The following is a 144,179-nucleotide window of genomic DNA, read 5'->3' as shown; positions in this document are numbered from 1 at the left end:
TCTACTTATAGGTCAAACATGAGGGAATGGAGAAAAAAATTGACCTATTTTCCTCCACTGATCACTGGAGCATCCCTATGCTCCATCCCCAACACTGTAGCTTTTGAAAAGTTTTATCTCCCTAGCTGATACCCTCCTGGGAGAAGCTGCCCTGCGCAGAGCCATGATTCAAGCCTCTTTTCTTGATAAAACTCAAGGCTAATTTTGTCCAGGAAAGGAAAGGAAAGTGCATAGGCTGTTTGGGGATGGAGAGTCCTTCTCCCACCTCTTCCCTCATTCGGAGTCAAATTAAAGAGTTACCTAGCTCAGAGCTGCAATAATGCTCATTAGCAAAGTGGCAGGGATCCAAATGGTAATGCCAAGCTATTTCATAAGCTTGCCTTGCCTAGTCAGTTCAGTGACTTTGGGATAAGCAATCACAGCTTTACCAGAAACCTTGAAAATAATATTTGTATAGTTCACATGACAAACAGGCATGGGCAGAATGCATTTACAAAATCAGACAATGTTAATTGCTTCCGGGAGTGTCTAGAGATTACTCTACCTGAAAATATTTGAGGTTTTTGATGAAAACGCATATATTGTGGCATGCAGACAGAAAAGCAAACATTTCGGTCATTTCGTCCCTGGATTTTGAAATTAAGCACAAAGAGAAGAAAAAATCCAGCCTGTATTCAAAAAAAAAAAAAAATTGTGCTCTATTTTAAAACTCCCTATCCCAGTTGTGTTGGCTTTCATGGCCAGAAAGTTTTTTCTATTGAGTAAAGTGGGTCACAAAACTGAGATTCATTTCTCCTAAAACCTTAAATGCTTACTTGCTCCTTTTGGGGCATTTCTTGAGAATCAGCAGTTACTTCAGGGGAAGTAACTCTGCATTTTCTAAATCTAGGAACCTAACATATGCCAACTTGGAAAATTTGTCTCCCTCTATAATCAATAGAGCAATCAAAAAGAGCTGGTTCTGACATGGCATTTCCAAGTTTAGAAGGGTATCAAAAGGTAGAGAAGTATCACTACAAAAATATCACTCTTATTCAAGAGCATTTTTTCTTGCGTGCTTGATTTTTAAAGAATGGCTCACTCGCACTTGTACATGTCTAACCTAGAAAAGCGAATATAGTTGTCCAAAACTTGATTTTGGACAAAACACCTAGCTCAACAATACATTATATGCAAATACCCAAAAGAAGCAAACATTATGTTGCTGTTTAAGCTGGCTGTGCAATTGCACATACTGAAATGTGAAAGCTCAGTCACGTTCAGTTGTGTTTACAATTTGTAGTATAGAACTAATGCAGATATGAATGAGCCAGCTAGAGTCCCTACTACTGCAGTTCTGAAATTCAGCATTTTATGGCCTGTTTCTAAGTGTCAGGAGACAGAGAGATTCTAAAAAAGCTTTTAACACCTCAGTGTACAGGAAAGTACGACCTTTGTAACATGATGTGGGAATCCAAATTTCAGCTCTACATTCTCCTCCCTCACATGCAGACACGTGAAAAGACGTGAGTGGAGACTCATGAAGCATTAAAGTGAGAAAAGATGAACATTGCTGGTCGTTACCATTTTGTGGGTGTGATGGGCTTCTGTATTCATAGCTCTTCTGGAAACACCCTCCATCCTTGATTCCACAATGAGATTTCTCTTCTTGGCTTCAGTGGGCATTTTCTCTGAGTTAGGATAAAGTCTGTGGGGTAGAAGTCATTGTTTCACTTTCTGTGAATATCTTTTCCTTTCTATGAATAAATTCCCTCAATTGGAGGATAGAAACCTAAAGCCATTCTTTGAGTTGCAAGATTTTTATTGATAAAAAAGAAAAGAATAAAGTAAAACAATGACTTCCAAACCACAGGCTTTACCCATCTCTATATAATACACTGGAAAATTTCCACTGATTCCATAGAAATAGGAGTTGTGTTTGGCCTCACCGTGGGCTTTAATACTCACTTTTATTTTCTGGAATAGCCATTTATCAATTTAAGAAGTTATTTATGAATAATATCAATTTGAGAAAGAAAATTAACACGTATGAATATATTTTCCTATCCTGAATTCCAGTATGGAGTAAGCTTGTGGAAGGCTTGAGAACCAATGTTATGGAGATTCAACAGAAAAGGAAAGCCATTTGAAATTCATAGTTTCACAAGTGTTATGAGTCTTCTATTTAATTATAAATTAGAGGGTTTTTTCACTGAGATCCCAGAAGTAAACTGGAAACAGGAAGATGGAACAGAGGTTCAGAATAGCTATTTGGGAGTTGCGATCTTTACATAAGATAATGAATGCCACAGACAGAAAGAAGAAAAAGAAATATTGCTAGGAAATATATTCCATAGCAAGTATATTCTACAGAAATATACATTTACTTTAATCTACATCTGACTTTCTAAACATTTTTGTCAGAGTTCCCATTAGGCTTACTTAGCTAATATCAGTTTACCCTGAGAATTACTCATACATTTTAGATGGTGGGAGTGTGGGAGTTATCTTCCATATCTAGTAAATACTATGTTTCTTCCATACTGCATTGCACAGTGGGATACATGGCACTGTCATACATGGGTGCAAGTCAGAAAAGAAGTAATTCAGAGGTTTAGCCTTGAGCAATGCAAAGGCTAGTGTTTTTTTCCATAATGCATGCAGAGTACGTCCCGGGACTTCAAAAATGGAATTTCATAAGTAAATATGAGATTGGATTGAGTTTGGCAAATCTGTGAAGTGCAGTTACTATACTGAGAGTCTGTCAGTTTAGAGGGTGATTTAAGACCTCTGAATATTATTGTCATCCACAGTGTTATGAAATACATGTATCTAACTGTGCTCTGAGATGCCTCCCAGCTGTTTCAAAGGAGCAGTTATTATCATCTGCAGGCAAGATTGTTTTGCACCACAGCAGATATTAGAAAGAAGGCTATGTAATCATTTATAGCATATGTGGATCTTAGCACTGTAGCGGAATTTTTTAGAATAAGCTGTAAGATGTTCCGGGAATCACACATTTTCTCCAGCATTATTCATGTTTCTCCACTTCAGCAAATCAAAATAAATATAAGAGGGCTCCTAGAATGTTAGCAGTGAGCACAGTATCCAACATATTTTGAATGTAGGTTAAGAAGACAGGAAAAAGACAAAATAATTTTTATGCTACACAACACACACTCACAGTCAATAGTCCATGAAGAAGTAATTTATATAGATGTTTCGACATTGCAAATTTTCAATGTTCTCTTTAAAAAGACACTATTTCTTCTGAATTCCCTTCTATTGTGAATGACAGAGAGGTCTCTGATTCCCAAGAAAATGCAAAAGGACCTTGAAATAAAATGATCCCATAATGGCTTGCAGTGATACACTCCTCCCAAGTTTTCAGCACAATTATATGCTCATTACTTTGGAAGAGTTAGAAAACAAGCAAGCTGCAGCTTTTAATGAAGCTTTCATAGCAGAGAGAACTATGAAAAAGCATTTAAAGCAGCTCATCTCCTCCTCTATTCAGGCTCTCTTTCATTTCCAGAGGCTGTTGCAAAGAGAAATTGGATGCTATCCAGTTTGGATTTATAAGGAAGCAGAAAAGGAGATAATGGTGGAAATATGTGCTTTCTCCCCCCACACAAATTCAGATCATCTTTAACATGTGATCAGACTTGAGGAATATGAGACAAAAAAGCAGCAGATACTTCCAATCATATACTTTACAATATTTGACAGGTTTGCAGAGTCTCCCTGTACTCAGAGCTGCTTCAGACTTCTCTTTTATTATTTGGGGGGAAAATATAGAACATAACCATTTACTTAGTTCTGCTCTCTGATTATAAAATCCTGACTCAGAGCATCCAAAAGTTATGCTTACAATGCACAGACATACATCCTAGTCCTTTGTACTGTCATGCTGCCACCCTAACAAGCTAGAAATATGTATGTGAGTGGAGAAGACATTTCAGGATCAGAGAAACAGTCAGTTAACAATATATTACTGAGACCAATTTCTTTGTCACTCCATAAAAGCCAAATGTGATCCCAACGGAGATACTTTTATTATGGGGAAGCAATTTTCCTACCCTTTTATGACACCATTTTTATTACCACCATTATTTTCAATTCTCTAATTAGAGAACACAGCATTGTTACACAAGTATTTTGTCTTTCACTCGGATGCACACATGCATTATCGTTGCCCGGAGAAAGTGTATTAGTGCAATAAGGCTGAACAATATTCCTTTTCCTTTTCGGTGTTTCAGTACAGCTGTCAGTGGGCCACAATATTTTAGTAAGAGTTTTCCCTTGACTGCTATAACCTTGTGACCTTACATATGCACTTGAAAAGAAACAGTGAGTTGGAGCAGTTTATTCATTTGTTTTTCTGTTTATTGAAACTTTGCAGGTAAAGCTTATTTTAGGTTTTATTTCTAAAAATATACAGGCCCATTCAGTGGAGAAAGTAACAAATATCGATGTCTTTAAAATTTTTCAAACTCAAATGCTTGAGTTCAGGAACTTAAGTCACCCTTTTGTGCACACAAATGAGTTACCTGGCTTTGTATAGTAAAATGGAATTATCACAGATGACTGAAAAATAAGGCCATTGCCTAGAACTTGACTAAGGGATTTTAGTTTTGAAAATAATATTTTACTTGTTGCTTTGCCTGCTTTTTCTTCATAAGAATTGTCTTCCATTACAGAGTATCCAGCCTAAACTTGAAGACAACCAAATATCGAACATTTCTGGGTTTCCAAAAAGTTTCTAGATAAATGTGAAGACATCTCATCATGACTCTAACATGCAGCAAACTATTAACATTGGAGAGGGTACAAACTACTCTTAATCTTCCTCTTCCAGACCTGGAAGAGTCCCAATTCTTTTGCCACTCTGAGGGATGCTGTGAATCAATTCCCTGCACAGGATTTCACGTCAAAGACCCAATGCAGCCCTAAATGTCAGCTGTGCAGAAATGGTTCCTCTCTTTGTTTTTTTTCAGCCAAAATCCCTATATATTTCACTGCTCAGAAGTCAATGAAAGGGTTTTATGGCAGGTCTAGTAAAGTGCAGTTCTCCAATTACAACCTAGCTGTAAAACATACAGTAGGGTTTTATTCCTTTTTTACTTCCAGGCAATGAGTTTTGGTCATGTCAGTTAAACCCACCTAAAAGACAGAGAAAGAAAGAGAGAAAGAGAGACTGTTCAGTGAACCTCAGGAGAGTTATGAAGTTATACAACCTCAGAAGGATTTTAGGCAGTTTTATACTGTCCAGCTCCACTCATATTTATATCAACTGTCTAAATGGCCTGAAATGAGCTAAGCTAGGAGGCTGACAGAGAAAAGTACCTCTACTGACTGATGTATCTAAGAAATCTAGTTTAGATATGGCTGGATAAAATAGAAAGAAGGTTGATAGCTGTACAGAAGATGAACCTTGCTATGATACATTTCTTGTAAGCAAAAACTAGGTAATGCTCAAGAAAGGGTATATGAAGGAAAGCAAATGATCAGTAAAGAGTAAGGAACTTTTAAAAAATTAAACACTTCCATGTAAATGCATTTTTGTCCACATTTCTTTTTGAATTTGGAGGAGGAAAAACAGCAGCAATCTGGATGGTTGTCATATGGAGGAAACTGTTATTCTAGATAAGAAATATAAACATATCCTAATTCAGTGCAATTTTCCAACTGTGCTTGCATTTTGACTATGTAAGACTGTCAAAAAGCCTTTCTAGAACCTGGAGATATTCTAAAGCATCATGTTCTGCTGGTGAAGATTTACCCAAAGTTTCACCTGATAAGATTTTTCATCTTGTCTTGAACAGGGTAACTTACCATACTCAGCATGCTGTATTGCATTCATATATGTAGAGAGAAGAACTGGACTGATTATCCTCATGCTTCCTGCCACTAAACTCGGCAAATTAGCTGCTCATGATTCCGGCTAATGATTGTACTTTTTTTCTAGTGCTCTGGGAGAAACTGAACTGCAAAGGTTTGACTAGGAATCTAAGAACTTGTTTATAAGCTCCTAAAAGAGGAGTTATGTAGCTGCTGTTATAATTAGTAAAGTAGGGCAAAAAGATATGACACAGTCATGATATCTCAGAGAACTCAAAGAAATTGAACTGCATTTTTCTTGGTGTCTCTTTTGTAGAGATAAATAGGCTGACATGTATCACAATCAGCAACAACAAGAAAAAGCTGCTGTAGAACTGACTAAGGCCAGTCAGCTTCCTCTTAGTCCCTGGAAAAGGCGTAGAGCACATCCATCAAATTTGTTTCCAGACGCATGAAGGACAAGTAGTTCTTCAGTCAGCAAGGATTTACCACGAGCAACCCATGTTTGACCAGGCTAATTGACCTCTGTGGTAAAACGGCTGGCTACCTGGACCTCCACCCCTTTTCCTCTGTAAGAGAGGAGACGTGGGCTGGACGACGAGCCCTTAAGCTGCGTTGGACTTTGACTGAACCTCCAGAGACGTCCTCTTGAAAGTGAATTATAAATACAATGGAGCCAAACTCTTCTTGGCCGGGGCAGATGATAGCAAGGTAAGTGGCTGGGGAAGTTCTGATCAGACATTAGAGAAACTACCTCAGTAGGAGGGTAATGGGCAGCACTGGAACAGGTTACCCAGAGAAATCATGAAATCTCTAGTTTTCAAGACTCAGCCGGAAAAAGCCACTAGGCTGACCAGACCTAGTGCTGGTGACAGTCCTGCATCAAGCAGGAGTTTGGACTAGATATGATCCAGAGGTCCTTTCAAATCAAAGAAACAGAAATTTTAGCTCTTCTGAAAAGAAATAGAAATAAAATCTGGGGTCTATTTCCTGCCATGAACCGAATGTTTTCAGCTTTGAGCATTCACTATCACCTTTTTTTTTTCTTTTGGAAAGTGAATTCCAAATTGAAATGGACCAGATTTTTGGTTCCTAATTTCAAAAAAGGTTAGGATCAAGGAACAGCAATGGATAACTGCAGACAGAATATATGATGGGAATAGGTAAAAATAATTTGGCTCAGGATATCCAGGACTAGGTAGAATGGAGAACCTATCAGAGACATCACAAGATCTGTGATCCTATTGAAGAGACAAGTTCTGGTTCAGTGAGCTGAAAACTTCAGGAGCCAAAACTAATGAAGCTGCTCTCCATTGCAAGATCTGCAAATAACTTATACCATTCCTAACATTAGAATTATATAGTTATGCACACAAACTATATATGCAGTTGGAAAGCTCTTTTCAGATTATATTGGACACCAAAGATCTTTACTATTGAGTGTTCGACTATAATGGGCACCTTATAACAGTGACACAGACAGCCATCACATTTATTTATATTATTTATATTATTTCCTAAGGAACATCTCCCTTAGAGGGAGCAGGAAGAATGCTTAAGCATCATAATATCAGAGGATCTGACTTTACTGACACTGATTCTTCTCTCAAGTAGGGGATAGCTGCAGAGGAAACAACTAGGGGCACAGGTAGAGGAAGCTGAAGAAGAGGAGAATTACACACCAATTTTTCTGCAGTTTCTTATTGCTGTAGTGTCTGGTCATGTACAAGGACCCTGTCAGTTAAACACTACAAACACATGACAAAAATGGTCCCTGTCCAAACAAGCCTACATTAAATATCTCACAGTAGCTAAATGACTTCTCCTATCAAAAATTAATGCAATTATCCACATCTCCCTAAGCCTGTACAAAACTCACATGACATTAGCATGTCATGGAAATATTAGAGAGAAGTAAGAGTCTTCAGAAGGAAAATCATGTTTTTAATAGAAAAAGATTCCTTCTACCTATCTCCACTTAACAGAATGACGAGACTCTCTTGGACTCTTCCTTTCTGTTAAGAGATAACAATTTGGAATGATGTACCTGTGCCCCGTATCTAACCTAGGAGTAAATCCATGTTTGATCCATTATCAAAAAAAACATTGGCTGCCTTTTCTGCACGGTCAATTACAAGAGCTTTATCTATTTCTGCAAGCAAGGATAAACCGTGCCCAATGAGTAATGTATGGTGATTGAATAAAGTGCATTTGATATTAAAATCCTGGAACTGAAGTGGTTCCCAGTAGAGGCCAAAGTGTGTGTGAGGATTGCTTAAAAGAAAAAGTGCCTGGCAAGAGTGGCTTTGTCAAATGTAGCTTGTTTCCTAATATAGAACAAGGCTTTTGATGTCCATGTAGGACAGACACAACTGCCTTTCTTAAGCCTTGTCTGGAAGTTTTATCATTCATATCCTACAGCTAAATTTCACAGTTAAAGCAGAAGTCTTTGTGATATCCAAGCTCAAATTCATCCTGGTAAAGTTCCATTAAAGGCAGGACGGTTAAATTACAGCTGGGCTTGGCTACTGGGTTTAATGAAAGAAAAAAAAAAATTCTAAGGCGAAATACAGTATATTTCCCACATTTTACAACCAAAATAATTTGTAAATTCTTCAGGGGAGGATATATATCCTCCTGTGTGTTTTTAAAATGCTAAAGTCTGAGTCCCAGTGCTAATTATGGCTACAGCACAATTGATAAATAATAGCAATTATCATCATAGCACAAATAGTAGAGTGTATATACTTCAAAGTTTTGCTTTCAGAAAAAAATGTTTCTTTTCACAGCATATATGGATCATTGCATAGTCATATTATTGATCTATCAATATGCTCTTATATTAAAAATATTATCCTTGTGTGCCAAAATCCTTAAATTATTTAAAATATAATCTTTTTGCTTACTTAATAATCCTTAATCACAGATTATATTGTTATTCTTCTGAAAAATTATGGAGAAGGAGCTAGCATTTTCAAATCTTTTGTAGGGGATTTTGCATTTTTAAATATAAAGGAACATGAACTATTGAAGATTTTATTAAAATGAATTTTTAAATGTTTTTGATGAATTTATGTTTGTGGAGATGAACACATAATAGGTTAATAGGTTAAACTGTGGTTTAACCTATTAAATAGGTTTAACTGTGGGAGAATTTTTGCCAACAGATGCTTCAGTGTTATTTTTGAGTAGCTATATCAATAGCCTGCCAGATTAAAACAAACTTAAATACAAACAAAATTTGGGTTTTGCCTTATTCATGTTCACACTGGATACATTTTGAGTCTAGCAGCTTTGGCAGCGCCCCTTTTACAAAACAAAGTAGGCAAGTACTATGACATAATTTATTTGGCTAACATATTATTTACTTATTGTATTTGATAATTTTTCTAGGATAGATTTTCTTTATATTTTTAGAGAAAGAATTTGAAATGGACTATACCTGTGAATACCTGCCAATTGTTTGAACCACTCCACAGTGACAGAGCGTGCTTCTACAAACTCTTTCTACAGAAATGTATCTGCAAACCTGGAGGTATAAAGGGAGAAGAATCGGATATGTATGCCTTGCAGGTGTGTCTTATCCACCCATGCATTTGTAGATCAAGCAATCTCTGGAACATATTTTCTTTCCATCTAGGACAGATTTAACTTTGTACACAGTCAGAGATTAAATTTTTAAATACTAAATACTAAATAACATAGAATATATTCTGGCCTTCTGAATCATTCTATGATATAAAGAAGGAAGGATGCAGCACCCTGGACATAAATGTTGTATGCAAATCATCTTATTCTGCTTGGTACTTGGGGGAATAAAGCGTAGAGACTTAGAGGTCTGGAAAAATCTTGTGTGCAGCCATCCTTACATATGTATAAATCAGGAGCAAATCCAGCCTCTAGAGATAAAGGCTAAATCTGAAGTTAAGTCTGTCAAATCTTCATCTCTCGGAAGGGTCCTGTTTTCTACCGGAAAATCTTGCTAGGTGGAATTTGAACACATGCATTTCACTGGAGGTCTGTGCACACACAGCAAAGCTAGCACATTTGCACATTTCTGCAGAGCCCACGCAGATAGAGCATCTCAAATATCTCACTTCGGATTTTAGCTTAATTGTAGTACATCTACATGATCTCGGACAAAACACTTTAATTTGTTGTCTTTTCACCTTGCCCATGCATTGTCTGCCTGGCCCACTTTGAAGAAACTACTGAGTTATCTACTTTTGGCTGGGGTGTGGACATTGCAACATAAACGAGAAATAATAATCTTTTTGCAGCTGTAATACCACCGGCAAATTTTAACTGGGGAAAGTTAAACAGCTCACCAGGAGCAAAACAACCTCTGGTTCAAAGCTAGAAAAGGCTGTGATCCCTTAAGGAGCAAAGACATCTTCCAGGAAGAGCCTGGAATGGAAAATGTTATGCTGCAGAAGCTAAATGGCTTTCAACAGTTGAGCTTGCTGGCATATATCTAAAACTACAGCAATTGCAATGCAGAGACTGCAGAATAGATATGGCAAGAGAGGAAGGGCTCATTCTGCAGCGTGAACATAGCAGAGGAGAACAAGCAGCGGGGCAGGGACTGGGACTCTCCTGGGCTTCAGTATGCCACTTGAGGTGCTCACTTGATATTTCTCTTGAAAAGGTTTAATTATGTTCAGATACAATGTTTTTGTTCTCTCTGACCGTTCATTTTTTCCCAGCAAGGAACAAGCTGCCTCTCTGAATACAAATTCGCTGGCTGTCAGAACACAGTCTGATGTATTTCTTAACATGAACAAGTAAAATGAATATTTTGGAGGTCTATATGAAGACTGTGTGCATGTGGCACCCAGACTTGCACGTTTTATTTTGATTTTTTCCCTTTCATTTCTATTTGGTCTTATTAATTCTAAATCCCTCTTCTTCCTCTCTCTTTTAAATGTTATTTGTACCATTTTATCATCACTGTTCATTTTTGTCCCTTCCATAAAAAACAATAAAATATTAATGTGGCATAAAAAAATCTGTCTGTTCTAGTAGTCTCTTGAAACCATTGATGGAATCCATGAATAAAATATGATTCTTTATTTTCCTTGTAGTATATCAGATTTCATGTGTTTATTACATTTTTTGTGAAGTGCACTTGTCCAATAGAGGTTTTGTTTGTTTGTTTGCTTGCTTTTATTTTAGGTAGTCTTTGATTTATCAACCTTCGGAAAAGGTGTGGTTTGATATAATCTTACACGAAACATGACGCTTTCATTTGGATCAATTTTCTAGGCTCTATCATCTGAAAAAAAAGAGGAGAGGAGAGGAGAGGAGAGGAGAGGAGAGGAGAGGAGAGGAGAAGAGAAACTTAAAATAGCAAAAGCATCGTATTTTTCTTATGCGGTTGAGCTGCATCTCTCCCAGTATTGCCTTGGCCTGAGTGAAAGTCTTTTGATTGCAATGAATGATGCTCGCTATAAAAAAACAAAACCTTCAAACCTGGGGTATTGTAACAGTAATGCTAATTTCTTTGGAAAATATTGCTTTCTTTAGCAATCTTAATCAACATCTTTATTCCAATTACACACTAATCTGAAAGTTTAAGTGTTTTTTTTTTTTTACTGTAATTATGCCTGAGTGTCATTGTGCAAGACTGATGGTAATATAAATCTGAAGCAGTTTTTGAGATGTCTACACTGCCTACAGTTATATTGGTGTACTGACAAAGGACTGTTCATTTGGTGGGAATGTTCTTGAGATAAACTTACCAGACCATTTTTGTAACACTGATTTTCTAACAATTTAATAAGCAAAAGACAGTTTTTGCATTAAATCTGTGAAACAGAGACAAAGAATTCATAACGAACAACAGTCACTTCAAGAGACAATAATAAACACAGCTGCTGGCATAATCTAAGAAATCACTGGCCACTTAGGGTCTTGTGGTTGTCACTAGGGCACACATAGTGTTTGAAATGCAGCTCTTCTTGCTCCAGAAATGCAGATGACTATTCTGATAAGCTGAACACTACAAGTTTTGTTTGGAAAAGAAAGGTCTACTCTTTTAATGAAAAGTATATTATGGATTTAGAACATATAGAAAAGAATGAGAAAGATGCCTCAAAATCCTTAAGAAGTAAATTAATATACAAATTATGACATAATATGCAACATTAACATATAAAGCCTTTTTAATTCGTTCTGAAAGAATAAATATTGTTATCAAGCTTGATAACAATATATAGCATTATGATAGTATTATAGTTGTACCATATCTGTATTAATAAATGTTTCTCAGGTAAGCTTTGCAACATGCTTAATATTAAGTTTTAAAGCTCAACAATGACCATCTAAAGAGGAGACATTATTAGAGTAAAAAGGAAGCCGAAATTCATACAGAGTTTTGGTTTAAGCTGGAGGATTTGGAAAACCAGATGTTTGGGTAACGTCACCAGAGAGAGGTCTCCTAAACTCACAAATCTAAGCAGAGCTTGAAGGGAAACTGCAGTGTTTGATGTATAGTACATGACATAGCATATTTGTAACTAATGATTCATGACAAACTGCACAAAGACCACTGTATGACGGCAGTGTAGCGTAGAGGAGATTTTGTTTCTTTGTTGTTTCTTTTAAGCGAAGTTCACATCCAAAGCAGCTTTTTTTGCTTCCTATGTTCCAGTAATTTACTTCAGTTCCTTAAAATACAAATCAGGTGATAAATAAATACAAAAAATAGCAACTACTAATTTTCCAAGAGTGTTTCCTACTTTCAGTGTATAGTTAGTACAGGGAAGTTTGATCCACGTGAGTCTGGTTTACTTTGCCTACTGTCACAGATCTCAGAAAGTCATCTAGTATTGGAGGATGCAATACAACAACACATTTGAGAGCTATTTTGGAAATGAAGGGATTTTCCTCTATGGATTAGTAGCAGTAGTAATTTTCAGAAGCATCTGCCTTTCACATGAACAAAGGAGTTATGGAGAGTTACTCAGTGATTGCAAATGCATTTTCAGACCTTTGAGGAAGAGTCCGATGATTCTTTCCTGGTGATGGATGCGGATTAGCCTTGTGGGCTCAGTGTCGCAGTTGCTGTTGAGCACTATGTGCTCTGCAGCTGGGAAAGAACCTAGCCTTCTCCCAGCAACACTCCTGCTCCACTGTAGCCCACTTCTTTCTAGAAAGATTCTCCCATTGGCTGACCTCATAAAACATCAACAATAACACAGAAAATATCCAGTTAGAGAAAAAACAGGAAACTGTAGAGATCATGTGGAATGACGATTAGCTGCTGTAATGACCTGAATTGTAGCACTGAGTGATTTTCATCAAACGAATGTGACAAAAAACAACTGCAGATACAAATGTAGACCCATCTGTAGACACTTTGCAAGCAAACAAGAACGGGACTATTTCAAGAGACTGCTTAAAGCAGTCTGCTCGTGACAGAAAATAAAATATGATGATAGAATTTACATTATGATAGAATTTATATTACCTTAAAAACAAGATGAATTTGCTAAGTAGTGAGAAAATGCATAGGATCTTCCTTTTGAGAGGCAACCATAGGTTTTCTTTTTTGGTTTGTTTTAGTGAAATTCTCCCTAGAGGAATGATGATCAGTCTCTTGTGGAACTCAGACAAAAGAGACAACTTTATTGATCGTTACTCCTTACCTCAAAGTTATAATTAAAAATAAGTATTAAAACTGGTTACAGTATAACCTGGCACTCTATAGCTGGCTGTGTACAATAAAAATCACATCATGTTCTCCTCGACAGAAAAGCCATCACCCATCCAATTTCAAAGTTCTGCAGCGGTAATTGAAGGCTGCAGGAGGCTGTTCAGCAAAACTTAAGATTAGGAGGTAGTGAGAACATGTCAGCATGCAGCCATATCTTTTACAAATTCTGAGTAGAAAGTGTTGCAGAATAAGGCGTAATATTATGACTAGCTGAAAAGTCTATCACTCTGTATACTCAAGAATTAAGAGTATTTAAAGTTTATGTCAGCAAGTAGACATACTTTACTTTTTTTTAGAAATTAGTTTTTAAAAGGTTATTGATCTTTTATAACTCTGCTAACTTCTATACTCTAACAGCTCATTGTGTTTTGGCTAGGAAGAAGAACAATATCACTGCAAGAAGATCAGTCTCGGAGACTGGAAGATCAGTCTCTGAGTACATAAACAGCATGAATATATGCCATAAATATACTTATAAAGATAGCCAGGATAATACATGCTTGAACAGCAAAGGTCAGGATTAAGTCCTAAAGATTACTATTTCAGAGAAACTGCAGCCTGCACTTCTTATAACTCCCATTTATTTCACACTGCAAATTCTCTCAGTTATATCTTCTTTTCTTTCTGGGAACTAGAGATAGGTAATTTTTAAAAGGAAGTTGTCCGTATTGAGGTTCTTACACCCTACAATGTCACTGTACAAGATGCTGTACCTTTGAGGAATATCTCAGTCCCTTGCAGTCTTTCATCTACCCCAACACTAACCCGGTCTGTGGTAGCTGCCTGGCTTATACGCTTTGGTGGTAAATGGATGATATAAGTTATAAATTATTAAAGCAAGGAACAGGGTAGCCTGGGAGATTACTAAGCAATTTTCTAAAGAATTATCTAGCAGAAATGCCAGTTTTAAACTCTTCCATATCTTTTTTAAATCTAAACAATGTCATTTAAAGTGATCTGCCAGTATCTCTCTAAGTTGACTTCTAGCTTTCATGCATTGTATTGTTTTTTTCTTGTTGTTCCTATTGCTGGTATTCAGTGATACTGAAAGTCCTGTAGAGTTTCTCAAGAAGATGAAGATGCTTGCTTTGGAAATGATTTAGTTCCCTCATTATGGGACACAATACATTTATTAATCTAATGCTGAATCTCTTTGCATTATTGCTATTGAAATAGTGAACTGCAACTTAGGCTATATTATGCTAGGTGCTGCTGTTCATAACGAGACATATGCTGACACTAGATCTCACAGACCAAATGAAAGCGATAAAACATGTGGAAGAAAAATTATCACCATCCTCTTCTACCATTTCTACAATCCAGCACCTGACTATCCCCTTCATTATTTTTATCAGACACTAATATTATTTCATGTTACTTAACAATCAAGGATGATCTCCTTAGCCACTGTAAATAGCATAGCTGCACGGACTCAAGAGTTCCCTCCGTTTTACCTGCAAGAATCTCACTCCCTATTTGCATTATTAACATGTCCTAAACAATAAAAACCTTTTATGTCAGTAACAGTAAGACGTGGCGTTTGCTTAAGCTGCTTCAGTAAAGGTAAAGTACCCCTTAAATTATTCTATTTCATTGTTACCTTCCAACATTCTTTCTTATTGATAGTAATTTTTATAAGAGCAGAAAAATCCTGGATAGGACAAATGTTTTAAATATTTAAAGATGAAACCCGCTACAGTAAGTTTACCTAATCTGGAAAAGCTGAGCAGTGAAATCAGGAATAGAATTAGCAAAGACACAGCAAAAAAGAGCAGGGTATACTGCACTACGAAGCACGGAAGCTTAGTACCATAGCCCTGTTTTCAAAGTCTGTAATGACTGGGAAGTTTATTTCAGTGATCAATGAAACCAAAAGCTCAAGTGATTTATTCATAAAGGCTTTGCTTAGCTTTTAAGTCAGAGATAATTTTCCCTTAGTAAGGGCTTCAGGATGAGACCCTAGATGACAAAAGGCAATAGATCAAGAAGAAGGATGTAATACGCTTGCAAAATGTGAAATGTCACTTATTCGCATACAAAGTCATTTCCTATTACTTTTCCATGTGCCAAAGAGAAGCAGTACCTTCATCAAGAATTAATTACAAATTTTGCAAAATAAAGATAATTTTATGCTCACTAGATTTATGGGGAAAAAAATCCCTGTGGCTAGATTTTAGCTAAATATTAAATTATTTAAATAAAGGAATTTTCACCTAGACTGTGAGGTAGTATAACTGACAGTGACTTTCTTTTCCTTTTAAACTCCAACAGCATCAGCAAGTCTTCACTTTTATTGGACTTCAAGTACCACTTGCAAGCTCTTGAAGAAGAATAGGACTAAACATTTATCACAACAGGATAATAATGAAAGGTATATGCTTTCTTCTTCAAAGATCTTGTTCACTTGTTGAGGAGTTTTTTTTTTTTTTTTTGCATTTGCAGTATATACAGGGGAGATAAAATGAAACACTGCTTGGAAAGTGGTTTTTTTTCTCATTATTTTCAGTGTTGCTCTCAAGGACAATAGTTTATTAGCGAGCCTTTCATTCTCCACTGTAGGAACTAACAGACTTCAGAAATTATACTCCACTGAGTGAATGTATTCCATTGAATTTCTTTATTGCTTTCATGTTGCTAAGGCCTGTTTTGGTTTTCGATAAAATAATTAACTGCTACACAAAACAGGAGAACGACAGTGGAAGCGTAAGAGTAACAATCAACAATTCCTCAGACAACGTAGAAATAGTATGAACTGCTTTTTTGTTTAATTGACAACTCTGAAAAAACAGGAGAAATCACTTTAGATTTGCCCTAACAAAAACACTTTGAAATCTTTCAAACTAAAAAGTAAAAATACATTTTTTTGTGAAATTAAAACCTCCATTTACTCTGAGCTTTAAAAAAGTTTCAAACTGTTTAACAGTAAATTTTTAAAAGATGAACATATTTATTTTTTAGAACTTTACAATTTTTAGCTTGGGCTTTTTTCCCAAAATTTTATTTATTTTTTCCCAGTTAAAATAATGGAATTAATGTAAATTGGCAAAATATTGGTATATTAGTGTGAATGGACTTGTCTCTGTATTTTTGGTGGAAAAGCTATAGTCAAAAGATGTTCTTCTAGTGTCAAACACAAGTTAGTGCATAACAACATTGCTTTTCTAGCCTGTCATTCAATGGAAAAAACATGCTGTTTTTCATTACTTGCTATTAGGCCTCTCCTTTAACCAAAAATAGCAAAAAGCAACATATAGTTTAATTATGTTATCCCTGAAAAAGCATGTGTCTGTGGGCTGACTCCAAAATATGTGAAGTGGAAGAGAAACAATTTCTTCTGTAGTTGAAAGGCCTGGAAGACGACTATATATTCTATTATCTTTGTATGGGTGCACTAAAGAGCAGAGAGTAGACTACTGGGTACCATATCTTCAGATGAAGCCGTTACCCCAGGACTTAATTACAATGATTTCACAGGGGTAAAGTCATTTTTACTTGGGGGAAAGAAAAAGATTGTTAGACAAGTGCTGGAAATGCAATTCCCAGCACATCCTGTCTCTTCTGAGTCTTCGTTTTAATGCATGGCTGGATTTGCGTGCCATCCCCACTTAAACTCACACACTGCAGTACACAATGTAATAGACTGTGATGCATCATCTGGCATCTGATATTCAAAAGGGATCAATTTTCTGAAAACTGTGCAAAGGAAAAATCTTTCACTTCACCTAAACTACAAAAAAAAAAAATTCAGTGTTACTATCATTATTAACTAGAGCTCAATACCTGAAATGTGCAAATGGAAAAGTAGTGAATTCAAAATCCTCTGCTTTTGTACCTCCCTGTTTGCATATAATTTGTAATGTAAAAGACACACTATGTGAAACTGTATCGCATACAAACAAAAGAGGAAAAGAATTGCCTATATATACAATCTGGATAAAGCCATCAGCAACGATTCACTGTTGAAGTTTATCACATAAAAAGACAATATTTTAAAGTCGAATTCTTTGTATAGCCATATCTGCGACAGTCTCCTAAGAAACCTTGCAGATGTGCACTGACACATGGAATAAGGTGCCACATTACTGGGAGAGCAGTTGCACAAATTTAACCTTTAAATATCCATAGTCAGATCATGGTATGGATCACGGAAAAATAGGCACAGTCGGACAATTTTAACCACTGCAGTCAATGAAATTTGCAGTTACTTCATAGCAAATAGCTCTTTACTTCAAACAGGTCTTTCAACCACAAGCTAATAGCCATCTTTGAAACAACAGGCATGGAAATTTGATTTGTTTTAAGATGCATTTTGTTATTAGGCTAGCCTGCTACTTGCTATTTCTCCAAATCTCCAATACGATCTTAATATTAGGATATAATGTCCCAGATATTGCTTGGGAACAGATTGGCCATTAATCAGCCCTTGGCACGGTAACTTACATGCAGCGCAATTAATGCCTAGGTCCCACAGCCACTTATACCAAAAAAACCCCCAAAAAAACCAAATGGACTTTCAAAGTCAATTTGGTTGTTGCATTTTTTCCTTTTCTTAGATAAGTTCTTAATTGCTCCTATTCAAAATCTCACAATACTGGCTACACTTGTTGACATTTAGTCTTACTTTTTAAAAGAAGTGCTGGACACTTGGAAAATTGTGCCTTCTGGAATATATAGATAGTACACTCCTGATAAAAATTTGAAAATAATATTAGAGATGCAATCTTTTAATATTCCTTGAGGATGTTCATTTGTTCAGGGAAAAGCTTTATCACTGATTGCTTATGCGCAGGGCAAGATGCATGCCACATAAAAGAAAAAGTGTTTGTAAGTACAGAAGCAACTCTCCCACCAAAACTAATCACCGTTTTAGCTCCTTCCACTGTGAAGATACCCCTAAGTTAATGTCCTGTGAGGCAACTTGAAGAAACTGTTAGCTCTGTCAGTGAAAACTCAGGTGTATTTTTCTTCCATCCTATTGAAGAGTTTCAAAATACAACCTACTAAAATTCATTTAAGTGCCAAAATTAGCATAAAAGCCAAAAGAAAAAAAATTGTCAAAGAATAAATGAAAAGGAGGGAAGCGACACATCTGTTCAGTCCATCACTGACTGGCTGAAAACATTACTGCTAGCTGTTTATTTAATCATCATTTGAAAGCCCTCACTTCATGGCAAATCTCTTTTTTTCTGTTCCAGCAAACTACTCCAGCTTTTAGCTATCCTTAGCGTTAGAAAACTTTAAGGCTGTCCTAACAAGTTCCCTTTGGGATGATTTTGTCCAGTCAACATAAAAACGTCTCAAACCATCCCTACACGAATTGAAGGCTGCTCCAACTGCATTCTAACCCCGGGGCTGCGGACGGCGGGGCTGCCCCGTCGCAGGCCCCCCGCTGAACGCCGAGGCAGCCTTCAGGCAGCTCTTGCCCTTTCCTGCAGTAGTTTAACTTAATTTGCCACCTCCCGTTGCGATTCTCCCCAAGCGTGCAGGGCTCATCAGGGCTTTCCCTGCTTTTAATATACAACTACTCAGGAAAATAGACGCTCCTCATCAAAGCCGTCTTGGCCTTTACCATTTTCCTGAATTTTCCTGTGCGCCGGGATAGCTCTCCGAAGGGAGCGGAGAGAACGCAGCTTTCCTGGGGCCTGTTGGTTTTACTCTTTTTTTTTTTTTTTTAATTGCCTTTCAACCTTCCCGTCACCTCCTGGTGATAGGGAAAAAGCCAGGCGAAAGCTGCATTTTGGGCAGGAGAGGGCAGCGGGGCTACGAGCGGCCGCAGGGAGGCTGAGCTGGCTCAGGTGCTGGCTGCAGCCGTTCCGGAACTTTCCAGGCCCTTCCACAGCGGCGGTTGGGGCGGGGCCGCGGCCAACTGCCACCGCCAACGGCCGACTGCCGCGCCCTGCGAACTCACCTCCCCCCCCACCCCGCCACCTCCCCGGTTATTGTCCCCTTCTCCTCTTTACACCACAGAAATCCTGCCCACCAAGGGCCCTGGGGCTCCGACGGGCTCGCTATAGGGGAGACGTTTGGGGAAGGCTTGGAAGATAACGTGTCGGAGTTATACAGCGGTCTTGTCATCGGTGACCCACGAGTAGTGTTTCTAAGAGTCCTGTGCTGAAACTTTTTGCACTGATGTTCAAAATAGCGTCGGAAGAAAAAGGAGCAATCGGCTACCATCGATTATGAATACGTGCAAAGAGAATACAGCTTTGTGTGAAATCAGATTATTTAAAAACGCGCAATAGCGGATGCTGCTCTGTCTGCAAACGTGCTCCTTGCACTACCTATTTCTCTGGGTGATTTAAGAGCGTAATAATGAGGTTATTGCCTATGGAAAGAAAAGGCCAAGTCCTCAGCTGTGTAAATCAGGGCTCAAATGTCATCAGGTTACCAGAGTTTAACAACAAGAACCACTATAATGGGCTGTGTGCCACAGGCTTAATCTGCAGTGAATGCGATATGAAATTTGTTACCTTAAATCTCCATGATAGGTACAGTGTGACATAACATGCTATGTTATGACATAATGTAATTGCTGAACAGGAGCAGCTGTTTTCAATATCGGGGAAAAATGATTTCGTAGTTACCCAGCTGCTCCTCTAATTAGTACACTGAATGATTATATTTTCTCTTGTTCGAAGTGTCACAGTGTTCAACAGTTTCATTACAAACAGACAGAAAATGCTTTGATATAGAAAATAAGATGTTTAAAAATGCTAATCTGCAAATTTCCATGAATTTAGTAATGGAACAAAGGATATCACACTCTCTAATAGAGGTCCTGGCATACCCAGCAAAGTGCACACAGTTTTGTGTGACTCGATACCAATGGCATGAGGTAACGTGAAGAGAATAAAAGATGAAGCATGTTCCTAAATAAACTAGATCTTGAATTTTTATTTTTTATTATTGTAATCTGGTTTTGTTGAAAATATCACTTTGTTTTGCTTGGATAAAGACAGAAAAGAGTAGTTGAAATTTCCAGCAAAAGAGAAATTCCAAAATTATCTGAACTTTAATAGAACCATTTCACCATGGTATTAATTAGTAGCAAAAATTAACAATACTTTTAGAGTGTGGCTGATTCTTTTCTTACCCTATTCATACCTTTCCATATAATTAGTATGGATTGATGTGATGGCATCAACCAGAGTCATGTCTGGAACAATATCTCCTCATACTAGCTGCTGTAGAAAGAAATTAAGCTTTTCTAGAACCTAAACTATTTATAGCTGAAACGACACATTTGTGTGTGAATATTCTGCATGAGTTATTCTTTCTCTTTTGAAAAAAAAGAAACTAACTAAAATCCTATTTTGGTTTTCCCCAAAAAAGTCTTTGTTTCCTTCCCCCGCAATGGTTTTTCTCTCCTCCTCCTCCTCTGAATTTCTTCATCAGCACCTCTCTGTACCACCTCATTGCTAACTCAGCTCTGGATATTCTGTTGTATTTTCATCTTCTCCTGTTTTGGATTAGTCCTGACCACTTCTAAGCCACTCGTGCTGCTGGCTTTCTGATCTCTGCTCCTTTACTGTTATGTTTGCTGGACTTGCATTTCGTTGCTTAGCTAACGCAGCTTTTACGGTTTTGAGAAAGTCTGAGGCAAGGTTTATGAGTCCTATCCATAGCCATTTAAGGATATCATATTTAACAGCTGTTCCTCTTTTTGTGTATCATACATCACATGACAGATGATATTTACATTACAGATACCGGCCCACAGTTTCTTCTCTCTGACACAAGAGAGGAGGCAGAGTAGTTCCATAAACTTGACTGTAATTACTCAAAGTTTTCAGTGGTGCATGAGCAAAGTCAGTCTTAGACACCATCAATCAATAACATTTTTTTTTTGGCCCAAATGTTTATCATTAAATTGTTCTCAGAACTATTTCCATTATCTGCCATCTGACAAGTAAAACCTGATTTTAGTTTCACCATGGCTTCTTGCACCAACGCATCAGCTTTCATCCTTCTACTTATTCTTGACTGACTTGTACTTCTGATTTCTTGCACTTCAGTCCTCTTCCATTTAGTAACAATGCAATACTGACATTTAACTCACAGTCATGGTGAGAGATTCAACTAGCACTTTCTGTCATTGCTGCCTCTTTGCAGTCTGTTTTTAAAATGCCTCACTCCACGTCAGGAATCAATAGCCCAAGATATATATATGGCTTTTCAATTACTCACAAAGTGACTCTTTAATATATCCCATAGGGCCATCAGATCACGTGGGAAAAATCTATGCACATCCTCAATCAGAGTCTTGGCTTGACCTGAAATTAGTAAATCCCTCTTCTTTTCTCTCTCTCAGAGGTAATGAGCTCTTTCTATGCCTGAGATATATTTGCATACCTCCACTGACACCAGACAAGGCAATGAAGAAATTCTGGTTTATACATTGCTAACATTCTTGATCTTTATTCTCAATTCTTGCAACATATTGCTCTAGATAAAACTCATGGCAAACCTTTATGAAAAAGCTTTTTGTGGAAATATTTTTATATAGCAGACTTCTCACTCTAATTCTCTTCTTTCTGGGTAAAAACAAACAAATATGTTCAGGTATAAAAGGTGACATTATATTAATTAATACTATAATAATATTAATGTATTCACATCCTTTCAAAATTCTGAATTTAGCAATGTGAATAACAAAATCTAATTCTACTTGTTCTATTGGAAGTTCACAACTAAATCAAATAATCAATAAATGAAGGCAAAGGAAGCTATGGTGATCTACACAAGCTGAGGATTAGAAAAAAAATGTATGTATGTCTTCATGGAAAAGACCCATGTGACCAGAACAGTACTAGGTAGGACGAGAATAGCTTCCAGCACAGTGATCCAAAATGGAATTTTCTTAAAACATAAACACTACTCTATTTACAATACACAGGGATAAATATCAAGAATATCTTGAATTCAGACCTTGTTAGCTGCTGAAACTGGAGAATGGCTACTTCTAAAATTCATACGTAATACCAAAAATTGTCTCTTACAACAGTTCAGAGAACAACTTCTTAGATTAAGATTTTACCAGAGAAAACTGAATAGCTGAGTGGTAGTTATAAAACATTGCTAGCTATTATAGTCTCCTGACTAGTATTTGGCAGTAGATAAATATCAAATATTAATATTTTTATTAACTGAGAATTCAGAAAGTAATCTAATTAGATCCCTAACAGAGAAAATATTTACCAAAGAATTGATCACATCTTGCTATATTTCACTCCATTATCTTTGAAATCTCCATTTTAAAGAACATCTGCATCTGCATCTATTCCTGGGTGCTATTAAATGCCCATAATTGGGAGGAAACAGCTGTTGTGGTGTCATTTCCTATGACCAAAGTGGAGATAAGATTACAATGATTTCTGTTATAAATACTCTCAGGACAGGTTCTGGCAATTCTGGAAGTGAGCAGGCTCTAATAAGAGAGCTTCAGGAAATGTCTCCCCCTCCCAGTACAGAGACAGTGCGGGATTTCTCTTCTCACTCTTCTCTGTCAGCTCTCAGTCACCCCTCAAGCTGGGCAAACTTCATGCCCTTGGGGCTTCATGATGGCTGTACTTGGAGGTTATGGGAGCTGGAAATAATGCTTGCAGTAACAATATTTTCCATGTCAATTATCTAGATCTCAACAGCAAACAGAAAGAACTTGCACGTCTGTGTCTCATACAACAACACAGTCAGCAAGAGCAAAACAGACTGATGTTTTCCAGTCCATCCTATGTGAGCTAGCAGGATTGTTTCCTAGAATAGACATTAGAGTAAATTTTCTGGTCTGGCTTTAAGAGTCCCAAGTGATGAGATCCCCCTGAGGGCTTATTTTATGATATTCCTTTACGTGCTGTCCTCATGTTCAGTCTTCATTTTCCTTTTTCTTACTTTTCATGAAACTATGCCAAATTATGAAATTAAGAATTTTATATCATTTAATTGCTCCCTTCTCTGAGTTCATGGCATAAAAAGTAGGAAAAAAATATTAGCAAGAGGGAAATAATGGATGCTTGAGTTGAAATAAAACAATGATTATTTATATTTTATGAAAAAAATCTCATTCAAGATTTGTAAGTTTAATGCCACACAACATATAAATTCTGATAATTATAGTATATTAGAGCCTTCCTAGTCTGTGTGCAAAATTGTTTTGCCTTTACATTGCCTTATTTTATATAAGAGAAAAATAAGTCACAGAGTTGAAATGAGTCTTCTCAGGTTAGCAGTCCTACCTCTTGCAGAGCAAGGAATCAGAAAGTCCCCGCCTGCAGGTCATCCCTCAGTTGTCTTCTTTGCTCTGGTATAAAGAGAACTAATTCGTATGTATATATGCGAGTATGAGAAACACAAACACACACCACAAACAGAATCCCCACGATATAAGATGTGGTTGTGCTTTTTTATTTCAAAATAAGAACAATAAAAGCTAACATCTTTAAAACCCTAAGGCAAAAACAGGTGTACACAATATTTTATGAGTATGGGTTCAAATAAAAAGAAAATGCTCATGTGAGATTACGGAGAAGATCTAAGGAATTGTCTTCCTCACCAGGCTATAAAATGAACTGGAAAGAAGCAGCCATAAAGCACTAACTAGGAAATATGGTTCAAATTCTAAACCAGTTTGTAGGACTTTAAGTCACATACCTTTTCTTGATCCCTACACAGCATGTATCCCGCCAAAGACAGACGATTATTTAAATTGCTGCTAAACTTCCCATCCATTCAACAACCCTGGTAGGCAGCCCAAAACATACACTTAACAATAATCCTCACCTTCTGTCTTGAATTTTCTCTGAGAAAATTTTCTGTGAGGCTCTTTAGTAGCCCATATTCACGTGTGTCCAGTCATGAAGGCTTTCTGCTGATAAAACTGTTACAAATTTAGATGGTATTTTCAAGTGAATATAGTCTACTCTTCTAAACTTTCAGCCAAGACAGGCAGAAAATAATTCACTTTAGAGGAAGTGGCTATCAACCAGATGTGTAAAAATATGTTCTCTAACCAAGCATGAGTTGGTCATCTGAAACATGCTAATGTTGTGTGTCTTTACCATCCTTTTTTCATGATATTTGAAAAATGTGTTTTTCCTGGTTACTAAAACGCAGGCTGGGAATCAAACCTCCCTCCAATCTCACCTGGTGAGTCCTGGGAGTTGAGAGTGCAGCAGGACTATAAAAAGGTATTCTTGTGAAATTTTGTCTTTAGATTGCCAGAGCCAAATCATCCACAGAGTTAGCAAAACCAGGGGTTTCAAAAAGTGATTCACACAGTAAGAACCTTATGTCTACATTCACACATCTAATTCAGTGTCGTGCTGAGTAACCAGCGTCCTCTTTTGGACTTAATAAGACCATTCAATGAGATGCCTCAGTGTAGCTAAGGAGCCCTAAGGCAATCATTTTTAAAAATTTTGTTCAAAAGCTTTGATTGCTTAAGGAACCAAACCTCTCTGTAAAGTTCACTCATTGTTAGGGCTCCAGCAATGATGCTTAAGAGCATATTATCAACTCAAAGTTAATGGTGGCAGAATTACTTTCTTGTAGGACTCAATTCACAAGCCACACCCAGCAGGAGCTAATCTTGAATGGTGTGTCCTAGTATAGCAAATGTTTCTGAAGATTAGGAAGAGGTTGTGACATTTCTGACACATCCCTTGTTGGAAATGCTTGTGCCAGTGGGACCTGGAATGCGTCAGTCCATTGGGGTCTCTCCAAGATAGGAACTGGGGTCAACAGCAAAAGAGCAGAGGTTATTATATGAGGTGCAAAGAGAAAAGATGAAATGAACAGTCTACCCCAAAACATATACATTATTTATATAAACATATGGACAGTAAAGGAAAAAACAAAGGTGTAGTGAAAACTTTAGAAAGTTTCTTTTTTCTTTGCTGTTAGAAGTACAAGAGATTGATATCTTATCTACATCAGAAGTATGCAGACTGACATAATCTATTTAAATCTAATTAAGTATTGCTTTATAGCACAGGATATTTACACCAATACTTTCCCTCTCATGAAATGTGCCCAAGGACTCTTTCTCTTTAGTGCACCCTGTAATCATATATGATTATAAAGTGGGTGTAAAATGTGTCTAAGTCAAAATTCTCTTATTGCCCAGATGTTAATGTTTCATTGATGCTTTAGAGATATAGATGTGTTTCAAGACACTAGTCTAGAATCAAAGCCAGAGGATCTGACTTGCTTCCCACATCCATGTATATCAGGCAAGGGGAGTGAAATCAGAGTAAGTGCATTGAAATCAGCCAACATCCACTGATGTAAAATTAACCTAAGTGGCAAGAGAATTGGTCCAAGAGAGAGGAAAAAAAGGAAAGTCAGAGGACGAAGTAAAATTTGGCACTATGGAGCAGTGAGGGGAAAAAAAGTTCCAAAAGAAGAGTGAAAAATGTTTTTTCTTTCCCATCCTTACTATTGAACAAAAAACAAAAGCTTCCCAAGGGACTACCAGAGGAAGAGGGTATCGTGGAAACTTCAGAACAACACTTTAAGATGCGTTTTATTTCACCCGCATTCATCTGAGAGACTGGAAAGAAGAGATAAGGGAAGGAGGGAAAATGGTATGAGGAATGAAATATTTACATATACACAAAATGTCAGAAGCACAAATAATTGAATATTTGATATTTTGACTGTTTCAAGCTTTGTGATTCCCCAAAAGCGCTTCTAGGTGCATGTATTTTTGAATGAATGAATTAAATTTGCATTAATATCTTTTCTTTCACATACATAAAATCTTAAGGCATTTTACCAACTAGGGAGAGGAGAATCTCTTATAATTACTAAGTAACATGAAAAGGAGCTTCCCCATCTTTTGCTCTTTTTATGATATTTCACTATTTCTCAGGATCCTGCCTGGAAAACGGCAGTGCACAGATAAAGAATCTAATCCCTCTAACAAAAATTTAGGTGGGAGGAGGGTTTCTCTGTTGGATCTCATTGTGCCTGTAGGGATTAAGATCCTCTTTTTGTTGGGGCACTGGATGTATCACCTCCACCTTTACAGTGTCTCTAAATGGAACAGTTTCTCACAGGATTAACAAAAGCAGGAAAACATCCAGATGGAGTCTACAAACAGCCATCACAACCTGAGAAAAGGCTTTATTTTCTTTTCTTTCTAAAATATTTCAAAAAAATATTGATAAAAATAGTGGTTAGTGAGGGAGACTGTATCTGGCTGCTTGATGGAAATTGTCTACAGTAAGCATATATTAATCTAATTTAAAATTTTAATTTTGTATGTGCTGTTCATTTCTACATGCTTTTTCATGTTGCAAGCTATGAAGCAATGAAATTCGCTTGAATTTTCCACTTCTCTTGGATGCAATGACAAGCTTAGGCTGATTCAGCAGAGTAGAAATAATTTTGACACTTGCAGTTACCAGATGAGATTTAATACAGGGATTCAAGCTCTCATGGGAAATCTGCAAGTGCTTGCAGATTCATAAGTTTATCCATAAATGTTTAAGAATTTGCAAGTATTACAAGCCCACTTTCAAAAAAAAAAAAAAGAAAGAAAAAGAAAAACTCTTTTAAGCATTTCAGAATTTAACATAACACATAAAGCTAACAAAAAATCACCTCACTGATAGTAAAGCTGATCCACAGACAAAACTCTTTTGTTAGAAATTCTACCAGTTCTGTTGTTAAGAATAATGATTACGTATCTCTGCAAAGTGAGCACTATACGTGCGTGTGGAGATGCATCTCCCTGTCTGAACACAAGAGCAGCATCGTTTGACAGCTACGTGATTAAAGTCTCCCCCTACACACACATTTCCCCAGGAAGATCTATGATGTAAGACCCTGAAGCAAATCCAGATTACAGACTTGGAGAAAATGTGCCAGACAGTGCTGCGCCTAGCGGAGCCGGCAACGTGCCGGTGCCCCAGCTTTCCCCCAAGTTCCTGGTCCTGCGGCGAGGGCCCGACACGGGGAGCTCCCAGTCCGCAGCAGGAGCTGCAGCCTGCAGATGCAATGCTGCCATGCTTGCCTCCTCCTCCGAGTCCAGCACACATGGCAGAAGGGAATCAAACTTGCAAAGCCATTTCAACAGCACACGTCAATCTGCATGGTTTCCTAATCAGAGCGTGAATACACGTAGACAATTTTTTGTCATCTTTTGAGCGCTGGGACTGTGTGAATCTTTACGTAACCTTTCACATTCCCCCTTCTCCCTCTATTTTTATCCCACTTGCACCCAGCTGGAAACTGTTATTTTGACAACTCGGCTGCAGCTCGGCTCCTCAGGAGCGAGTGCCAGCGCTCTGCGGCTCAGTGAGAAGGAATCTGTGGTGCTCCACGCAGCCAGAGGCCCCGGGCTGATGAGGCCTTGTTTCTCAGCTTGGATGGGCTCCATGTCGGTCAGTCCTGTGCCCAGAGCCCCAAGGTCCCACACGAGCTCAGTGCTTCCAGTTAGCACAATAACACCCTGTCGGGACTCCAGGGTGCTGCCCCCAGGGACATTTTCTCTGGCTAAATCCTAGCCTGAGATGTGGCACTTGGAGCGCGTTGGGTATTGTATTGTATTGTCTTGATTGACCACTTCCAATTTATTTTCATAGGTGTATGAAATTCATTTTGGACCTATGAAATGCTCCCTAGAACGAGCCAGGCTACTAGAGAGTCAATAGCATGAAAACTCAGCTTCACGTCACCCAACGCCTTACAACTCTGAGCGCGGGATCATCCCCTGAGTGAGAAGGTAGCTCTGTCACCACGTCCATTTAGTCTTTTTTAGCTTCCTTGAAAAGGCTACCAGTTAGTACTAAGCGTGTCCGTGAATTTGAAGAGCGGACAGCAGTCCACCAGGAACTGCACTGAGACGACCAACCTACACTATCGCGACGGCTGCTCGGTTGATTAATGGCCTGCAGGTGCCCCCTGCACTCAAACCAGTGAACTAACATTGCAGAACGACTCAAGTCTCTTGGCTAGTTGGCTGCCCGAAATGACTTTGCAAATCTTTCCTGCCGTAGCAGAGCTTTGGTAAGCTCTGCTCCCATGACAGTGTCACCTCTATGATATTACTTTGTATCCCTCAAACTAGTCTGAAATTGCTTTTCCGTAAGCAGACTAATTTCAAAATTAATCAGTGAGAGTGGTGTGCTTTAAAAACCTGAGATATGAAAGCATTATTAGTAGGTATTGTTGGTTTACTTAAAGAGAAATCTCAGCAGTCATATTATGGTTCGATTATTGAAGAAGATGCTGACAGTGGGTAAAATTTTGCAATTCTGCTATATCACTTTTATTGTTATGTAGATCACAGAGATCCTTGGCTGGACTGTACCCTGCCTTGTTTTAAGTCCTTATAAACACACTGCTGGACTCAAGCACTGTCCTACTCATAGTATTTGAATGTCTCCCACATGGTTCAGCAAAGCTACTTGTCTTAAATTACTTACTGTAAATACACTCCACAGTCTTCCCCTCCCTCTAGTCAGTATTATCCTATAATATCTGTAATGAGAATGGACCTTCACCGTTGCCATGTTTTGTCTGCAAAAGCTAGCCATAGAAGTTGCTCTGTGTTGCTTGTAGCAGCCCCTAGAGCTGAACATCTGGGATGATGGTATGCAGACACATAGTAAAAGTGCCTTCTTTAAAATGTTCATAACTGGGTGTGGGGAGGGACACAAAGTGTGCAGACAAAAAATCGGTATTATCACCGACACTGCAGGTGTAAAATTCATGCATTGTGAGACAAATGATTTTCTTAAAACTATACCACAAGTCTACAGCACTGAGAATTAAACCCCAATCTCTCCTAGCCTCCATGTATTAACTGCAATTTCATCTCTCCCACCATGTAAATATTTGTAAGCAGAATTTTTCTGTGAAAGAACTTGATGTTTTGTATGCTGACAGATTACACTTCCTATCTGTGAATTTCTTAGTCCTGGTCCCAGAGTCACAGTGTAGAGCATCTTATTATGAACAAGAAGTAGCAGGCAATAGATTTGAAGCTATTGCTACTTTTATCTTCTGCAAGATTTTCTCTAGAATCTGTCATCCATGCATCAGTCTATTCCCCAGTGGGAGCAGGTGGCTCTTTTTCACAAACATGCTATAAATGATATTACCAAAAGCTATATAAATAAAAAATAAACACCACAAGAAATTTCATGAGAACTTGAAATATATTGAGGCAGGGAGCAATTTGTGATGGAAGGGAAAGAGCTGGTTATGCTTTAGCAATGCATAAGTTAAAGGATTAACGACCAGGGTATCATGGCAAGAGCTGAAACTATTTGTCTGCAGTGAATGGAAATGGGCTGCAGGATCATTATATTTTCCCAAACACAATGAAAAAACACGTGCTTTCAGTCTCTTGAGATGTTTCCCACTATGTAACATACCTCCTTGAAGTCTAGCTTATGTTATTTTGTTGTGACTGCCATTTGGTAACTAGCTTCTCCAGAAAAAGACATTGTGCTATGTGAGTAGCATATTTCCTTTTCCAGGCCTGACCGAAAGCTTTTGTATAGGACAAGTAGGTCAAGGTTAAAAGTTTATTTAACCTTTTGGCTGGACATTAGAAGGAAAAAACAAATAAGTAATTTAAAGCCCCTCAAAATGTCTCAGAATCTTCACAGCATGAGATGACACATACAGAAATAAAGTCAAAAGTGAAAAGGTTTTTTTTCCTTCTGAATTAATTTATTCCTATTCTAGACTTTTGAAAAAAGGTGGTAATGAGGTGGTCTTAGTAACAGGAGCACAAAACCAGTTTGCAATGCTTCACAAAGCATATAGTACAAAATATGTAGGATATTTGACATAAGTTAAGGCAGCAACACTGGCTTAATGCTTTTATATCAGCTTATTTTCCATGTATATACAGTTTTATATGTATATTTGATTAGATAAATGACATGTGCTTTCTTTATATATTACAATTTCCATCTTTATATGTTTTCCGTGTTTATACAGTGCTACAACTTGGACATACAAAACACTAAGTGAAGATCATTTATTTCCTACTATTGATTGTCCATAGTCATACGCATTACCGATTCTTAAAGTAGGTGAAAAATTGTTTAAAAAAATTGCTAAATTCCATGCTGAATTCCAACTTTTTAGTTCTCTTGGAAAGAAGAAGGGAAAAATCTGTTTGCTGTGCGTACGGAGAGTAGGACAAGAAGTAATGAGCTTAAACAGTAGGAAGGAAGCTTCTGCTTCAGCATTAAAGAATTGTTCTGAAGTAAGAAGGACTGTAATGTCTCCATATTGTAAGAAAAAGCTAGATAAACAAGCAGGGATATTTAGTTATCGTGTCTTAGAGAAAGAAGATTCTTGATTGCATGATACTTTCTTAAATGATGTCCTTGAACTTGTTTGTTTTTTTTTTTTCCAGCTCTAATATATGATGCTAAACTATCTTAAGTTTGAAGGCAGAAATGTTCACTGCCATCAGAAAGAACTGGGCAATAAAAAATGGGAAACCCAGGAAAGGCTGGTTTATAAAAGGATTTGATCTGATACAAAATAATGAGTTCTTTTCTTGGTTTGTTGTTAAGTGATCCTATTGCACTGTCTGTAAATTTTTGAAAGTTTGGACTGATAAAATCTGCTAAGACTAAGATGTGGAGATATTATAGGTCAGAATTAAAAGAAAAAAGCTTAAGTGCCTAATAAATAGTTGTGTATAAAGAATGAGAGTTTTTACATTGACGAGATCCTATTAACTTTTAAAACATTTTATATGCTTATCTTCTTTAAGAGTTTTGAATATTTAATTTTATTTGTTAATAATAGAATTATTGTCAATGCAAAAAGCTTTGCCCTATCCAGAACTGGGAAGAATATTCAATTACTACCTGTGAAGAGTTCTCTGAGGTACTTAAAAAGGTGGCAACATGCCTGAAAGACTCAGAGGATACTAGGTAGTAGGGTATCCTTCTTTTTAAGTGAATGGTATAGTTATCACTTCACTGGTATTGGCTTGTGCTCCTGAGATCTGTAGCATAAGAAATTTTTAGAAAAGGGATTTGAAAGGAAGGAGAATGCATATTAGACATAAGGCCTTTGCAATCAATAGGAGTCTTCATATTGATTTCAGGTTGTTTATGCATTATTTACAGATATACTTGTGAACCCATCAGGAATCATTTGAGAAAACACAGACTGGAAACAAGGTAAAGTTACTTCTCTCTTATGGCAAACACTCTATTCTCTCTGCTTGAATACCGGTCACCGCTTCCAGATATCACCAGAGAAAATATTCATTTTTGACTCTTAATGATTTGTAAATTCATAGAAATTTGGGCCAAAAGAGACCACCATTGCCCTTTCAATCTGATTCAATATATGACACAAGCCATAAATTCTTGCTACAGGGTTCTTGCATCAAGCCATGTATCTTCTATAAATGCATAATTTTAGAAATGCAGTTTTGGTCTGAAGATTTTATAGGAGAGAAACCCAACCTAACCCTACAGGAATAATTGCATTCCTGGCAGAAATGGACATTCTAAGTATAACCTCAATTCATTTAACTTTGGTTTCTCTAAGTGGATTTACTATGTTTCTTCTCTGATGTTGTAAATAGCCTCATAACACATTCCCAAAAATAACTTGTTTCCCAAACACGTGCAGAACTGTAATCCAGAGTTCCCACTTAAAATTAGAAGAACTTATCTTGTGGTCTGTTGAAAATGGGAGTAGCAATAGGAAATGCCTATTTTGTTTGTATATTTGTATCTACTAAGGTAACAGATTGCCAAAAAGAATATATTTTTGCTTATCCAATCACTGTTCCCATTTTCATCGTTCATAAAGCAGCAAAAATGAAAGAGATAAAAGATAGATCAATTAAATTAATGTCTGATGGAGAAATTGATCTGTTAAAACGTAAATGTTGAGCACAATGAAGTCTTTAATTTGCTTGTATTCTGCTTAAGAAGCAAAGAAATACAATTTAAGGAAAGAGTAAGCCAGAGAGCAACACCCAGAAAGATCAGCAATGCAGTAAGGACAATGCTCTAGATTTCATCCACCTAAAAATAAAAGTAGACATATCAGTGATTTGCTTCGTACAGGAATATACTGTTTTATGGTGAATTAAGAATGCTGAATATGGAAAATTAGTAGGTTCTTTCTGCTAAATTGTTTTAATTATTCTCGGCAAAAGCAAATAACTCCACAGAATTTTTCATGATTTTTTTAATTAATTGAAGAATTTAAACGAAGCCCTTTAAACAACGATGTTCTTGATTAAGTACGCACAGTTAAATTGGCAGCTGAGCACTACAGTTGAAAACCGTGGTAGTCCAACCCATGCAGCTTCCCTAACTTTCCCATGCATGCATGAATTTTAAGTGTGGAATATAGTTGTGCACATAAATTTCTCTTGCATAATGCTTTACTCACGTGTTTCACAAGTATCTGATGCACTGATAAATTCTCAGATACCTCTGCTGCAGATGAGATTTTACAAGATTGCCCGGCATTTGCCTTGGTCCTTCCCATTCCAAATCAGTTGCTTACTGATTTTAAGGAGAGCAGAATTAGAGCAATGCTACGTCTTCTCAAATTGTCACCGTCTTAAAAAAGGATGGCTAGGCAGCTGATCCTTATAGTAAGGAGCATTCTGTGATAAAAGCTTTACATCTTAGAATATAAAGCCCTAATTTTGAAGGTCTCTTGAACACTCATTCAGGACCATTCTTTGTCCAGCGATGTTAGCAGGATTTGTGTCATCAAACAACTAATTGAACTTTTTATGTAGATGAATCCCACCTTGATGTCACATCCAGGAGGACATGCATAGCATTCTCTATCTTTTCACACAAAATGTAAAATCTTATTTTTCTCAGTCAGTGTCATCTATGGAATTCTTTCCAGCAAACTTAAAATAAATTTTCTTCTTATATGAACATCTATGCATTTTTAGTACAGTTTCCTGCTTTTTGCTCATCTGGAAATCAAAGAGACTATTTCTTTTTCTGGAATTACAATGTGTTTGTTTCCTGCCAAAAAAACACATGGCTATTACAGATACTTACTTATAGAAAAAAAAAACATTATTTTCAGTTCTTTAAAAACTTTTCTGATTTAATTCCAGTTAGATTGGTATATATATTTCCCACCCCTTCATCCCTTTTTAAGCTGAACTAGCTCTCTTCCATAGCAGTTCAGATGAGAAATCAATATAAAAAATCAAGTACTGTACCACTGAGGGTGAAGGATATCACCATGTTTCTTATGTTCTAGCTCTCCTTTAGTTTTAACGGCAGCAACAATACCAGTAAGTTGCGCAAGTGAAGGCTTTGGTCAGGTTTGACTAGAGAACGCTTGTAATTGCATATCTCTTTCTCTTACTTGATTTAGTCTTGCAATAACTATAGTGTACTTGTGTAATTAGTATTTAGAAGCTCCAGATATAGACCAGGAACTAGTCCTTTTGCTAGGGGCCATACAAAATCAGAAAAAAAATCAATCCCTCCCCCAAAGAGCTTAAAATCTGAATAAAGTATTGCAATGATCTCTATACTCATTTAAAGTCTGTAAAAAGATTTAGAATATAACATATTTTGCCTTGAAAGATGCTGCAGGGTGTTGCAGGATGTAAAACATACAAGGAAGAGAGGACTTTGAAATCCTAGAAATAAAATGTTGGTTCCAAATTTTGGGTTCTGGATGCTCAAGGTTAAGGAAAACAGAAAAGAATACAGAAACTAAAAATAAATTTAACAGCACATGGCCTAGCAGGGTAAAATAATGACAACAAGATTTGGCATACTCTTTTGTTTTTTGAAACGCATAGTTGCTTTGTAGAAACTTTTGTGGAACATTTTGGCTTTGTTTTGCTATTAATAAAAGTTTTTAAACTACTTAACACTCGGGACTGGAGGAGTATATGTCTTTCCATTCCACTGGTTTTATTTTCTTGTAAACATCAGTGCTAGTAGACCCCAAATTTAAAAAAAACATAAAAATCACAGAGTTTTAAAAAGGAGAGCTCTTCAGCTCCTGTGGAGCTCTGCCAGCTGATGATTTGCCTTCTTCTTTCTAGCCTGCCTAACCTGCAATCCCAATGCCAGTCAAGGGTGAATAAATCACACGCTTGTCACTGCTGTGCATAAGGACCCCCCTACTCTGCCTGCGGGTGTGTTCGAGAGCCACGGGAATTAGGGCTCATGTGGAGCCCCTATGGCAACAAATGGCTCCGTCTTCTCTTACACCAGCCCTCAGAAGCCAAGGCAATAACACATTTCAGACTTTTTTTTTTTCATTTTGGAGACTGAATTTTTTATTTTTAATAGAGAAATGCATTTCATTGGATGATTATGTATGAGAAACTTTGCAGTACCAGCAACTATTTCAACAAGTCAGATATCTCAAAATCTATTTATCTCCAGCTAGGAAGCGAGAAGGATACATAAAACTTGAGGGATGCATAAAAACCTATCTGAAATGTCTAGTCCACCATCGGATTTTTACTCCTTTTTTAACCTTAGGGCATGCAGTATTAGCTAATGGATTTTAAACTAGATAGAGCTCAGTGGAGAAAGCTTTTCAATTTTATCTGCAACAGAAAAAGTGAGTTTTCAAACAGCATTTGTATTCCTTCCCGAATTGGAGTCCATTTGCCTTTGATCATCATAAAGAAATATAAATCAGCTGTAGCATTCCTTTTGATTATTTACCCTTTTACACAGAACCCTGAGGCAGAAGAAGTTCGTCTTTGCTCTTGATTAATTTGCTGCCGTGTCTTTTGAAAGTGAGTACTGGTTGTAGATGGTAATAGTAAAGATAGGTTTTTTATGTTGAAATAGTGGACAAGTCATATCATTTCCTCTTATTAGTCCCATTGCAGAAGAGATGCAGATAGGCCATGAAACTGCCAGGTTTAAACAAATGAGATGGGAAGCTGTCAATAGGAGGGTTTTTATACACAAGGTATTACTTCACATTTCTACTGCAAAAAAACCCTATAATTTCTCAATAGTCTTCATAGGCACTATTAGATCAGGAATTACATTAAGTTAACACACTGCACATTTTAATTAGAAGTTGTTCACATTAAGTTATGCTCTTCTGAAAGCTTTTTTGACTCCAAAAAAATCAATTTCAGAGAAAATACTGAAACAATTACTGCCTTGCTGCTAATTTACAAAATCCTTTAAGTTCTGAATTTAAAAGAAAATCTTGCAAAATGAGAAATACAGTATTGCATTGTAAGGAAGACTTGGGCTGTTCCTTATGTTATGAAGCAAGGTATGTGAAAGCAGAGGGAGACATGGAATGAAAATGAGAGAGAGGATGCTGAGCCCGAGGCGCTGGTTCTGGCCCCAGGTTGGCTCTCCAGCCATGGGGACTGAAGGTGCCCTCAGGAGGCCCCCTGAAAAGGGCAATGTGTTCTCAAAATAGCCAACCTTCTTGCCTAAAACAAGGAAGACAGGCTGAGCAGGAGCAAGGAAGAAGGATTTCTACATTTCTTGAATAGCCCCTGACAAACCCTCGAAGACCTGGAGCCAGAGTTTTTTTCAAATGCCAGGAGCTCATGCTCTCCATGCAATGAGTTGGGAAATCCATTTGTTTTTTCTTGTTTCAACTAAACATTATAGGTGACTATATATTGGGGTTTTTTTTCTTTTTTTTTGGCTTCTCAGTGGTGGGCAGAGTAGCACTGGACTTGGGTAAGAAAAAAGAGCAGGAAATGTGTGTGTCCACAACCTCGAAGATGCTACAAATGTGCTACTGCTACATTTCAAGTGCCTTGGGCATCTGGCAGGAGATTGACCACAAAGCAGCATTTGTTTTCATTATCATTTTTCCTTGTTCACTGTTTTTCACCTTGCAGGTATTCATGAGTCACCAACCCAATGCTTTTCAGAATCATCCCTCAGTGTAAACTATAAAATGCCCTATGAAAAGGTGCACAGTAGCACTTTGTTCCCAAGTCAGTGCTTTTACTTTCACTCCCACAGAAAAAACAAAACAAAAGAAAACTTTTTTCTTAATTATTTCAAGTAGAGTTATTCCTAATTAACTCCTCTGTTATCTTTTTAACATGTAAAAGCTACCAGATGCTGCGTGTATTTCAGATGTACTGACCACCCTTCCTGAGATACTTGGCAATGGCTGACAATTTTCTCTCTCTCAGCTGCTGGTAACAGATGTATGGTAAAGAAGGAAGTTCCTGGATGACGGATGGATGGGTGGATAGACATGTACAGATTGGTTGAATATGATTATCGCTCTACAGTTTTATACTGATCTCCTTTTTTTGGGGGCTAAAATATCCATATAGTTGACATAAAGAAAGAATGTTCTGGGTATGCAGTTCATCTTGCAAGCACTGCCATGAAATGTAGAAAACTCTTGTATGTCTCTACCAGCTCTGTAAAACTATTGGTTACAGACCTTTCACTGGGCAAACTGGAATGCTTCTGTGGTACTTTATGAAATTATAACCCTCTACTTAACTGTGGCTCAGTGTTGTAAAATATAGTACCAGCAGAAATAATCAATTACCAACATTTAATTATTTTCAGCCAGACTAAGCGATACAATTTTTTTACCATAGTATGAAAAAATTACTTATGTCTTTGAAAGCCTGGCTTTCTAAAAAGGTTCAAGAAAAGAGGTAATTTATTTTATATATGTTCCCAAACCACATAGAAGGAATAAAAATATTATTATTCTTGGCCACATCGTTCTCAGTAAAGGCAATATTAATGCATCCAATTTTGTTAAAATATGAATGTTAATAAATGTACTGGTATTGCTGACTGTCAAAAGTTACTCCTAGAGTTGTTAAATACTTGAGGCTATATTACTGTTGGCAATAAAAATATTCTAAGTGCAGGAAAGATACACATATTCAGGAGCTTTTTATGGAGTTAATCTAGAGCATTTAAGTTAAATTACTGCTTTGGATGTGAAGGGGAATGATGATAAAGGTGAAAAATTAGATTTTCTAGTAAGCATGTCCTAAAACAAATCAAAGGTCTTCAGCTGGTTTTCAAGTCATTAAAACGCATACACGTCCCTTTACAGTAGTAAAAATAAAATCAAGTTGCCTTTTATTTACATGTAAAGTTCCCAAATATAATTTCAAGTGTTGTTTTAAAAATTGCCTTTCGTAGACATCAATAACTGTCAAAAATTTGGAACAGGCAAGTAGGATTTTGACAGGCAACCAAAATGCAAGGAAGAGGATTTTTAAAAGCATGTATTTGACTGGGCAGGGAAGTCTTGAAAGTCAGCGGCAAATGCTCTCATTGACTTCAGCAAAAGCAAAGTCAGCCTGGTTATAGTCTCTCTGAGAAACTGCAATCTTGTTGTTTATCAAAAGCTTATTTGAACGATCAGACACTTGAGTCTGCAAAAATAGTCTGGAAATCTCTTGAGAAGCAGGATTTATTATTGACAAAAGCAATCATTGTACCTTCTGCTTTTGGCTGTGACAGAAATACCTCAAAACCAGCCTTTCTTGCAGGGTTTCTACACAGCCACCTCTGCTCTGCACTTGTAAGGCTGCACCCCTGAACACACCAGGGCTGAACCGGGACCCCAGCTTCCTGCCACTGCTGCCTTGGTTTTCATAGCAAACCTTTAGAAAGACTGCAAAGCCTGTTGAGATGTTTGGATATGGATATGGATGAAGCAACATTGTACAGATGGCATCTATTCAAGGTAGTGGTTCAGTGGTTCATCGACTATTTAGGAGTTAAAGATACTGTAAGAGTTAAAAGCACTGCGGGTATAACCAAGGATACAGTTCCTTATTAAAAAAATTTGCAAATTAAATACAGAAGACTAAGGGTGGAGAAGAAAACTGTTGTTATCACATTGCTTCTGTCACATAGCAGGTACAGGACAGATCTGATAAATTATTTTAGATTTTCTAGTGACGAGGCCAATGACTAGCCAACCCTCCACTCGTTCACTCTCTGTAAATACATTAATTTGTTTAACAAAACTAAACTTAAAAGTGGCACAAGTTTGTAGGGGTTTTAAGAAAGTATTTCTGAATGTGAAGGCACTGCTTGCCAGCTGCTGCATTGTCTGTCTGTTGGTTGGAAGCCTGCCCCCGCTAGCAGCAAGAACAAAATATTGCAGGGTCATGTAGTCATGGTGGCTATTGCTACTTTGCAATTTCTTGGTGACAGTGATAGATTTTAAAATAAATTGATACTTAGATTCCAGAGGGAAATTCTTCAGCAGATTATAGTACTATCAAGAGGGGTCGGAGTTAGGGCCTAATCCTTTTCACAGTGTCTTACGGCTGTCTACCTAATGCTGTTGTGCAGCCCAATGCAATTCTTCACTCCTGCCGCTACTGAAGCGTCATTGACTATTGTACTGCTGAAATATTGTTCCATCTCTGTCCTATAAACATGTTAGTATATTTTTGGTGCTTTCCCCGTAGGTATGGTATACCAGGAAAAGAAGTAAAAAGGAGTTCTACCATACACAAGAGTTGTTTGTCTTGTTCCCCCAAAGCTATTCATTATACCGTAGGCCAAGACTGATAAAAAGGGAAATAGATACCTTATCTTATTCTAGTTAAGACCCAAATTGTCAGAGGGGACATCCTGAGGAAAAACAAATCCTCTGAGGATAACCAGTTGTGTAACAGATTCACTAGCAAGACCAGTATCTAGAGACCTTTAACTGGCAAAACACTGCTATAGATGCTAACTGATAACTTATGACGTAGTGAGAAGGAGAGTGAAATCTTTGAAAGCTTACCTTTGTGGTACTCCTGGCACAGTGACTGAAGATGTGCTTCACTACCCCCAACAATTTCTTTTAAATAGTGCCAGTCAATACACAACTTTCTGATACAAATAAAAATAATGAATTGACCATCACCCGATCTTAATCCGAAAAGTAGCAAAAAGAAAAGGCATTCAGAAATTCATGGATTAAGTGAAAGTGTTGACTTTACCTAGGAAAGGGGCAGCTGCTGGTCTTTCCTGAAAAATAAAGCTGCCGTCAATACAAACTCAAAATGAACTATTACTATCTTATAACAGCAAAACTGGACAGTATTTACTTCTATCTGCTTAGAGCAGACAGCACTGATGGTTGCCATACATAAGCATAGTTATCCATGCTATTGAACTACACTACAACAAACAGATTAAAAAAGAGACAATTTAAAACCTACCGCTGGAGAAACTGAGGTGAATCTGAGATAAGGTCTTTGTTCTCTCTGTCTGTACCAGCACGCCACATGGGAGCCTCTTCTTTCAGGTTAACTATACTCTCTGATCTTTCTGGAGGTCCGAAAAGCAACTGCTTAGACTAAACAGCTCTCAGTGTCAGGGAGAAATCATCTTCTTTTGCAGCGCTTTGAGTTTAGCATTAAATAAGATGATCCAGAAGTTCGTATTTGATAAACTGATTGTGATAACTCCATCTACTTTGATGTGAAACTACTCTAAGCACCCAAGAGAGATTACTGGTTGAAAAGGAAGGTAGAAACAAAGTCGAGGACAAACTGGTGCTAAAGTGAGCTTGCTTTAGGGCTTTGCTTTGGAATTCAGAATTATTTCCTGAGAAGACCCTTCTTTCCTTTTCAAAGAAGTAATTACAGTTTGTTTTTCTCACTTTCTCAGATAAGTACCCTGAGGTCTTTTGATGAACAGCTGGAACCATTGAGCATCCTGTTACTTTTAAGATGATGTAGACTTAGAGTATCCTTGGGTCTCAGCTGCCAATCTATTTAATCAGATCTACTGTCATTTGCTGTCATTTTTACAAGTACTATAGGTCTAAATTTGATGCTGGATCTCTTCACGTTGTCATTAAGGAACTGTGAAAGAGCAATGGTCATGGTAGATTGTGATTATTTTGACAAGGTGATCGTATTATACCTCTGCACTCCTCCAGAGCAAATCCTAGCTGATCATGGTAATTGAGAGGTACATTTCTTCAGACTGATGACTTCTATGTTTGTAGCATTGCTTTTCATCTGAGAATATCACTTGTTTCTTTCCTTCGCTGCTGCTAAGCACTACACTGGCAGGTGTAGAGTTTTATCCTTTGTCATCCCTACAGTCTGCTGTTATTTCAGCAAGATAGCCTTTGAATAAGTTATTTCAATTTCAGTGGTTTTATTCCTTTAGTGATATTTACATAAATAAAAACCAAGCCATAACAATCCAATTTAGAGCTTACATGATTGCATTCATTTCCTTTGATCCCAAAACATTTGAAATGTGATTCCTTTCCTCAGCACAGATACTGTCAAACAGAAACGTCTCTCAGCCATATTCAATGCCAGGCTATCACTTTTAACAACCTTCAGTTGAAAAAAAATTAATATCCTTATTCCTAGCAAAGTGATGAGTGGAACCGCTTTTGTGGCTTAAATTATTGATTGCCCTTAAGCATCTCATTTCAAACATTTTCAAAGGGGAAGCAAACAAGAATGTATTTTGCAAATAAGAATTAGTTTAATGAAAAAATCCATAAAACAAATTGATTATTATTGTTGCTTCATTTTGATTTAAAATGTTTTAGAATAATTTTGGAAATTATGTTGCTAGTTATGTTCCTGAAGTCTTTATTTACTGAACTTTGTAATGTGCATATGGATGAAAACTAAAAAGAGAAAGTTGACTAGAAAAGGATCGAGATTTTCTGAAAGAGTGATTTACTGAAAAGGAGCCATACTTACTAAGGTTGCAAAATATATTTATGTAAGTGATTCACCATATGGATGCGGGAAATTGGTAAAATATTTATGTATCAAGTTTTAGACTTTCATAACTGCTTGCTACAGAAAGTAACACTGACTATAAAATGTCTTTTGCCTTCAAATCAAAGGATTGATTCAGGAAACTCAGAATGACAGAATGACCCAAATATGTAGGTAGGACATTACTCTCTGGATAGGAAGTCCCCGTCTGAAATGATGTGAGTCATGATATGGCCCTTACTGTCATGTCCACATTCACATATCAATTACTGAATCTATCTATGCTGTTCTGTCCATTTTCCAGACCTTGAGGTTATGTAACCTACTCAGGCTTGGCCCAAAGTTGGTCAACAGCAGCTGCCTCTGACTGCCAACATTTACCTAAAAGGATCCTTCTAGGATCATTGGGAATTCCTGATCCTAGTCTTTCTGGTAGACAAATACTTGGGCCTAGAAGACATCCTCATTTCCCCCTACCAAGGCTGTGTCAGATGAGCAGTACAGATCAGTGCAGAGAGCTGCTAAAGCATGTTCCTGGATAACACAGTCCAGGTTAGCGAAGCTTCAACAGCTCGTGGGGAAGAGAGAGAGCTTAAAAGTTCCTGTTCTAACTATACCTATTTGGTCTGTAGGACCAAATCCTACAGCTGAAATCTCTCTGGGTGATCGGCATATTGAGCTAATGCATTGCTGGCTATTCTGTTCTGGGATAAAAAGGCTGCCTCCTCACCCTCCCAAACTGAGCTGTTTGAAGAGACCTTGAACAGAGGAAAGACGGACAGATCACAACTAGAACTGTATTCACATTGATGAGCAAATCTTAGTCATGACAAAATCATGCATCTTTTAGTAAAAGATTATCAGATTTACTCTTTTCTTCTGTTTTTTTTCTCTTTTCCTAGCAATATAATGGATTATTTTTCTCCGCATAATGAAGCTGAAAGAAAAGGAGGAAAATGAATAGCTGTAACTATTTTCTGTAGTCTGAAAAACAAGAATTTGAGGACAAAATGCAGTATGACATACCAGTTGCTGTAAATGCGATATGGTAATTTAGATAATTGAAAAACACAAGACAACATAATTATCTGACATACTTCATGGAAATTGCTGCCACTGCAGTGTTAACTGAAGGAGTGAGTAAATGCAGGACTACCTTCTTTCCCACAGAGGTCATGGAGGGGTACTATCAGCTGAAAATACCTTCATTATTCATAGGGCTGCAGTTCAGTCGGTGTAAAATATGATGCACTTTCATTTAACAGGCACACAAAAATCATAAAAAACTGTATGAATCATGTAAACACAGGTACCTCTGGGACAGTCTCTTTATCCTAAAGGAGAACTGAAGATATTTTGGAAAGTACATCCACTTTATATCTTCATCCAAGGAAACAACCACAAATCAATTTGATTAGAGCATTGACTGGGTGATACAGGAGTTAAGGTGGTACATGTCAGCAATTCTATTAGGTTGATAAGTAACTAGCTGTGAAGAATCTGAACAGTAGCATAGAAGGTCTCTGCAAATAAGTTGTCTTACTATTTCTCCACATTTTAAATCATGGGTCATTCTGAACCTATGCCAGCTTCATTTTGCTGCTGTGTGTCTGCCAGCTTCAAGAACATCCTTGTGCTGGTATTAGTACATGAAATATACCAAATGTGCATTTAATTTATCTGCTGAGGTTTTGAAAATGTATCCTCAGGTATCCCTACTGGTGGTAATGGAGGAGTTAATGCTGCTAGCAATTTCTTGGAATGTAGGCTTTAAGAATTTATTAATAAAAAATGATCCAGCAAATTTAGTCTTCTTAAGTTTCTTTAATAAAAAGATGTTTAAATATATATACACTTAAAGTAAATATTCACCTAAAAATGATTCACAGATGCATTTTGAAAGCTTCCATGACAGGTTTTAATATCAAGTTAAAGTAGTGTGAGTTTAAACCCAATTGCCAGAATAAAACTTGTGAATGTTGAATTCCTAGCTTTGTTATTCTTTAAGATATATAATATTATGTTAGTCACAGAGATCCACCCAGAAAGATGTCTTGCACAACGCAAGATGTTAAATAGGCCAGCTTAACCTGGAGGGGAGAAAAGGGCAAAGGTACGTGCATTATGAGTGTAAATCAGGAAGGCTTGAAAAGTCACAACACTATGACGTCATTGCAAATATTATTTTTAATGCCATTAGATATGCAGGTTAAAAGTGGAAACAGCATGTCCTGAGGTATACTGTTTACTCATCTGGAAATCACGACACTCAAGAGACTCTTCTCTTTATAAAATCACAGAATCACAGGTTGGCTGAGACTGGAAGGGACTTTTGGAGATCTTCTAGTCCAACCCCCCGGCTCAAGCAAGGTCTGCTAGAGCAGGTTGCTCAGGGCCATGTCCAGTTGGGTTTTGAATTTTGATGGAGACTCCACAACCTCTTTGACCAACCTGGACCAGTGTCTAATTATCAGCCGTTAAAAAAATAATAATTTCTTACGTCTACATGGAATTTCTTGTATTTCAATTTGTGCCCATTGTCTTTTGTCCTGTCAAGGGGTACCACAGACAAGTCTTTGGCTGAACAACCCCAGCACAGTCAGCCTCTCTCCATATGTCGGATGCTTAAATCCCTTAATCATCTTTGTGTCCCTTTGCTGGACTCACTCCGGTATGTCCATGTCTCTGTTGTACTGGGAGCCCAGCACTGAACACAGCACTCCATCTGTGTCTAACTAATGCAGAGTAGAGAGGAAGAATCACGTCCCTGAAGCCACTGGTGATGCAGCCCAAGATGCTGTTGGCCTTTTCTGCAAGGGCACATTGCTGCCTCCTGTGCAATTTGGTCCACTAGGACCCCCAAGTCCTTCTCTGCAAAGCTGCTTTCCAGCTGGTCAGCCCCTAGCCTGTACTGGTGTGGTGGGTTATCCCTCCCTGAGCACAGGACTTTGTATTTCCATTTGCTGAATTTCATGCAGTCCCTGTTGGCCACTTTCTCCAACTTGTTGAGGCCCCTCTGAATGGCAGCACAGCCATTGGCTGTATCAACCACTCCTCCTCGTTTTACCCTGTCTGAAAACTTGCTGAGGGTGCACTCTGTTCCGTCATCTAGGTCATTAATGAAGATGTTACACAACACTGGCCTCCATATCGATGCCTGGGGTGCTCTACTGGTGACAGGACTTCAGCTGGACTTTGTGCCACTGATCACAGCACTTTAAGCCTGGTAGTTCAGCCAGTTTTCAGTTCACCTCACTGTCCATTTATTTAGCCTGTATTTCATCCGCTTGTCTATCAGGATATTATGGGAGATAGTGTCAAAACCTTACTAAAATCGAGATAAACAACATCCACTGCTGTCTCCTCACCCACCAAGCCAGTCATCTCATCATAGAAGGACTGTCAGGTTATCAGATTATGGAACTGCTATGCTCTCAAGACCCATAGAAGACGGGCATCTTAGTACCTCATATGCATCTTCCCGACTTTGGAAATGAGGATGTCAGTCACTGATAGGGCTAGATTCACAAAAAGCACATGAGAATTTTGTTGTCCCCCATTACAGTGCCTAGCTGCTCCCTAGCTGGTCCACAGCATGGCCTCTGTAGTCCTGAAGTAGTTACCTGAGCTCCCTCCACAGGCAGCAGTTGAGGAGCTCAGAATAGTAAGCATGCTGAGCTAGGAGCTATCTGAAACAGACAACAAGATGTGCTAAAGGTGTTGAGTTTTGTTCCTCCTCAGGGAGCATTTGTAAGGCAAAAGCAACGTCTTTAGGCCAGGATGTAGCCAAGTACTTTTATTTTGCTCATAGGAGTAGATTAGAAGGTATATTCTCTCTTTTTTAACCTTAACTGTACTCATAAAAAGAGATGCAAATTCAGACTTATGATTACTATAGGTGGGATATGGTGAGCAAATAGGCTGAAGAGTAAGGAGTAATGCGTGATATATGACTAACAAGAGGAAAGAGGTCCCAAATTGCACTTTTTTTTTCAGGAAAAAACAAAAAAAGAGAGAAAGAGCGAGAGGGAGAATTCAGGTTTACTAAGATTATTCCATGATAAGGACACTTAAATATAGCCATCTGGATGTGATAAATATGTAATGTGGAAATAAAAAACTAAGAAACAGAGATACTGAAGACAGCCAGGGTGGAAACTGAAGACAGAAGAACCTTCCTTTAAAGAAATCTCCCTTGCCCTGTAAATGAGCCCTGGCTACCTAGAACATGGCCAAGATGCTGCTGATCCCTGTGTAATTTACATTGGTTTTGTTCTGTTTTACTTAATCTGGCAACAAATCAATACACCCTGGATGACTGGAACGGTCTGGAGTCTCACAAAACTGCTGGTACTTGAGGAACGTCACTGGTGAAACCAAAGGCTCCTGTGGGTTGTATACGTCTTTAAAACTACCTGAAGGTTTTAAGGATTTCCTTTGGAGGTCTAAAGTACACCGTAATGATTTATGCCCTTGATTGGAGCAGTTCTTTTATAAGATGCCCAAAATTACATAGGAACTCTATGGCATCTTGGAAAATTGTTTCCAGTCTTGTTTTCAAACATCCTTGAAAAGTGATGAAGGGAGAAAACAAAAGGGAGTTTTTCAGCTGTTTGGTTCACCAGACCTGGATGACTTCTGAAAATTAAGGCAACTTTTCTTCTTAACCATACATGCATTTTTGTTCATTGTGATGACTGCAATGGGAGCTGCCCAGGCAAAACAGCAGAGTTTCCTGCAGACAGATGTTTGGAAAGTGGAACAACCAGCAGGAGTGAATTTTATTTGGCAACTGATGACGACATATCCCTCCAGGAAATAACTTGAAGACAAATTTACCTGTATTATTCTGTCTGAAGAATTGCTGAACATAAATCTCCCATTTTATTTTGGGGGAAAGGTAAGTAACGTCAGGAAAATGGTAGACCGTAAAAAATTGTCTTTACTAAGAGAAGTAAATGCTATACTTTTGACAATAATAAATTAAGTTTCTACTTAAGATAAATGTTAATTGAATGAAATTATATATATATTTTTTTCATTTTTCCCCTCACTAGCAATGAGTGGGAATGGAACTCAAGTGCATAGCTGAAACCTCAGGAAAAATTTAAGGTATTCAAATAAGTTTTTTTGCATCTTGGAAATAAGCTCTAAATACCGTTAGTAATAATGACGGAATATTCAAGTTGTTAACCAGCCAACCAAGCAAAGAAGAATTTCTATATAGATTTTTGACAACACTTTTTTAAACTAAATCTTAGTTGTGGTGGCGTCTGCAGCTATGCTGAGCCTAGGGACTAGCTCTGTTTTTCAAAGGGCCTGTAATACATTGACCATCACTACCAAGAACAAAGGGGTTTTCGGCAAACTGTCTTTAGAAATGCCTTTTAAAACTGTAGGTATAGATTGAGTAATAAAAATGTAATTGTTTGACTTTCAGGTAACCCTGCAGAATATTGATAATAATATATTATCTAAGATAAGTTATAATTGTTTTGTTTCAGGAAGCCACATTATAATCACATTAAGACACTTCAGGGCGTCTACCCTAACAATAGCATGTCCTGCTGTGTCTTATTACTTAAATGTGGTTGCAATTTTGTCTCCCTGCTGACTATTCATTTGTCTTTCCTAGGCGCAGATTGATAGCAACTTTTACCCAGCTGTATTTATTTTACCAAGAAGAGTGTTGATCAATACTATATGAGATGAGATAATCAAACTCACTTTCTCAAGAAAGCCTGATGAGGGGTATTTGTTTGTGTGCCATACCTTGCCATCAATTACTTCGTGTAGATAGTTAATATGGGAGAGAGTAACCAAATGATCAAACAATTATCATTGATTTCCCTATTTAGGAAGACTGGTTACTGTGCAGAATATTGATCAGTTATTTACATAATCCTAGGAAGTTAATGCAAATCTAGACTCATGCTTGTCTTCCCCATTCCTGGACCACCAGGCACTTTCAGCATGGCTGTTCTGAGACTCCTGTAAGGTGGTTTAATTTGGTGGGAACTAAGGATTTGGAAACACAACAGCAAATACCTTCAGTAGAGACTAGCTACTTATTTCTTTGGCAGTCCTGTATCATGGCTTCGTATGAGTGTGTTAATGTGAAAAGGAGCACTTAAAACTTTTTTATAGTGAAATTCAGTATCAAAGAATTGATATTCTTCATCGTAAAAAGACATACGGAAGAACACTCAAAATTGCTAAAGCCAGACTTTTAACACCTTTTTCGTATTGAAATGAAATTAATTCAGCGAGTTCAGTTAAGAGTGCAATATTCACATGAAGGCAGTAAGTAGCCAAATATGATAAAGTCTGTAGATGCTGTTTCACAAGTGCTTTAGAGTTACTTTCAGATACTACAATTTAAATACATTCATCTCTGAATAAAAGCCACTTTGAGTCATATTTGCTATCTGTTCTGGGAGGAAATCTGTCATATAAACAGAGGAAAGCTCAGGGTTGATGGCAATAACCTGTAGGTACTCCCATGTTGTTGCCAAAACAAAATGATGAGCAGCGTAGAGACCCTAGACATGCGTGGATATGAACGTTTCTCTCATTGCTGCATTAGCTAAACCCAGAGATTTTTCCCTTGTTATCTGAATATTAATTTGACTCTAACAAGGGTTGGCTCAAATTGGTGCTTGCTGGTGCCGATCAAGAGCACACAGTTTACAATACTTTCCTGAGCAGCAGAGCTAATGAAGGCAAATTATTACAGTGCTCACCCCCCTGGATTCTCTAATGTCCAATAAAGGATGGACTTACTTTATTCCCAGTGAAGGCACTAATATCCTCTCTCTCCTCCAGCTTCCATCTTTTATGAAATTTAAAAGAATTTAATATTTTTGCAAACTCCACCTCTTTTTAAATTACATTATAAATGCTCAATGTTTTAAGAAGTTATTAATACTGATAGCTAGATGGATAAACAGACACTTGAGTGTGCAAACTTTATTCACTTTATTGCTCAAGGTTTATAAAAATAGGTTAAAATGCAGCATAAGGCAATCAGAAAAGATCTTCCCTTCCATTAACTGTTTGATCTGACTAATGAGGAAACCTCCCGATTATAGGAGGATATGATCATTTTTTTTCCATTGAATTTCATATATACCTCCCAAAAAATATTTTACTTGGCCATCGTAACAGTCTCTTCTTATATCTCCATTAGTACTGGAAAGACAAAGCTTTACTAGCAGCAAATACAGTTAAAGCTAATTTTATCTTAGACTTGTTTCCCAAAATAACAAAGCACAAAAACTACATTTTATACAGGTGAACTACCAACAGTTTGGAAGTTACACATTTAAATGACAATTTAGCTCTCTCTGGGTTTGTTAACTCAGTTTGGCCTGTTTGTTACGTGTCTCTGCTTGCATCCCAGGCCAGGTGTGCATGTATCAGATAGACACACCACAGTACATAAAAACCTATAGAAAATGGTGTTACAACCTGTAGAAACTAATTCCTTATACTATATTGAGGCAGTATCTCTGTTCGGAGGTTGCAATCCAATGCAAACTGCGTTGTCTTGCAAAACTGAAAAGGGGAAGAAGGATACTTAATACAAGGGTGAACACTTTTGCTTCTGAGTCTTATATACAGAAGGCAAAGAGGAGCCACTCCTAATTAATGACACTTCATCTACCTGAGAGCTTTCTTAGCATTGCAAAAGGCAGCAAATGAAGTTCCACGCCAGTATCTGTTTTATGATTCCCCCTGCCCTGAAATGAACTATAATTTCATCATCAATTCTAAACACCCATGTCTGAGAAGTATTTTCATTGTTTACAATGCTTTTCAAAACAGAGCTAATGAACTGTGCGATTTAGAGGATTCTGTGGGTTTTGTAGGTAAGCCTACTATTAGAGAAAGAAAGCAAATGGGAACAATAAAGTGGAAATGATGCCTGGTATACAAATAAAAGTTATCGGGAGAAGGTTGAATATCTTTCCATAATCGTGACTCATCTAGCTGAGTAATCTGCAAGCAATGAGCTCATGATGGGAAATCATGAGATGCTATTTCATGAGATGAAGAAAGAAGCTCCCCAAATTGGGAGCACACCTGTTGTAAACTTATGTATATATATTTTCCGGCATTAGAGGGAGACAAAGAGTCCCATTATGGAAAGGGTGGTGTGTTCAGCCTGTGAAGTCAGTCAACAACTATCACCTCAAATTCAAAATAACCATCAGGAAAAAAAAAATGTTGCAACTATTCTGAAGAGCTCTAAAGACTTCTTTTATTCTGTTTTTTTCCTAGAAAGTCAATTGGACAAAACATCTCAATTTTCACTGAATCCGATTTTGGAAATGACATAGCAATATGAATAAACCTAGCTGGAAATTTTCTGACAAAAATATTTTTGGTTAGAAAATGTGGAATGATCAAAAGCAAATATTTTGTGGAAATACATTCTTTCTGAAAAAGAACTCACTTTGACCTATTTTTTAATTTGATTATTATATACCATCGTAAAAAATCAAAAAGTCATAGTAGAGGAATTGATCAGTTTATTAAATTATTCACTTTGAAAACTCTAACTACTAAAAATCTAAAGAACTATTTTGTATTTCATGTGAGAATGGAAGATGTTTCAAAGATGAATTCAAACAAATATTTTTGAACAAAATAGAGGTGACGGGAAATACCTTTGAAATGAAAAGTACTTTAACAATAGTGTATTTCATCATCAGTTTGCTCTCTTTAGCCTTATTTCTACTTTCCACTAGTATTTCTTTTTTTTTTTTCTTTCCCCTTCCTCCTCCTGGAGACCTGCTTTGGAGCTAAAAGCTGTGGCCTTTCTTCCACCCTTTGGAGGACTGTGTGCCACCAGGACAGCCAAAGATCGCTATTTCTGCACAAAATGAGAATAGAGATCGTAAATATAGTGAGATACCACATAGACTTTGGAGAAAAAAGTCCCCCTTGGTGCAACTTCTTTTTCTTCTTTCAAGTCATCCTAGGTCTTATGCTGGACATAAGGATACATTAGGCTTGTTAACCACTCTGTACTTCAGTCCATTTGATCATCTTCAGAGCAAATTCATTTTTGCCTGCATAATAACACCTCTATTTTCCTGATGAATGCAATTTGTCTCACATTTTGATTTAATGCATGGCAGGCTGATTTTTTAACTTAGCTAGAAACTGTAGACATGGTCAGAATAATGTTCTGAAATGTGGTGGGCCTGTTTTGCCAGTAATACATTAGTTATTTCCAGAGGAAATAATTCTTTAGGTTCATATGTTTTCCCTGCTTGCTTAGTTACTTAACTTCTCCCTGGTGGGCAAAGTCTTTAAAGGTCACCGAGTATGTGTATATAACATAAAATTGCTCCACAATCTCACTGCTTGTTTTCCCCACATCTTTGCACTGTAGCATTCTCCTCCGCGTAAGGCAGGTCTCATTATCATTGTCATTATTCTAAATAAGCCAATTTAGCCATACCTTCCATCTGGAGCACTCTTTACAAGCTAAGAAACAAAATCAAGTCCATGACAGGATCATTTTAGCAGATTAGGAAGTGATCTGGGAGTATTTGTGGGACTTTCTTCCATAGGGTGAATTTAACATGAGGAAAGGATTGTCTTGCATGGCTGGGATTGATTCTCCAAGGTGCTAGCAGCCTCTTTGCTATCTATTAAATGACTTGCGTTCTGTAGGCCCAAGGGTCCACCCAAATAGGAAAGGAAGTATGAAATAAATCATGGAATCTACAGAGAGCATACAAACAGGAAAATCTGTGCATGCAGAGAGCTGGTTACCAGAGTCGAGGTCAGAAAGACGACTGAGAGAGCTATCACTGAGTCCAGACTTGGATGGCAGCATAGAAAAGAACTGCTAGAGAAGCACTGACTTGTATTAAATGTTATGGAGCTGGTTTCTATATACCTTTCCTAATCCTCCATCTTCAGAGCAGATTATTGTTTAACTGTGTCACAATCATCCCTGTCAAAGTAGGTGCACCACTGCACCAAGCACAGAGCAAGACTGCATTGCTTTCAGCCTGAATTTGCCAAGTACAGCAGAGGGAGCAAAAAGAAGGAAAGAGAGAAGGGTCCCGTTTGAGTCCTGAATGAACTTGGGATCCACGAACAGTCAAGAGTGTCTAAACATCTCCGATACTTTCAGTTGGGTTTAAGCACTTAAAGCCTTCTAAAAAACTTACCTAAAGCATGTTTGGAGCATGTTTTCTTAATATTTTCCTATTCCTGTTGGCAATATTACCGTTCTGTTCGTATTGTAAGCTCCACATTGAATAAAACCTCCCAGAGAAAGACGGTTGGTGGCAAAACAGCCTTTCATTTTGAAAGAATTTGCCCAGAATTTGCAGTGGTCTCTGGTCAGAGTTCTGCTTTGCCTTGATCTGCAGTATTTCTGTCCACGCCGGGCAGGGAATTGAATTGACACAGTCAGTGACGGGATACCTGTGCTCTGTGCTGGCTCCGCATCGACTTAAAACAGTTAAGATTGGGTCTAATCCTTATCTCTGACATCCTCCATGGGCCGCAGCAGAGGTTTCTCAGGAATGGTAGCGCTCTCTCTGACTGACTAAGACCACTCCAGTTTGTTAGAGGCTGGCATAAACCTCACAGGAGCCTGGAGAAAGATGTCTGCCTTGGAGTGCCTGTAGCTGTCAAAAACCCTCCTGCTGGATATCTTAGTGTTGAACATAAAAGAGGAGAGCATCCTCACGCACAGAATTTCCTTCCTTAAAATCCTATTCCTTATATAAATTATGAAATTATTTCCCCTGATGCAGATGAGCAACCCAGAAAGTTTTTAAAAATGACTGTAGAAATTTATACTTCATCAGTGTGAGAAAAGAAAACACCACCATGGAGAGTACAGACTTCATTCCCGAGGATGTCCACCTTCCCATTGAAGTCAGCATAACACAAAAACGTACCTAAAGTTATGCATGGTCTTAAAGCCATTCCCTCAACTGGGGTCTACCTGAGACATTTCCAGTGTTCCTCTCTGTAGTGAAAGCTATGAAATCCTTAGAACTGCTAAGTTATAGACTAAAGTAAGCCAGTAGAAGGAACTGTTTTAAAGAAAGACTTTGAACCTATGTGCATGTTTGATTGTGTAGTTATACAATTTTCCCCTGTTCTATCATTGTTTTTAAATGACCGTGTAAGCGGCTTCAGAAGGCATATCTAGGCTCAGGATATTTTAAGTCCTCCGTATTTGCTTGATGAGTGGGCTATTTCCTCTGTTAGACATTCAAGAATAAGATTTTTACAGAGAAATATTTCACATATTCAAAATCTCAAAAGGAGGGTAAATGGCTTGCTATCTTACTGCCAAAAAAAGAAGCCTGAAAACAAACAAAAGAAGAAGAAGAACAACAAAACAGCTATGTTCATAGAGATACCTGAAGGAAGGGAGCAGTAGTGAAAAAAGGAGGATGTCCTCAGTGCTAAATAAGTCTATATTACACACATTGTTCTTCATGCACACACCATGTAAAATGAATTTTGACTTTGATGTTTTATTGCAGATGTTTGTTTGTTATTATTGCCAATTTTTCAGTAAACTCGACCGTATATTTGGTCCCTCACACAGCATTGCTGGCTGAGGTCATTTACTGTCCTCAGTTTACAAACCAGTCACACACGATGCTGAAGGGAAGTATACAGCCCTGAGACAGAAGTCTGGCAGAACTGAAAAATAGCTTATTAGGCTTTTTTTTTTTTTCCAAAATAGACGCATCTGACCTATTGCAGATTACAAAGGGAGTCTTAACGGGAGCTAGTTGCCATGTTTACTTGAAAAATATATTTGTGACCAAATACACAGTAAAGAGATACCTCAGGAAAACTAAGGTCTGATTATAGATAGCCACTTTAGTTTAGTTGACATGTCCTCATTTAATTATATTATCTTGAAGAGCCTTTCCTAGACACCTGAATTTCCCTAGCAATCAGTGCCAAGGAAGGAAGCTCTCCTCTCCCGATTTCCTCCCCGGACACGGCAATGCACCCCCAAACTGAAACTCTGCTTCCAAAGCAATCAAAACTTCTTTGTTGTCACCTGTTAAATAGGGATGATCATTACTGGTGGTGAAATTTATTTGCATGGTATTTCCACTGCTGGATAAATGTGGCCTTTCAGGGAATGAGTCCCCAGGAGATTTGGCAATTTATGTTATTCTCTTGATTTGAAGCTGACATTATTTTGCATGAGGTCTTAGTAGCATCCCAAACATGCCTGTTAATCCACTGACTGCAGGTCCTTTAAAACTGAGAGGCTTAAATCTAGTCATTTAATTTAGTCCCAATTTGAAAGTTTTTGTCTTTTAATTCATTTTTAATTCCTTTATACATTTTTAATTACATTATTAGAGTGCTTGTGTTAAAATTCACCTAGAGTGCTGCACTGAGATAATTAGTAAATGTATAACTAGAAATGCTATTGTACTGGGTATTGCTGAGGATTACTGGAATTCAAAATATTCTGGCTTTTTAACTTTAAAATTGTACACTAATACTGTCCAAATGTAAATTTCCACACACAATATTAACCTGGCAAATATGAATGGGAAAGAACAAAAAAAGCAAGCAAACAGCTCCTTTTCCTGGTTGTCATATAATGCTCGTTATTAGACCTGAACCGGTAATGACACTGTGTCTGACTCTTGATTAAAAAATTAATTGCTGAGTGACTATGAAAAAAATGAATAAAGCATACATGAAAAGGGGCTTTCACAAAGATGGAATTAATTGTAACACAATGAATTCACAAATCCAGCAGTGTAGTACATATTCTAAAAACCTTAACAAACTGTCATTTACTACTGCAGGTCCAGAGTGTAGAACAATAAACTCTGGTAATGGCAACAACAGTGGGCACATTCCTATTTTAAATGGTAAATGCTAATTTCTTCTTCTTTTAATAACAACAATGTTACATTGATGCTGTGGAATTGTAAATGTTCTCTCTACCATTTTGTCCTTTTAATTTTAGGATGTCTCCTTTCTTAAGCAGTGGAAGAGAAGTTTGGCTACTTCTGCTTCTTCGAGGAAAAAATATTGCTTGGCAAAGTTAAATTTATTTTTAATTTCTTACTATCATGATGATCTTACCTTGTAACTGTATCTGAGGTCATGGCCCTCTTTTGCTGGGAACTGTGCAAATAAACTACAAGGGTAAGCCCTGTCCTGAAGAGGTGGCAGTTGAAGTAGGATAGAGAAAGAGCAGAAAGCCGGGTACGGAGGTGGCATCACTTGGTCCATGACAGAACTAGAAATAAAAGCCAGGTCTACTGAGTATTTATTTAGGTCTAATCTGTATTGGTTTAGAGCACTGATACAAATCATATTATAGGATGCAGGTTCGGGGTTTTTTTTAATATGCTAGTCAAAAAAAGGCTGAAGGCCCCTCTCCAGACAAGCAGTATTAGGCCACTATGACCAAAGCCCAGCAGTCTATAAACCAAAAGCATACCATGAAATTATGTGGGTAGCATCAAATCTCTTTGTCTTTGAGTATGCCACCTGTGGACTCTGAATCCCATGTGTGTTTAGGTCAACTGAAGAATTCATTCAGCCCGTGGCTGGAACCTTTTCACAGAAAGACACTTAAAAACACCTTCTCAATACCTCCTGTGTGGGGAGCTTGACTGGTCTTCACTTGACAGGCTCCCAGCTGGATCGTTCCAGCTCTAATTCTAACCACGGTCAGAGAATTGCCCCAGGAAAAGAAAATTAAGCCATATTTCGTTTGTTTCTCCTTGAGGTAGTTTGTTTCAGCCGTACAATAAAATGTCCTTTTCAAAGACATTACATACTTAACGGTGAAGAAAAAAAAATCCTTTGGGGGAATGAAGGAACGTGTCTGTGAAAGGGGAAAATCTCCAATTCCTGAACGCCCCTATGAGTTTGTAATAGGCTAGGCTTTCTAAAGGGAGGGTATAGGCTTGTTGAAAGAAGCTGCTAGTTTTATAGTAACTTGACATTTCAGGGACAATTTTGAGTCTATACGTGGCGAATATGTTGAAAGATACTAAAAAACAATTTATATTTGCTGCTGAAGCAGCAATAAGTACTGGTAAATCTACATAGTCTTCTTTTTGAATTGCTGGCATGGGTCTGGTTCAGAACCTTTTAAAGCTGTTGCAGAAGTCGCTCTTCTAGATAGCTAGAAAAGGAGATTTTTTCTTCTGCTAACGTTCTTTTGGATTGTGTTATTTTTATTTTTAACATTTGTGGCAAACTGAAACTCAGATTCTATCAAATAGGTCAATAAGTTATAACTATCTAACATATTTGTGGACATGCCTGTAAAAACTTCTAACCCAAACTACTCATGTATGTTACATGCTTAAAATATTTTAATGATTTGATAATAAGTTAAAATAATTTCTGCAGGAGAGTGGTTATAGGTGAAGTCTCTAGACAGTCTTTCCTCAGAATGAACCTCCTGTAGGCATTTCCACATGATCAGTCTATTCCTTTTATTTTGCAGATTGGTATTTCATTTAAAATATCTTCTTCTTGCCTCCATTGCTGAATATTTGCTTAGTTCTTAGATCATTCTTCACCTTATTTTGATGTGTCTGGAGCACTAGTCTAACCTCCGGTTAGATGTCCCTGTCTTGTGCCATATGGATCAGCTGCAGAGCTTCATGGCTTCTTGAGTTGCTACTCTCAACTTCAAACAAAACAACAATAGCTCCAACTTTCGACTCAAAAGTTTGTAGTTTTGGATGCTGGCCAGAAACATTGTTGTCAAGCTGATGTAAACCATCTGCTATTGTATTTATCATTTTTTCACTCCATGCAGCACTTGAGTGTGGGTTTGGAGGCAAGTCCTTCAGCACAGTCTTTGCGTACTAGTACTTTCATGGAAGGGGCAAACATAGTCCCTTCAAATGGTCCCTATCAAATGAACTGAGATCAGAAAAGCTGTGATTAAAATAACGAAATACCTCCATAGCTAGCTGCGAGATCCTAGGCCTGTTATGGACAGAGGAGGCAGCTACACGCTCTTGGCAATCAGGGACTTTGAAGAGGAATTGTTTTTGTGATGGCAACACAGACATACACTGATTTAGGACTTTATCTTCTTCTTATTGAAATACACATCAAATGAACCAGTTAAAAACGTTTCAAACCTTTATCCTTTTGGTTCAAAGCTATTTCAGCTGGAAGAATTTCATCAGAATATTAACATTTCTGCCAGATACAACATAAGAAAAAAATTTATCATGGGATTTTGGTACAATTGTTTCACTTCACAGGTGAATTTTGAAAGGACAAACATAAGCAAAAGACAATAATTGAGCTACTTGCAAACCTTGCTTTCTTAAAGGAGGTCTGTGTACTGTCTTTTGAAAATTTTCTGTGGATAAAAGGATTATCATATCTGACCCGCCTCTTAAAAGGCAAATAACATTAATTTGTGACAGCTAATAATTTTATTATATCCAGGATGACTTAATAAAGAGTAGGAGTCAAGCTGATCAGAAGTGTAACAATTTCATTCCGTTCATGAAAATGCAGCAAGAAATAATCTCTCCACTGTGCTGCTCTTCAGGAGTCGGCATAACAATGTAAATGACACAAAGGGCAGCATCCAAAATCCTCAGCTTGTTTCTTAAGCATAAAGTTGGAGCAAAATGATAGCCTAGGATGTGAAAAACTTATTTTATTCAGACTAGTCACCTGGCTATCAGTTTTTACCAGAGTCAACAGAAGGAAAAGGAGAGCCGAAGCAAGATGATGATTCTGGAAAATCCAAATAATAATAATAAAAATCCACTCGAAGTAATAGTGGTTTAAGTAATCTGCTTCACCAGACCTTAAAGCATGCCACTCTATAATCTCCACAAAAATAAAACATCAGTATTTATCTGTCAACACCACTTAATATATAGTCAGCAAAATCAGAAATAGGCCTACATAAAATAAAATCTGGCAAAAGCACAGACTGCTTTCCATCCAGCACTTTTCAAAATGTCACTGAATGACATATTATTGTATTTTGCAGCAGAAATCACTGCTGTCCAAGCACTGAGATTTAGACAGACATATTTATTTGGCATTCCTAATCTCTCCCATCAACTAATTAACAGTTTATTTTTTTTAGAAAATATGTTACAAAACTTAAGAAAACATTAATGAAGTTTTTGTGGTCTTTTTATATATTGAATCTACTATGCTTTAAGGAATCTTTTGTCTAAGCAGCATTTCTGGCCTCTAATAAAAGCAGCGAAAGAGAATACAGTCTTTTGAACCTTCAATCCTCTCCGTATAATAAGATTATGCACGAAGCACAGAAATTATTTCAAAACCAAACATTGTCTTTGTGTGTAATAGATGCAAAGCCAGAGCCCTTTGGCATCTCTAGCATTCAGCAGCATCCCTGCCGTAGACTGGAAATCCTTCTACAAAATTCTGACAAAACTGATTACTAAAAAACTGCCAAATCTTTACACGTCATGTGCAACTCAGCAATCAAATAAGAGCCGGCAAGAGCTTATCTGATAAATCCGGTTTCTCAGCCTTATTACCAAAGGATAAACTGCTAAAACAAAACCCACCCATGGTTTTTTTCACCATTACTCCGAGTTTCTAGAACACACAGTTTATCTATGCTTATCTGGAAAGAAATCATAAGTGCCACTGGGAAGAAAAAGTGAAAGGAGCCATTTTAGATATGAGGATTAAAGGCACCACTCAGCAATTAAAAAATAATCTCTTAGAACTAGCTAAGTATAAAAATCTGGGAGTCATCACTATTTTCCTGTTAGGTCCCTTCCTTCTCCTATGTTTTCAGCCCCATCTGTGTCTCTTCTTGAATCTATGGATTTGATTAAGGGCTTGTTTCAACGTCATTTAGTATCATTAAATCACTCATATAATAATGATGATTCGTGGCAGTGTCGTGGAACCAAGACCCTTGAAAATAGTGCTACATGGATGGTAAAATGTTCTACTAAGTGTCATATTTAAATAAGCTTGCTTATAAGTTTGCCTCTGATATTCATTTTTTAGGAATAGGGCTATTGATGTTTTAACCAATATTTTACTAAGATAAATGTCCGTGGAAATAATTTGGAAGCTATCAGTATTCAGGAAGCTGTTTGTAGATACAAAGTGTGATCTTCCAGGGACTGAAAGTATTTGTATAATCTGCTAATCAGGGAGAAATATATAGACTGCTAGAGAAAGACAGAGATAAAAGTAAATAACCTCAAATACCAATTTTTAATATCGGGTTCGTTCTTATAAGCTGTCCTGGGTAAGTTATTGAAGTTATTATGAGAAATAGTGCATTTCTGTACAGTAAAGACACAGGATACAGTTGTAATATTTCTTATTGCTAATCAGCCATTACTATTTCTGTCAAAGCTGAATCTTTGGCTGCTCCTTGTACACTCAGCTTCTCCCTTGTTTTCAGAAGCCAGATAAAGCACATTTCTGAAAACCTCATTACAGAAAAAAATTTTCCTTGCTCTAATTACATTAATTTTATCCCCAAAGACTATGTTCTATACATTACCTGGTAAACAATACTGATTGCTTAGGTAAAGCACAATATACTCACATTTCATTTACTAGAACAACATTACAGTGCTTGTTTTATTAATGTATAATATCAGCAGCTTCTTTATGTTAATAATGATAAATTTTACTTGTTTCAGAAAACATAGCCTACCTTCACTCACATATTAGAAGAACATTTGATGCTAGCATATCTTCACTGCAAAGCTTACACAGGTTTCAGTATAACACATGAGTCTATGACAAGGTCAATTAGTCTTATTAATCTTTTAGCAGACATCATAAGATCTCTTTTATAGGAGCCAGTCGTTGTACATTTTTTTCACTATCTTTCACTGAACTGTCGCGCTGTCGCTGCTATTCAACATCTGTGCCCATGAAATCAGCATCTCACCTAGGCTTAGTCTGTTGACTTCACTGGAGTTGTGCCATGCCTTTTTAAAATCCAAACATTCCTGGAGTTATGAAGTCACGTGGCTATATCTTATTTAAAGGAAAGGGTGAGAGGAAATGTACTCTGAAAATAATATATCTAATAAGAAAATATTTATGTGGTGGAATTTAAAATTTCCTATACGAGCAAGCAGATTCCAACCCTAAAGGACTCCCAAACACCACAAAATTTGGTTTGGATTCTGAGAGTTGTGCAGACAATGTCAAAATAAGATTTACCAAGTGCTGCTGATGGCATCATCCCATGACTCAATGGGGAAAGGTTCATCAAAATCATTCCCATTCCCAGAAGAGCACTTCCATATTAATTTGTTTTCCAAAATAGGTCACTCTTTGTTATGAAGTAAGCATTACTTGCTTCCTTGCTTTTTTTAGAGGAAAACTACAAGGCTGACAAGAAACTGTTGGGAGATATTTTCCACTAGCATATACTTTTAAATGAGACCTACTTCTACTTCTCCTAACCCTTTTCTATATATTATACTAGCTCCTCATGTTGAACATTCCAATTTAGGAGGAAATTATGCCCTAATTTATTTCCTCATGCTCTGAGTTAGTTGCGCAGCCCTTTTTTCCATCGTTTTCTTATCACTCTTTCAAAAGGAGGTGGGATGAAAGGGTATATTTATGGCAGTCCTTTGTGATTTATTTTACAGTCTTTAAAAAGTGTTGCATAGCGGGCCAGAAGCAGGGATGGGCACCTCCAGATGAATTCAGTAAGGAGAGAAATTAAAGAAAGTTGGCAAGAGGATAACAATTCCGTTTTACAGCATCTTGGGGGGCAGGCTTGAAGAAGATTATTTTTTACGTGGCAGATCCGCAAGCAGCGTAATGAAGATGCAAAAGCTGTTCACAGTACTGAGTAGCATGTAATGAGACCCAGAAAATCTCACTCAGTTTATAAGGCAAAAAGCATCAAAAGAGACTCTGGTGGAGATTACACAGACTGTGGAAGCAACAGAGTCGAGTCCCAAAAGTCCCCCGAGAGGCAGGCACAGGATGCGCAATCCCGCACCGCATCCACCCTAGCGGCGACGGACACCCAGGCCCCAGCGCTGCTCCCCGCCGCTCATTATAGCTCGTCAAGAGTAAGGGATTTATTAGAGAGCAGCTTGTCCCTCTTCCGCTTGCCCCAGCGCGAGAGCAGCCACCGTAAAGAGGGCAACCACAGAAACTGTCGCTATATAGTTATATAGCTCACATTCCTGACAAATTGGTGGCAAAGTGCTTTCCATATCTCTTTTAAAAGTAGCAATTATGGTTTCTCCTGCATTTTATCTCACACTAAAACATCTGATTTGAGAAGTTTTTAGGAAATATCCATAAGCAAAAGTTGCTACTCGCTGTTTGTTGGCCTCGTAAACCCTTCATTTGTTTTTGTGCAACTATATGCCAATTAATTATCTGTTAAAAGAATTTATCTACTCAGGAACACAGACTTCCCCAACTGAGTAATACTTTCGCACTTTCCTTCTCTCATTTTCTTCCCCAAACGATCTGCAGCCATTCTGAGTGCCTGCATTAACTGTAAATCTCCAAGTCTGTCCGGTAAAGGTGATATAACAAATACAAGGATTCAATCTAAAATTTCTTCTAAATGCACCAGGAATAAGCCATGAAGATGAATTCTTTAAAAGCACTGACATATTTGAAATGAAAACTCAGTTATATTACCTTTAACACACTGGGTTTAAGCCTCTGACCTCTATATTATTCCCTAGTGTTTTTGCATCGACGTTGGAAATAGGTGACATACTGACATATGGAAAAGCACCTATTTTCTTAGACCTTCAGCAAGAGGTAATTGCAGGGCATACATATGGTAGCTCTCCGTACTTGGTATAGCTGGACCCAAGTATTTATTGTATGCAGTGTTTTAGAAAGTATGCGGCCCTTGAGGCAACTGAACTAGTGTTACTGCCAAAATAAGTTATGTTACAGCTAAATACTGTTACAACTAAAAGAAGATCTTTGTGGTACAGGAAGCGGTGGGAAAAGGTTTAAAGGGAACTTTGCCGTCCCAAAGGCCCCGTGTTTCTTCTCCTTTCATCCTTACGATCTAAAAATGCTATCTCTATTACCTCAACAATCTTTTTTAAGACATTACAGATGATTTCTGTGGGCGTGCACATTCTGTGTCTTTTCCCCTATTTTCTCTCTTTTATGTGCATGTGAAAAGTGAACAAAAACCTACCTGGTAAGATAGAAGGTATTTCATTAATCAAAGCCTTTCAAATCATTACTTCATTAACCACCAGTACCACTAGTCACAAAAAAAACATTTCTTCACATTCAAAATGTAGCGAGTAAATTGTTTTAGACAGCAAAAAGGAGGTATTAACAATTGGGAGAGTACAAAATATTGCCTGTATTGCCTCATGACTACATTGCTTACATTTATCTGATAAAAACAAATACTTATTATAAATGTAAAAAGATATAATCTGAGTCAGAACTGTTGGTAGCCTGGTGCACAACTGAACCTTTAACACTAAAGAGATTACAGTTGTAGCTAATATAACCTGGTTTTCTGTCATATTTTGTATCTTTGTGACTGACAGTGCGCTAAAGAACTGTACACAGATACTTAATTTAGGAACTTTTTGATTTGTCATGGATGTTCTCCAGATATAAAGTGAATTGCTGAATATTAAAAACTTTTACTGTTTCATCTGAATATGAAAGAATGACATGTTTTATACAAACCAATAATCATGTCTTTATCCCTATGTTCCTTTTTTTGGAACCTAAAAAGCCTCTCTCATACTGAGAAATATTCATCTAAGTTTCCTACAACTGCATTTGTCAGATAAAGTCGTATCATTGTCATAATTTAAGTATACGGGACATCTTGCACGAACACATAGGAAGACAACAAAACACCTTTAACCTGCACTAAACTCTGCTTGGACAGTTTCTGAGCCCACATGAAACCCTGTTGATGCTGTGTAGGCACAGCAGTCTCATGCATAGTTTATAACAACCTAATTTAGGCACATTTTATAACTTGTTAAAAGAGAAGGATGAAAGTACACAGGAACAGCTAGTAGGTTCAGCAGGAAGAAACTCAGCACGAAAGAAAGGAAACTCTTCCTCATCTCCTCTTGATTAAACATAATTTTAACACAAATGAAGAAAAAAAAATCCATACTCCAATGAACATATGCCTTCCCCCTCCCAATGTGGCTATAAAGCTTTCACTCAGATGTCAGCAGTTTGTAGTATTTTACATCTTTTTGAAGAAGTGTTCCTTTAGCAGGGTCTTGTTATTCCTCTGCAAAAATCAGTCTTCTCCTCTTCACATCTGCAAGGGAGCTGTATAAGGGGTGGGAAGAAGACGCCTAAAAACTCATTAAGTGTTCTTAAGAGGAAGAAAGATCCCGTAGATTTGCTGGTTCTCTGAGCCAAGAGATGTTTGATATGGGATTTTAAATTGGCGTGCTTGCAGTCAATGGAATACAAGCTTTAGCAGTCATAAATGGTCTTCTTATTTTAGGGAGACTGTTTCTGAAGAATACGAGGCCCAACTTGGATAGGACTGAGCCTTGGACTTGGACTAGGACTGCATCCTAGGGCATAGGATCAGATTTTTAATGACTAGAAATGTTATGATGATAGGTCTGCTTGTGGCAATTGGTAATTTCTATTTCCGGTCCAGGCTGGAAGTTTGAAGTGCAGAACCATGGAAAAAATATTGTAGGAAAAGGTTTTGGGGTTCCAAAAGTGAAGATTATGTTGACACTCAATAGAGTGAAGGGAAGTTTTTAAAATAGAACCAGTAGGTTTTGTTCAAACGTCCCTGTGTTATGAACAATGCTTAAATTATGGTAAGTACCTCAAAACGGCACTGTCTGGTTCCTCTTACTAGTTAGATTTTCTTAATAAAGGACATAAGGCTCAACATATAATGATGCTGTTAAATGTCATTCTCTCTGACCCTTTGTACCAAACATGAAGGAAAAAAAGATGCTGCAAAATTTGTGCTTTGGTAGAGTTATTGAAGTTTAACATATACATTCTAGAAACTGCATTTCTGCAAAAAAAAAAAAAAAAGAGTTGATTTTCCACTAACTGAGATAATTTTCTAGGTCTCAGTGGAGATACCGCTTATTCATACAGCTGTTGAAAATGGAAGGTCTGTAGTGTTTTCAATAAACTTTGCTCCTTGCCTTAAGATAGAGCAGCCAGAATTATATTTGCAGCAGGAATAACCACAGCTTTCATCCTATTGATTTTCTATTCCATTGCAGATGCGGAATATTGTCTGTTTTTGCCCAGCTGGAGGTGTTCTGTGAATTTCTGAGATTTAAATATTTATTGTTCTTTCAGTAATTTCTCTGAGTTCCTCTGAGTTTTTCAAGGCACCTAAATTTTTTATAAACTATACTTAAGGAAAGTAAAATTTTTAAAAGATTTCAAAGCTGCCAAAAGCCAAAGTATTTTTTAGAGAGGGCTCCACATATTGATTATTGGCAAATCTCAGTGGACTAAGACACTATGTTATTGTCAACAGTTTCATGGCTGTCATTGTTTTTGATTTTCCCCATAACATTTTTGCCTTTAATAGTAACATGGGTTTCTAATATATTTTAGACCAGACTATTCCATCAGCTGGAAGGCACTGAGGACTTTTCGCATGAACCATACCTAGCTTAAAAGAGATAAAAATTAAAATACTTGCTGCCTTTCTGGTTTATCTTACATTGTCAGTCCACAAGGGAAAAGAGAGAAATGTTATTTCTGTTTGTTCTGAGGAGCAAAGAGGACAATCTTGTGCCTTTCTTGATCTAGCCACCCCTTTTCAAACTATGGATATCTTATACATAATGTAAAAATGTTATAGAAGTCAAAATGCTTAAAGGGTAGAAAGAAACAAATGTATCTGGATCCAGAGAAACGGGAACTCATGAATACCTGTGGAACTGGGCCCAGAATGCACATATATAATTTGTGAATGACGAAGATTCTGCCCATCTGGAAAACTTTATGAAAAGCTCAATTTGCGTCCTCTGAGGCAAAGTCCTCATTGCTTCTTTTGACTTCTGTCTTCAGCTTCTTTTTGTGATAAGTATTCACCATCTTAAAACCACCTTGCACATGGTGCAAAGCCAAAAAGAGAGATGCAGGTTTTCAGTACCATTGTGTTCATGGCCTCGTTGGAGCTGGCTGAAAACACAAGGCGTTTCTCCCTTCCCTCTCCAGGGCAGCGATAACCCCAGCCTGTTCCCGCGGCCCCGCAGGCCCAGCGGTGCCGGGACTGCTCCGTCCAGATTCCCTCCAGACCCTGGGAACTCCTCCGCAGAGCCTTCTCTGCTGCTCAGAGATGAGGGATGGCTGAATAATACTATTTATTTCTTGAGTGAAGAGTCAGTCAGCCAAACATCCAAATCAACCTTTGCTGGATTTTGATAAATCATCCCGGGAGCCTTGGCATAGGATGCAAAATAGATAATTAAATTAAAAATCTAGCTGTTCTGCATGTAGTGATTCATGCTAGTGGCTAGTAAAATTTTCATGCTGTATCTGTGTTTGACAGACTGCTTCAGCTTGGGATATAGCTTTATTCAAGGTAGAAAACAATATCTAGAGATTTTCCGCTTTTCTGATGACACAGTTTGCAATACGCCATGATAATAAGCAGATCTTTTTAAAGATACTGAGAGCACATTTCTGTTCCCAAACAGACCAAGACACCCGAGGTCGTTGGCTGTGAGAGGTTCATCTGTGCTGTTTCTATCAGAAAACAAATAGTGTAATGCAGACCAAATAAACTGACCCTCAAGAGAAAGACAGGGAAAATTAAGAGAAAGGCTTGACTTACATCTTAAACAAAGAACTTGCACAACTTGCTGTTCTCTCGGGTTTTATTTCTTAGTAGCCTCTGGTTAGCCTGAATTCATTGTATTTGTTGTGCAAGCTGTACTCCTAACTATAGGAACACCAAATAATATCTTTATTTCTTGCATTCTGAGAATTGTTAAACTCACTGACATACAAAGACAGTTGGGCTCAAAAGAGTTGGGATCTCCTCCAGCAAAATCATCAACCTATTCCAGTCTTAAGCAGTTCCTCTTGGGTCAGAGGGAAGTGGGGATACTGTGACAGTTCAAACAGGAACCGACGGTGCTCTGGTTTCCTTGCGTGTTCCCAGGGCTCTGTATCCCTCATGAACAGATCCTGGGATTTGGGAAGAATGCCACGAAAGGGTTTCTCCGGGGAAGGTGAAGGAACAAAGCAGGAATGCTGGCCCTGGTTTCCACTGGCACGTGGCAAGAGCTGAAAGCACTCCGGGAATGAGCAGTGGGGTGGAGAAAACTGATCTGAACTTGAACGGACTTGAGGAGAACATGCAGCTGCTCGAGTTACTCGCCCTCCCTGGCAATGACCGCAGGACAGCAAGACACGGCAAGCACTTGAGGTTAGGGGATGTCCGCTGCGAGCCCTGGCCTTATGCCGCAGGAGGGCGAAACCGGCCACGGTCCTTCCTCGGCCGCACCAGCTCGGAGGGCTGGAGGCGCTTCGTGGTTCCCTGACATCAGGTCAAGTCACACTGAGCGTACGGGATCCAGCCGGTCTACCTACTTCTGCTTTCCAGTGGAGCCGCGAGATTGAAGCAAGGAGCTAGTTATTGGGTGAAAAACTAGCTTCTCGGTATGATCATTAACACCAGGACTCTTTTCTCAGAAAAAATGTTTTCCCCCTTCTCCGTGGTGTTTCCTGTTGTTTAAGCAAGAAGCCACAAGGAATGAGACTCGGAGCTATAGAAACTCCAGGAATGCTCCTGCGCTTCACAAGCCCGTTTGCTTATCTTAACTTGTTTAAGAGTGCTCTTCAAACAAGCTCTGCAAAGGTGAAACTTAACACTGCCATAGCGCTTTTCTTTTAAAATAGTGCAGAGTTTTTAGTGAAGTTCTGAGTAAGGGTTTAAAACATTTCATAAATTCTACATACCCAAAGAGCAGTTACAGGGCAAACAGTTTGCGAATGTCCTAACAAAGCTCCTTCTAATTTACGGCGTGGATCAGCAGACGAATTCTGCGGTGAATCTAATTAGCAAATTTTTCCTTTCTACATTTGTTACATACAAACTCTTCTTTGTGCAAATGATATTATTTTCTTCTCTCCTTTTGCTTGTGTAATTCCCAGTGGCTATCTTTATAGTAAGGTTTTGCTGTTCTTACAGGTTCCTCAGAAATGTAATTACGCTGATCTGCTTTCCAAATATGCTTTTTGGCATGAAATACAAAGGTTGGGACTGCACAAAGAAAGGCAGAATAATCTTCACAGAATTATTTCGGTCTCTTCAGAGATCGTACGTAGTTTTTTACAACTTTCCATAGATATTCCTTTTCCCTATGCTTGCACATATTTGATAGTCGGTCAAATAATAAGGCGTCTTGACTATCACAGAGAAAGAGAAGAAACTGCTGAGCCTGTTGCTATTATGACCACATAGCGCAGCCTACGTAGATATTTTACAGGAGACAAGTGGTTATTGTCAAACAGTCTCGTATTACCTTGCTTGAACATTTTCAAGCTGGCTCTAGGACTGTGCATGCAGCGCTAGCTGTGATGGAGTAGGTAGGATATTACTACAGCAGCATAGTTCCCTGCAGACGTCAGTAGGTTTTATCATCCTCTGCAAAGAGTGCCTGACTGCTTATTGCAATTTTGAAGAAGGTCTCGGGCTTTGAGAAGATCAGACCAACGGGACTTTAAAAAAGTACTGACACTTTAGTTTTAACGCTTTTGACCAGGAGTGCTGGTGATTTTTTTGGCACATTTTTTTAGCCAACAGACATGCGAAGTATTTCCCAAAAAAGTGTTCTTGCAGTCCATTATCTTCTATCATCAGATTTGAAATGTCTGAACAACACGATTAGGCAGTGTGACAATTACTACACAAGATAAAACCAAAAGAGCTAAATCTTAGTAGAAATTTTTGGAGTTTCCAAATGCTTCAGACTGTCAGAGTCTAATTTTGAAATATCTCAAACATTCAGTCCTTGCCTCCCAGCTAACCTGCCCCTCTCTAAAATCCTGAGCAGGGATTTGGGAATGGGTGGTAATACAGTAAAGCATATGAACTCCAGTTCTCTTAAGATAAACAACAGAAATCATCTGAGGCCTGCTGCATCAAGACGCTGGGTGGATATTCAGCAGTACCTACTTTACAATATTTGTTCATCGGTATGGGAGTCCAGCTTCCATGCACTAGCCTGAAGCTCTCCCTCCAGCAAGCTTATAGAGCGGCACTATAATTTCATAATAAGATGTAGTGAGGCATGGGACGAGCACAGTATTCCTGGTGATAGGCATAAGACTGCTCTGAACTGAAGGCACAAGGAGGTAGCCTCACATTAAAGGATGGGAAATTGCACAGCCTAGTTAAAATATTGACTCAGAATTTTATGCAGCAAAGTGCTTCAGCTTAAGTCCAACCTTTGTTCAGCAAAGCACTTATTTCCGTAGGTATTTCCTTTAAGCACCAGCATAAGTCAGCTGATTTTAATAGCGCTTTGCTGAAGAGAAGCAGCTTGTTGAATCTAAGAAACAGAAAAATAGTTCAGCATGAGCCAACCAGTTTTCCTGGCGGAGGCCAGGGACATTAGCTCTTATATTAGCTCCCCCTTCTCAAGACCCTGAAGCTGAGCTGAGATTTTGCTTACTGCCAGCACAGCACCTTTCTCTAAACCCTTAGCTCCATTTGCCAGCTGAGACAGGTCTGTCACTGTGCCAGGCTGTGGAGCAGATGCTTCTGCAGCAGCAGCTTCGCTCTGGTATGTGCGGCCCTGTGCTGCGGCATTTCTGCAATTCCCTTCCGTTTCCCCTTTGCATCAAGGTTGCAGCTACCCCAGCATAACTCTTCTCATCACCTCCCACTGCAGGGCAGAGACGAAAATCGGATATCTAACTCCCTGTACTTCCACGCACCTGCTTTCATGAAAACTGTCCAGGGCAACAAGCACTGCTATGGAATTGCTAGGATGACAGGCTAAAATGTTCCCCTTCCAGATCTGCAAGGTAGTTTATAAGTGAAATAAGGAGCCTTAAAGTCCAAAAAATCTGGCCCACATATGACTCAGGACTGTAGTAAGTCCTGCTGATGGTAATTTTCTTATAGAAAAAAAAAAATCCTTATTCTTAAGTCTACAGTTACACAACTAGAATTTACTGTCTTAGCAATCATCAAAAATCACAGTAGAGAAGCTGATGAAAAGCAGGTGACTTCCATAAGATTGTCAGCTAATGCACTGGACTTCCTCGTGCCATATCTTGTTATTTTTGAGAAGGGAAGAAGACCTGTGGGGCAGTATATTGTCCCGCGACGAGGTTTAGTACGGCACTGCAGTTTCTACCACCAGCCCTGCAGTAGGAAGCTGAAGCTGCTAAGAGGTCTCGCTTGTTTATGACGCTCTTACGGAGCGGTTAATCTTTTCTTAGAGTACATTATTGATATTTCCCTAAAGGGGGGATTCATCATTTCTGATTATAAGAACCTGCTAGGAAATAAATGAAACCAATTAGCAGTAAAAGACTAGTCTCAGGAAAGTCAGATCAGGACGATCCATTACAGATGTGAACTGAAGGCAGCTAATGGCAAAAAGACTTTGGTCCCTAACTTCTCAATTGGAATACTATTGCTGAGTCTCTGGCTGTATTATAACACTATTTACTGACACTGTGTGAAATTACAGGCAAACTAAGTCCAGAAAAAGTGCTAGTGAAATTGAGAGGAAAATTTGCACTTCATTGCATTCAGTGTCAACTTCTATTAAATTCAAAGGGACGCAGGAGCCTTCACAGGGTTATTGAGCATGTGTAAACCTATTCAAGTAGGGCCCAAGTTACAGGTTTATCTTTCAATTCGCAGAAAGTGGCCAGGCAACGGTATGTTTATTTTTTATTATAGAAATACGAGAACAAAGAAGAACGAGAACAAAGATTTGATGAGGGAGCAGAGAGGTTTAAAATATGATCAAAATCATGCAATATTCATTGGGAACCCTATCGAATATGGGAACCCAATCTGATATGACTTTGCCTGATTTTTATAGATCTTGGGAACTATATTCACTGTAGCGTGGCCTCACAGGTATTCAACATCATCACATTTCAGGTCCGATATGCTTCATGCTGACGATTCTGGACTAATGGGTGCCTTTTGAGACTGCTTCCTCCTTAGCCGTCTTTGTTAAAATGCAAAATTTCAGCTGATCTCGATGCAGGGTCACCAAGATCACTGGAGCTAAAATTCATGAATAAAAAGGTTGAAAAGAGAAAAAAATACGACCACAGGGCTTCTCTTGTTCTAATAAAGCTTCTTGCTTAAATAACACAGGAAGAAAACAGAGGAAGGATGTATAAACATTTCAGTGAGCAACAATATTTAGTCTCTGTCATCATCGTCCCCCATCAGTAACAGTAGAGGCAATTCTATATGCTACCGAAGCGAAGCTGACATCTCAGTCTTTTCTAAGTCTTCCTGAAGGTTATAGTCAATAAAATTGCTATTCTTAGACATGTATGACATGCTGTTTCGTGTACGTTCATCTTAGTTATAAATACTTGCTTAATTATTGGAGGATTTTTGTGTGTCAGAGCACATATTTGGAGGCTTTCTGTGTGTAACCTGCACATACACTTATTAACTTCTGCTGAAAGAGAGGGGTCTGGCTCATCTGATAAATTAGGTCTCAGTTTATAGCCTACAAACTTCAACTGAAAGCCTGTCATTGATTTCAACAGCCTTTGGATTAGGCTTCTTGTGCAAAATATCCAATCAATCTGAAAGAAATAATCTTAGAGGATGAAATTCGAAGATGCTAGAAAAGAAAATCATGACATTTTCTTGAAATCTGCTTAATTGTTGCTCAGAGCTGAAAGGGCAAACACAAGAGCTTGGGCAAGCTCTACTACCCTGAAGCTTTAACAGTCTTAAATGACTTGGATTGGTAGGAAGGGCAAAATAGTATTTTTTTAAGGAATGGACTGCAGCTGGATTTCTGTGTTTGGTAACACACTGGTTGGCAACCATTATGGAAAGATATCTTGCCTTTCTTTCTTTTTTTTTTTAAATTTATGCAGTGATAAAGCAAAAGGATTTATAGAAATCCTGTGAATTTGTTAAGGTATCATAACACTGAAATGGTACAGGCAACACAGAGAGGAAGAGCAAGAAATACATAGGAATGGGGAAGAAAACAGCTGAATACTTGAAAATTACCTGATGAAATTTACTGGAGGGATACACAAGGAGAAGAAAGAGGTTACACAGTTATTAGTGAGAAATGATAATAAATTGTGAAAGAAAAAAAAAGATCTAAGTGTTTTGGTTAAGTGAAATTGGATTGAAATTGGAGATTGAAAAGTATTGCAGTCAGGTGAACTCTGGATTCTCCTGCAGGAAAATTTTAAATGGGTTCACATTATGTCACTTGCTGGATTTAATAGTCATAATATTGACCAGGATAAGTATTGCACAAAAACAGAGAGACTTTTTGACTACAGGCAATGTAACTTCTCTTTGAAGAACTTTTTGATTAATCAATTTGTTCTTTTGCTATTTCAGATTTCAGTTTAGGCATAAATCCCAGTACATTCAGGCTGAAGTGCAATAGTTGTTTAACGATTGTTGCTCATGTCATTGCTCTCCTAGAAATACTTGAGGAGACTGAGCTCTAAATAAGGAAGTAAAAAAAATTTTCCCTCATAACACGGGCATTGTCAGCGGTTCTGACCACATTTCTGGTTGTGTTTGGGAAATCTGAGATCTACCCTCAATGAATGATGCTTCTGTGTATAGTATTGAATTATAGCATGTCTCAGAAGCAGCTAAAAGACCAGGCTGGGGAACTATAAAGTGAAGTCAGGCAGATAAGTCCTGATTCCCAAACAATGAATGAGAAATCCCATAATTCAAACAGAAATACCCTTGGAGCAATGCATGTATTTATTGCAAACCACAATTCATTCCTTTACATTTTATTTTATAAATTCTCCATTACTTGCTTCAGCTACAGTGAAATGGCCTACTGTAATTTAGATATATATCAAGCAGATCTTTGACTTCACTTTTACATGTCAAGGAATATTCAGACAATTGAACAATCAGATCGCTGAAAAGCTGTTAAGTGCCTTGTGAAGCAAGGAAGTGTGAACTCTTTAAGAACTAACGTGAAAGACAGTAGTTTATATGATATCAGGCAGGTCTTAAAAGAAAAAAGGAAGAATAAGTCAATATGATTAGATAGGACGGTATTCAATAAGCACACAATTTGTTTTGAAGTTGTAAGACAAGAAAGTTATTTCATGGGAGATATTTCTAGAAAGTACGCTAGAAAAAGATATCTCTACTGTGTAGCCTGAATTTTGCCCTTGCAGTCTTTATAGTTCATAGGAGTAATCTGATAGTAAATATTTGGATGCACAGAAAATGAGAACTATTTTTATATGGGAGAGGCTAAAATGAATCCCCCATATTAAAAATTGCAAAGGTAATTTAAACAAAAAAATAGAAATGTATTCAATAACTTTTAAAGCAGAAATGAGGTCAAAGAGAAAAATATTACTTCAGTGACAGCTCTTTGCCAACTCTACACAGGCCTCTCTGGAATGAGAAGTTGTTGAGTTCATTTGCATAGACCCATCACAAAAGCGTTGCTTTACATAGCTGGTAGCTTCGGCTGGAGGACCAAGTGAATATTTGCCATTTAGTGCCACATAAACAAACTCGTGAAATTTAGAATCTTAGAGTTTGTCTTCTGCTGTGCTTTATCAACTGAGATTTCCCACGCTCTCAGTACTGAACGAAATCTGCTCTCGCTGAGGTTAAAAAGACAGGTAGTCATTAACAGATGAATTCTCACAGCACAGAGGCAAACTGAGACACAGGGAACTTAAATGTGCATGTCCTTCTTTTGAGTGAATGTTGAAAAGACTCAGCCCGCACTAGATTGCCTGTCTCTGGAAAGCAGGTGGGAAGCAGCACAGCCGTCCATCCAAGGTCGGGTGCCTTTATTTGTAAGCTTTGCAAAATCTAAGTAGAAGAACATGCAACTTCACAGTAAGTTGTAAAATTCCGATTATTTTTTTCTCCTTAAACTTGGGGCTTTAAAGTTCCTCGGTGAGGAAGACGACCTGCTACAATTTGGGCAGTTCTGGGATAAAACGCAATCCTTGTGTCAGAATGCGATCTGTAGCATTCAGAGATGGGACACCAGCTTCACTGTGACGAAAGTGACAAAGTGAGAAAAGCCTTATATCGGAAAATAATTTCTTTTTTTATATTACATACCAAAAACATATCAGAAACCGCCTTTTTTCCTAGAGTCTTCACAATGGAGACACAACCAACAGTTATGAACACTGGAAAAAATCTAAAAGTTTGTGGTAACTGAAGACGGAGCACCAAAGAATTTACCGGAGTTGAGTGTCCATTTCCATCAAAATTTATTTAAGTCAATGCTGAACTATTAAGAGACCTTGTCATGAAGTTCAAAGGATTGTAATGAAAGTGCTTTTAATTATAGCATTTTCCATCACAGATACTTACAGAAGTGGATATACCCTACAGGAAGATGGCATTTGTGTGAGAAAAGGTGAAGAGGGTCAGGAGAAATGTACATTTTACAGAATGTTGAGAATATGGGTGCTGTAATTAATAGATCAAATTGCCTAGGAATTGCAAAGAGGATCAGAGGGTAAAAAGATAATTAGCAGATCAAAGGGTAAGGAGCCAAATATTGAAATAAAATGGCAGTAATACAGGCAGCTAAAGAGGAATTATTGACCAATAATTGTATGGCTTTAGGCAGCATAGGCTTTGCTAGAACCATTATAACGAGGTTTTTAATGCAAGATTCTATTTTTATGAATTTGGAATTAAGAATGTCAAATACCGTGAAGTCATTGTATAGCCATAGTCCACTAACAGCACCCTAGTTTGGAGATTTCGTAACTGAAATGCATAAAGGGAATTTAAAGAAATACAGTCTTCAGTAGCTACTTACGTGGTCAAGGAAGGTTTTTTTGAATAGAGAAATGAAACAGAGTGCATTTTTCAGAGATTTGGCATAAGACTTGTTCTTATATCTACCTAAATTGCATAGTTTATTCTGGAGTTGATGCCACCCTGGGATAAATCCTCAGTGAATCCTCTGTATTGTTCTGAGTGAGCTCTGGATCTCCCTCTGTTATTCAAAACAGTTCAAAAGTTGCTCAACAGAAGATCATCTATTTGTATGCTACAGCACACCTGCCTCACCAGAAACAAGGGCCAGGTGGAACAACTGAAAAGCTAATAGGAATCCAGGTGTTCCCAATTGTCTTCTGAAGTAGTTTCTTGCCAAAAGACCATCCTGCTTTGGAGGAGGCTTTTGCTCTGTTTTCATCAGTCCATGACTATGGCTGTATGGTCCTGCCTTAGTTGGTACCATGGGAAGCAGTTAGCCTAGGGTTAACTAGGTGGAAAAAGCAGGTAAGACCCTATTTGTACCTTATACTGACTGACTTCAGCACAAAAACTTTTTAGAAATTGCCTGCCGTAGCTGTCTTAGTACGGTTTGAGCTAGTTAAAGTCTAGCTAATTTGGTATGTTCTGCCCAGGGATAGCAAAGAAAACAGTGAGGTTTTCCTTGCTGCTTTTCTTCCTCTGAAGTGTTGTCTGATTGCATTTATCAGACTCTGTCAAACTGTGTCTTAAAGTAAAAGCAGCGGCTTATAGGCTGAATTTTGGCCAAAATCTGCTTTTGTACTTCTGGAGTTGTTGGGGTGAGTAATAGGGCTTGGCCCAAATCACGCTTGGGAGCTGCTATAGCAGTTGGTTATCAAAGTCTCTCCCTAGAAAGAAATTATTGGCTGTATTTGCTCTTAGTATTTTTAATCATCTGTACATTGCATCTGAAAGTGGTTAATATGGGAACTGCTAGAGCAGATGAGATTTCTAGTACAATTAACCTCATCTGTTCTCTATTCAGAGCCCTCGTTCAGGGAGCAGAGGACGCTCAGGTGAGCCGAAGGCAAGCTGGCAGCTTTGCCAGGGCCTGGCAGAGGGTAATTCTGGTTTCTGCCTCTGTCTTTCAGAGGCTGCTCATGAGCAGAGGAATAGAAATATATAAAATGTAAACTAATGGAGTGTAAATATAAATACTACTATTAAAGGTACTGTAAAACTACTGCTAAATTACTACATGTAAACTGGATGGTGTTTTTAGCATCTCATGGATTTTCCTCTGCAAAGAGTGCATAAATGCAGTTTGTCCATAGTTTTACTCTCCCATTTAGCTTGTCATTAATAGAAATCTGTGAAAATAGTACATTTAGAGGTGCAGAACTTATTCTTAGATGGTAAGTATCTCTCAGATCATTAAGTGATAGAGAAGATTGAAAATGTCAGTCAAAAGAGCTCTTTTCGTTTCTGCTGAAGGGCAGTAACAAAACTTTCATTAACTGAAAGTCACCTGGTGATCTAAAATTGAGTGCTGAGGTCATTCCCAAAGAGAGATGCAATGTAAAATACGATATGTTATGAATCAAGACAATCATGTGTATATAAGTGTATATGTGCTGCTTTGGTTTCTAAGAATCATTCTTGAAACCCAGATTATAACCTCAGAGAGCTACGAGATCAAATTCTTCCAGAGAGCAGAGACAGAGGAAAAATAGTTCTATCCAAACCACTGTAGCGACCAAAAGTGAAACATGAAATAGGATGAACTCCAAGATAAAAATATACTCAAAGAGTAAAAAAAGCAATATTTTTTGCTATTCTAAATCCTAATTAAAAAAAAATTAACCAAGCCTAATTTTTCTCAACTTTAAAACAAATATATTTAAGAGTTATGTACGTTGATATTATTTAATGATTCTGATATAACTTCAGCTAGCGATATCTATAAAATTTACAGCTTGGTAATTAGTGTGTGTATGGGAAAAGTTTAATATTTCAGAAGTATCACTTTAGATGTACAATTCCAGCTGGTTCTTACAGTCCTAAATAAAATGCATGTGCGTGGCTTTCTAAATAATTCTTGGTAAATGATCAGTCACATCTCTTGCTGCTTATTCTGGGTTAAACCCTAATTCCCTCACATATAAGATAATAAAATAGGATCAATCTTTAAAACTCCACTGAAATATATGTATCTATTTTGCAAGAAATGGTGCTGCCTAGCCTGTAATAGAGAGAAGATGATGAGGTGCCCTGAAGTGATTAGACATGCTGCAAGAGCGAATTTAATTTGGAAGATTGAGAGGTGCGGAGATAACTGCTTTCTGCCTACACACTTATACCACTGCTCAGTATAACTGAGGACTTATAAATACTTTATAAATTAAAGAAATTAACCACAGCACTCCCAAACTGCAAGAACCACCTACACCATTCATACATTGTGCTATTAATAGTGGCTAAAACATTAGTTCCTGGAATATATTAAAATGGAAGTGGAATTTTAAAAGCCGAAGCTGTCGTTCTTTTCCAGGCACCAGATATTTCTGCACTTTCGAAATGCGAGTGATTTCCAGGCGATCTCTAGAAGCCTGACCAGAATGAGAGTATCCTTAAAGAGAAGGTGATGTAAGTAATGACTGGATTTGGTAAAGTCTGAACGTGACTCCTGAAGTCTGTAAGCTGCTGTGGTTCTCATCACTCACTCCTGTGTGACAGGACCTGTACTTGAACTAGGATTCATTTTTTCCTCCTAATACTCCCCAAACTAACCAAAATCATCATGCAACTAACCCACCTACAGCCCAGCCTTTTCACATGCAGTATGCCTGGAAGCCTTATTTAAACTCACCTGCAATCCAATTAAAAGCCTCTCAAAATTTCACACGTGCGTTAACTGTAGATTCACATCGCTGCATTGTAGTCATTAAGGCTATGAGTTAAAGTTTTTATGAGTGCAACTAATCTAGTTTATCAACAAAATGCTCACAGGTTTATGTGTGAAAAGATAATCGGTATTCATGCTTCAAGACTTCAGCAGGGGTCAGGAAGGAATTATCTTGTCTTATGATGCATTTAGAAACAGCTAATTATGTTGTTCATAAAATTTGGTCCTAAAACAATTGAAATCAGAGCAAAAGCTTTGAACTTTTACCTGTGAATGACTGATTTGGCTGAGGTGTTTATTGGTTTATATCAGAAAGTCCTGTAATCATTTAAGTCTCCAGTTAGATGACACATTTTGGAAAATATTAAAAAAATAAACCTTAACATATACAGCCTTTACATAAGCTTCATTCCCAAGTTGCTGTTGCTTGCAAAGGTTAGAGAAACAGTGTTGAGAAGCAATTTCTGGTGAACAGATTTTTTTTTTTGTGTGTGTGTATGTGTATATGGATGCGTAGCCTCTAAAGTCCATAGCACAATTTTAGAGCAGTGGCTGTCTGCGCAGAGAACGGGGTCAGTGTTGTTAAGTATTGACTATGTGCATACACTGTTTCCAAATACCTCTTGTAGATCGCTAAGCCATAGTATTCATTTAGTCTAAAATTTATCATTACTATAGATGCTAGATAAATTTTCTTCAGCCACCTATAGCAGTAATTCACCTAGCAATAGGAAAACCCACCTAGAACCTTACACAGCTGAGAATAAATGAAAACTTGTCATTCGGCCAGGAACTTTTCCTAACAGATTCTTGCTCCCAGTCCACCCAGAGTCAGTCGAGTGGTGTGTGGCATGTGCTCCAGATGGATGGGCAGTGGTAAACATGTCCAGCTGCACATATCTGTTACACAGGTTCGTGGCATTAGAGCTGCTCACCAGCCAAGAGTGGTCAGACTTTTGGGCAAATGCCTGTAGCTCTGCTGACTGGAAGAGGAAAAAGTCGGTGAGAAAGTCGTCAGCTGGCACTCACGCTCTCCAGCAGACCCTGAGTTCGAGCCAGAGCTGCTGGTTTCGTTCCTCGCCCCATAGCTGGAATAGCTGGCAAGCTCCTAAGCCTGTTTTGTAATTCAGTGGGAGAATCTTTTGGCTGGAATTATCAGAACAGAAATACTAGGCTGTGTAGTAGCTCCATATCTACTATTTAGCCATTTAATTGCTGATGATTCTGGGGCAAAAATGCTGGAATTTTTTTTGACTGGAGGGGAAGGTCCCTTGCCCTTCCTATCTAGTGTGCTCTGGCTGGCATTTGGTAGTGGCACCATGGGCTGCTTTTTAATAGCTGGACATGTTGCAGGTGTAACCGAAGCATTGTGGTGTTTATTAGGAGCCTCTAAATAGCTGCTGCTGAGGTTGCAGAGCTGGTGCTGAGCCAGTAGAAATGCATGAACTATAATCACTCCTGAGAAGAAGACAATGCTGTGATGTTGACAGAGACAAATACATATATGTATACCATTAATATGATATTCAGATTAGTCTGTATGATATCTGCATATGGCAATGGGCTGAATCCTTGCTGATGATTCATTGTAACAGGAACATTAGAGAGGCCCAGAGAGGTCATATTAAGCTTGTACATCATGCAATATAAATAATATGTTCTGGCAGTTCCATTAGTTTCTCCAGAATCCAAGATAATTTTCTCTACAGCACTCTACTTAAAGTAAAAAATTTATATTCACTATGTTGCAAAGATACATTTCCATCTATGGGATTATGGAGAGTTGCCTCGGTTCCTTTCTATTCACAGACATATCAGAGCTACGTATTAACAAAGAGCTAAATTCTGTGTGTATATCTATGTATTTATAGAGCAGAGATTGCTGCTCTATAAATAGGCTGAGCCTCCAGTGACCGAAGAGGGGCCAAAAAGCCAAGCTTCCAGTTAAACGGAAATTTGGCTTCCTCTGCATGATAAACCTAGAGGGATGGATTAAAAAGCCTGAAAGCCAGTTCCAAAAATCCAAGTTATGGGTGTAAAAGCTGTGATTGCAAGGAAGCCTGAGAGCCTTTGGGTTTTTAGCTCTGCTAGAGAAAAGCTGGCTGGTCTGAGAACCCCTGGATGAGTGAAGGGCCAGTGCTGGGGCAGCTTCCAGACACCCCTTCTGGAGCCAGAAAGCTTCGGTCTTGACCGGCACAAGGGACGCGGAACCCTGCAGAGCCCCTTGACCCCGGTATCCTGAGCGCGCCAGCTCCTTTCCTGTTGGATACTCCAGCAGGATCGCGGGTAGGGTTTTTCTCAAATAACACTTAAGTTTACTGAGAGCTCGTCTGGTCCAAATTTCTTTAGACAAAACATTAAAAATTCCAGAATTGGAGTTCTTAATTAAAACAGATTTGTTGGGAAACTTCTGACTTCAACCCTCTTATGACTATCTCTAAAATAAGTGTGAAATGTCTGTAATTTAATCAGTGTGCTGTTAGCTTATAAACCTAATGACAACTGGTTTAATGCCAACATTTTCATTGGCACTGAAGTTCGTTTTATTATAATCTTCCAGCAGCTCTGGGACTAAATTCAAAATTCTTGCTTCAGATATCAAGTATGAGTTGAAAGTATCAACACATTTTCCCTGGCTTCACAGAGAAACCTTGGTTTCTTGCCTCTTTTGAGCCAAGAGAAATCATTAATTAACAACATTACATCCTCAGTGAAGTTTGGGTGAGCTGTCCCCTCTACTATGCAAGCACTGTGTTAAGCAATGACACTGATAGTCTCCTCAAATGATATCAAGTACATTTGACCTTCAATTTTAAACTCTTCACAATGGGGACTGATCTTTTTTAGCTCTTCATTACTAAAGCCACGTAAGTCCAAATACTTAAGGTTTTATTATATTTAGATAAGTGTGGGATATGGGTATATGTCTACATGATATGTTGATTTCATGTGAATGATATAACAGATAATTAAGTCCTTCTCGAGCATATGAAAAACAAAGCTATCAGTATATTGACATCAAGAAAATCAGTAAAATGGCTCTTCAAAGAGTGTCTTAAGCTTTATTTTACTCTTTCCTCTTTCTCCCATCTCTATTCCTCTTTAAGATCATGTCACAGATGCAGTGCACATACTGTGCGAAAGAGTATTATTCTTTAAATAGACCTTATCCAGCCTAGCTAACAGCATATACAAAGATACCTAACCAATGAAATATTTTATAAACTGCTTTACAACCCCCTTTCCCAAAGGTTATTTGTATATTTTAATTAGCTCAGATTTTTTTTAACTGATTGGGCTGATTAGACAGATACTTAGTGAAATATAGCTGAAGAGAGGATACCAAAGAAAAGTGCTGCGTGTAAGTGTGCTGGGAGCGGTGGTGTTCCTGCGGAGGTTCGCCACGGAGGGCTGGTACCCAGCACCTCTGGAGCGCGTGTAGAGGGACGTGGCGATGGGCAGATCCAACCCTCTGGCACTTCTTCTGTAGCTATCAGCAGTATGAGGAATATTCAGTAAATATCCGGTGTGCTGTAGAGTGACACAGCTCTCCATGCTGTTTTTAATATCGGTAGTTGTGCTAATGTATGCAATGAGATAATTACTTGTGGTATAAACATGGTATGAAAAGGAGTTTTTTTTAAACTCCTAGATACCTTTATAGCTATAACTAGCCTGTTCAAAAATGGTCAGATTTTTGATTGTAGAAGTTTGAACGTGGTCTTCAGAAAAACTGTGATAGAAGGGTGGTTTGCCTTTTTTTTCCTCTTTTATTTCATAACTTACTCAGGAAATAATTGTATTCTCTTAATAACAACTGAAAGGATGAAAAGCCATCTTGGGTTGCAGAGTTTAGCTTTTCTGGAAAATAAATGGTGAGCCTTTTTGTATGTGGCAAAATTGACCACTGAAGAGACCACTCTGTTATCCAGATCTCATCAGTATGCCAAATTCAGCAAGGAATTTTACAAGAGCTTGTGATCACTAGCACAGGAAATGGGTACAGTGAAAGGCTATTACTTTTGTAAATAGCTTCAGGATAATTTATTTATGAGATGGTTTGTTCCTTTTACATCCTCCTCATGTTTATCAAATTTTTGACATTTATGCCTCCCACATGGGACAGTGAAAGGAAGCTTATTAAGGTGTTACTGAGGCTTATAACTTCCAGTGCCCTCCAGAAGCAGAGAAGTAGGAGGAGGAGTTACCTACATGAGTGGCCATCTGAAAGAGCCCAGTTGTCCCAACCACTTGCATGACGTCTTTCTATGCTTTTCCTGAAATGCAGAAGTGTTTCAGGGCAAGGTCCCTGCTCTGTCTGGTTGAGCTTTCATGACCAATATCTGATGAACCATGCAGACTGGTGCTTTTTTGCATGTGTACAAAAAAAAAAAAACTTCGGTGCGTATTCCTGCAAACGTGGGGTTGCCCCTTGCCTGGGAGGTAACCCAGTGGAAAAAAATCACTGTAATCAGAGCTTACCTCCACAGCAGAGAGTTGTGCAGACTGAAGATGTGAGAGCAGGGGAAGGGTGGCCCTGGCTGTGGATTCGTTACTTTGCGAATCCCTTGGTCCTCACTCTTTGCAAGATGGGGATAGCAGAAGTGGAGGCTTCACGGTTATTCTGGCTCACTTCACAATTGTACTAGCACAGGGTGCAGATGATTTTTAGGCCTTCAATAGATAGCTTGAATACTGTCCTGCTTTGGCTGTCCTACAGATTTGGCCATAAAGCAGTAATAATTCAGGCTTTAATGTCCGCCTTAAAACTTTCTGGTCTAACAAATAAACATAAAGAGATGATGACTTTGCTGGACGCACCAAATGATATTTATGTCAATTAAATTATGTCTGAAGTAAGGTTTAAGTGCTGTAGCATTGCAGTCAAAGATCAAGACCAATTGTGTTTTGCATAACAATATTCTAAAACTGCTATTTCTATTTAAAACATCAATTTTTCTATAACACAACATTATTTCTTTGAAGTGTGAATTTAAGCAGCTACTGTTTGTAATAACATGTACATCACTAATCTTCAGACTATAATATTTATAGTCCTATTTAACACACTGAAGCTTCAAAGGGTACGGATGCCTTGTTGTTTATTGAGACGCAAGGTAAACATAAATGAAAGATCTAGGGAATCAATGTTATACCCACAACATTTCTTTAAATCTGCATAACATTTAATGCTAAATGTATTAGAAGTACCTGTATATTTGCCTTGATCAACAGTAATACAGACATACTGGGAAGGGTAAACATATTAATTAGAGACCTGCACATCTCTCCTTCTTGCTAGTGTAATCATTAAATTGATTTTTCCAGTCCGACATGTAATTGTTCCAGCGATGGAATCCTGCTTTCCACTCTCGTTCTGCTTCATCAACGCTTCCTGTAAAACATGAAATGGGTTACATTAATCTAAATTTGAATCTCTCTAAATGCTAATTGAAAATATTTTTGATTATCGTTGTCATTTGCTCTAAGTACACTGTAGGCTAGTCTTCCTTTGTCTCTTTTCCCCAACCTGGGAAGGTTGGAAATTCAGTCTTTAACACTCCTTTAGATCAGGAAGGAGGGAGTGGAAAGAGATCATCCTGACATGCACTTCAAGATAATAAATATACTTATGGAGTAGATTTGTGGCTTTTTAGCTAATATTCATGTCCATCAAATTAGTCGTCATAAAGTCACGTCTTTCTGAAATCTTCAAACTATTATTTTGGTTCAAAATATTTTAAAGTGAAGTCTACATGCTCCAAAGAATACTCCCATGCAAACTGAGATAGGTACATACAAAGATACAGTGAAATTGCAGCTCTGCTCAAAACGACAATGAAGTTGCCCTTAGATTGAATAAGGGTCAGGATTTCACCCTGCTTTGAAATAAATGTATGTTTAGTGCATAAAAGACATAAGTTTGGAGAAAGATGCAGTGAAATGTGCTCAATGTCAACATAAAAACATTTGCTTTTTTCTTATTATAAATATGTGCCAACTAATCCTATGTCCCAAGACAATATTTATTGCCAAATCTTGTTATAGGCCTCACAGCAGAGGGTGAGGTTAAGAAGAGTAACAAAAATAAATCATTTTGGAAGGTTCCCAAAGTATCTTATGGACAGGGATCACTTTCTCCATTCCCAAAAGGTAATTAGCCCAGGGAGGAACTTGGGTACGTTGTAGGAACGATACATACAGCAGGTAAGGGGACGATAACACTTAGAGTTTATTGCTTACTATGGGTCATTATTTTAGATCTCTTGTTGATGTATTTTTTTCTTAAAGTTTAGAAGGCATTTGTGATCTATGAAGGCATTCTGGACCTAATTATCTCAGTCTCTCATATTGCCATAACTTGCTTCCAAAAAAATTTGGTAATTGTGCTCGTGCTACACCATTTCCATCGTTGCTTTATGCTCTTCTGATTTTATGTTCTTCTGCTAGGATAGAATATAGGCCCCTTTCCTCCATAAATACACCCCTCTCTCCTTTTTTATGATCTGACAGCACTGTAAGTTTAGCTGGTTATGTGAAAATGAAATACTTTTGTGTTTTACACATCAGTAGAGAAAATATTCTGGAAAGAGAGTTAACAGATTCAGAGATTTAGTTTGGAGAAGCATCCAGTAATTTAGTTGCTTATCTGCAGTTCAGCTCCACATTTCCAAACCCTTTTGGTCTGGAAATCCAGATGGCAATTTAATGAAACTTTGAAATGAGATTTTCATTACTACTTGGTTTCAGTGAGAGCAGAAATACAAACTTTTCTTGGTGTGGTTCTCTACTTCTGCTTGTAGAAGTAAAACTATGAAGAGTAAATATAAGGAAAAAAAAAAAAAGCCCAAACTCCTCTTCTTCAGTGTAAAGAAGAATATAACCTTGGTTGTATCAGAATTCAAAGAAAGTTCTGATCATTTAAAAATTTTTTTTCTGCTTGTCAGAATTGCCATTAACTCTAAGAACGGAGCTTCAATGCTGGTAATAGTAAAACTGTGTTTTGCTTACTAAGCTAGGCAGATATGAGTCGCAGAACTATAGGAAGACTATGTCCACGACATTTTACTTTCCTGACTCTAAGAACTAGTCTTTGCATATTTCTTAATTTAAAGAAGTCAGGTTCTCAGAAAAAGCTAAATTATTTCCACACATCTCGGATAATTTGGTAACTTAGCATTTGGATCATTCTTGTATTATTTGGAGAAAAATGTCTAATTATTATGCATATCCAATTGTATTTATCCAGGCAGGCAAATCTTCTAAATACCAATTTCAAGAAATTGTTCCATTTCTTCCTTCATTATTAAGGTTTAGATGTGTCTGAATTCTTAATGTTTGGAAAGTATTTCTTTCCAAAGACTTGGAATAAATCTACCATACACACATCTTCAATTAAAAATCACTGCTCTACAGTATAAATCATGAGGCATTTCAGTGCTGCTTAAAGATCATCGTGAAGAAGTGAGCAAGCTGGGGAAAACAGACAATGAGAAATGCAGACTAGCCATCATTATGAATCTAAAAGACAAGGCAGAAAGAAAAACACTGAAATAAGGACTCAGATTCCCATTTGTTTGCTTTTTTTCAGTGATAAGATCCAAATTGAAGTCACAAGTCAATGCATCCCATTATCACTAACATCATCAATCTCTTTGAAGCAACCACCCATGACTTAGACGAGCTGTCACCTAGAAGGCAAAAAAAGATTAGGGAATTCGGCTTGACCAGTAATTACAGCTTGGAGTACTGGGTTACTACAATCAGTTGCAATACTACAGAAGTCAGCTAATAATACAGTGAGCATATTTTGCTGTATACAGTACTTTAAGTAGTCCCAAGTCTTATAGCAATAACAATTAGCCTGATCCAAGGCCCAGTGAGAAGTCTGTGAGGAGAAAAGGGGAGGTTTCAGTAGGCAGTGAATCATGTCATAATGCTTTGGAAGGTCCCACTTTAACAAAGCAAAAAACAATTTTTTTTATTCTTTAGCACAGGGTTAGGACAGACATCTGGTGTTTCTTTTCTTTCCACATAGCCATACAGCCCTCATTTAAATGGCATTATAGCAAAGTTAAATTTATCTTCATGCTATCATTTGTTGCTCTGCTACATGTGCCAATAAAGTGCTAATCTTAAATGTATTTTTGTGCTACTATCATTAGGAGTAGGACAAAGGCCATGTAGCTGTTGTATTATAGTATAATTAATAAGGGATGGCAAGTTAGAATTAACTTTTCTATCCTTCTCAACATCCCATAAATCCTGGTACCTGCAAACATCTTTTTGATGTATCATCATGATAAATACTGCAACTTGATCTACTGCAGACTCTCATGGTGATAGTTTCTGCACAAAATCTTACAAAGAAGAAAAGAAACAATACCTATACCTCAATATCTCTCTATTCAATGCTTTTTAAAAATAAAATATTCTGTGAATATTCATGCTTTTTTAAAAAACAATAGTATCTGTGTTTCCACATGTATTTAAGGGCTTCAGATTTGTTAGTTTCTTCTTCTAAAAGACAACAGTGCTATCTGGAAGATGAAATATTGTAGAAGCTGTTCTATCTCGTTTTACCTGGGGTGCGAGATGCTGGAGCTAGATAGCCAGCTATGGACCTTCATCTTAATTTTTCTGTAGGCACTACTACAGTAGCTGCAGTAGTATTCGTAAGGTTACTTTTGAGTAGTTCACTTTTCAACAAGCATAATAAGTGCAGGAGCTAGCTCTGTGGAAATTGAAAACTGATTCTGATGGTGAATTTTCTAATTCATTGCATTTTTAGTAGTTTGGATGCCCTGAGTATCTATAGCTCTTTCGACATCTCTAAAATCCAGATATGTGGATGATCACAGTAAACAAAATGACTTTGGTTATTCACTAATCAGGAGGTTGAACTTAACTTTCTTTTTCTCCACACCTAAAATCTTTTCAGGGTTTATTTTTTTAAATATATGAATTAAATAAGAATCATATTTCTTTTTAGATGATATGATACAAATGAAATAGAAAAGTTTATATATTGGACAGGAAAATAGTAATGGAACACAAATGGAGAGTTTGGCTGCCTGCGGCTTTCTATAATCAAGTGGGAACAGTAGTGTATAAATAGTTAGGGCTCTGGATGCATTAAAGATTGCATTCAGGAAGTAGTCTTACATAGATGCTTTTATAATTGACATACGATTGCTCTAAAAGCTACTTAAGAGTCACTTACTGTTTTCTGTCCCTCCAGTGTGTTGCTTTTAGAAACAGTCATCAGAAAAAGTTCTGGTGATTGTCCCAGTGCTCTTGCCCTCAGATGAAATATTAAATACTGAACGCTCCCAGCTTTCCTTAGGCTGAGTGGGAATGGAGAACAGCCTCAGCGCTCTCAGCTCTTGGCAATAGGACTGAAACCTGGCTAGCAACTCTGTTTGGAAATGAAAGTCCCTGTAATATAGGTCTAGATTTAATTTACTGGGCTAGTTGTTATTGTCAAGCTAGAAATAAAACAACACATTTTGACTATGTCTTCAATTATACTTTTATATCCTGAAATTGAAGAAGACATTGAGAAGCCTTCCAAAACAGTACAAAGTACTCTAGAGGTATAAAGACTTCTATATTATATATGGATGCATCTCTTATGTTAGTGTGTAAGGTATACTTTTTCCCTACTAATTTTCTCAGTCCCAATTCTTTTTTTAGCCTATCAGATTTTGTTGCTTGATGAAAATGGAAACTATCTAACCATAAAGATGGCAGGGATGAAATATTTTTCTTTCCCTTATATTTAACTGCCCTGAGCAACCTGTCTTACCTAGTGTGTCATGGGAACGGAGTTGTTCCGATGCCGAACGCATTCGGACCTGACCATTACACGACCATAAGACCTCAGAGGGACAGCAAGGCTTGTGTGACAAATGGATCAATAACTAAACAAGGGGTTCATTGCCAAGCAGGATGCTATCATCCATCTGAAATCCTGACCACTTGGCACTATTAGAAGTCCCTTGTAATTTCTGGGGGGGGGGGGGGGGAGCAGTCACTTTGGTTGTCCTCTTTAGATCCTAACGGAGATAATTCCTCTTTGTCTATTGGAATTCCCCTTGAACTGTAACTTGCAATAATAAATGTCCTTACTTCCTGTTCTCTGCTTTATATTAATCTTTTGCTTCTAAGAGTCTTTCAATAGGAGAAATAATAGAAAAAATAGGCCTTTATAAGAGGAGGAAATACCTCTATTTATGACATACAGCGTCCTGTGAGTTCCTCTGGGCATAAAAGGAGGTAGAAATGCAAAATACTTCAGTGAAGAGTCTTTTTACAATATGTGTGTTATATCGTGCTTGTAAGTAGAAACGTAAGGGTTTCTTTGTCAGAATTGTAAATGACTGTGTACAGAACGTAACTATAAAAACATAATATTTCTGTTACAATAGTTCAAGGACTGATAGTTCCAGACACATGACAAAACAGCAGTACTTCATAATATTCTTGGCTCACTTCTAGAGCAGGCACCAGGTATGACGTTTCTTTCCTTTTTGTTAAGAATATATGGAATTTCTTTTAATTAAATAATGTAAATATATGTTGTAAGTTACTGAATATGGTGCAGAAAGTGAAGTACTTATGCCTGTTGGCAGATCCAGAGGGCTGCTTCATCATCCCTCATGCCACAGGAACGCGCAAAGCAACTCTGCCGACCTGCCAAGACGTTCTGAACTGCGTCTAGCAACGTGCTCCGTTCTGCTCTGCCACAAAACATTGGGTTACGCACAGCTCATCTGTCAGAGATACGTTACTCCACAGGAGTTCGCAGCCAGGTTAGAGCAACATGCGAAATAGTTCTCCTGGCTCAGCGTAAAGGAGGTGTATTAATTTGAGGAACCTCCTTAAAATCCATCCACATAATTTGATATTCTGTGGGTGTGCTTTTTTTTTTTTTTAGCATAAAGCAAACTTGATAAAGTATTCCTTTTATGTGCTGATATTGCTTCCCTTGATTTAATTGAAAATTTCCGTTGAATTGAGGGGGGATAAAAGTTGAGCCATAACACAAATATAGGCTCAAATGAGGAACGAACAAATCATTTCAGGGAAAAAAAAGAAACTTGTGCACTTTTCTATGAAAGTTTACTTATTTTTAAGTCTAGGATTCAAGCTGACTCTTACAGAAAGCTTGTAAATTACTAATTAACCTTTAGAAAGTGTATCTTAGTTTTGAAATGAGCCTCTCTTCCAGCCCAACTACAGCGTGCAGTTCAACGCTGCAAAATCACTTTTATAACAGCAGTTCCAGGTGCAGCCCACAAGCACAGAACCTGGATCAGTCTGGGTTTTGTGAAAACGGTCGCTTCAGCCTTTGCAAGAAAATCTGCCTTGGTATGAATCGATTTAAGGGTTCATCGTGTGCAACCAAACAGAAGACTTGAAACTTCTGCAGTTATGCTTTTCTGAGTAGTGATTAGCTAAATCTCACAAACATGTTGTATGAACAGCCAGCTATAAATCCGACTTATTTTTCCCAGGCCAATGCCAAGGTCCCTCAGTTGTCATCAGTGATGGAAACTCTAGAAATAAAATACAACTCTGAAGAAGGACTGAAGACCTGAATCCCCACATGGCAGCTGCAAAGCACTTATCTTCTGCGGATCTGTCACACACTATAATTCCATATGTTGTATATAATATAATCTCCATACAACATCCCACAATATACTTGGGAAACATGAGGCTTATACAAAGCTTCTCCAGCCTTCAGAAATCCCAGGGCAAGTTCCCAGTTTAGCAACATCATTTCATGCTGTTGCCGTCACCCCAGGGAAGCTGGAGTTGAAGCAATTCCAAGACCTCACACAGGACACCTTGAGAACCGAGGGATTTACACCGCCCTAAAAGGTCTCATGTTGTAGATGCATCTGCCCTGCACAAGTTCAGGGCCTGGGCCTGTCCCCACTTTTATCCTACCATATAGCTGGGTGCTACAAGGCTATGGACTGATGACCACTACTGTAGGACACGTTACAGCCATGGACGTTGCTGTTGAGCATCTGAACATCTCATGGAAGCACATTTACAAATGTCAAGATTTAAACTAAAGCATCACGTTAATAAGAAGCAAATGAGCTTGCATAAAACAGTTTACATAAGAATATCTACAAAAAAGAGCTTTTACCTGTCATTTCCAGGACTTTGGGAAAAAATATATTCCAGAATCGACACTGCTGAGCACGTAATTTTGTACGTATCTCTGAAGCTTCAGTATTTAAAGTGAAATATTTTTGTTTAGTACTAGTGAAGACTGGCCATCTTGCTCCATTAACCAGAGTTGCATTTGGTGTTCTAAATGAACAAAGAGAAACATTTAATTTCTAATGAGATTTTACCTCAGCACATCAATTAATTTTATTCTGTTGAAGAGTTATTTTATTTCAACTTAAGTATGTTAGTTTGGAATTACTGAAGAACATCCTTGCAAGGAACAGAAACTAAAGAAATCAAAAAATAATAAAATGTTATTTGAACTTCATTTGACAAAAGTAGAGTGATTTATATTACCTTTTTGGGGTGTTTTGCTTTACCTAAGGAAAAAAAAGTTGTTAAACCACCAAACACAAAACACGTGTTGAATTTGGAGACTGTAACAGAAGATGTAAAGCATTATGGGTGACTAAAGAACAAACAAACAAAGAAAATCAGAAGGCCGCGTTGTTTATGTTTCAATTTGAATGTTGCTGTTCACTCCCGATAGACAAATTTATTGGGCTAAATGTCTCAGATAGAAAATGCAAGTAAAGGTTAAATAAAAGTCTAAATTTCGGATTAGAGCTGTGTTGGAGGAGAGAAGAATTATTTCTCATTAAGAAAAAATAGTCCTTCCTTGAAGTACACTGAGCACCTTGGCGGGAGTGCCGAATATGAAAAACCTCAGCTCTTTTGGAAACCAGTAAGAGGTACAGTGTGCTTGGCTCTACAGAACAGACACTGCACGTTACAGTATCACAGCTGTTAGTAGTAAAATAGCTGTGATAAATCTTTAGAATATGATGGAATCATAAGGGTTTAGGAACGGGCACATTAACGTTCAAAGGGACGGATAGACTAGCATTCATTTGTTTCCCATCCGGAAAGGATGTCTGAATCTGTAGTATCTATATATATCTCTCTACATAATTTGTGGAGAAAAAAAGAATAGAATGGGGAATATTGTACTAGCAGACACATAAGACAGAATATGATCTTCATAAAAAGCAGATGATATGTGACTGTTTAAAATATAAGCCCATGTTAGCTAAGAAGTTAGAAGACAAATTAAACATTTTGCTTCAGTTTAAGCAGTGAAACTCATCTTCTTTGCCAGAAGCTGAAATCAAGGAAGCTAGATTTTAGGGCAGGGCAACGTTATTTGACGATCCTTGACAGGAGAAATTAAGGAGCGCTAGCAGCTACTTTAATTTGGTTATTGCTACTTTTCATCAAAGACTTCCCAGCAGTCAGCCCTTCAAAAGGAGCCCAGTGCACAGGGAGCCTGTATGAGCTCTGCTTGTCCAGGAAGGCAATGAGATACCAGGCACGGAAATTCAGCTGCCAAAATTGTATCAATACTTCTCAGTTTATGAAGAGTGAGTCAAGTTTTTTGGCCCGTGCTTTAGTGTTCTGCTTTACTCTCTGGCCTTTAGCACCAGATACTGGCCGCTCATAGAGGCACGATAGGAGCGTAAAAGATTTGGTAATGTGATTGAGTGTGCCCATTCCTATGTTCCTAAATTGCTCACTTTAATTCTGCTCTGATTAACTTCTGGCACCCTTTTTAACTGTGCCTTTATTTGTGGCTCCTGAGAATGACGACTTAAGCAGAGCTGACTTCGGTTCAAGATCAGGACGCTAATGGTGCTGTCGGTATTCATTTAACAGCTTTTCTGCTACGAAATAAATTGTGACGTTCCACATTATAATTTACAGGTGGTGGGGGTTATACTATGGCTACAGATGTATTTCACTAAAAGTGATTGAAAGAACCATCAGATGAATGCAGCGTTTTGAAATGCGTGAACCTGCTGATTAGGACTTTTCTCCACATTCCTATAATGCTTACCATTCGGATAAACGTCCAGTAATCTCCTCCTTAGCTCTGCTACTGAAAACTTCCAAAGTTAAATAGCAGCTCCCAGTGACAGCAAAACAGAAAGATCACAGGAGTGTAATTTTTTTTGACCGGTAAGAACAAGAAGCTATGATTATAACCTCGCTGCCTTCTCACAATCAGTTCTCATTCCTTCTTGCAAAGAATTTCATGGTGAGAATTGTAATGCCCAGAATAAGCTGTACAATTCTGTGGTCTTTGGACCAAACACAAAGTTTAATACTATTTATATATAAAACAAACAGCATTGGGAGAATATCCTTACTGAACAGAAGGAATCTAAAACAACACACAACCCTAACTCTGTCCGTCTCTACTCACAAATATTTATCGTAGGTGAAAGCCACCTTTGCAGATAAGATTACAGGAAGTTGGTTCTATTGAAACAAAGCTCCGAATTTCCACGGAAACCTCGATCTTATTGATTTTATCAATTCCTCAAACCTTTCCTCATTCACATACTCTTTCAGGTGCTGGTGCCCCTCAGTTATCTCCTTTTTTTAGTATGTGCCACTTTTGCCCCGGCAGTGCTCTTAGTGGGGTCTGAAGGTGGGTTTGGTGCCTGCAGCAGAGCTGGGCCAGCTTTGCCACGCACGTGCCGGACGTACCTCTATCCCGTGCATCCGCCTCATGAAACATTAATCACCTTTCTATAGCTCTGTGCCTACCTATAAGCTACAGTCAGGCAAAACCTTTATTTGTATGGAGAAAATAGGAGCTACTTCATTGAATATTTTAGGAAGCGATTGGTTTCACAGGCTTTTTAATGTTTGCATGAGCGAGTCTTACGGCAATTAAAGAGAGCAATTATTTGAATTGCTCCCAGAGAAGAAATGCAAGAGAAACCACACCAAAACAAAACAAAATTTCTGTGTTTAAACTTTGGTGTAAATAGAATTTGTTTCAGTATTTCAGCTATTTTTTTAATTGCATATGCCCTGCAGTTAGAGGCTGGACTCTCTCTACTCTTTTACAGTGCTACAGCAGCTCATTTATAGGTACTCAGTTATTTCATTAAGATATGTCTTTAAGGCAGCTAAACTTATTTTCTCATTAACTTGAAAAAAAGAGTTTCTTTTTGGGCTCAATCTCCATTAAAGCTGCTTTCATGTTCTACCTTTATGCATATACATGTTCCCACCAAAGTTCATGAGCCTATTTTAATCCTGTGCTCAGTGGAATTTGCTTGGCATTATTCATTGTTGCTAAGATCAGACTCTCCCTCTTCGGGTATCGTATTCTTGTAACTGGCAATAACACTTAATTCTCAAGATTCATTCATAGCAAATATGCTAGGTTCGACATAGCAGAAGTGAAGAAGGTTTTAGAAGAGCTTATTCACTGATTACTTCTGTGTATTTAGTTTTCATCTTCAGCAACTTTAGGAAGGGAAAGTTAATTTGGTTCAGATGAAAAATGTGACAGCCTGGACATAGTGAGTTCTGGCGATCGCAATGAACATATTTTCACTACCCTTCTTCTCGTTAATATGATCAATATAGCTTGAAATGCAATACTAGCTCGCTGCACATTTATTAATATTCACACAGCATTACTTTTGCGGATGGCTTATCAAGTACTTACACAAAAATTTAATTCGTCTATATTGTAACTCTTTTTTCACAAGCACTCATGATATGAAGTACCTGTAAAATATGTGCTTTATTTTTATGAATAAATGTTGAATAGTTTTCCTTCTGCAGTGAAACATTCAACATATAAGTTCTTTCCTACCATTACATTATACTTTACTACAGTCCAGAAAGCGGAATTTTCTGTAATAATTTGCCTGAAAAGCGTTTTTGCCATCCGATACCTTTCTAGTGTGTGTTGTAAGCATTAACTGTAGCACCATGCCAGCAAAGACTATCTCAAGCTTTTGCTGTTTTGCTGCTCTATTTGCAAGGGGATCCAATTAACATGTTGCGTATTTCTCCATTTCGCTAAAGAAAAAAAAAAACAAAACCATCCTTGAGCTGTCAAACCTAGCTGAACTATACCAGCCCAAAGTCATTAACAGAACTGGAGCTGGCTTCCATCAGCCCATCTCCAAGGAGAGCCGGGAAAGCTCGTTTGCCTACAGTTTATCCTGTAGACGATATCCTCTTCTCCCCTGTTCTGGGAAATAGCGGGAAAGGTGGCGCCTCGAAGCCCAGCGCGCTCGATGCTGCTCTAGCCATCGTAACGGCAGCCGTGCTGGTCAAAGACGCTCGAGCTGCAGTGAGGCAATCTCTTCCTCAACACCTTCTGCCCGTTATCCTCATGCTAGCCTTCCAGCTCGCGTGGGTCTCATTAGCTGAACAGGTTGCCCGCTGAGATTAATGAGAGGTTATGATAATGCCACTGCAACCTCTGCTTTCCCCGTGCAGGAAGAGTTGAAATCGAATTTAGACCTGTTCTTGCTAGGTGCAACTTTATTGACTTCACCGGGCTTGTATCTGCTGATGCTCATTTTCAGTTTGGCCCCATTTTCTTTGAAACAGCTGGTTTAATGGGAGAAGAGAGTGAATGTGAATCATTTTTATTAGCTTTCACGATTCCTTCCAGCTATCAAACAGTACGGACAATAAGCTGTTTTTCAGTGGATGGCGTTTTACGGTGTGTTACCGTGGGCACAAGACAACAGCCTTCGAGTTAATATAACAGCAGCCACAAGCCTGTATCTATTTTCTATCGTTGCATTACAAAGGCTGCAAGAGTTATGGAAACAGTGGGTTTGGTGTCAAATAAGGAACGCACTGCACGTGTTTCACCCGAGGGGTAGCTCAGGGAATGAATGATCACTTGCGTATGTCTATACTGCAAACTGAAGGGGTTATTGAAGCTCACTCATATATACCCGAGCTAGCTTTAAAACAGCCACTCGAATACTAACAGCAGTATGAGTGTGGCAGCACAGTTTAACATTTAGGTTCTTTTGTACCTGCTACAAATACTTGTTCAGCAGCCCAGGGCAGGTATAAAGCCTAATATTAGTGAATACAGCTAATATTGCGCTTTGAGTTCATACCTGTGGAAATAAGCCAAGCCCAGAAACCCTTCCTACTCACGTCTTAATCAACCAGCGATCCCATCGACTTCCGTGGGATTAGGAATGAGGGAATCCTACGCTCTGAGGAGAGGCCGAAAGAGTTGTAACCTAAATATGTATCTTAACTTTACAATTGATTTAGTAATGGTTATATTATGTAGAACACCTGAAATTAATCATGCTGGCATCAAATAAAATATCCAAACAAAATATCTTTAAGTACTTGACTAAGCATTTGAGCCAAATGGATAATCCTTTTTTTTTTTTTTTTCCTGGCCTGGAAGAGAACATGTTGTTGTTTTTCCTCATTTCCGTCTGGGCAGAAGGGCGCTCGTAACTAGCTGCAGAGCTGCAGGGGAGCACGGGGCATGTCTGTGCTCTCCCAGTCCTTCAAAACGCGGCGAGCTGCATTAGGCACTAGATCATTTCAGAGAGGGGCAGGAAGCGTTCGCTGCCTTCATCAGGCAAACGTAGCCAGATGTCTCACATAATTTCTAAAGGCCATGCTGCGTGATATTTATACCTATGTTCATTTTCTAGTCACAACACAACAAGTGCCAGGTTAGTAGCAATTCTGGGCCGTGGCGCAGTCCCCAGAGGGACTATGGTGTCGTGATAACGCACATTTGCCTTGTGTACACAGGATAATGTTTTGCTCAGAAGGTACGACTGGGAGTTTAACTGATACTTTCCAGCCCAGTCCTATTAAAAGAAGAGCAGATTTTACTATTAAGTACTGGTTAAATCTTCTCAGACCCTCAAACAATTTGGCTTAGTGCCGGTTTCTTCATACCAGGCTATTAGTTTCCTATGAGTCACTGCTAAGTAGACACCAGAGAGGGCCATGAGGTTGAAGACTCAAAATCTTTAACCTGACGAGCAACCCTAGCTATTGCAACAAAGAAAATGAATCTATTCTGGAAAATTTCCTTAGAAAAGTTAGCAAGGGAAAGGATGAAAAAAATCTGTAACACCTCTAAGAAAACTATTAACTGCAAAAATATCCCCAGAAGCTCTAATTATTGTATGCTCCTTCCATTCAGAGCTCGAGACCTGCATAAATCTGAAAAGCTTTCACTGTATGAAGATGTAGATTGCATCTGATGCCCATATTGCCACCGGTTGGGGCCACCTACGTATGATTCCAGGTGATGAATTTACTCTCAGATTTTGTAAATTCGGACAGTTATTCAGAACATTTTTCCCAAGTCAGCTAATCATTTACCATCTACTAAAATGGATTCCCTGGACAAAATCTTTACATTGTGCCAAAATAGTTTACATTAACACGTACTCTTTGAGGCTTTCTATTATTGGAAACTGCCAAAGCAAGGACCAGATGACAGAGGCCCTCTTCTTCTCCGTCCGTTATCCAAAGTTTAAGAATTGGCCCACTTTGAGCAAGCAGGCAAGGGGAAGTGCCACTCCTGCATAAGTGAACTGGAAAGCTAACACACTATCACTTAACAAATACATGCATTACTTTTATTGTCACGGCCACTACCAGTAGGTGCTATTGATACGTAATATTGTATAACAAGTTACTTCACTGATTTTTTTTTAATGTAGGTTGCTCTTCAGAGCATTCCTTCATATTATCTAATCACTAATCATCTAATCTACTGAACTGATGGACCCGTTGTGCAAACGCACTGCCACAATTATGCACTGCCACAATTACTGCTTTATTTTAAAATATTCTCTTGTCCTTATTCCCCTCACATTCCTGGGAAAGACAACACCTGATCTATCAGCTGAAAAAAAAAATCTATCAGCTGAAAAGTGTCATTGGTGCCATTTATAATAGCCAGGCTCTGAAAACTATCACATTTAAACGTGGCAACGTGGACAGGGGTGTTGTCGGCATGGGGAATATCGGGGGATTGGAAAGCGTTCACGATTATTTGCTTTATATGCTAAGCTGCTTTGCACCCTTGTCCTTGTTCACAACACAAGCCCATGCCCCTGTGGCACTGAGGAATTTAGAAAAAAACTAAGAAATATCAGTCCTGTTTAAAAGCATTGACCTATTTATTAGAATTTGATGCTTGCAAGAAAATAGTTACCAGTTTCTGCAAATCAGTAGTAGTTAAACCTCTCTCATTCACTTGTCTCATATGACAAAAAAACTTAGGTCCTGATTCTGTGATGTTCGAGCCTTCCTCAGAGTCAAACTGTAGTGAATAGAAAGATTCATGTGATTAACTACTACCCAGTTTGAGCAAGGCTGTAGAAATAGATCCTTCAACGTACTTTTCTTAAGGAGTTGCTTGTGGAAAAATTGTTATAGCTGCTGGATTATGAACTCATTTCTGTGATCTGCGAGCAAGAACTGAGTACAAGGACAGAAAATAAAGTGCCCCTGAGTCACAGCCCAAGGAAACTGCTTTGCAAGTTACAGTGAAGATAAACATTATTTCTTCTGCTGATCCTGGGAGAAACTTGTATGATCCGGCTGGCTTACTTTTTAACTGATAGAAATTGGAGATAGACCTTTGCAGCTAGGCTTTCTTGCACCTTCACAGGCTAAATAAAGCTCAGGATATTCCTTCCAGATTCCTATTTGGTGACAGCAGTGGCATGTTTAAATGTCTTAAACTATAAATTATCACGGTATGCACTATTACAAGTGATATCAGTTTCAGGAAATGAAGCAACAAGCTGTTGCTTCTTTTTTGGTCTTATTGTGCTCTCCTTGAAACAGGCTCCTGAAGCAGCCAGCTGCCGAGTCCAAAATGATTCTCATTTGTGAATGCCTCGACACTTTTTTTGTGAGTTGCTGCTGTACATAAGGGATTGGCATGGTGAGTCTTAAGGTATTGGCCGTAAATAATACAATGTTTGAGGAACTTAGACCCAGGATACTCTGCCTTAGCTCTTAGTTTGCACTGCGTTGAGGAGGTGAGTGTGGCGAATCCCCGGCTCCTGGAGAGGAGCCTGCTCTTGGATCAGAAGTAATAACAACATAGGTCAGCTGGGCCGGAGCTAACGAGCCCTGCAAACTCTGCCGAGGTGCATCTGACCTTCTGCGCCCACGTTCACGCTCCTGCACGCGGCTCTCCTGCGTTGTGTACGTGTCGCAGCAAAGCCTGGCGCTATTTCAGGACCCCCCGCCCCAAACTCCACTTTATTTTATAGCATGTGATGAGAAATGGTTATTAAACAAGTAATAGTATTCCCGCTAGTCCGTCTAGGAGTTACTAGTGCCAGAAACTTGAAAGTGAGTTAAAATGGCCTTTTCTGAGCAGCTATAAACTTAAACCTGAGCAGACCTTACTCTTCCCTTGGATTAAACCAAGCTTCGGTTAGGAATGCAGATCTGTATTGATTTAAATAAGTGCAATTTTGTCTCAGTGTCCTCTGGGTCCCTCTGAGTGGGCACTATCATAGCTGTGTCTCCTGAGCTCTCCGCAGGTCTATACCACAGTCCTAAAATGCTGTTCCTCGGAGAACCCTCTATATCTCACCCGGTACCTCCCAATACCTGCATATGCTGCACAGCTTTCAAGAGGGCGTAAGGAGACTGAAAACAAGCTGCATCTCATAGCAGTTTCATCAGAGTAGCATAGTATGCAACCTAAGAGTAAGAGTTTCTTCAGGAAGAGGAAAAAAAATCAAGTTAAATTGACTTTAGGAAAATGGCTGAAATTTTGGCTTTAATGTAGAGACCATTTTAAACCATCAAAAGTATGATTTATCCTGTCTGTTTTGTTTTAAGAAATACTTATCACTCACTCTGTATCTTACAGTCAGGCTATGCTGAATATGACAAGTACTTAATACACTATACCTACAAATTATGATTGTAGTCATTTACATGACTTAGGGTATGTATTGGGATAAAACAAGCAAGAATTTTTCAGCAGTGTTTTATTCCTTCCTCTTAACAACATTTGATTTGTTGTTATAGATGGTTTTTGCAAGACCAGACCAGAACTTTTTGAAGAAGCGAATCAGTATGTTAGGGTTTGATCCAAATCCAGGCAAACTAAACAGAAAGATTTATGGGCTTGGATGAGGTCCTAGGTGGAGAAGTAGCTGTAGCTGTTTATTAAAGAAGCTTCTCTACTCCTAGACTAAATTTACAATTATAATATAACACCTTTTCCTGGACTCCAGGTTCTTGTGTGAATAGGCTGTGTTCACATCTATGTCACTTATGAATAGACAAAAGGGAGACAACACTATTTTGGGGCGGGGGGGGGGGGAAGTATCTGCAAAGGATTTTGTGAGACCCTTACACCCTTTCACGCGATATTAATTTCAGCTTTCAAGGACCACTTTTCAAAGCTGCTCTTTTTTTATGCTCTTGGCTGCAGCAAGAAATCAGAGGAAACTATAGTTTTCAGTCTCACTTGTAGGGGTTGAGCGGGCTATTTGGAAATGGAAGAAGGTGCTGAACCTTACTGAGACTTTGAAGGAGGAAACCATTTCTGTAGAAGCTAAGTAAAAGAATAAGTAGACAGAAAGGGACGTGACACCTGACCTTTTACTCCTTCTCTGAAACTGGCTGATCTCCTGTACAACCTCACTCCTCCTTCCCATGACCTGGAAAAGCATAAAACTTGCACACTGTTTTAACCAGTATTGCTCCCTGGGACAAGTCTAAAGAGAGTCTGTAAAGGGAGAGGAAAAATGTTTTTATTGCCTCAGAACTATTAATACTATATTTTAAATTCCCAGTAGCTTTGGTAAAATTTGTCAGTCCTGCTGGTTGTAAGAAAGAGTGAATACTCTACCCATATGTATATGATTGCTGTTTCCATCTCTTGCTTTCTCTGCCATTAATAGAGTTCATTCCCAGACACTCAGAAATTGTTAGATAAACGCTTCAAGGCTTTTCTTATCTCGAAGGACCAAATTTTCAATACAGCCTGTGTGGTAGATGCTATATTAGGGTATGATATCCGAGATTTGTTTTCAATTGTAATTGCCCTAATCATTATTTCTTCCAGGACAGATACTAGCTCTGTGCCAAATAAAATCATCTAGATCCATTGTGTCCTGATGGACTTGATCATAGTAACATTTTTCTTGATATTTCCCTCTAATGCCATTGTCAAATCTCTGCTTGTGGTAGGAAGAGTATGAGTCACAAATTTCAGCTGCTGTGTAACCTAGGCCAGGCTGACAGCCCTATATGTGTAACCATTAGGCAGCTTTCAGCAGTGTGTATATGTGTTATTGCTTCATCGGACACAGAGCCGCTCATATTACATTACTTCATGAGTTTAGATTAAAAAAAAAAAACCACAGTATTTGAACAGCAGCTCCAGCAGAGAAAGGACCTCTCTGCTATAAGTTAGAGGCAACACTCCTTAGAATGTGTTTTGTATGAAATCAGGTAGTTGCCTTCTGTTCCCTAAAGGGAAGGCAGAGAAAATAGACGGAAGCCAGGGACGTCTGGGAAAGAAGATGATGGCAGCTTTTAATTTTACATCTGCACTAGCATATGACTGTGCAAGGTAATTAACTGTAAGCATGAAATGACTGATTTCCTCTTACGCAGCTTCTAGATTTGTGGGGACAGAATCTCACAAATCCTGTGACTAAATGGCTAACCACATTTCTCCACAGCTGGCTTCTCTTGCAGCTGATTGAAAAAAAATTAAACACCATATTGAGCTGCCTTTGAAAATGTGGTGTTAGCTAACCTCTGCTGTTCCTCATTTCCTCCTTTTTTCCCCTTTGCCACTTTCCTGAAACAAGCCAATCTCTTGTGTTGGGGAGTAAATTAAAATGTGTACCGAAAGATTTCCAATCCTCCTGTGAAATTTCTCAGCAGGACTTCAGATCACTGCCCCAGAATCACCTGGAAAAATGGGGTTTGCAGACCTTTAAAACTCCAATTTCTGCCTTTTGAAGACAAAACACGGACTAAGCTGCAGAAAAGCAGCACTGTATCTATGGAAGAAGAGCGCCCCTAAAAAGAGGATTAACTGTGCATAAGCACTAATTAGACCTTCACAGGGCCTTTTGCAACCATGTGTTTACATGCCTGCAAATGTTATGATTTAGTGAGTGTAATTCCTAATCCTGGATCATCTCTGAAGTGTATCGCACTTATAGGTGAGCCCACCCCACACGTAACTTGTAATAAGTTCAGCCATGCATTTCCTTCATTTCACTGTTCACAGCTCTTTTCACCCGAAAACTGTTAGCAGGTCTCTCAGACATTTTCTTCTCTTATCTTTCCGTATGCTTTTGTCTGTCATTTCCTCTTTCTGCCTTTTCTTCTAGCTTCCTGCATCAGTCAGCATTTCCCTCTCTTGTTTCCCATCGTCTTCACTCACATGCTTTCCATCAAGCATTAAATAATTTCAATCCAGGCCTCGTATTCCCATCCCCAAATTTGAGGTAGAAATCAGACGATGCATACACCAGCATTTTTGTGTGTCTCTGCCTACATATCTTCAAATATAGAGAGCTTCCCTTATTCTGTCCCATGGCTGTGGATCCTTAAGGGCGGTTTTGATCCTGCAGGCTTTGACAGTATTTTTGAAGTATTTGCTGTCTTTTCTACCTGTGGTTGTCACTGTGGTAACACAGAACATATGCCAAAACTGATGAACTGTCCTTGTAATATATCTTTGACTCAGAGAGCTACGTCGGTGATCATTTTAGGAACAGAGGCTCAGAGAGAAAAAGGTGCTTAAGTCTCTGTGAAGTAATCTTAAAAAATCTGGACTAAAATAGCTTTCTATAGGAAGCACAAAAGCTTATAGCAGATCTAAATCTTTTTTCTTTCTTTCTTTCTTTTTTTTTTTTTTGTAATTGAAATCCACTGATTTTAGTCACAGGGCTCTTCTTCGCCTCTCATCGGGAAGAGGTTTTTTACCTGCTGCTCTACTCTTGACAGTTGTATTAGATCTTAACCTTTTCTATAATGTGTTACTAGTATTATGTTCAAGGCAAACCTTAACAGTATAGTTATAGCTTTTAGTTTGATGTCTCATTCAATTATTACTGCAATATTTGGACATTTCCTTAATAAAAGCTCTCATCTGATCTTTGAAATATGTGACTTGACTCATCTTTTGTAGAGAACAAAAGCTGAATGGACTGAATTGCACATATGGAAAGTAACAAGACATTTTCTTGTGTTTTTGCAATAGTTGTAATAATTTTAAGCCAATCTAAACAATTTGTATCCTAGGTATATTTCAAAAAAATGACTGAACCAAATATTCCTGATTTCAGTTCTGAAATTCTGTGACAGCTTGTCAGCTTGCAAGCCAGAAATCGAGCTGACTGCCAAATGTGAGTCTCTGGTTACTGATTTTTCCATGATGCACGATTTCCAAATGTATTAGCCGGCTAAAAAGAGGTTTCCATTACAGTTTCTTAGTATAACAATATGTACGGGCCCTGAAAATGTGATAAGTCACTTTTAAGAATCCAAAGTAAAGTGAAGATGAAGAAATAGGTACAGAAAACAATGCTTCCTAAAACGTGACTATCTTTCATTCGTGATCATGACTTCCACAGATCTCTCCATGGCTCAGAAATCATTCCCATGGAGAGAAAGAGTGTGAGAATCCATGTGCCCTTTCAGGTGCCCCTACAAAATTAACTACTTCTGCAGTTTTGCTTTCCCGTAATATCCACCCTTATAAGAGTTTCCCTTCCATATTGCTTCTTATATTTGTAGAAACTTCTCTCATACCTCCTTCATACTCCTTCTGGTTTTACCTCACACCCAGATATCTTCTTTTCTGGATTCTTGACCTGATGAAGTGAAATCATTAGTTAAGGTGACAAATTCTGGATAAACCTGAGGTGTCAGAAGCAGCAGCCTCAGGGGCACCTTCTCTTGGTTTGGCCAAGATATAGGCAATGCCTCTGAAGGGCCCTGAGGATCAGCACCAGATCTCAGGGTTGTGGCCCCTGCCTGTGGCTGTATAAACGTGGGCTAACTGCAGAAACAGGGATACCACACAGTACATTTCTTATCACACAGTGGCTCAGTGGTATGTAGACCTTCCTAGTTTCCGAAGTATTAGAAAGTTAAAAAGGAAGTTGGAGCTTTTTACTTTTCCTTTCGTTAGCACGTTCTTTCCTTTCCATACACACAAGATATGGGTCCCCAGTTTAGCCTGTTGTCTGGACTCCGTATGAGCCTGTTGTTTTCATCCTCACTGTTCTGAAACCACTCTCTGTAAACACGTGGTGATAAGTTGGTAACAAAAGCACTGAAATTTATTATATGTCTACCAGTGGAACATCAGGGAAAGGCAATAATAACCAGGCAAAGTGCTTCCAAGCTTTAGTGGGACAATCAAAGCCTCTCGAATTCCCCTAAAACACAGGAGGATATATTTCAAAGGCTTTGCTTTATAGAGAAAGCTGCAAAGATTTGTTTCATCAGTTGTAAAACTGGCAGTGAGACAAGTTTTGCCAGTTTCCTTTTATAGGAAACATTTTTCACAAAGCCTTAAAAATATTATCTTTGTATGTTCCACTACATTCTTACCCGAGTTTTCGTCTCATCTGATTTGTCTGTCTCCTTGTCAGTTTACTTCACTCACATCTGAAAAATACAGTTACTAAACCTAATGAATAAAGTAATGCAAAAGGCATAACCTAGCAACCACTGATTTGGGATGCCATATATTTTTTTCATGATAAATAAAACTCCATCTTACTAGAGTTAGCAGAGCATTCTGCTGTTTGTGATTGATAGTACCTGTTAGTGTCACTTGCTTACTTTCAAAAGCTTTCTGAAGAACATCAAAAGTGAAGCAGAGAAATGAGTTTTAAAAGTATTTTAAAATAGAAATCTGAAATTACGTCTCTCACCACAGACCTTACTTAAAGTAAGACATACGGGAAGGCATCCAGGGGAAAGCTAATGCACACTAACTCAATATTGTTAAATGAACTTAATCTGTATTTACACATAAGCATATCAAGCTTTATCCCCACCCTTCCATATGATATTAATATCACACTTTGGTTTCCTGCTGAATACAATTTGGCTGAATCTATATGCCCGTCCAGTTCTGATGTTTCTGGAATCTGACAGATTTTTAGACTACTGTTGAACTGATGTTCAAGTGCCAGTAGTCTCAAACACAAGAACTGGCTGAGGAGACCCGAGGTCAGGGTAAATGGAAGACTTTTTAATCAAAATTTAAATCACTATGACCAATTTTGGAATCTGTTCTTTCTCATAATCCAAGCACCAGTAATAACCCTCTTTCTTCCCTTGCTAGAAGCAAAGAGATTTTTGACTGAGGGATGACAACGTTCTCTCGAGGCTCAAATATATGCAAAGGAGACATCTTATAAAATTATGCTAATAACACTAGAAAAGGCTCGGTTACTTGCTCAACCTTACTTGATACCGAAAGTTCAATCTTTAAAAGCTGTAGTGCTAATGAAACAGCAGAAGTATCAGGTGATGGGAAGGAATTGCCACGCATGTAAGTTTTTGCCTTCCACACCCTAGAACTTATTGGCAGTTTAGTAAAAGTTACCTTTCTCCACACGTTAGCGGACATCAGTGTCTCCCCCAAGGCCAACGACACATTTGTCAGCCAGGACCGCTCCTGGGTATCTGCACTCTCTCCTTCTATACACTGAATCCAATTTAAAATTAAAAGGGCACTGGAAGATACAACAGCTGAACTGTCAGCAGACTTCAGATAACATCACATTAGAGAGACCGTGAACTGCCTGGTTTGGAAGGCAAAAGTGCTTCGACCACATTGTGAAGGGTAGTAACTGGCTGCAGTTTCCAAAGGTATAAAAGACTGACCATCGGTGCTAGTGATGCTCTTCTACCCACTGCGTAAATCAGAGCTCAGTATTTTGCTCCACATGTGGCACATTCTTGCAGAGTCTAACCCGGTTTCGCTTGCCAGGCAGCTCCTTATGCCAGCATATAACTGTACGATGGAGGATGAGGGCTAACGTATGGCATCGCCCACATCTCAAGCGCCTAAAAAATTTTAAATTGCATTAGGATCAGATAAGGATGCTGTAAATGATGTTCTCTGTTCAGAACAGAAGTAGAATAACTAACTGAAATAGTTCGCTAAATAATGATAATAATAATCTGTGCCATTCGTTACTTAGATCTGCTCTTGAGATAGAGCATACACATATTTCTGAGGGGAACTGATGCTGTAAGTGTGTAAATGGCAGATGGGTTACCCATATTACCAGTTCAGTTAGCCGTAGCTCCGTGGCGGGTGCCCACCTATGCTCTGGTTATCAGGATTAAGGTTAGTATCAGTTAGCAATAATCCAAAAGACTGATCCCAGACATCACAACTAGAAATCTTATGGCCCTGCCAGTCTGTCCTTTTTTCAAGTTATCTCATGTTAACTGCTTGAGCAGTCAGAACACATGAGGAAACTCCCTCTTTTCCATTCATCTGAGTATGAGCTGTGAAGCAGCAGAGTTTGTACGGGTTACCACCGCAGACGGTGATGGGTGGCCCGTTCCCCTGTGCAGCAGCACAGGTAGTTACCATACCTGCGTCTTGATGCAGCCCCTGTGTCAAGATCTGCTCCTCCAGCCATGTCCCATCTGTGCTTGGGTTAAGTGGCAATTTGTGCTGTGGCACCATTTACAAAAGAAGTGACCTTCTGAATAGGAATATCTACATCCATTCATAGTTACCAGGGGTTCCTGAGCCACTTAATCCTATTTTGGGTAAGTGAATCTGCAGGGAATCTCATGAACAAAAGCCAATTGCCTATTGTCAAAGAAGAATAGTGTAGCAGGGGCTATACAGATGTTAGAGATCTAAAAAAAAAAAACAAAAAAACCTCCCACACTATTGCTTTAGGTATAGAGAACAAATAATGGAATAATAGGATAATAGAAAATCCTTACCCCGATAATTTTCCAGCAAAAAAATGGCCAATTGTCACAGCTATTTATGTTTAGCAAGGATGTGAAATAAAAAAACCATTTTTAATCCCGGTGCACGTGGAAAGGAAAAATAGAGCGCACTAGGATCAAAGTGAAGCCCCCTTGCGAGAAACACGGAATCACGGGCTGCAGCACCAAAGGTGGCACGAAGCACGCCGCTCCGCGCAAGGGAAGCTGCGCCATCTCACCGATCCTTCCAGGGAGAAAGTCTCAAGACAAAACTCATTTATTTCAGCTTGTTTTGGCTCTACCGTATCTTTCTTTCTTCTTTTTTTTTTCTTCCTGAGGCTTCTCTCTCTTTCCTCCCTCATGCTTTTGTACTAACGCACATTAGAATATTAGGTCAAACGCCCTCACTAAAATTCATGCTGTACAATATTCCCTGATTTTCATCTTCTTGCCTAATTTTCTCCTCATGCCTCGCAAACATCGATGGCAAAGCATTTTTTTTCCCCAGATGTTTGTCCTTTGATCACGCCAGAGTGTACTATAAACAGATGTCAAACACAAGGAGGGCTTCCCCAGTTCTTCATAGATGTTTACTGTGTGCACAAAAGTGCCAGGGAAAAAAGTAGATCAGCTAGTCCTTCTGGAATTATTAACAATGGCTATTATCTCTCCACTCATTCTGCACTGTGGATAATTTATTACAGAACCGAATGGATCTGCGGTCTGGATTAGGAAGAAAGTGGCACATAATGGGTTAATATTTATCTGTGCTTTTAGTGGTACTCCAATTGTATGATTGCATTATCTCCCCTAATAGTCACGGTTTTGATACTTGTGGCAGAAGCAGAGGGAGGGATTATTTGCTGTTTGCTGTGGAAACCACTTGAAATTCTATCTATCTGTAAGCTAATCTAATTATAGTGCAAATGATAATCAGACTGGATGACAAGACTGGTGGCTAAAGTCTTTTATAAACTTAAACCTGAACGTACTTTATGTTGCCTAATTCTAGCTAGATACAGGGACAGCATACCCTATTCCATGCAGCAGGTAATTAGGACGTAGGAATGAGTGTGTATATATATTTATATTATAATACAGCGGAAACTGACAGCTCACAAAAACGTAAGTATTGGTCTGCAAAATCTAGTTTGGATCTAAATTTCTCTTTTCCTACTAATAAATAGTTTTGCATAATGGAAAGATCTACAGTTTTTGGATGGCTGTTACACGATCCTGATTGCCAGCTCCTGCAGGTCTGCAGAGCTGTAAAGCTCCGGTATCTCGCTCAGCTCGCTCTCACCAAGGCCTGCTGACACTAGCTTCAGAGCAATGTTGTCATATCATATCTTCACAGCGCAGGGACGGTTACCACGTTTTAAGTGACCTCATGGCACAGCCTTCGCCTTGGGATTCCTTCACATGCGTTTTTTGGCATTGATAACCCAACGGCGCAGCCCATTTCCGAAGCGCACGTCGCCGCTGAGTGCTGCCTCCTATGTCGAAGCCTTTCCCACAGAACTCATCCAGAGTGAAAACAGAAGCAGAAGAGCTCTGAGATTAAGTTTTAGATTACCTTTCTACAAGTATAAAACCTGCATTAGAATATTGTGCATCTGAAGAGCATAATTATCTGTATAGTCCTTCTCGGAGTTTTAACATGCTCATCATTTACAGTAAAAAAAATACATTACAGGCTCCGTTCTGTAAAAGGAGCAGAACTTGTTAAATTAACTAATGTTTCTATGTATCGAGAAAAACAATTACAGCTTTTGATACGAAAATCTGTTAAAAGAAGGATGCTTGTAAAAATTAACTGTTAGTTCACCTCGTAATGTAACGTAAAGCGAATACAAAAGGAGGTCTATGAAACGCATCTTACCAATCAATGGTTATCATTTCCTTTGCTCATTAATTAACACAGCCCTCTTACACACCTGTTGAAGGAATAAGCCAGTTAGAAGAATATTTTGGTGGGGAAAAGGGGAGGCAGTGTGGCAGGCTTATTAAATAAGCGCTATGACAAATCGCCTAGGTAACACAAAGACAAGTGGGTGGCAACCAGGTCTGGGAGACAGCACAGGCGCGTGGGAACCGGACTGCCCTAACGCCTGGCCAAAGCTCAGCCGCTGCCTATCACTGTGGCCGATTCAAAAAGTTTTTTCCCTGGGGGGAATATCAGGTTGAAATCGAGAAGATATATGATACTTGTCATTAGGTCTCCCTTTGGATGATCATGTTTTTTCCTAGCAAGGAAAGTTCCAAAAAGGCATTGACGAGGCACAGAAGAGCCCTAGTTACCATTAAAGCACTTGAAGAAAACGCCTCACAGTGAAAGACTCGAGGGCAAAACTCATTTTGTTTAACAAACAAAAGGTTTAAGCGCTATTTGAATAGAGTCTAGAACTAGCTCCATTGGGAGCACAAATTTAATAATGTAAAGCTTAAGAAATTGTCAAAGATTAACAAATTATAGCAGCTGGAAAACTAGAATAGACAAATTCAGACCAGAAAGAAAACTTCTCTTTTTAACTGGGATTGTAATGAATCTCCAGAACAACCTGCCAGCATTCGGGCTGGATTTTCCATTCCTGGAAATGTTTAAGTCCTATGTTTTGTGATATATATATGATGTTTTATGGACTAAATGAGCACAGTAGTCTCTTCTGATTTCTGATCTATTAATCTACTAAGAAAAAATTATTAGATCCCTTTCCAAAGTTGACTTCAGTCTCTACAAACCCTTACATAACTTTCAATGGATTTGGTAGCAGAACTTTCACAAATCAAAAGAAAAGTCCACCGTGGAAGACAAATTCATACAGGATTTTAAAATGTCAATTAAAATTTTGTAAGGCGTGAATTCAGTATTTAACTGCACAGGTACAGTTTTCTACTTTCAATATATATAATTTTCTTAGGGGGGACAGAGAGAAAACTGAGCTTCTGACAGTAAAAGAAGGCTCCCCCTTCCACTGGGCTGGCAGCCTTGAGACTAATTGTACATGACGGTGGTAAAGACCGTTTTTCTTACAATGATGTAAAACATTTCAGTCTGAATATTTCATAGAGAGAGAGGCATACAGATGCAGCAGCCCAGAGCTTCGTGCACCACAAAGCTAAGAGTTTTCTCACTGCGCTCTTGGATGCTACCTAAATACACTGGTGCATTCAATCCATTTCATACATCCAAATGAAATATGCTTATTTGGTTCTTATATAGGCTGGGATATATTTCACTTAAAGATGAGTCAAATAGAAAGAGTAAGTGATTTGTTATTGACTTCAGTGAAACGCTGGATTATACTTATAGCACACTTGGAAACTTAAGGCTGAAAAGTACAGCCTGCAATCCCAGTTACTTCACAGCATGAAGATAATATATCTTCATATTACACATCTGCATGTTCTGGGCATATTAAATCTTAAAGCAAGCTTCTTTTCTCTCTTACTTCTAATATTGGTAATCTTTTCCAGATTTTGATATATTTTGTTTCTGAAACTCAAAACACTTTCCTTCCTTTGCTGTGCCGCCATGGCAAAAAATGTTTAGTATTTGCTTTTATAGGTGGGTACACAGTATTTTCTTAAGTTCATCCAATACAGTGAGCTACACGCCAACAGTTTATTTTACTAAGACATTGTTTTTATCAGAGCTAAAACAGAAATTCTGGCTAGCTGGACAACTAATCCTTCCTCATAGTTCTCATCAGACTTCAAATCACAACCAGCATGCGTAAGGTTTCTGCGCCTTTTAAATTTGCAACGAACTGATCAATCAAAACAACTTCTACAGGAAACTTACCCCGTTTTTGCAAAACTTGCCCAGTATCTCAACATGGACCTACTTAAGATTTCTTCAGCCTTGGTGTAATTAACTCTTCTTTCTAGAGGTAATCCAAACACAAACTCAATCTCGTAACCGTGCATTACTCCCATCCACTCTGGCCAAGGAGTCTTTGAGGATCGATGTTCGAAGAAGTAGAAGAATGCATTGTGTCCCAGCTGCGCAAATTTTTTTGTGAATTCTATTGCAGGACATATTATATAGTAATCACCCACCACATCATCCATGGCATCACGGTAATGTTCTGGTTTCTGCTCATTTTCCCAGTCTGTGTACTGAAAAATGATCGATTCCACTGCAAGTTGGCTTGCTTCTGGGAAGACATATGTTAAACCTGCTCGAAATTCTGTTTTATTGATCAAGCTATCATTATCTTTACTGAAGCCGGGTACTCCATATATTAGAAAACCTGATCCTTCATCTTTGTTAACACCAACTAAGATCTGTGTTTGTTTAAAAAGGCCATTTTCAATCAATGTTTTTGGCATGTCCAAGAGAAAATCACCATCCACAGTTGGGCAAAAATATATTTTTAAAAGAGAGTCATGTGTTACAGCAGACATTTCATTCATCAGTATATCCTGGGGGTCCTTATCTTGGAGGCAGAGAATTAGTTCTGTCTCATTGCTGGTAGGACAGTGGAGATGCTTAGCTAAAGCCACAGTTCTGTTCCTGGCTTCCGACGGTGTTATTGCAGCCCAAGGGGCATTTGCAGACCCACTCTGCATGATGGCTCTTGTGAAAAAAGGATGGCTTCCAGGAGAAAGGATGTGGTAGCTGACGGAAGCCGAACCAGCGCTCTCTCCAAATATAGTCACACTTCTTGGGTTGCCTCCAAAAGCTGCTATATTCTCCTGGACCCACTGAAGTGCTAATCTTTGATCAAATAAACCTGCATTTCCAGGAGCTTCCTGGTTTCCTGGCAAAGCCAAAAATCCTAATGCACCAATCCTGTAGTTCATGGAAACAACAATGACTCTTTCAACTCTAGCCAGAAACTTGCCATCGTAGACAGACAGGGAAGATGACCCAGTCTCAAAGCCACCCCCATATATCCACACCATGACAGTTGCATTCTTGGTTTTGGGTGAGGGAACCCATATATTAAGGTATAAGCAGTCTTCACTTAGGTTAGTTTTTGGATTCCACATCTCTGATCCAGCAAATCCAGGGAAAGTTGTATCTAAAAGTTGATAACAAGAGTTTGCCTGTTTTGTGGCATCCCAGACACCTGACCACTTCTCACGAGGTTCCGGTTTTTGAAATCTCAGTCTGCCAATGGGTGGCTGTCCATAAGGAATTCCAAGGAAGGCTGTCACAGTTCCCCCTAGTACCTGCAAGTTCACCCCCCTTACTCTGCCCTGCTTAGTTGAAATGATGTTCTCTTCAGGCAGTACCTTCCTGATTAACATATGCAGCAGAAGAAACCACATAAGAAATCTGGTATAGATGCTAGTACCGTTTTTCCAAATCATGGTGTCTGAAAGAAAGGAAAAAAGAAATTTAGAGTCTATATTTTAACGTATACTGATACTAGAGCCAAAAGAGTTTATTTAGAAAGGTGTAGATCCTTCAAAAGGCACTGGAAACAAGATAGTGCTGTCCAAAAAGCATCCCAGGCTCAGGAGTCTTTAACCATAGCTTCCAGCGAGTTAGTCTTGTTGCAAAACCATGTTTAGTATCTAGCACAGAGCCACAGACTCACAGTTTAGGTGGGACAGCACTACTGGAGGTCACCAGGGCCAAATCCCACTTAAATCTGGACAAACTTCAGAGTTAGACGAAGTTGCTCAGGGCCTTGTCCAATAACGTTGTGAGTGTCTCCAAGGATGGAGATTCCACAGTCTCCCTGGAAAACCTGAGTTACAGCTGATGTTTACTGACAGCAGCTTCCAGTTTTTGAAGGTGATTTCTATAGGAATAGAATTTTGAAAAAGGCTCTTCAGATTATAGCCTAAGCCTTGAAATTTGCAAGAGAGAACCAACAGATATTTATTTAGAGGATCAACAGACTAGTTACTCCAAATGTTCCCATAATCTTGGGATAAAATCATACTCTTTCTTCATGAAGGTAAGATTGGCTCTAACTATAAAGGAGCTATTCGAGGAAAGTTTTACAGAGACTGAGCAGTTTCGCTGACTCACAATACAGGGCTTCAAAACAACTCCGTCCTTAAAAAATGTAGAAGTGAGGAAACCAAGCCAAAGAGGAAAAGGTCATGCAAGTAGTCTCTAACTATGTGGCCCATGGGACATATATCCGTGCTCTGATTTTTTTTCATGCCACTATAATTGTAAGTCCTCACTGAATTTATAACACAGCAGAGGTTTTGCTGAGCCTAGGAGGCCTGTTTTTTCTTCTGTTCCCAAACACTAGCAGTCTCTCCCTCCATCAGCAATATCTGGCCATCATGTTTTCATCCCGTTCTCTTTAGTTAACAGATGACTTCACCACTTATGTTTCCATTGATACGATGAATAGAATATTTTATGATCTGTGATAGAAAATGCCATGCCTAATTAGCCACTATTCTGTTTGAGGTTTATTTGGCAATTGGCATTCTCAAGTCAATAAAGGGGAATAACAGACATCACTATGCACAGATTTTTCCATACATTGACATGAATCCCATGAACTCTGGAAAGGAGCTTGGACCCCTGTTTTAATCTAAGGATTTCTAGACCCAAGTAAGTGTTGAGCTAGGTACTTGTGCCTCAGCACATGCCTGGGCTAAAGAAAACCAGTAAGATTGCATTGCTATAATCCCAAAAGGCACAGATGGTTATGGTGGCCTACGCACGTGTCTTAAGATCTAACGGTGTTTCCAGCAAGTGAAGTGCATAAAGTACCTCAGCTGACTGCCAGGTCATTAGCTCTTGTGGATGACTGCCTACAGAGGTATGCCAAGACCTACATGCAACATTTCGTTCAAGATCTTATTTCTATAAGGTAATTTAACCTAGTTTGTAACCATCGTATTCATGAGAAGTTGTCATATTTCTGCTACTTAAAATGAACGTTAAGATGTTAAAAATACATATGGATTTTTTTTTTTATCTGTGTAGGCAGTGCCTAATAATTTATGGCCTGATCCTTGCTTCCTGAGAGTTTTTCAGAGAGACAATTAATATTATCTTAAAGCTAAGGGCATAGATTCTGATTACGTAGACCATTTAAGCATACTAATAGTCCTATTTACCCTAATCTTTTAAAAGGTTATAAAAATGCATTTTCCCCATGAAAATGAAATGTCAGAAGAATACTTGCAAAAATCCATTTCTACGGCTTACATATTTGAAAATGCTCAACAAAGCTTCCTTCTATGTTTTGCTTGCTGCCCTCTTGTACATAGTGTACTCTGTCCTGCCACTTTAAACAGTCCATTCTTTGTTAATAAGAAGCACTTGTGTCCTTAAAAGGAATGAGGCTAATTTCTGTGGAAAGTACAGCTGTGCGCCCAATCTGAGCTCCTCTTGCTTGTTTGCATATTGCTGGAAATAAGCTGAGAAAACGCAGGAAAAAGAAAAGGAACATTTTGCTCAAAGCAGCTCCCGACTTTGAGATAGAATCAAGGGAACAGAGAAAAATTCTCAGAGAATTTATCAAAACTGATAAACAACAGCTAAACTTTGGAAAAATAAATATTTATCCTCAAAGTGTCCTTTTATTTAAAAAAAAAAGACAAAGTGGGGAGCAGGGGAAATAGATTTCACAGTTTCTCTAATGGTTCACTTCACCTTAAGATTTGCTCATCAGAAACCTGCAAATGCTCATGTGCGTGCTATGCTTTACAGATGTGAGCAGGCGATCTGGACTACTCACGTGGTCCAGCAACCACAGAGGACTTTGTGTGCCCAGAGCCTCGCTTCCCCAGCCTGCAGGGGAGCTCCCAGCTGCAGAGCTTGGCCGTTTAGTCCTCACTATACGCCCGCCAGTTTTTTCCATTCATTCCTGCAATAAAATCTTTGGAGAGCTAGGTGAGAAAAGGCACATAAAGATTAGGTTAGCATTAAATTCTTTCACCTTGTCTCACGGTCAGCCTCGACAAGCGTGGTGGCCGTGAGAAACATCAGTGTTTACAGTAGGAATCTCACTGTGTGTATGTGCGTCCAATGCACCGCAGCTTGAGATGGGAAAAGTAATTTTTTTTAAGTAAGTCTGTTATTTCACAGGCTCTTTCTCTTTTTCATGTATTCACTTTTAACATATCACCCGGGACTGAACAATGGCAACAAAAAGATGGAAGCAATCAGGGATTTCTAATATCGTTCCAAAGGGAAAAAAAAAGACATTAGGAAAAATAGAAAAGGTTAAAGTTCTCAAAGCTTTTAATATCTAAAAATTAATTTTAAAAAAGAGCAGGATAAGAGAAAAACACTCCAGCATTTCAAAACACAGAGGGATAAATGTTGACCCTAAAATGTCTTAGATGAGAACTCTGAGGAAAAAAAAAAACTAATATTCAAATCTGTACCTTTCTAATTAACCCTTCAATAAAATAACAGTCTGAAATAGATCAAGCTTGAAAAATCCAGAAGTTTTATACTACTGAATGTGAGGATACGTCTAGCTTCAAGTTACTCTGCTAATATTGACAAAAGCAGCAAGTGACAGAGGATTACTATTACACCTTGAAAGTATGGCAAATATTACATTCAATAATAATTTTAATGCTGCATTAAAACAAACTCAGCAATATAAAGTACACTGAGCAAAACAAACATTACTTGATTATTACTATGAGAGTAGAAGAGTCAGAAGATTGCTTTGGCTCATCCACCTTAACCAAGTGGAGATATATCATATAATGTATTTGCACACTTTCAAAAGCTGCTTCTGCATTAGTTTGACCCAGTAAAAGTTAAACAGAATGTACTTTCGTATTCTCATTCAGCAAGGGAATACAATTTATTTCAATGACTGTTTCCTCTCCTTGCAAATCTTTTCCAAGCCAAGAAATCTACACACAAGGCTATGTAATCGCTATTTAAATAGAAAAGATGGTTGAATTAATATGTGATTTCTAGCTGAGTTTAATTTACTTAGCCCAGAATCTCTTGAATAATAGCAAGGGCTGATACACATGCCTGCTTACTTGCTCCCTTCGCAGGGTAGAGTGAGTTTTCCCAAGAGAGCAACAAATGGGCAGAGCATAACATTTTAAAAGATCACAATCCCCATGCAAATCAAGCTGAACTGTAGATTACACTGGCAGACAGAGACATGTTAAACAGAGAATCACTTACCCCACTTCTGTTACTACAACTACAAAGTTTCTAAGAGTCACGATCTTTGAATACTTCTGTGAAAATGCAGTATGCAGCTGCTGCTTTAAGCCTGTAAATTGGACAGTACTGACATTATAATCAACTGTTTCTGACACAAAGCTCGCGAGAGCTGGCAGCCGCAACTTGATCTGTAGGCAGCCGTGCTTTACAGTCTGACATCTGTTCAAAGGCTAATGGTATAGGTGCAGAAATGCTGCAGAGAGAACCCCGTTTTGGAGAAAACCAGGCGTTAGCTTCTACTAGTAAGGGAAGATGAAGTGATTCGTAGGGCAGGGCAAGAGTTTCATAATCTAAAAAGATAAACAGAGTTATGAATATGACATAATCCTGCCTTTGTTTCCTTTGTCTTGCACAGACAGCTAATCCTACCTTTTTTTTTTTTTTTTGCCATTGTACAGCTCAAGATAAATACAATTTTAAAGTACCTCAAACTTTTCTTTTCACTGTATTTAGTTATTCCTCATCACAAACAACCGTGGCAGAGAAAAAGGAGAGTCCTCTGCACAGACATAACAACCAGCAAGTATCGGTAATATTACTTGACTTATGACATCTGAAGGCTACTGCAGAGACCTGTGTTGTCCTCCTGTGACAGTAGGGTTAAAAGTGGTACCCAGAAGGTGCCACATAATGTTTTCTCACTGTTCTGAGGCATACAGTAAGAAATCACCCACGCTGGTGAGTGTTTCTGACATCCTTCTTGTGGCTAGGGTCTTTCGACCCTGAACTGAGGCTCGGAGGTGCCAGGGCTGCCGCCCCGCCGGGGACCTGTCCCACCGCCCCGCCATAAATTAGCGACTGTTCAGTCACCCAGCCGAGAGCGGGACCCTCTTGAACGCTGTGCTATAGACACGTTTATCGAGATGTTGTTTAAATTGAGACTGTTCTGAGATACAAATGAAAGTAAAATAGGAAGAGAAGGGGAGACGATAAATAACTTGTATACAGGCACACATTCCCCCCTTACAAAACAGCGCATCAAAGCTATACTGGAGACATGCAGCCGACCCACGCATCAGGTTTGCCTCCACCAACAGCCTTTGCTCCTCCTTTTAGTGCTCCAGACAATTACTTCCCCTTAATTTAACAATCAAACTACAGCTCTGTTTCAATTATACAGAGGCAATATTTGGCAATGCATAGAAGAGAAACAAAGCAGAAATAAAATGCATAAAGTTCACAGCCCTTAACATGGAGACTTCAAACTGTTTTTAGAAGCTAGTATGTGAAAAAGGGTTTTAATAGAGAAAAGCTCAAGAAAGCACGGTCATTTGATTTCTCCTAGTAACTTTAAAATGTGCCTTTAGGAACAGATTAGATAGGTTTACTGCGGAGACATGTCCATTTTAGAGAACATAGCCTAGTCTAAACCTGAGCCAGACTGTAAATCCCTAGGAATTTAGCATGAAAGTGATAGTTTGGAATTAAGAATTCTTAGCCAAGACTGTGATCTTAGTTACATAAGCATAAACCTTTAATAATAAAATATAATTAGCTTGGTGTCGATTCTAGAGACAACTCTAGCCACTTGCTTCTCAAAAATTTTGAGCTTCAGTTTCCCACAGGAACAGGAAAACAGCAGGAGAATCAAACACAAAAAATGCCATTTCTGGTCTCCTCCGTTTCTAACGTTGGCAGCGGTGTCCTACCTCTGCTCTCCCAGCTCTGCTCTCCAGAGGTCCTTTGCCACCCCGATGATGCCCTCTGCAGTGCTCAGGGCACTCGCGACATGCAGCTCTGAGGCAGGCAGATGTATTAAATGCGAAGTGTACGTTAGCATTTCTGTGGACTCGGACAAGGTGACCCTGCGATAAGTGAATATACCGTCTCAGGCTGTTTGTCGGGGAGTAGGAAATGCTCCAAGCTCAGCATTAGGGTTACCTGGCTGAACTGGGACATTCAGACAGACTGTTTAGACTGTTATACTTCCAAACTATTATTCTCGAGTCTAATGTTAGACTATTAGGGCCCTTTTCTATGATTTTTCCTTTAATTAAAAAATTAACATATAAATTAAAGTTTCACAACTGTGTGCTGTGAGAGGAAACACTTGTTTTAGTTATTACTTAGCTTTCTAAAAATACCTGCATGAAAATTACATATTAAATACACTTAATGCCTTTAGTAATTTTGTGTAGACTGGTCATTTTCTCAATATTCCTCTGGGAACTCAGAAGAAAAGAAGGTATCCAATAGCAGAATATAGAAAACAGCTTATAGATAGATACATACATACTGATACTTTTAAATATATATATATTTATTTATTTATTTACATTGTTTTTTCAGCTCAGGCAAGGTTGTTAAAAATCACCACCAAAGATAATCATGCATTTTATCACTGAACATGTATGTATGAAATATATCTCATATTAGTACAGGATGTTCAATAGGAGAGATGTCCAGGTCTCTCGGGAAACGAAAACAAAGGCCAGCTGTAGGAACGACAGATGTTTAGTACTCTTAAGAAGCTTAGAAAATTTAAGTAATATATATTATGGGAACCTCAAACATTTCTGTTATTATTTATTTCACTATTCAGCTGCCCTTCAGCGTATTACCTAAGCATATGCAGTCTTTTAAATTTATGAATACTCTGATTTATGCACATTTTGGATTACCTTGAGGATTCATGTAATAGCACTGAGAAATTTATGGTAGACAAAATAGGGAAAAGATGTATCTCAGGTGTTTCTCTTTCATGGCATCCCAATGGAAAGCACTTCTCTCCCAAGCTTCCTCTGAGCTTTCCAAGTCTATTCACATGTCAAGCATCACCTCCAGCTGCTCACAGGGTTCGAGCTTGGCCTCCCAAGCCATCTACACCCTCAAAACAAACACCTGGTCTGTTATAAGGAGCACTAAGCTGAACAACCTGTCAAATTAGGGATTGCATGTAAAGCACGTGCGTGAGGAAATACTATGTTTTATCTGACTTTTTACCACTTTCCTCAAAAAGAGGTCACTGTTGCTAACTTCATTGGCTGCTGGCTAGAAAGTGCTTGATAAAGCCAGGTATCTAAGGCTAGATACCTTGTCTGTATCTTAGAAAGGTCTCTGAATGAGCGATGAATGTACATTTCACAGCCAGGCCAACATTTGCATTTTTCTCTAAGATTTTAGGATCCTTTAAAACCAAGGAAAAGTGCTACGGACAGAAGGACCTTGCTAACTAAGGAGATGCTAATAGTTTGTAAAAGTAGGAAAATTTTTTTTCTAATTGTTCAGAGGGAAAAACACAATGTAAATTATTGCTAAATCATCTGAAATACAACTTGTATGATTAAACAATTTTGTTTAAGCTCTCTAGGCCTGGTAAGCCCCCTCCTCAGCTTAGCGGCCCTGACTGCAGGCCTGGCCTTTCCCAGGGAACAGCTGCACGACCTTGGCTCAAACTTCTGAGAAAGCTCCTGTGTTGCAAAAAAGAGCTGCAAGTAAAAATAGTAAATTCCAGCTGTACAAGAAAAGAAGGTGGTCAGATCACCAAGACGGAGACAGCTAGCAGCTCAGGATCTCCAGGGGGAAAATCACTGACAGCAAAGGTAAAAAAGGTAAAAAGGCAGAAGGCGGCAGATGGGTGAACTTAGCTCAGGTCCTCTTTGACCGGTCAATGTCACTTGTTGTTTGAGAGTAACAGAAATTCCCAACAAAATTCCCATTAACAAATAATTAGAAAAGTCATGGAAAGTACATTTCATATTTGAAGAGATATTTGCTATATTTGCATCTAAGGAAAGATACCTTAGATGCATATCACGGAAACGGATACCAATTTATTAAGTATACAGAAGGTGCTATCGCTCATATAAGCCGTTAGACATGATTATCTTTTCCTCTTATTGGCTCAGTTATGATCTGCTATAACTTTCTCCTTATTACTCTAATTATGGGTTGGTATAATTTCCTCTTTATTAGCACAGTTATGGTCTCCACTTTTATAAAATTCTTGGCAAAATCCAAGCTAATCAGAAAATATATCTAGTTGAAAGATACATACATTATTATTATTTCTTTTGAATGTTTATTTAATTTTAGTATTTGGTACTCTTAAATAATTCATTATTTTGACTCATAGAGGGATCTGATTCAATAAAAGAAAAAATGATTCATGTATGCACAATACAGCTTGCATAACTGTATTGTGGTCCTGGTGTTCAGCTTGTATGAAAACAGGCTAAAGCTAAGTGTCAGCAAAGAGCTGAAATGTTGTGTGAACATGATAAGGCTAATTAAAATATGAGTTAGGAGTCATAGATTTCTGCAGAAGATTAATTAATTGACCATGTAACTAATTTTTCCATTTCTATGTTTCCTTTTTCTTTCCCATGCACAGTGAAGCTACAATTGTTTAAATTTTGTAAAGCTGTGTTGTACACCACCAAGGCTGGTGTTAGTATGTGGAAACGAGGGCGTGCAGACTGTCAACCTGCCCTTGCTCTTGTGACTTGGGTCAAGTAAATGGACAAACTCCTCTGGTTTGCAGGCAGAGGAAGAAAGGACCAACAGACTGATGGGGCCCAGCAGGGGACGAATGCTAGTTCCTTCTTCCAGGTAGATTGATCTGTTTTACAGAGTACTACATGGTTTTATGTGGTCCTCCAATGACAAAAAGTAGTTTTGGTGCTTTTCTAAGTTAACTTATGATAATTCACATTCATCAGCTGAAAGTCTTGCTGCTGGTGTCTTATAAATACATAAACAAACAGCTGCATTTCTGCAGTCTACTCTGGAAAGCATAAACACCCAAGCGATACCTGGCCAGCTTTGGATAATCCAGCTTGGTGGTCATAGTCTACTAATAGCAGTAGGAAGTTCCTCTACGATAATCCATCCTCTCGTACACAAATTCGATGAATAACAGTGATGTGTGAGGGATAAAAGAGCTCATTTGAATCTATACAGAGGAACACGTATCTGGAAGCCAGGAACTCTTCCCAATTCCCCACTCTCTGAGGGTTTTAGGCCTCATCACTAGTATGATTCTCCATCTTTTAGTTTCTTCAGTAACGCGAGGGAGAGATACGTGTCTTCAGTGACCACCATCATAGAGATGTTTGTTCAAAGGTTTACTTTAAACCACTGCAGTTTTCAGAATTCAATTTCATGCAGCACTTGGAAACGATGAATAAAAGACCCAGGTCTTACAGCTGGACCTTCTGGGATCTGTCAGCAGGCGGTTACACAGGAAACAAGCTGAGAGTGATTTTGTTCACTCTCCAATAGACGGATCACAGCTTGCAAATACGGCACAGCTATTAGTTTCAGTAGAAATAACCTAGGTGTTTGTGATGAGCTAAAACTTCAGATCCACTGGTGCCATCCTGTTGCCATGCATAGGTCTGAAGCACATAGGAGAGGAGGTGTTAACGGCTAATGTTTGGAGGAAAGAGCTGTTGAAGTCAGCAGCCTGCACCTTTTCAGTAACTTTGCTCAAGCAGTAGGAAGATAGCGTCAACGTCAGTTCACGTTTTATTTTTACCCATCAGGACAAAATTCAAAAAGCATTCCAGAGTCATTTTCCCACTAATTTCTGTAATTCATAGCCGATTCGGTTGCTTTGCCTATGTGTTTCATGAAATAAATCTAGCTTTGGAAAAAACAGATGAGCCTGGAAAAGGTTGTGCTTATTTTATTATGACCTTGGGGCAACAGAGGTAGGTGCACACAGACACCTCAACCGTAAGGGTTCTGTCTAGAGACTATTACACTTATGAAGGTGCAGGCACTTCTGAGCCCTATCCTAGTGCAAGCTTCTCAAACTGAGTGACTTTTTAACAGAAGGCCCTTTCGTTCTGTGGATGCACAAATGTTGTGTAATCACAGAAATCTCATTATAAACATCTGTGCAAATTTTTCAGAAAGATGCCACGATTCCTGAATATTGGATAATTCATCACAGTACCATCTGCTTGAAAAACAGTTGTCAGTGCAGGTGGCTTATTGGTAAAGTACAGTAAACTCTCTCAGGTTTTCTACATGTCTGTGTACAAAGTACATAGCATTAAGTAAAAAGCAATATGATTTAGTGATACAAATTAAAATACTAAGGGCATTTTGAGTCCCACAATGTCCTTGAAATACTAACTCTCCTAAAAAATAATGTTTTGGAAGAGTTATAAGTATTCTTCACCAGTACGCTTCATTAATTTATTAACGGTATACTCTGCTCATGGCTATTCTGCCCTATATAGATTCCTGATGGACTAATCCACCCCATAAAAGTCTCTTTGCTTCCTCTCACCTTGTTTGCACCAGTGAAATCACACCGGCCTGAAACCCCGCTGGCTTCTCCCAACTCCTTTACCCCTATCAGGTAGCAGTATTTTATTATAGAAAGTCATCTGCCCGTGTATTTCCCCCTAGCACTGGTTGCAGCAAGCTGAAACAGGAGAGGAAGAGGTCACTGTCCTCAATGAGGAAGCTGTGCTATGGGCAAACCTTGGGAAACCTGGTGAGAAGAGAGGCGTTTTTAGCATTCTTGCACTTTCGCCTGCAGATAGGTTCAATATGAAATGCACAGAGACAGAGCACAACCCAAAGGAATTTCTGTTTAAACTATCAAAACAGATAGACTGATAACTTAAGAGATTTGCCCAAGATCCTAAGGAAGACTGAATTGTATTCAGGAACAGGGAGCATTAAAAGACATCCTTGTTGCTTTATTTTCACTCCCTCAGTTTTATAGCTGTAGTCTGATATGTTTTCTCTCACAGCATTACTAACGATTAAAGACTTTTTTGATGGTAATCTTGAATAAAAGCACTATTTCCATCCATTTCCCACAGTAAATAGAAGCCAGCCCTTGGAATTTAGAGTTTACATTTTTTAAAAGTCAAAGGCAATAATCAAGAGCATGAAATATGCTGGGTTCCTTAAATAGGGTATGCACATCACGGGTGGTAAGAAAGCAGTGTCAGAGCAGTATGCCTGCGAATTGCCAGGGCCTATTTTTGTAGCCACCACCACAGCTGTGAATCTTTTGTGCACAATAATTAATCATAATAAAGGTTGTACTGAGGATTTGGTCTGGAAATGTATTCAGAAGGCACAGATGGAGTATTATGGCACAAAAACATTTGCCTACATTTTTGCCAAAGCAGCAACTTGCACTGGACAAGGGGGAGGGGGGAAAAAAAAAAAAAAGCAGTGAGGTAGTCATTGCTAAGTGAGTTCTACATGGTTTCCCTGTAATGCCTCGAGCATTACCTATCCTGCAGGGACATTGCTTTAATAAAATGTCAGTGTATTTCCCAGTATCACCCGAGGAATAAAATGCAACAGCTAAGACTTGCCCAGAGAAGACATTTAAGTGATTTTAATTTTCATGTTCATGCAAAAAATCCTGTCACCAGCTGATGAAAACCATCTAAGAATGTTGCACAAAGAAATGCAAATGCCTGTGGTGTTTCATTTCTGATTAAGCACACTTGTACATATACCAAGTATGAACCATCCTCCCCAATGAAGAGACATTTACCAGTGTTTGGGATTTAACCATGTGAAAAGTGAAGTGCAATTTCCTACCTCTGGTAGGTTGCCTTTTCTCTCCTTCTCCTTTTATGTTTCCCCTAATTTTTAGGCAGCTAATCTCAGTGTTGCCAAAAAATGTGAGGTTCTTAAACATTAGAAAAACTTTTTTATACTCTAACTCTTAACAATAACAACAGAACAGCAAAATAAAATGATAATAATAAGAAAAAGAATCAATAAAAATCTGTAGAAAATTTAAGTAATGGGCACATGAAATAGGAAGAGGAGCAGAAATGGAGAGCTCACTTCCTTTATGGAGAAACCAGCAGCTATCTCAGGATAAGATAGGCAAGGAATGAAATTTATGAAGTGTTTGTGAAATATCTGAGCAGACAGGAAACAAGATGTTTGTCCAAATGGAAGGGAAAGGGACTTCAAGACCTTTTCTATTCTTCCCAAATCATTGTTGTTTTGGGTTCAAGTCATCCCAATTGTATCAATATGCAAACAATTCAGAAGCAACGTTGAGAGGGATGTTTCAGCGATGGGTGCCTGGACAGTAGTGATTGTTTATGCTAAGCACCTAACAAAGAAAGTCTCCGCCGTATGTACAATGCAGATATGGGGTCCTCAGAACCGGCTGTTTGGTTGCTCTAGTGGGATGCGCTACCTACTCCTGTCACTGCAGCATGTCCGTGAGTAGCTCGTTACCCCATACCCAATGCCCAGACCCATCCACTGAGTCCCTGCAAACAAACACAGAAAGACAATCTGCTCAGTGAACAGAAAATGGGCTTGCATAAAGCCAACACCTAATGGTCTTCATAATTGAGCGAGACTGAATACACACGTTTAGTTTGGATCGCCAAATGACCAGTCGATAGGATCGATATATGAGCAGCTCTGAGCTTTGGTTACATGGGCTTTGGTATCTGATCTGTGGACTAAGACCTTTTTATCCCCGGCAGTCGGGGTTTAGCATGTGAAGATAGCCACCGCCTGAAGCAGTTGGAGGTATTTCGGAGATCTCCCATCGGCATCTCTGGTAGTCGGGCTATGGGATTGCAAAGTTAAAGGGCTGTTCAACAGGCAGAAGGAAAGGGGAGATGTATTGTCCATGTATTATGCTATACCTGAGCCAAAATACGAGCCAGGAGCCCAAGGGTTTTACGGATGCCTAAGTGGAGATTTTTTCAGCATAGCCATTTCTGCTACAGGTGTGGATTCAATAGCAAAGACTACATTAGGGCTTCATGACAGAGACAGACGCATCCCCACTCAAAGACCCTGAGGAGGGAAAGTACGCTCTGGTAAAGCCTGTTCAGTGACAGGGTCCATGCAAACATATCAAACAGCCTTACTTGAATGATGCATATGAGGTTCTCCAAGCATTCAAAAACCCCAGATACCCAACAGAGACATTGGTGAGACAGCAGTGATCTCCTAATCCAGAGATGACAACCAGCATTTGACATAAGACATGCAAAAAACAACTTTCATTTACAGCTTTGTGGTGCTTTAGAAACTCTCCTTCCCATTGCCTTACTACTAGCACAAGAACTCTTTACCAAGGCCTTGCTGAATTTACTACAGGGGAGTTTTCTTGCACTCTTAGCCAGAACAAACCTTTCTCTCAGAAAGCTGTACTGAGCCCTCGATCCGTGACTCAAACTCACGGATCAAGACTCTTCATGTTGTGGCTGTGCAAACGCATCAGTTAAGAACAGTCTTAGAGACTAAATCTTGTAATTTAGGACAAGCGGCATCTAGCGGAAGAAGAAAGATGGGGCACACTAGAAAAACATGAAGCAGTATTTGTCAGCCAGTTCAGCAACATACCTGCTTGACAGTATGGCAATAGGAGGTGACAAAATCACCTTGGAAAGCTGTATGGGATGCTCCCTCCCATGCGCTGATGGGCACAGAGGTGTTTGCCTAAGATCAGATCAGCAAGAGATGAAATCTGGAGCTCCTGGCAGAAGCTGGCATCTCAACAGTGCAGGAAAAGAAAAGCGTAGGCTGAGGGTAGGCAGTGAAGACAAACATTCGTATCTGGAGTTCAAGCATCTGCCAGCTTGCTCTGGTTGCTCCCTCAGTGCAGGATGAAATAAGCCTTGTCTTAGCTCGTTTAGTATAACGCTTTAGCAGGGCATGCAGGGGAACAGCAGTAAATTGGCGCTGTTAATGCATGGATTTTGAACACTATATACAATATGCCTGGAATTACAGCAGTGCTGTTAGCAAGTAGGACTTTGCCTTGATGCAATATGCCAGTGTGTGCTACAGAGTTATTAGCATGGCTAACTTTGACAGGATGCCTTAAGAGTTTCTCTGCAGGACAGCTGTTAGAGCACATCATGTCCCTGCACAGCATAGACCTACTAATGAGCAGACTTAATGCAAAACACCGTATTCTGACAATGTGTGCTATTAGGCAGTCCGTCACTGGGTCACAGATGCAGATATACCAACCCTAACAGCTCTAAAGAGGAATTGTTGCAAAGTGTGCTAACCACATTGGATGTGCAGAGACTTGGTTATGAAATGCCATCATTTTCCTTTGAGCTAAATAACCTATTGAGTGTTTGCCAAATGGTTTTACAACATACTGTTGCCAGTGTACGCTAAAAGTGATATGGATTTTTTACTTTCCGAGTATCTACCTATTCTAGGGTTAAAAAGTGAGTGTAAAAACCAGTTTTCCAAAAACATAAAGCACAAAATATCGCAGCTCACTTTCCTGGTGGACTGCTCGCATCACTTAAATTTAGGAAGGAAACCCTTTTACTATAATCAGACGTGCAAATGAGCCAAAAATCTGTGTTTATTTTGTTATTCTTCAAATATAAGCTGACCTAAATAATTCAATACAAAACTGGTTGCAGTAAGAACACAGTTTGGTGGACACATATAGTACACACATTGAATCTGTGCTACAGAATTGTTACTCCCATGAGTAAAGATGATTCACCCTCTAAGTGTGCTGCAAATGCTGATACAGCATTCACTTTTATGGCACGCCTGGCATTATTAAAATAGTACAAATCCTCTCTATGTTCCCTTAATTTAACGTGGAAAAAAGCACTTGCTCTTATCAGAGCATGAAAATCAGTACATGCTGATTCTCTGAGTGGGTGTTTGATGCTCCATTGTCAAGACTGGCAGATCTCCCCAAATGGTGTATTAAGTTATTGCTGGCAAATTCTCTTTGATAACATGACAATATTGAATAGCATATAGCAAATACTAGGGGAATCTGAGCAGAGGATTGATCCTGTTAGTGCTGGTGTCCTGCTCCTCCAGGTACCACAGGGCCTTTACAGCACCAAGGGCCACTGGACTCACAAGCTCCAACCCAGCTGCTTGCAGGCCATCGCTCCAATAACTAACACTGTCACCTTCTGCACGAGGGAAGCAAACACCAAAGTGCTCGGCACTATCTCACGCGTTATAATTGAAAAGAAACGGTATTAAGCCACGACTTGGTAGACCCAACATCACTGTGCTCACCACTAAGTTTTTGCAGAGAACTTTCCTGGTGTTTCCACACTGTTAAGGGGGACGTGTGAGATACCAGCACGCAGGACAGGTTGTTTCACCTGTGTTGGTTTTCCTGTCATGGTCATGACAAGCAGTAGCAGAACTTAACACGCGTCTGAGATCGGCTCCAAATGTTCGTCATAGTCATACAGCAACTATTTTGTCCTGTTTATGTAACATATTTCCTCTAACTAAAGAGGAATAATAAGCATATCTATGAACTTCAGCACACTTTCCATTCCACAGATGTTTGATCCTAGTAAAATAAATGGGACTTAAGTGTGAGCTTAAACATAGAAGTAAGATTAATGCTCTTAAATTTATGTGGACTAAAGTGTTTTCTTGGACCAAGACTACAAGACATACTTCAGCCATGTGCAGGACTAAAGTAGAAAGGTCAAACAATGAGAAATAAACCTTAGCATTCATTTGTGGTGACCATCCTGTAAGAGTCTTCATTGTAGAAAGAGAGCTACTTTTTAGCTCCAGGCACCACAGTTTCAGTCCCTTGGTGGGCCTCTCAAGATACCTTTTCTCTCAGGCTGCAATCCCACTTCAGCTGGGATTTTTATTTTTCCATCAAGTAATCAAGATGGAGTTGTTGGGGTATTGGACGTAGGTGTCTGTGCTCAGGACCAGTCCCATCACCATTTCGGCAATGCCTAGCTAGGTAGAGCTAGTTGGTTTTGTCACACTGTGTGATCAGTGAACACTGTACTGAAATGATCTGTAGCTGGCAAGAATTTTGTTCAACTACCACCACAGTGCCAGCTGCATTCCTTGTTAGAAAAGAGCCTGCTTTTCAGCATGAAGTAAAATAGAAAAAATGTAATTAATTTTATTTGAAAATTTGTCTGAGCACATTTGGCACCAGCCTCATTTCACTGCCACATCAGAAGAGAGACTCTGAACAACGTCACATACCCTGAAGAGACAGAAGAAAGAATCAATATTATTGGTATTTGAATATTCAGTCTATGTATTATATACTTTGCTTGGCAAAAAAAATAGAAAAAGCAAGCAAGTCAAACCTATTTTTTCCCCTGCATACACACTTTTTGTCTTTTATTTTATAGTGTGTATATTGCAAGCTTTTCTTTTTAGTTATTTGACTCTAGCTATTATTTTGGAACAAAAATCCAGGCACAGCCAGCACAAAACCACATGAAATAGCTGGCCACAACTATGCCTCAAGGTTTCAGTATCACAGATGTCGGGAGGGAAGAGACCTATTAATTTAGCTTTTTGCATATGCCTTAGCAGTCTAGTCTTTTCTATTCATTCGGAAAACCTCAGGTAAAACGGTACCTTACCTGTGAACTAAAGAAAAAGAGCTTCAGTTCTGTGCAAGCAATCAAGAGGCTTCTGAGGAAGGGAAGGTCCTGAATTTCCTTGCGCAGATACCGCAAGGAAATTATGATGCATGATCCGATGCATCATAATAACCATAAACCACCAGGTTGTGCTGTTGCCCTTAGGCAATCTGCATTACCACAGAGCTATGCTACTATGTTCATCCAGCCACAGTTATTCTTCTGGGAAGACCCTCAAATCCTAGAAAACCAGAAGGAAAACAAGTCTCTCAGACTCGTTTTCCTCTTGATTTTACAGCTGAGTATTTTTCACTGGACTTTGGCTTGCTTTGTAAACTGGTGGCAGTGTTTGCTGGCCATGATATTCAGGTATGAAAATAGCCCATCTGCACAGGATTAGGATGCAAACACAGCAAAGCTGATCTGTGAATTGATGTTACACTCCATGTGATTTCCAAAAAAACATCCATTAATGTTCATAGCGACAGGTGACTTTTAGTACTGCACATTTCACTCCCTAAATAGACAACTTCAGTTTTTCAAAACCGTACACTGCTTTGCAAATCAGGAGTGTACTGAGGAAAGGGTCCAGGTGACACATCAAATAGGTGTCCAGAAATAATTTATCTCTACAATTGGCAAGGATGATGGACACCATATGTCCTTTTGCAGTGGGGACCACATTGCTGTTTGTGCTAGACCAATCCTTTGAATCTTATGAGTGTGCTTCGGGCATATTAGACTAGCCATTATTTTTCCAGACAATCTTTCAGATGGCCTTTTTTCTTCACATTTTCTTCCTGTGCTATTTCTTCTGTTCTTAATCTCTAAATAGATGTAATTCTTCCAGTCTCTTACAGCCATCCTTCACAGAACTTTCTTCCAGATTCCTTACCACATGGTTTCTAAGATAAGCAAATCACCAGTAAACCACCAGTAAACCAGTAAAGCAGAATTTTTTCCTATAGGGGCTGACCAGCTTAGCCAATTGCGTGGTTCAAAATTATTTTCCCACTGCGTATGACTAAAGAAATATGGTAACTGGAGCAAAGCAATAACGTCTTCCACTAAATAACAGAAATTTTACAGAAGAATGTGTAGGAATGGCCACGCTGAGTCAGACCACAGGTACATCACCAAGGGGGGCCTGCGTAAGAAAAATGGAAGAATGGGGCAAACAGGTAATGATACTTGTAACACCTCCCAGGCTCCAAAATGCTGATTCTCAAACAGAGGTGATGTTTTTGTATCTAACCGTTGCCAAGCAACTCTTCATCCACGTGTTTGCCCAAGCATTTTTTGAAGCCTTGCAAACATTTGTCATCCAGCACATCCTGTGAGCAGCTGTACAGCTGAAGTATAGGAGCCGTGGAAAAAGCGTTCTTTCAGTTCACCTGTGAACCAGCCACCTGCTAGTTTGACACAAGATAACACAAGGGAAATGAGGCTAACATTCAAGGCTGAATCCTGATGCTTTCCCTCACAAAAATAAATAGATGAGATCCATTTTAAGAGTTTGTGACACAAGAGACAAGCAGCTCGCACATGCAATAATTTCCCGCCCCCACAGAAAGGTAGTTAAAGTATTTCATGCTTCTCAAAACATATACAAATATTAAATACTTGAGATGTAAACTTTGATCATCAGAAGGAGACCATATAAATAAAAACAAAATAACTCAGACCCATGTTTGGAAACCATTTAGTCCAGTTTTAATGTCCATGCCCTGCCTAGTAAGTGCTTGGCTGTGTGTTATCTTTGAAACATCCCCAAACCTTTTAGGATAATTTCCCAGTTACTCTTCAACTTTCCCTCCGGCGCTGGAGTAGCCATTCCACACTACCCAGTTTTCTCCTCGATTAATGCAGCAGATATTCCCCTCTACCTTTCCACAAAGTCTCCAAGAAAAACAGCTTTTTTGGCTCAGTTAGGAAGAAAAGTGAAAAAGGCATATCTTTCATTCACAACACAGTGAGAAATCCCACATTCACAGTGGGAATATGCATGAGCAGGCATCATTCTAGCATGAGACACAATAAACAACTTTGTTGTTTGCTGGTACCTATCTTTGCTTGTGGGTCATACTTCAGTTGTAGATGACATGCAGTACAGTTGCTTTCTCCCTCAAGAGTCTCTTAAAGACTACAACCAACTGGAGAAAAAAAATCACAATGGCATGCTACAACCAGTTTGTACACATTTATATCTTAGATGCCCATCTGTCCACTCAGAAAGGAGGCAATTTTATGTTGGAGGTCTTCAGATTCCTGGTTGTCTATATTAATATCTGAATGGTAATTATTGCTATGTGAAGCCCAGTGTTTTAGAAGAAGTGATAAACGTGAAAAGACTTATAATCAGGGAACACTTAGAAAATAATGATATAGGGAAAAGTCACCCATGTTTTGAAAGGTTAAAAATCTTGCCCCACGGTTCTGTTTAGTGTCAGCAAAAAAGTTAATAGAGAATAAAAGAAAACTGAAAGATCATTCATCACTCAGTTTTAGAAGGCTTATGACAAAATCCATCATGAAAGCCTATTATGGAAATTTGATATCTACAGGGTAAAAGGTAAATTTGTGCCAGGGCTTAAAAACTATGCATGAGATAGAGAAAACAAAGGAGAAGAAAAAATTGCTAATTCTTGACATACAGGAAGGTTAATACGGAGTGCTCCAAGACTTGCTGCTGGGACCGATCTTTGTCACTTTAAGTCATAGGCATAATCCAAAAAGTGGTACAACTTATTCAGCAAATTATCTGCCATTGTCTATTGCAGTAAGCACTTGCTTGTACTCCCTTGCTTTTGAATCTGTATGCCTTAACTTGCAATAGCACCCACAAGACTCTCAGGGCATGCAAAGAGGAAGCTTAATCTCAATATGGTTACACTTCAGTAGGATTGTCCCAGGGGTACAATCTGTATTACTTGTGATTACTCATAAATCAGAACAAAGGCAGTTTCCTTTCAAATCACTCGGTGAGCCTGAAGCTCTGCAAGGCAGATAAAACATAAATTTTTCCCTTGTAAATTGAAAAAGTGTAGGGTCCATGCTGCTGCTGTGGAAAACCACTCTACTACATCTGAATAAATCAGGTTAAGTATCAAAATGATTATCTGAATCCCAAGTCAACTCTATCTAAAAGGTTCATTTCATGCCCTGGGTTTATGCAGTCTTCAACAAGGGAGTAAGTGTTATACAAGTCATATTTCCAACAAATGCAGGCAATTAGGGAAAAAATGGTAGAAACTTCTTGCAGATGAAGATTCATGAGGGCAATAACATGGACACTAATGGATTCAGAAATGGTTGTTTAACTCAAAACAAAAGTCTAAATAACAACTCAGTAAAAAATGTCTGCTCATTCTCCAAAAGCAGCCAAAAAAATGAGTAAGATGTTGCAAACTGCTTTGTTAGCAAAAGGATAAAGTCCAATACCAAAGTTTGCTGGTATTTCACATCCCCTTAATTTTGAGTTCAATCACATCATAGAAAACATTGCAGACATCTCACAGCAGCACAACAGAAACTTCTAGGCAACAAGAACTTTAAAAAGCATAAAAGCTGTCTTACACCAGATTCTGCTTCCCATATGTCCAGCAAAACCAGCAAAACCTGCCACCTGTGCAGCTTCTCAGGGTGACCATAGCAGGCTTTCAGTGTATGAGTAGAGAAATCTGACTCAGCTATCCACTACACGTTTATCAAGATAAAAAACGATGAATACTCATGATTCAGATTTATATAAATTGATTAACTGCTGGATTCACCAAAAAGTTGTCTTCCTAGTATATTTCATAGTTGGGTCTTATGGTAAGAGGAATCGACAGAAAAAGAGGTTGAACATTTCGTTTCCATTGTCAGCTGATGGAGCAACGATCTCAGAGGATCAGTTCCCTTATGCCAAATCACATTGATATACGTGAATAAGTAATATTTTTATCTGCATTAGGGATAACACTGCCTAGTGTAAGCCATCTAAAATATCTCATTTTTCTAAAAATACGGTTGGAAGTCTTCCTAGCTCACACAGTACATTTATATTATTCCCAAAAGGGCAAAAGGGAAGTCAATAATTGCATTTCATATCTGGTGATGTGTAGCAAATGCAAAGCACTCACTTCTACTCACAGCCCAAGATCAGCAGCCATGAAGGCTAGAGGCTCCCTGCAGAGTAACTGTTATTGGGAATCAACAGTTGATTTTCATACAGAAAGGAATCCAGAAAGTATGTCTGATCTTTTTTGGTATCAGTAGCAATATCTATGAAACCAAATATATATATATATAAAGTTTATGTATATAACCTCATATACATAATTTATGAGGTTTACCTTTTCCTCTAATATTACTCCTTCTCCTCCCTGCTCTTTATTTCTTGTAATATTTAAAAGAAGGATACATCTGCATCAGCTATTTCAGTTTCTTAGGTATTTTGGGGGGTAAGAAAGAGTTCACTTTTCCCTCAGCATCCAGTAAGCCTTGTCCATCCTGTTCCTATTCAAAAATCATCATTCTTGACAAGGGGGGGGGGAAATCAGATTTATATGTATGCATTATACGACATTGATGTACTTTCAACAATACTTCCTGTCTTATTTCCATAGAACTATTTCAGCAAATCTATCCTAGATTAATTAGAGCTATTAAAATTATTTGTCCTCAAGTGTGTGACTTTGATTTAACATTACAAACCAAAATAGGCTTACGGTATAGTTTGAGATGGACACAAATGCAGAAATACCAGAATGTCTACTGAGATGTAGATTCTGCTTTTTGATCCATCTGCTGTTTTTCCTTGGCTAGTTTGAACTTGTAAAGGGCTCAGCATCTCAGTTCTGGAAGTCATCAACAAAAATTAGTCATGTGCTGGTAATTGCGTTATTATAGTCTTACTTGAAAGAGAAGCTGAACCCACAATGGCTTCTGTATTGCAGAAGAATATGTTCCTTAGGAAATAAAGTCTGTGCTCTTTCTTCCACAGGTGATCGCTATCCTGTAACTTCATTTTAATTCTCTGAATGAGTAAGGACAGTCCCTCACAAGTCATAAAGCCAAGAAATAAAAAAAAACTTTTCAAAAAGTAATTATTGTATATGGCCATGGAGGATCCCTGGATTTTAGCAATCTACCAACAGCAGGAGAGGTTTCTCTTTGCTCCCTCCTTGCTAAGCAGGGAGCTAGAACCAGTGCAGACTCCATCCTTCCTTCCACCTTCCCCGCTTGGCAGACAGGACCCCAGCACCCATCCTTCCCTCTGGGCCCAGCAGTCCTGTCTAATCTCAGCTCCATTTTGGGGCTCTGGTAAGAGAGATGAGGGAAGAGCATTTCTTGCTTACAAAGAAAATATTTAGAGGCATATGGCATCCTCCAGACTCTTGTCTCCTCTGGGGCAGCTGAGTAGCATGGGAGAAACTCTGGGGATAGGGATAAAGAAGTGTAGGAAATAAAATGAGAATACATGGTGCAAAGTAAGGCTGGAACGACCTGGAGTGGGCCAAGAGCATCAAGAGCTCATTTGTGGGTTATTTCCAGGGAAGACAGTATGTAGCAGCACCATCATTAGACAGGCTACTTCCATAGCCTCCCTGCATGCAGCTGGGGCAGTTTCTGGGTTAACTGTGTACCCAGAGTCTTCATTTTTCCTCCTCACTTGAGCCCGATTTCCCTCTCACCGCAGCTTTGTGCCACTCTTCCCCTTCTGCTAGGTACAAAGTAAACTGCTTTGGCTGCAGGCAGGAGGTAACTCTGTTCCCCTCCTGCAGCACACACAGGTACAGACACGTCTCTCAGCAGAAACTCCTTCAGGTGATTTTTCTGTTGAAAAAATCTACTTTCTGTAATTCCACAATGACTGAAAGTTTCCGCAGCAGAAAATACAACCAAATTAAATCGGGTGCTTAAAAGAGTTGCTATATAACTAGCATATTTCTACCAGAGAAAAATCAGCGTAGAAAGGGAATAGAGAAGTTTTTTTCTAGGAGTTTCACAGTTGGGAAAAGCTGGGAACCTTATTTTTCAGAATTCAGAGAAATGCAATGATTTACTGTGATAACTCACTAAAACAGCAGCTATCCTAGTTTAAAAAATATATACTGTTATAGCAGAAGGGCAGAGATGTTTATGCACACACATCCAGGACAAGGAGCCCTGGGAACCAGGAGCTGACAGACCGGTCCAACTTATCCACAATCTAAAGAACAGAACATGCTGCCTGACCAGAAGAAAAATGTATAAAATGAGATTAACCCCAGGAGGAGGAAACCAAAGATTTGGCTAACCACTGCAAGATCACACGTGTTAACACGCCTAGCAAGGCGCCATGAAGCTAAGCGATAGTGAACTTCAGTGCCAGAGGTTTGCTAATCTGATGGCATGGCCACAGTGCAAAGATGTTTAAAGCATCAGCCGTATTTCCAGGAGCGTTATGCCAGTGGAAAAGCAGGAAATTGCCTGGAAGTGCCTGTTCCATTTCTGCTGTTTATAACATACTTTGCATGAAAGGACATTTGATAGCGTTATCAGCCAGAAAGAAATAGCTGCAAACGGCAATGCAAGTTTAAGTGCATTTATTATAGCTGGGTTTTTGATGATTGGAAAATTCCAGTGGGGCCTGAGAGATGCAAGCATCTGACAGTTTAAACATTTTAATTCCACCTTGATGTCACACTAACACTTTGAAGAGGAGAGAATATATGCAGTTTCTCTTTTACATTCACACAGCTTTATCTCTTTCAGTTCACTCAAGCTAATGCTAATCCTCACTCCAACATTACTCTACAGTTTGAGGCTGACTTATTTCTTTGACCGTGATATGTTTAAATGATGTCTGCCATTCTGCAGCACGGTTGGCTCCTGCATCAGCCCCCCTTTCGCATCAGGGTAAGCATCACAAGGTGGCTGCCAAGCACCTGCCAGCATTTGCCTTTCCATGAGACTGCGTGCACTGCACAGCATCGCTCCGTTACCCCCCCGATGTGACACAGAGGTGTCTCCATATCTTCTTTTTTTTAATTCACCAATAAAACAGTCATATTTTTAGCTATACCAGGGCCACTCTGACACATAATAGTTTCAGTGCTGCACATTTAACAGCCTCTTTGTTATCCCAGAGCACATTTTGCACTTCCAACATCTAAGAGTACAGAAAGGACCGACAACATGCACTTTGAGTCACCTGCCATTGCTTACATCTGTTCTGGGGTTGCCATAGAAGAGGACACCCAGTTTCCCATGTGACACCTTTCACCTGTCCTCTTTGCGCAGGACAGGACATGTCTAGCCATCTCCTCCAGTAACTGGCAGTAATTTAGTTCATGCTCATGCAACAGCACTTTGGATTTGCGTGATCAATGGCAGTTTTGATCACCCGTCTGCAGCTCTGAACCACCACCAGTGGCAATCTCTGCACTGCTGGCAGCAAGTGCCGAGGCCACGGTGGCAAGAAGAGTCCGGAGTTCAGCACTGAAGTGCAGCAAATTGCAGCCAGCAGACAGGTCCTGCTCACAACATTTGTGCACTAAAATCTCAGACTGACAAAGTCTGTAACAAATAAACAAAAAAAACAGGAGGGAAATCTGTTGATTTACTCTGGGCTCTGCATCAGAGCAAGTAAACACTTCCTCCTCACATGCCTTCAATGCTGTTCTACCTGAAAACAAAACAAAACAAAACGACCAACCTCAAGAGCTGACTTTCTTGTCTTGCTGCTTCTTTCTTGGGGAGGGGGGGAAAAAAAAAAAAGGAGTTTTCTCAGACCAGGAACCAGCTCCCAAGTAGCCAAACGGCTTATATCCAACACCAGCCCCTGGTCAGATCAGCAGCTGCTGAGGAACCAAGGCCATCACATGACTTGCGAGATGGGGCGAGTTTTTGTATTACGATGCAGGACGTAGGGCAGGACTCCTTGGCAGACAGGTGAAGGGAACACCTGTGTTTGCACCCGGCTCTTTTCACACACCTGTGCACTTCCCACTCGGCTGAGGCCGGTGCATGTCGCAGCGGGTTTCGGGAGCAGCTCCTGATGGTATTAACAGCTGCCAGCACCGTCCTCCGGGTGGAGAAACTGCTCTGGGTTCAAGTTCACATGAGCTGCTGTGGCACTCAGCTGCTTTCTCTGCCTTTCCCTGGTTTGCGGTGAAACCATTAATTTGCTTTTTTAAACCAAATATTTTATCTGTTTTCTTTTAATCAAAAAGCAAATTTTACTTCAGAAATAAAATATCTGAAAAATCGTTGAAGCGGAAGGCGAGAGGACTGTCTGCGATGCGGTCGCCCCGTCGTGTCCACAACCCTACACATACTGGCCCTCTACATTATAAACCCTTAAGTCTGAGCCTTTTACGTCCTGAGCTCGGGTCATCTAAAACAACGCAAGGTGCTTAAACAGGGGATCGTCCCGACCTACTCCAGTTGCTCACGTCCCTCACCGGTTGAAGAGCAGCTTGCTGTTAGGCTCTTGTATCCACGATGTTAAACGAAAACACCTCAAAGGCTCAAATGTGACTTTAGCCGAAGCTATATGTAAATGTAAGATGTGAAAATACGGATGCATTTTTAGTACGGGTGCATTTCAATGATACTGCCCAGAGAGGGACCAAGGGGCACCAGCGGGGACCCTGGCGAGCAGCGGGAGCCCTCGGGGAAGCTGATGAGGACAGCGGGCGCCAGAGGTGAGCTGAGAAAGGGAAACGGCTTTCCCAGGCAGCAAACCCATTCGAAAGCCAGACTGGGGTTTCTGAGTTGGGGGTTCTATTTATTTCTACAGAAAATAGGTCTTGGAGTATGTATTTTGTAAATAAACAGCATAGCACCTAAAGAATACTTCACCAGTGTCAACAGCGTATTGTTTTATAGAAGCAGCTTTCTGAGCTTACTTAACTTCGACTATTTCTCATTGGAAAAGGTGTGCTGAGTGCAACACAGTATTTCACCTACGGACATTAAAGTTACTCTCTATACATTAAGACAGCTCTGTATTTCAGTACCGTAACTTGGAAAACATAGTCTAAGCACTCTTCGGTACTTCCTAAAACTTCACTGGCCATTTTGATCCTTGAACTGTTTGTGTAGTAATTATTAACTAGCTTAACTCCTAGAACTTTGTTCACATTATGTTTTTATACAAGATATTTCAGCGTGATAAAATAATGCATATTACACGTCAAGGTTATTTTTGCTCAACCAAAACAGCCACATTAATTTTAAATTCAGTGTAAGCAAGAAACAGAATAAATGTTTTTCAAGTGGAAGAACAAACCTGGCAAGGAATAAAACATATTCATACTTTTAAGTGCATACTATAAGAGTGCCGAAATACAGAATTTCAGTTTTTAAGAATGTCATAACATTTTACAGGTTTTGGTTTTTGTATTTTTCTCTCATTTTGAGATAATTATCAGTCTTAACCAGCCTTAATTTCTTTAATTTCAGGTGTTTCTAAATTGCACGTGTATCAAAGACTTCTTATTTGATTCTGAATTGGGCCTGATTCTGAATATCTTTTCAGACAAGTGTAAATCAGAGTTTCACTACAGTCACTGAATTTAGCTGTGGATAAACTTCAAGCACTGAAACGCTTGAAGTGGCGCTACTTATATCTGACTCGTAAGAGCATAATTCCATTGATACCAATGACACTATCATAGTTTGTATAAGGATCAACAGATTTATTATTTTTAATAACTTGCTATTAGGTAGTTTTTCACATCAGTACTTCCTTCACTTCAGGTCAACGAAAGTCCTCTCTTACTTTACTTGGATAAACCAGATAGACTGAGTTTCTTGTCTCTTGCTGCAAAATAGGTTTTTCAGATGTCCTACCATCCTTTTCCTGAACATTTCCAATTTCCAATATCAGTTTGGAAATTAGGCTTTAGAATTAGAGTGTTCCAATAATTGCCTCACTAATGCAGCGTGAACAAATGATACCACTTCACTGCTTTTTCTTGTTAACTTTGTCCTACTTATGCCTCCAGGTGTTGTGCTCTTGCTCTTTATTGCAGCACTGTGCTCATATTTTGCATTCAACTGGTTACGTAGGACCCTTTCTTCTGCTGGGCAGGTTATGCCCTAAGCATAGATGCATAACTTTGCAGACGTATAAAACCTTTTTGTCTATATTAAAATATATGTAATTTACACTTAAACGTGGCAAACCCTTCCCAGTTTTCTTTTTTAATCTGCAGGCTTTACCACTATTCATTTTACTTTATTTTCTTGCACATTGGTAAGATATCATCACGACAGACTCCTGCAAGGACCCATAAACTTATTTTCAATACATTTCACTAGAGACTGTAGGATTGTGAAAGCCTAAAAAGAGTGCATTAATGCTGCCTAAGCCTACTGCTGATCATGAGAAATGTCACCTGTGTGACTGAAGTCCTCTATGCTAAAAGATACTGAGATACGATGCAGTATGCATCCTTAACTGGTGTAAATCATCATGCTGAAATTGATATGAATGAGCATGTGATAATTTATATTTCTCAAGTTTACAAATACTTATCTGAGTATGAAATTGCCTCCTTCATACTGAAAAAAGCCCCAAACCCTTCCTGATTTGTCATCTTAAAAATTATCTTCACTTCCTACATTTGATATAGAAACTGGGAACCAAAATATAGAGGGTGGAAAATGGCAGAAATTACTCAATATAAATAGCTGCCTCCCTATCATGAATGTTGTGGAATAAAAATCAAGTCTTTTTCTTTTTTTCCTTTGATGAATATTTCTGAGTTGCATTCTTTTCTAGGTGAATGGGGGAAAACATGTTAAAAAACAAATGTACTAATGGTCTTCAGAAGCTAAAGAGCTAAGAAAAGAATGTGGCCAGAGAAGACCTATGAAAAGAAGTCTTATTTCACCAATGAACAGTATTTCTATCAGAATACAGAGTAACCTGAGCCAAATCATTTGAGGTTCGTGGTAATAAAAAATTCCTCTGCTGATAAATCTTTGAGCTGCCAATACAAATATTCATATTTTCTATCAAAATATAGTTTGAAGCTGAGGAAGGCAAATCAGTCTAAAAATATTGTTATGAATAACGTGAATACTGGATTTGACAAATAGTTGTAATCTTAATCCAGCAGGGTAGGGTGGTGGAAGTAGAGAGCAGGTTACATGATCAGAAGATACACAGAGTATTTGCTCCATTCATTTTTAAGAATAAGTTATCCTATGCTATTTCTGTGTCTCCTGATGTAAGCTTTAAAACTTATGGAACTCACATTGAAAGAACCTAGAAAAAGGTATTCATCATTTTAGGATAGGTATACTTCATAGCTCACACGGAGTGGGGAGGGAAAGATTACTGCCTGCATTTCAGTAGCTAGCATTCAATCTGAAAATTTTAAAAGTCTCACATCATAGGACTTACATCTCTTCTATTATTCAACAGTTTAATATGCTGCATTTCCTGATATTGACACCAAATGTCTTTCATTTCTTAAAATGCAATCCCCTTACCTGTTAAAATTATGCTTCCTTATAATGAAGTGAATAATTCTTAGACTTTCCATAGATTTATGTCCTCAGACACTTGACAGCTGCTATTGTGTTCTTGATTTGGCCGAGTTATACCTACTTAATTCTCTTCATTTTTCTTCCCAGGTCAATTACTACAAAAACTTTGAATTTTCTTCTGCCTATCTTTGATTTCCTTCCAGTTCAGCACCTTTCTGTAGGAAATTTCTTAGAATTGCATGCAATGGCCACAACAATGTTGCAGAAAATCCCTACTTTGTGGTTACGATCCAAGTCCGAAATCCTTTCAAGTCAATGGCTAAACTCCCTTTGGCTGCAATGGCCATAGGGTCCTAAGGTTGCATTTGACTTTTCATCATTCTTGCAACAATCCTCCAACTCTCTTCTTACCCATCACTACTGTTGTTTCCTGCAGTGCTTCCTCTTATGTTTCGTTTTCTGATTTACTGATGGGCTTTATACTGGCTTTTGTTTGCAGTAAAATCTTTTTTTTCCCTTTTTTGGCCATGCTTCATCCACTCTTCTAATCAGTCTGTGTCCCTTTTTGTTGTTCGTTTCACTGTCCTTGTTGCCATTTCAATTCATCTAGAATGAGTATAATCTGTGCTTTTCCTTAACATCTTATTTACACCTTTTCCAGGTCATTAACGAAGGTATAAACTAAACCCAGAACTAACAACGAGCCTGCGTTACCCCACTGGACATTTCCAACCATCTTGTTACACAGCTGTTTATCATAACTTTTTTCATTTGTCTTTTAGCCAATACTCAATCCACATAAAATTGTCTCCAGCCAAGCTGACTTGAATTAACTTTTCAATTAAGATTTCATGAGACAGTGTTGAATGCTTTACTAAATTCCAAATATCTGTCAACTGCTACACTTTTTTTTTCCTCTCTCTGCTAAAAGCTCATTCCTTCAAGTGCTCCGCACAAGGCCATCAACAGCTGTTCCATATGTGGAGCACTTTAAAATCAGGCTTTTTTGCATTTAAATCTAAACAAGCAAAATAAAGCAACACTGCAGTCAAGTGTGCTTGGCAACAGGTAGACGTGAGTTGTCTGTATGCCTAAGCACATTTGGCGCAAAGAGTTGCAGACCCTCAAAGAGCCACAGCGCTCCACGGCACATTGCTGGGGGCATGGACGTGAGCTGGAGAAGCTACAGGGTTATTCTACCGAATCCACTCTCAGACTCATAAATCCCTCCATCACTTCAGTTTACACAGCTTGAAAATATCTTCTGTCCAACATCACATGAAAAGTAGCAGATGAATTTGGTCTAGTAACTGCTTTCACTGATTTTATGCTAACAGGGAAAAAGTCCTTCTAATCACAGCCACGTGTGTCATGCCAGGGCTAGCAAATGTGGGCTTTTTCAACCCAGAACGCTGCTCTCCAAAGGCTTTAAAGATTTGATTTTTGCCAATCTCATTCCTGCATGTGAATCCTCAGGAAGCTCTGTTGCTTTCGGAGGGACAGATCATGGCAGTAAGGAGCTGGCCACTGTTAATGAAAAAGGTAAAACCTCAGACATTTAGAGCTCCTCTGTGCTTCTCTCTTAGAGGGGAGGTAAGGAAAACGTGGTAGCCCATCATAGCTTCTTTATATTTACATATTATTTAAAATTCAGCTTCATTAGGCCTAATAATTTTCTCCAGTTACTTATTTTAAGCCAGAAGACATTAACACCTCATTACACATTCTTTCTTTAATCCTAGCATCCAGAAAGAGTGCTCCCCCTCCAAGGACAAGCAGTGTATTTCAGTGGCCCATCTTATTAGACACCATGCCAGTGACGTGCTCCTCGGGTCTATAGCCGTGTTGCAGAGCTGAGCTCTCTGTGCCGGCCACGTGCTGTGCCGGGCCGGGCCGGGCCGTGCCCGGGGTCCCAACCGGGTTTGCTCTGCCGGGGCTCACGCTGCCCAGCACCAGCCTGACTGGCAAGTCTCCGGCTGCGCGAGCTGTCTGCAGTAATAAGACGACACGAGACGTTGGGGGTTATGCAGGCTTTATGCTCTGAAATTCAATTTTCTCTCCATTATGCCCTGGTCTGGCAACATGCAATATTGAAATTTCACAAGTCTCTTCAAAAAAAGACCACTTCCAATAGTTTTCCATCTTCAGTTAAGTCATTTCGTTCCCTGAGAACAATCACAGAGGTGATTGATCTTGGTTATATTAACTCAATGTCCCCTGAAGCTTCACTCATTGCAAAGGACGTTTGTGTGATTAAAGATACAGTAGGTTTGCATGAACCAGAATGCATCACTTGGATCTCAGCTAACTGTAAAGTAAAGCTCTCCAGCCACTGAGATGGGTTTCAAACAAATTCACCATGACTAAGTATAAGGTATTTCTTTCTTCATGCTAGAAGAATAGTACTAGAAAAACATCTTATAGTCTATTCAAACATCTGCCAAGGTAAAGTAACTGATAGCACGTTTTTGAATAAAATGGCAGAACTAAAATCTCCTTCCATGAGAAAAATACAGAAGGACCACAAGTGTCCACTTCTGCTGTAGCCAGAAATTTAGATTGACTTACGCACGGTTATGTATTTCTTTAAAAAAACACATTTGAATCTATGAAAGATTTAAAGAGGCCTTTGAATAATGAAGAAAACCATGGAAATTAAATAAACCCGATGGCTTTTATTTTATTGCAAACATATTTTAAGACTTGACAGCAGTTGCAGTGTTCCCCTAATTTTTGCTATAAAAGGGAAGTAAAACAACAGTTTATTGTAGCAATACTTCATACTGCCCTACTTCTGTAAATTGTCTTTAAGCTCTAGGGTAAGGATAGAACATTCATGTATTTAAATTGGATACAAAAGCAGTTTCTATGCAGTGGCTGCTGTAGCATAAATTGCTACATAGAGACTACCAGATATGTCTAAACATCCCGATGCTCAGCAAATCGTGAACATTTTTTGGCTTGCTTTACATGCAACACTTATAGCTTGTGCTCCTCTTAAATGCTTTCCAGTGTTTGGAGGGTACAGTGCAGACCTTGAAAATGTTTCGTACTTGTTTTCCTGCCTGTAGCCTAGGTTGCATAATTCTCCTTGAAACAGACCCCCAACTACCAAAGACCGTCCTGAAGTTTTAAAATGTTTTAGCCTAGCTAATTTATAATATAAATTGGCTGACCAACGTGAACCTGGATCTTACACTGCAGTTTTTTAAGAGGACATAATGTTCTACGGACAACAATGGAGAGAAAATAGCACTTATTAAATTTTCATTCGAGACCAACTGTGGGTCATGTCCTGTGTCACTGCGGTGACGCTCTCCAGCCTCGGGAAGGAGGCACTGACGAACGGGTGGCTTTGCCCAAGAAGGTCTTGGACAAGTCATAAGAGGTTGATCTATTTGGCGTGCAGGACAGTCGGCGTGATGGGCTTACTGTCCCCCGGCTGCCGTGGGGCTGGTGTCTGAAAAGGTCCCGGTGCTGCTCTGGGACCGGCTGCACATTTTGCAGGTGCAGGAGGCGTCTCGCGTCCGTCTGGTATTCTGGGTGGCATCGGTAATTGTATTTAGCATGAAAGCTGTGAAGGGAACTGTGCCGTTAAGAAGCCCTTGCACGAGGCGTTTGAACTGACTGGTGAATTTTGCAGCTGGGTATGTGATGCGATGCTGAGCAATTCGATTTAGATATTGAATCAAGTATACCTCTGACGTAGATACCAACTCTCTCTGAAAGCTCTTTTCTTTCTTGTCCCTTCATTACACTTTCTCTGCTGTTCATTACAGAACAGACTTTTGCTTTCTGTGTAGGAAGGAAAATACATTTTAAGGCTATTTAATGTTAATGATCAGATTATACTGTCCTTTTTTCTTCTTTTTGGAAGATATTCAGTGCATGAGAGCACAATGAGCAGCACTACTTGTACAGTACTTTCTTTGAAAAGTTTTGTTGAGGTCAGTGGGAGGTTATTTGCAAAAATAGAAACGTAGCCTTTGCATTCACAAAAGGTAGGAAGATCAGTTGTTAACTGAAAGATTCGTAATGGAATCATTATATTTTAAATAATGTGAGATATCTGAAACGTGAAAATAAATTAATCCTTGCTATGGATGAGAAGATATTACCTGGAAATAGGCATGTATTTAGAACTTAGCCTCAGCAACAGATGCTGCCTCTGAAAAAAGGTATTTACAAAGATGTACAAAGCTATCTCTGAATCTCACCTCCAAATTGCTATACAACTTAGAATAACTGCCAACTAATTTTTAAGAGAAGAAATACACATGCACAAATAAACAGTATGAAATAATTTTCTCTTGTTTTTGATATTAACAAATTTATTGCGATTCAATTTGAAAGGGCTAGTCTTCATAAGGAGAAAAATTTTGAAAGCAGTATACTATGTTCTTTCTTTGTTTCAATACTTGAGTACTAGATCTCATTTTGTTAACTTCAAATTGATGTTATAAAACCTTGAATTTGATGTAATAGGAAAAATAGCAGTTTTCTTTATTGCTATTTTCTTGTCTTAGAAAAGAATAACAAACATGTCTATCATCCTGTTCAGTTCAGAAGAGACAGTGAAATCTGGATGCAGGAGAAAGTCATTATATTTTTTCAGGTAGCAAATTTAATTTTCATACCTCCAGACTAGTGCCTCGTTTAAAAGCAAATGTTAACTTTACAGAAAAACGTTCAGATTGCTGTCTGACTTTTAAGCAACTGCACTTGTTGAGTCCTTTGAAGTCAACTGCAATTTCCTCCCAGTGGGATGAATTAGAAGTACACATTATTCATAGCATTTATTTATTTAACCTCAATTTTTAACATTAAATTTTATTGATATATGTGGAAAGTTCCTGCTTGTGTAGCCACCAAAGAAGCTGGATATATGTGATACTAGTACTCTCCAAAATATCATTTCTAATGACAGTGGAAATTTCGGGCACAAACACACCATCATTCTGCATAGTTAGAGTGCCTCTTGGACGCTCGCAGGGAGAAGACAGAGGAAGAACATTGTTTCTGAACTAGGCAAATAATGGTCTAAACGTCACGTCTGGCAGGTCATGGCAGGTCCAGCTTTGGCTGTCCTCCCAAGAGACAAGGGCACGGGGAGAGGAGGAGGGCCCACGGCGGCTGCGCCGGCAGCGAGAGCAGGGTTGGCGTTACTCCTGGGGGGCACCAGCAGGGACCCGCTCTCTCCGCAGCCGGAGCAAGAGCTCAGCTCCAAACCTGGTCTCTAAGGAGCCCTCAAGCATGACACAACCTGGGCACTGAATCCCTCCCAGCTCCAAACCAAAAAGCACAGCTCTGGCCATCCGAAGCACTTTTCCCGCTCAGATTACAGGCTTCTTCCTGAGGTTATTCTTCGTAAAGCTAAGGAAATGAGATGCCTGCAAGGCAGGCTCTAAATGTACCACCTTAAAAAATACGTATTTCTTAAACAACAGAAGGCAATAGATCTTACCAAGTGACATTTTTTCAGATTTTAACATCTCAGGAAGTTGTTTAATAAAATAAATTCTGTAGTCCCCCAGAGGAGTCCAACAAAACTATATTTTTGCAATTCCTAAAACTCCATGCAGGGTCCATTCACTTCAAATGTTATCAAAAATATGCGAATTATGGATAGCAGTATCAGTACATTAATCTTTTCCCACAAGAGGCAGAGTGGAACTGTAAACATAGGTGCCTGATGCCTTCTTTGTGCTAAGAAAATTCAGTTCAAAATAGTATAGAAGTGCTGCCTTACATATATATATGTATATATATATATTTTTTCCCCTCTATATTGGAAGGTTTGTAGAAAAGTGTATTCATGCAAAATGGTCGTGTTTGAATAATCCGCTGATCTGGAAGACAATAACAGCTGGATGGAAGACAGTGCTAGTTTGACCCTTTATCTTTGTTGCGAGTTTTGCTAGATAGGTTCCCTCATATCTTTGTTATGATCAGCTATCAAAATTATGCTGTTATCTAATCTTGCCTGCTATTGGATGGGTAGACCGGATAGAATATATAACTTTTCTAATATATATATAACTTTTATGGTTGTCCATGGGGCTTTAAATTGCCTCCCATGTTTTTGTGCCCTTTGACATTATGTTCCATTACAACATAATATACCACTTTTCCCACCGTATCCCACACTCTTCAAGTCATGCAATTCTCAGTACTCTCTAACAAATGAAATATTATACTCACAGTACCCTCAAAAGCATTGTTTTGTTTTTTTTTTTTGGTCAATGGAAAATATGTGCTCTTTCACATGCAAACACACAGAATAGTTTCCTAACTTGGGACTTACACGGGCACATACACAGCTGCCTAAACCCAGCCTGCCTGGGGTGGCTGGACATACAGGGAATGACAAACTGGATGCTTTTGTCTCTAGGCCTGCGAGCAATAAAACCTGGTGAGCAATCGCAGGATCCCTCCTGGAGGAGACTCTCTACACAACACAGGCACGGAAAGAAGCACTGCAATCTCTCCTTTACCACCAGCTGAAGAAGCACCCAGGGTATGGAAAACAAATTTAACGCCTCCTTTTCTCTCGTTTAAAACCAGATCACTGCTTCCCCACTTAATACTCAAACTACCAGTCTATAACTTGTAGGAGGGGAAGAAAGAACAAAGTAACGCAGGACTTGACAGGAGGCTGGAAAGAGGGGAGGATGCGTGCTTTGCTGACAATTTAACATTAGAAAACCTAAGTGGAAAGCTGTTGTCTCTGAACCTGCCAGGAAGGATGACATGAACTGGCAGGCAGATCACAGCTATTTGCTAAACAAATAAGAGCGCTAAAACTCAGGGACAAGTTGCTCAGTTCTGGCTTTTGTAGATGCGCGTGTTGTAGTGGTTAAATGCCTTGTACTTCTCGACCCCAGCCGCCTTTCATTAGCCTTTTCTGTACCTCTGCAAGGGTTCGTTTTACCTTGTATCTCTACTTCACTGTCTTTATTCTCGCTCCTCGACCTGATCCTCCTCGGTTAACTATTGCTATATGCCCTCGTGAATCCCTCCGCTCCCGTCTGGACTTTCTCGCACTGATTTAGAGGCAGCAGGAGGAGCGCGCAGAGATCCTCGTTTCACTGTGGGGCTGGACAGGGAGGAATTTACTATTGCAGGAAAAATCCTGAGCGAGTGCTGCAGCCCAGTGCTCATTTCAAACACGAGCAGCGTAATTAGTAAATAGGTGCTG

The 144,179-nt window shown here is 38.8% G+C and overlaps 1 protein-coding gene across 4 annotated transcripts; it reads right to left on the bottom strand.

Moving 5' to 3' along the window:
* Nucleotides 1–81,136: 81,136 nt before the first annotated feature.
* BCHE (butyrylcholinesterase) lies at nt 81,137–133,886 on the bottom strand. Of its 4 annotated transcripts, none has more exons than XM_068954287.1 (4): nt 133,194–133,886; nt 107,856–109,377; nt 88,218–88,384; nt 81,137–81,446 (listed from the first exon to the last, which is right to left on the bottom strand). In XM_068954287.1, exons 2-4 carry the CDS (start codon nt 109,370–109,372, stop codon nt 81,322–81,324), a joined length of 1,809 nt encoding a protein of 602 aa, XP_068810388.1. In that variant the 5' UTR covers nt 109,373–109,377; nt 133,194–133,886; the 3' UTR covers nt 81,137–81,321. The 4 variants fall into 4 exon arrangements, 3 of the variants coding, with proteins under 3 accessions (XP_068810388.1, XP_009666836.2, XP_068810389.1); XM_009668541.2 differs by lacking the exon at nt 133,194–133,886 and adding an exon at nt 113,145–113,295; XR_011142822.1 differs by lacking the exons at nt 81,137–81,446; nt 88,218–88,384 and adding exons at nt 88,404–100,944; nt 101,690–105,987 and having other exon boundaries at nt 133,194–133,359.
* Nucleotides 133,887–144,179: the final 10,293 nt, after the last annotated feature.

The sequence above is a fragment of the Struthio camelus genome, chromosome 9 (assembly GCF_040807025.1).
Source record: "Struthio camelus isolate bStrCam1 chromosome 9, bStrCam1.hap1, whole genome shotgun sequence".
Lineage (NCBI taxonomy): Eukaryota > Metazoa > Chordata > Aves > Struthioniformes > Struthionidae > Struthio > Struthio camelus.
The sequence above is the reverse complement of the archived record's forward strand: the minus strand, read 5'-3'. Positions and strand labels throughout refer to the sequence as shown.

Coding starts and splice junctions, on each gene's coding strand:
- BCHE (XM_068954287.1), bottom strand. CDS start 109,372: ATGATTTGGAAAAACGGTACTAGCATCTATACCAGATTTCTTATGTGG. Junction 88,385..107,855: donor GCAAGTTTTGCAAAAACGGG/GTAAGTTTCCTG, acceptor TTGTTCATTTAG/AACACCAAATGCAACTCTGG. Junction 81,447..88,217: donor CAAAGTCCTGGAAATGACAG/GTAAAAGCTCTT, acceptor CATGTTTTACAG/GAAGCGTTGATGAAGCAGAA.